This window comes from Aythya marila (assembly GCF_965140915.1).
Source record: "Aythya marila genome assembly, chromosome: Z".
Lineage (NCBI taxonomy): Eukaryota > Metazoa > Chordata > Aves > Anseriformes > Anatidae > Aythya > Aythya marila.
This window is the reverse complement of record NC_139080.1, coordinates 22,105,686-22,235,621: the sequence shown is the minus strand read 5'-3', so window position 1 is coordinate 22,235,621 and position 129,936 is coordinate 22,105,686. Positions and strand designations below refer to the sequence as shown.

The 129,936-nt window shown below is 37.3% G+C and overlaps 1 protein-coding gene across 4 annotated transcripts; it reads right to left on the bottom strand.

The window, feature by feature from the left end:
- Nucleotides 1-28,811: 28,811 nt before the first annotated feature.
- On the bottom strand, nucleotides 28,812-119,678 carry RNF180 (ring finger protein 180). 4 transcript variants are annotated; one of them, XM_082783842.1, is made up of 7 exons: nucleotides 119,488-119,678; nucleotides 113,610-113,741; nucleotides 107,405-107,500; nucleotides 99,945-100,895; nucleotides 60,612-60,837; nucleotides 55,025-55,150; nucleotides 28,812-32,766 (listed from the first exon to the last, which is right to left on the bottom strand). In XM_082783842.1, the coding sequence occupies exons 2-7, from the start codon at nucleotides 113,709-113,711 to the stop codon at nucleotides 32,564-32,566; spliced, it is 1,704 nt and encodes a 567-aa protein (XP_082639968.1). In that variant the 5' UTR covers nucleotides 113,712-113,741; nucleotides 119,488-119,678; the 3' UTR covers nucleotides 28,812-32,563. The 4 variants fall into 4 exon arrangements, with proteins under 4 accessions (XP_082639968.1, XP_082639966.1, XP_082639965.1 ...); XM_082783840.1 differs by having other exon boundaries at nucleotides 28,812-32,763; nucleotides 119,488-119,620; XM_082783839.1 differs by lacking the exon at nucleotides 119,488-119,678 and adding an exon at nucleotides 119,175-119,216.
- Between the last annotated feature and the right edge of the window lie 10,258 nt (nucleotides 119,679-129,936).

Genomic DNA, 129,936 nt, shown 5'->3' with positions numbered 1-129,936 from the left:
GGCTGCTGCTGCTAATGCTCTCCTCTCTTCCGGCCGCGGGCCCCGGCAGGGCTGGGTCGGCGGTGGCTCTGCAGCCCCCTCCCCACGTCCCCTCGGTGGGTTCAGCCTGGGCCAGCTCTCCAGCCCCCAGGCTGTGGCTGTTCCTCTCTGCAGCTGGGTAGCTGCAGCTCCTTAGGATTTTACCTCTCTTCTGGTATAACTTTCCTTCTTCAGAACGTTAAACAGCATTTTTTTTTTTTTAATTATAATTACTTTTATATTCCACTTTAACCTTTCATATCAGTAACATTCTTGACACCCAAGGAATACCAAGCATGTCACACACACATACCCAGCCTTGCCAAGGGGCCTAAATATGCCGTTGAAGGCCCTCTAGCAGGCTGAGTACCCCTCTGAAGGCTCTTCATTACTGTAGCACAGACACCCTGTCATCTGCCTCAGTCTGGACATTGCCTATCTTGTCTTCTTTGAAACTCCTTTTAGACATTTCCTGCCATTTTCCCGGAAATGGAAACTGCTGGATGTGTGTTAGCGTTGATGGGTTTTGCAGTGCTTGCAAGCACTGTCATCACATTCGGCAAAGCTGAATTGACCTTGTAATTATAATGCTACACTTGTAAACATACTACAAGATCTTCAGCATCCGGAGTAGTGAGAACTTGCAGTTTGCAAGTGCTATTTTAAGGACAGCACATTTTCTTTTCGTAGTAAACTTAATTCTATTACTCATATGAAATAAATGTTTGAATTCAGTGCTGCATAAACACAAGCTTTGAGCCAGGACATCATATTGCTTTCATACACAGACAAACCATTACCTAATGACAAGGAAAATATTTAAGTAGTGGCAGAAAGCAAAATGAATGCCTCTTGTCCTCACATTATGTATATAGAACAAAACACATATATTTGTAAAGGGAAATTAAAACAGTACTATGCCACATTAATGCTAATGTTTTAATCTTTGCTCATATATTGTTTTAGTCATATATTCTAGTCTTATTTTAGGTGTGTAAGAGCTACTGGAATATCAATAATGAAATAATACTAATACTACTAATAAAAACAACAACAATAACAGTAAATCTACCAAACAAAGTGGCATGTTTGCTTGCACATTACCTATCCTGGCTGAAGTTCTGTTCCCTTGAATCAATGGCAGAAGTCCCACTGCCTTTTAAAAAACTTAGCTCCTGGTTATAAATCTGCCCCGTGTAAAGCTGAGTCAGAGCTGAATTTTGCCCTGCAGACAACATTTGGAACAGCTTTGAAGTCTCAGTCATCTACAGGAGGTTCACTCCTGTCTGCATTTTCGGTATGTCCACAATTGGAGATGGATCCGATGATCCTTTTGGTAATTTATAAGACCAAGGCTCTCATGATTCTTTCATAATTCAGATTTTGACCTCTGAAATCCTCACAGTGTGGATTTGGTGGCACCCTGGGGTTATGTTGGACAGGCAGGAGTGTTGGGCAGCTGTTCAGTCTGAGGTGCAGAAGACAGCAGTGGTTAATGGATTACAACAGGCAGAGGCTTGCTTCTCCCTCCTGCAACATCCTCTGAAGAGCATGGGTGGGTGACCTTGAAATAAATTCAGGCAGTACTTGGCTCATTAGGATGTTGAATTCAAACTCCACTGCTCATAACAAAATACAAGTAAACATCTAGGTTTTGCTATACATAGCCTGCACTGTAATTCTAGAAAAATGAACTGAGATTAACTCTTTATTTGGGAATCTATTTTGTTCCATGTTGTTATAATCTTTATCTAATCCATTTATTTCTCTGGTCATTGGTTTCTGGTAATATTTCCCAAGGGTGAGCAGAATTTAATGGACTAGAAAAGTTGTGAGACAGATGCTGATTAGCTGAGAAATGTGGGGAGATGACTTCAGAGAAAACAAGAAAGTGAAAAAGAGGCAAAGAAACAGAGGAGGAAAAAAGAGGACATTTCTACAGAAATAGGTACAGATACAGAAGAGAAAATCAAGAAACAGGTTTGGAAGAAAGGAAAGAAAAGTAATTCTGTATAATCTCCTTTGGGCAGAAAAATAAAGCATAAGATTTAAAGTTAGATTGAAAATGAAAAATTGAGAATAACAACAGATTTTTTTTTTTTTTTTTACATGTCTTTAGTATACAGTTTAAAAAAAAAAAAAAAGTGAACTGACTTTCCTTCTAGGTAAATATGGAATGTTTTAAACAGAGCACAAACTTTATTCCCTGAAAATGAAGGGTCAGAAGGGTCTTGAGGTTTAGTATTCAATTTTTGTACCAGGCCTCCAGTGGAGTAAAAATATTTAACCTTCATAAATAACAATGTAATAACGCATTTGAGAATCACAGCTTCAGTGCCCATTTCTTTTTTATTAATCGTTTTCTCCAGGCTGGGAAGTTAGGAAAAGGAAAACCACAGGAGACGCTGTTATGGCAAGCTTCATAAATAAGTCTTTAATGGATCCATCACCGAGCCTTAACCTTCCTGAATCCAGAGACCCTCCAGTGATGCAGTGCTGACCAAGTTGAAATATTTGTACCAAAGATTGCACATCAGTACATTTTGTGTTTATTAGACTAATAACACGCTACAGAAAAAATATCATATTTGCCCTCTTTAAAAGTCAATACAGTGTTTTTGACCCCAAATGCAGTGAGTCTCTTTTTAAAATGTTTTAAACATTTATGCAAATATCTCTCAAAGCAAAGATACCTCTGTCCTATGAAATTTATATCCACAATGCAGTGAAGACTGACATTGTATTACATGAGACTATAAAGAAAATACCAACATTTTTCCAAGGCTTGTTGTGTCAGTCTCAGCAAATCTATAAGTTTAGGAAACTAATGCCCACACAGTATATAGCAGAAGAGACACTGAGGAAGGGGCTTATCTTGCTTTGCAGGCAGTAGAAATATAAAGAAAAAAAATGCAGGAAGTCTGTAGCTGCCAGCCCATTGGCATGTTGCTCCTGGATATAAATGTGTGAAACAACAAGCTTAAACTAGCAAAATGTCAAAATGGCTTTAGTCTGCTTCTATGTTCCTTTTCTTTAAGCGTTGCAAAACACTGCATATGATGCATAAGTTATGCCCTGAGGATGCTAGAGATTATTGCACTGAGATTTTTGGCACTTAAGAACTACTACTTAAGTCAGGGAATGAAAGAAATTATAAATCAGATAATCCAGGATATCTTTCCACATTCTCTATTGCTTTTACAACATGTATTTACATATGCAATTGCAACATGAGCTTATATGGAAACACTTCTGGGAGCACTCAGGTAGCCAGATAGCTGCCTCGTTCAAATTCATCCCATAAGTTATAGGATCTGAAGGCATGGAAATCTCAGATGGCCCATACAATCAGTTTTTTTTTTTTTCTTTCACCTCTCTATTTTGTTAAAAAATGTAAAGTAAAAAACAAAATAATACTAATGGTATTAAAATAATGACAATCCTGTTATGAGAAAACAAAACAAAACAAAACAATAAAAAAAACCAACAAAGAACAGAATGCCTACTTAATAAAAAAAAAAAAACAACAAACACAACATTAGCTTTACAAGTCTTCAAACTGCAGAAATTAGCAATTATTTCTGAAATTATTCTGAAAATAACAAGTTTAATACCAGTTTCTTGTTATGAAAGTATCAATGAGATAATTTATATTTGGCTTTAGTACAGTAAGTAAAGCACAATGTTTGCAATAAATAAATATAAATTTGCCTTATTTTTTTCTTTTTAAGGTAGAAAATATGGCATAAAAGCAAAGCAAAACACTGAGTAGAAGATAAAAGAAATCCACAGATAAATCTTTGTGTAAATAAAATAATCAAGAAGAATAAAATAATGAGTGTGAGTAATGTAATCAAGAAAAATATATTTTAGGTCATAAAGCATACACACACACAAAAAAAGCTTTTATAAACTATCTGGTTTTTTTTTGTTTTGTTTTTGTTTTTGTTTTAATTATTTACATTTTTCATAACTAAAATGTCCCAAAACAATTTTCATAAATGACTGGGTAGTAAAATATTAGAATAAATTCTTATACATAAAAAATCTGTACATTATTTATGGAATGGTGAAGATAAAACTCTCGAAGTAAAGCATTGCTATTATTAAAATTAGAATAGGAATAGATACAGAAAATAACATAACCTGTGAGGAGCTGTAAGACAGAGGAGTGAGAATATACAGCTCTATTCAAATGGATGTTTAAGAAACTAATGCCTGTAAATGTACAGGTACTTTGCTACTTTGAAAATGCAGAGTTTGGCATACAGTGGTTTGGCAGATTTTTGATGGATGCATAGGAGAAATATGTGGGGTTTGTGTTTTATATTAAATGTATAAATTGCTGTCCCTTGTGTAGTGAGGGAAAATAAACTAATTAAAAAAAATGTCTAATCTTTTGAGAACCTAAGAATAACACATAAATACCAAAAGCATATAATCTTCATTGCCTTCGCTCCTATAGGAAAAATGCCTAGATCAATACAGAGGCCTTCCACTGTATCTTGAGGAACATTTAAAGTCATATTCTTTTCAGAATAAGCATAGGTGACAAAATACATAGCCATTGTTGTGACCATGTTTGCTCTGTAGACCTATGCAGTTATCAGAAACAAAGTCCTATATAAAACTTCTGGCTCAGTTAGGATAAGAAGTAGTTTGTCACTATGTCAGTTGTCAATACCGTCTTATACTCATCATGGATCAGGTGCTCAGTAATGGGATATCAACCAGCATAAGCTATGCCAACAAAAATGTTCTTGCTATATGTTATATGCAAACGTCTATCCTTTTTGTGGATAGATTGTTTTTACAATATTTTATTATTATTATTTTAAGATTAAAAAACAAACAAATATCTGATAACACTTAAAGAAGAACAACTATTTTCAGATTTCAAAAGCAAACCAAAGACAGTAAAATTTAATTACTGTATCTGATATGAATACCACACAATTATGCTGTTGCAGGGAATGATTCAAAGAAAACTCTCAAAGCTAGAGACCTAATGAAAATCTGGAAGCTAAATCAGACTGGACACTGGAAATCCTGTTTGTGTTATAAGATGATGAGAATACAGATGATAAGATGATGAGAATTCTCAAAATTAGAAGATGCGTTGGAGACATCAGTACTTAGATACCTCTTCTGTCTGCTATGTGAATTTGGTGTTTGTGAAAATGCTTTTACTGACTACTTTATACCTCCAATGTTCTGCCCATCATGACCATTCACTGCCTACAAGTTTGAAAGAGAAGCTGTAGACTTACAAGGCAAACTTTGACTACAGTTTATCTGTTGTTAAATGTTCAGAAAAGATAAAACGTTGATTCTTAAAATTATCATTATTGCACTTAGAAATTAATGTTTTATTGAAATGAATAGAAATAGATTACGTCTTCTTAAGAGTCATAATTTGGATTGTTACTCTGCAGATTCAATAAATTTTCACATTTAGAAGATTATTTTAATAACCACATTTTCATATTTTCTTTAAGCGAAAGCTCAAATCACACAGAAAATGATGTGGTTTTCATCTAAGAATCATTACAACACACCACAAACATTTGCTTATCTACTTTTGGTACATGGCAGGTGCAGCAGTTAATTTTTATGTGAAAATGCAATATGAGTTGAAACAAATGAACAGTGATTTCAGTAAGGGACTTTGAGCTATTTCTCTGCCTTGCAAGCTTTTTAGCTTTGCTGCTGTGAGTAGATGGAAATCACATTGTTCTTAACAGAAAAATATACTTCAAGTTCCTATATTGTACTTTTTCTCAATTGGGAATTATCAATCTGTTTGCACCAAGCTTGTTGACCTAGTATATTCCCTCTATCTTTACATTTAATGACTATCAAGTCAAAACAAAACAAACAAAAACGGCAACTGTTCTTGTCGAATGCTGTGCACTTCTGAGAATCTGGTTGTGCATCTGTCTTCTCTAATTTGTCCTCCTTTCTATTTCATAGATGACAGAAGAACCCTTTCTAATAATTTTGATTTGGGCTTTGCATTATAGTGTAATAAACAGCTTTGTAAGAGTTAAACAAAGAATTAAACACAATCATGAAATCTGAAGTGGAAGGGTTCCACTAAGGCCAATATTTCTGGCAATGTATTTAAAAGACATAAAAAAAAAAAAAAAAAAAAAAAAAAGTTTTTATGAACCTTAGACTGAAAAAAAGGATGCAGCATGTGGGAGAAGCTGCAGAGATTCAGAAACATATATCTCATCTTTGTCTGGAAGCATGTTTTTAAAATCCCGCATGAAGCTGTTGTGCTGCCAATAAAGAGCTAAAGATTTGAGAATGTATGACTAAAAATATAAGGCTGAGTTATAGTTTAAAAGCAAAAAAGTAAGTGCTTAGTTTCAATGTTGTTTCATCAACAGATTTTTGTTCTTGACTTTTTTTTTTTTGTTTGTTTCCTGTTTTAAACTTTGTCCTATTGCTTCTTTGATTTAATTTTAATTATGCTCCATGTTTTTTTAATTGGCCTGTTTTCATGTTTCATTTGTTCTTCTGTTCTCATGTTACCTTTCTACTCTATACTTTGTTCTTATTTTTTCTCCATCTTGTTTATCACACATTTCTCTGCTGTCCACATTCCCATCTGTTTTTTCAAAGAATGGTTTATTGATTTATGTTCTGTTCTTGTAAATGACAGGTGAAATTGTAGTTTTGAAGCTAGTGTGTTAATCAGCATATATAAATAAATTCATATGTTTCCCTGCAAAGACCACAACTCATGATGAGAGAGGAAGGTTTATTCTACAAATAATTTTAAAATTATATTGAACTATATGCATAGACACAAAATACATTTTGCATGATAGACTTACAAGGCTGGATTTCTAGTCCCACCTTTGTTCTCCAAGAGTAACCACACAGAACTGGAGAAATCCTATGGAATGTATGTTATACATATGTCTATGGAATACATACATACTATGCAGTAATATCTGTGCATATACTGTTTCTTTCCTCTTTCCATGAGGAATGCCAAAGCTAAGGGAAGCTAAACCAGTTTGAACTATATCTCAAGATGTAATCAGTGGGTTATTCTTAACATTGAATGCAGTTTTCTATGTCACCCAGATGATGGTATTGGGAATATAATTGTTCAGTTAAATAACATGAATCTGAAAGGAATTTGAATCAGACTTTGATAGATGATAATTCATTGGGATCATGGCAAAGCAAAGATGCCATCTTTAAAAATGTTGTGTAAGGAAACATGCAAGACACAGCATTTTGATAGAAGTTACCCACCACATAAATGAGAGTAGGCCATGTAGAATTCTGCATTACAGGATCTAGGCATTTTTATTGTTGAGTTGAAAATGAAACTGTTAGGAAGAAAAGACCTAATATGAGGTATAACTATTAGTGCAGCTAGAAAGATTTATGAAATAGTAATTCCAATTAATCTTTACTCAGCCTTGGCTTTAAAAGCTGGGTTAGCTGGTACAATATGGAGTCCTGCACTTCAAGAAGATGTGGGCCACTTGGAGGGAAGGGAAAGCACTGGACAAAACAATTGAAGTGGGGGTTAGAAAACTGGAACTCAATAGAGATTAAAGGTATTGGAAGTGGAGGACAGTGGGAAAATAACAGCAGTTCTCAAGTATACAAAACGCTGCTGCAAAATGAAAAAAAATCTGGAATCATAGAAACGTAGTAAATTTCAGCAAGACCAATCAGGTTAGGTGGAAAATTTTTTGTGATGTGGATAGTGAAGATCTATATTAGTTTTTTGCTTGAGACTTTAACTGAAGGTTGTTAAGAAGTTTAGACAATCTTCTGTTAGAAATTATGAATGTAGTGTTAATCATCTCTTGGCAGAAAATTGGCTTATAGACTCCTCAAGGTCCTGTTCAACTCTATTTTATCTGTGCCTCTTTGGAATTACAAAAAAATCATGTTAGTTTTTAAAGAAATATTCACTTATAAATATTCTTTTAGGAGGTAAAAATGCTTTTTCAACCTTACCTAGTCTTATTTTGTTATTTCATGGAAGTTTATAAACTCAAAAGACAGATCCTTTCACTGTATTTGCCACTACTTCAGCATCTTTTCTGCTTTTCAGATTCAGTACTTTTGAAAGCAACATTTCTTAACATTAATTTACTGGAAGTGCTCTTTTCAACATAGTACCAGGGCAGTGATTTGACAGAAGTATTAGTCTATTAAATATTCCAGGAATTTGTACAACTTTTAAAAATATTTTTTAAATTGGGGAAGAAAGGTGGGAAGGGAAAATGAAGAAACTTACTAACATGAAGAAACAGGGTGAAAAAAGCTGAACAGCAATAGAGAGTACTTGTGAATTACAAAATAAAGTGAAATGAAAGTGGTAAGAGAGCAGATATATAGCAGTGAAGGTCAAAATAAGAAAATGCAAGGATGTAGCAAAAGAACAAGTCCGCATTTTGATTGTAGCTTTTTTGTTGTTGTTTTTCCCTTGCTTTCCACTCAGAGAACACCTGCCAATGACATTTGTAAAATAATGGAGTTTTCTAAGCATTGTTCATCTGTTTTATCTGTAAATATTTTTATTTATTTTGAGGTAATGCCAAACTAAAGCTTTATTAATTCAGCAGTGAAATGGAAACTAGAAATATGGATGAACAGAAAGAAGAGTGCATCAAGTGGGGACAGCTTGTGTATTTTTTGCTTGTTTGCTTGGTTGGTTTTCCCTTTGTGTACTTGCTACAGATATAAAGAAGCCTGATTCCCTTAATCCAGTTATTATTTTTCATGAACACTGCTTAAATCCATCAGCTTTAAATGTAGTTATGAAGGAAAAACATAATTCCCTTTTTAAATGTTCTGCCCACTTGCAGTCTTTGGTAAATAAATACAAGATAAGTTGAATTTCATAAATACCTGTTGTTTGTTGGTTTATGCACAGTTGTGTGGGGTCATCTGTAAGTTTTTGATTATAAGAACACAGGCAGGACCTTGTGTTCTTAACTTAATACAGACCATGGTCTCTGCATTGTCAACAGAGCCTAAAATCTTGATGTGATGGGTAGAATCTGTTTGGATCCAGGGGTTGAAGTATACCCTTTGTCACAGCAGAAAAAAAAAAACCACTGTTTGTAAAGTTTGTCCTTTGGCCCTCTTCCAGTCCCAGTTAGGGCTGTACCGTAGTATGTCTGTATGTCTTCATAGGATACATAGGATGTAGGAAATGCACTTTGGTACCCTCTCCCCAAGAGCTCCTCTCTACAAGTGGAGTATCCTCTTCAGGAATGAGTCAAGAAAAAAAGTTATATTCCAAAATTGAAGAAATCAAATAAAAGGAAAATATACTCCTAGCTGCATGGTACCTAAATGTAAAAATTATCACTGAACAGTAGCTTATTTAAAAACTAATGCAGTTAATCGCTTATTTAAGTGCTAATTATGGCAGCTGTGTGACTGTTATTCTAAAGGAGAAGTAAATCCAAAACTGTTTAAGTCTATATAAGATTTTTGTTTTGGCCTATAATTTGCCTCAGAATTAACAGACAAACCATGCAAAGTGTGCTTTTGGGAGGAAACGCTATTTAATAAAACAGAATAATTGACTCTTCAGATGTAACAGACTTTGCTTTTGATGTGGGCAGCAAGTGTTCAGACTCACAAATGAGATTGTGACAAATAGTTTCAGAACTAATAGACAACAAAACTGGTTACTGAAAATAGCAGTATATTAACCTATCAAATTGTTATGTAGAAACTATTTTTTTTTTGCAAGTACCCATATGTGTAAGGCAAAAGACCTTTAGGATCACCAAGCAAGTGCAAGATTTTTATTTATTTTATTTATTTATTTATTTTTATTATCAGGAAAATAAACAGGGAAAACAAAGATATGTCAAATAGATGATTCTCTCTCTCTCTTTCTTTCTTTATTTTATTTTATTTTATTTTTAAATTATTGTTATTTATTTATTTATTTATATGTGTGCTTTTTGTGTTTCCAAATGTCTGTCCTTTCATCTGTGGATTTAGTTGGGTGGAAGGGTACGTTAGACTTTTTTCAGTTCTTACCATTTTTGGTTACTTTTTTGCATAACTCAGAAACTATTACATTTTTAGGAAGTAAATATAATTCCTTACAATCAAAATTGTTTTTCCACCCTTGTTCTACATGTACATGTAAGCAAAAAGGTATATAGCATGAAAATGAAAAGTTCTTACAGTAAGTAGTTGTCTCCCTAAGAAAACTGCCTGTGTACACACCAATAGTCATATGAAATAGTCCTTCTGCTCATGCTAACATTATTTCATGTTTAATAAGTATGTGGGCTTGGCAATTAAATCCTCTGCAGAAGCAGCTTATTATCCAGAACCCTCTGGGATAATTCATGGAAGAGGAATATTCAGGGATGTTTTCAGGGACTACACCAGCACCAGGATTTGAACTGAAGACTCTGCTGCCTTTATGCAGGATTCTGTAACTGAGGCTGAAGGGCTGGGCCAAGCAGAACCTCATGAAGTTCAACACAGGCAAGTGCAGGGCCCTGCACCTAAGAAGGGATAACCCCAAGCACCAGCACAGACTGGGGGCTGACATGCTGGAGAGAAGCTCTGCAGAGAGGGACCTGGGAGTCCTGGTGAACAGCAGGCTGACCATGAGCCAGCACTGTGCCCTTGTGGACAACAAGGCCAATGGTATCCTGGGCTGCATTCAGAAGAACGTTGCCAGCAGTCAAGGGAGGTGATCCTCCGCCTCTACTCAGCCCTGTTGAGACCACACCTGGAGTGCTGTGTCCAGCTCTGGGCTGCCCGGTACAAGAGGGACATGGAGCTACTGGAGTGAGTCCACAGGAGGGCTACGAAGATGACGAGAGGACTAGAGCAGCTGTTGTACAAGGACAGGCTGAGAGAGCTGGGCCTGTTTAGCCTAGAAGAGAGAAGACTGAGGGGAGACATCAATGTATATAAATATCTGAGGGGAGGGTGTTGAGAGGATGGTGCTGGTCTCTTTTCAGTTGTGCCCTGTGACAGGAGGAGAGGCAACAGGCACAAACTGAAGGACAGGAGGTTCTGGCTGAATATGAGAGGGCACTTTTTTACTGTGAGGGTGACAGAGCACTGGCACAGGTTGTCCAGAGAGGCTGTGGAGTCTCCTTCTCTGGAAATATTCAAAACCTTCCTGTATGCCTTTCTGCACAACATGTCCTAGGTGATCCTGATCAGCATGGGGGTTGGACTAGATGATCTTCAGAAGTCCCTTCCAACCTCATTCATTCTGAGAGTCGGTGTGATTCTGTGATTCTGTTATAGTATTTAATTTTTATTTTTTGAGGGGTGCTGAGAATTTTTATTTCTGCCCCCTTCATATTATTTCATGCTCAATATAGAAAATAAAGTCACACTAAGCTGAGAGACTTTTTACCTTAATTATTTGACTGAGCATTAAATATAAACTTTTTATCTTAAGGTGAAGTAAAGATTTCCTCAGCCTCTACCTCAGAGTTCCAAGCCCCAGAAGGCAAAGGCAGGGACTGGAAAGATGATGAACAGACCAAAGTAGGAGAGGATCAGGTTTGAGACGAACTAGGGAATCTAAAGTTGCACAAGTCCATGGGACATGATGAGATGCATCCATAGGTCCTGTAGGAACTGGCAGATGAGTTGCTAAGCCATCATATTTAAGAAGTTATGGCAGTTTGGTGATTTTCCCACTGACTGGAAGAGGGAACATAACTCCCATTTTTAAAAGGGGAAAAAAGGAAGACCTGGGGATCTACAGGCCAGTCCGTTTCACCTCAGTGCCTGGCAAAATCATGGATCATCCTTGAAACTGTGCTAAGGCACATTAAAATAAATAAGGTGACAGGTGAACACCAGCTTCACTAAGATCATGCCTGACAAATCCAGTGGTCTTCTATGATGGGTTACAGCATTGTTGGATAGGGAAAGAGCAAATAACAAGTGATATCCATGTTTCTAAATTGGAGGAGTATGGGTTTGATAGTTGGACCACTTGAAGGGTATGAAATTAGCTGTATGATCACACTCAAAGAGTTGTGGTCAACAGCTCAATATCCAAGTGGAGATCATTGATGAGTGGTGTTCATCAGGGGTCCGTATTGGGACAGGCTCTGTTAACATCTTTGTTGGAAACACGGACAGTGGGATTGAGTGCACCCTCAGCAACTTTGCTGATGACACCAAGGTGTGTGGTGTGGTTGACACGCTGGAGGGGAGGGATGCCATCCAGAGGGACCAGGGCAGGCTTAAGAGGTGGGCCTGTGTGAACCTCATGAGGTTCAACAAGGAAAATTGCAAGGTCCTACATCTGGGTCAGGGCAATCCTAAGGTGAAAATACAGGCTGAGCAGAGAATGGATTGAAAGCAGCACTGAGAAGAAGGACCTGGGGGTGTTGGTTGGTGAGAAGATCAACTGGCAATATGTGCTTGCAGCTCAGGAAGCCAACTGTATCCTGGGCTGCATCAAAAGCAGTATGGCCAGCAGGGCAAGGGAGGTGATTCTCCCCCTCTGCTCTGCTCTCATAACTCCTCACCTGGAGAACTGTATTCAGCTCTGGGGCCCCTGCCACAGGAAGGGTGTGGAAATATTAAAACAAGTCCAGAGGAGGGCCATGAGGATGATCAAAGGGCTGAAGCACCTCACTTATGAAGACAGGCTGAGGGAATTGAGGTTGGTCAGCCTGGAGAAGAGAAGGCTCCAGGGAGACGTTATATCAGGCTTTCAGTACCTAAAGGGGGCACACAGGAAAGTGGGGAGGGACTCTTTGTCAGGGGGTGTAAAGCATAATCATATGACAAGACGTAATGGCTTTAAACTAGAAGAGGGTAGGTATAGATTAAATATTAGGTAGAAATTCTTCACTCAGGTTGCCCAGAGAAGCTCTGGATACCCCATCCCTGGAGGTGTTCAAGGCCAGGCTGGATGGGACTTTGGGCAACCTGGTGTGGTGGGAGGTATCTCCATGGCCATAGTAAGGTGTGTGTTTGTGTCAGCACTAGATGATCTTTAAGGTCCCTTCCAACTCAAACTATTCTTTGATTTTTTTTGATTCTATGATTTTCTGATCTGAATGTGAACTTAGAGGGTGGGAAGCCCCCCAAATTGTGCTCTGTGTCCTATATTCTGCATTATTCTAGATACAATTTTCTGTAATGTATTTACATTGCTGCCTTTAGAAGTATAGTTTAGATTTATTTTTAACTGGAGATCCATATTTCTTTCTGATGTAACTACTGACTTCAGTAGACTTAGACCACAGAGGAATGTGGCCTATTATTTTTAATTGTTTCAGTTTAATTTTTAATGGAATGTTACTCTAGTGTATCCATGAGTTGATTACTATTACAATACGTCACCTTAAGCTCACCTAAAAGTGAATTTAGAAATCTTTTAATTTATGCAGTTTTACCCTAAAATATCACTATATCTGAGAATATAGGAAAGTTCTTAGTAAGAAACAGTACCCTTGACACGCCTCTGTCTGTTAGCTCCTGAATTCTTGAGAGAATTAGTGGGTAAAAGTATATGAATTATGTGGTAAGTGAATCATATGAGTAGCACATGGATTAACATGAATTAATTTAAATTATCCTTGACATAGCTATTAATTCAACAGTTAAAAGCAATGACAGTGAAGGAATGCAGCAATCAATACCATTCTGGTTTATAGATGCTGGGACTTTCTAATTAAAAGATCGTTGTCCATAATTAAGAATTTCCTTTATTATTACAGATTTTTATTAGTAATATTTTACTGTAATACTCCTGTCCCCAGAGCTTCACACTTAAATTCCAGTATGTAGTTATCACTGTTGAATTGCATAGTGCATTCCCACTGTGAATAAAAATATTTCTGACAATGTATTAAATTTAAATAAGCTATTTTCTCTGTTATGTAGGAGTGAAACCATTTAAAGACAACCACAGGTGGATTCCTATAAATCATTCTTTGCTGTGCTGTAGTATTTTATCTGCCATATTCTCTACCACTGAGCAGACTCTGGAGTTCACAAGACAATTTTAATTAGATCATTGATAGTGATGTTAGTTAATTGGTCATCATTTAAACATTTCTAATAATTGAAAATGTTTTGAATATATTAAAGTTAACCTTGAAAATATGTCTTAATTACTTAGTATGGAATTATTAGTATGGAATAGCTCTTCCAAGATATTTGAATAAGAACAAATCCAGAAGTTAGGAATTTGTGAAACAAAAGAAGTTTAAAACATTCTGAGACAGTTGTATTAGAGAAAACAAAAACAAACAAACAAGCAAAAAACAACTGCAAAATAAACCTTTGAAGTAATTAGGAATGGAAAATTATTAAAAATAAATACTAAAATGAGTCTAATGCTTATCAATATCAATACGTATTAACACGTTACTTGTGAACTAAGCACATAATTTAGCCACTTCAGGTTATGTAACATACATGCTAGTGTGTATATGAACACAAATTCTGAAAGTTTTATATTTATAGTTTAGACTGTAGCAGTGATTCCCATTACTTAAAAGATCTACTTTACTGCACTCTCTGGCTCCGCGAGTAGTGTTTTTTTTGTTTTGTTTTGTTTTGTCTTTTAAAGTATATGGTATCCAAGTCAGGAATCAAGCATATTGTGTTTGTAGAACAAATATGGTAAGAGTGAAGAATGATACTTGGTTAAGTACAGCAGTACGGTAATATGACAAAACAGCTTGGGTGAAATCCTGGTTGTAGTCTCAAAAGCAACATATTTTTGTGATTATTTCCATTCCCCAATCAAATAAGAAGCAATCTGAGAACACATTTCTGTTCCCATGGATAAAACCTTAATCTAACTAAATCTGCAGAGCAATTGGTTTTGCCAAATACGCTTTAAATCAAAAAGCTACCAAACTATTTACAAAATGAAAGCTTCTTCAAATCTTCATAGACAATCAATTTTGGTGGCACTGCTATCTCAATTTACCTGTTCTTTCTAGCTAATATGCTGTTTATTTGTTTACTTTTAACCTGGTACCCAGATGGCTTTAGTTTTAAGATGTCTGTATTGTTATTTTATGATGGAAAGGATTAAGATAAAGATTTGGCTTCTCCATACATTCCTGTATGCTGTATTAAAAAAATAAAATCCAAACACTGTAACTATAGACACCATTAAATCAGTATTCTTGCTTAGTTTTCTATGACTGTTCACCTCACATGTATGTATGGTACAGTATGTGTATACATCTTTGCATTATCAACTCCTTCATCACTGTTAGTTGAACAGTTTTTTTTTTAGACATATTCTTGCTTAGCATAACCTCAAACCACAGCTGGAATTAAATCCTTCATAGGGAAAATGTATCATATAGCAAAACTTTCATGAAAGAATAATCCTACAGGGAATATATTTTCTGCAATGACTTCTGCACCCATTGCAGAACCATTCTGCAACCATATACAAACTGAGTATACCCAGCAGGGCTTTTTGCTATGCACAATCATTTTATTATCCTCCCTGTTGTAGATCCACTGCTAGCAGTCAGAGTTCCAGGAAGTCAACTGCTGGAAGTTCTTGAAAATGAGTTTACAGATACCCAGTTCTTGATGGAAAACCTCTAGAGTGATCATCTGGTCTGTTCTATCTATATACAAAAATATTATGAAAAACTACAGTGAAGGTGGTCCAACACTGGAACAGGCTTCATAGAGGGGTGCTTGATGCCCTTTGCTTGTCAGTGTTCAAGAGCCATTTGGATAATGCCCTCAATAACATGCTGTAATTTTTGGTTGGCCCTGAAGTGGTCAGGCAGTTGGCTTAGGTAATTTTTCCAGTTCCCTTCCCTTCCCTTCCCTTCCCTTCCCTTCCCTTCCCTTCCCTTCCCTTCCCTTCCCTTCCCTTCCCTTCCCTTCCCTTCCCTTCCCTTCCCTTCCCTTCCCTTCCCTTCCCTTCCCTTCCCTTCCCTTCCCTTCCGGATATTTGTTGCAAGTATGATCTTACAAGTTTTATTATTTTAAGAGTGTGTTGAGCAATGTCTTATTTGCTCTGAGTCTGCCTCTTACTGCATTTATTGTTCTGGATGGTTCATTAATTTGATTTATTCCTTTTTACTCTCCAACATTTGTCTTCTTAACATCCAGATTTCCTTACGTAGCAGGAATAGAATTTGAACTTGGTCTAGATGAAGAACAGGGGCACAGACTTATAGGAGACTCAATAAAAATTCAAAGACCATATATAATTTTTATTTTTTTTATTTATAGTTTCTAAGAAATATTCATGCTCACGAAGCTTTATTTCCATAAAATACAGGTGTCTTAATTGCTGAATTATGAGAGTATACTGGATTATAATTCTATGCTTTTCCTCTTTTGTCACCAGTTTTCAAATTTGTTAATTTCCTGATATTCCTATGTGTTTTTGGTTTGATAAATATTCCTGCCATCCTGCAGAAAATTAGAAAACTCAGATATCAAGTCTGTTTTTTAAACTATCTTACTCTTCTTCTAGTAGAGTTCACATATGCAAATACTATTTTTTGCATATTCAAATTAAGCATAGCTATTTGTAGCCACAATTCTTCAGTCCTATTTGCATGCAAAATGTACATGTTCAATCTGGAAGTTATTTAAGAAGGTAGCTCCAAGCAATTTTAGCTTACATTTCCAATGAATAAAATATTTATAATAAATCAGGAAGAAAAGGATAGTTTTAATAAAAAATGCTTTTTGCAATCTTACAATTCAAAATAATTTTGAAATAGTCATTTAAGTGTGTACATTTATAGAACTAACATATATGAGAATGATTCTGATTTCTCTTAGAGAATTGTCTGCTATTATCATCTTTCAATCTGATTATTGGGAACTTGAATAATAAAAATAAAGCTATAAAATATATCAAATACCAGAAGTTAGTCTATGGGAACTTTACTAGATTACAGCTGAGAAATTGAAGGAAAGATCTGTGGCAGCTTCTGATTACTTGACCCTATAAGTTCACAGAGCTGTACCTTTATGCGTATGGTAACATTACATTTAGGTACAGATATTCAGATAAAAACTGGTTCAGATACACATATTCAGATATGTTCTACTATATTCAGACACATTAACGCTATTCCTAGTTAATTTTTCTGAGGGGATCATGCCTGCAGGTGTGTGGACATGGGTTTCTGAAGGGACATGAAAAGGGAGGAAGTAAAAAATATTTTTTAAGAGGTCAAGTTGTTTAGAAATTCCAGTCCCCTTGTAAGGAAGTGGGTTTAACATACCTATGCCTTGGGTTTAGCATATAAGGCTTTTAGGGGACAAAAGCTTTTTCTGATTCATTCCCCTCTTTACCTTCACAAAGAGTCTGTGACAAAATTGCTTTTGCAGGGTGCAGATCTACTGATATATCTTGACAGTGTCACTATCTCCTTTTCTTTCTTTGCATCTCATAAGCATCAGTACTAACATCTTTTTGCAAAAGTTAGAATTTATAATAATATCAACACTGAAAAGTAAGCTTTAAAGGGAGCTAAGATCATATTGGAAGGTTACACCCTTTAGTTTTGGTATACTTTAGAGAGGAATAGACTTTAAGTCCTGATTTACTTGGTCAGGTTTGAAAAATCCTACCCAAGTTTTTCGTCTTTACAGCCATAAATATAAATATGCTCCCTCTTTTATTTATTTATTTATTTATTTTTCCTTAGGTTCTTCCCAGTGATACTTGAACAAATCTGTTCCTTTCAGAAGACCATTTAGTTATGAGGAGGGAAGGATTCTGATTTAAGAAATTCTTTAGATGATTATAATAACTTAAAAATTATTCTCTTTAAGAGACTTTTGCTATCTACTCATGGACTGCACACAGTGAAATGTATACTTCTTATTTTTGTAACAATAAACTGCACTTCTGTTCCCATTTTGAAATATAGAAGAAAAAAATAAAAAATTGAATTTATTTACAGGCAGGTTAAGAAGTCAGTAAAATCATTTTAACAGTCCAGAAAGCAGTTCTTCTTTAGCCAAGGACATACATAATGCTCGAGAAGTGAGGCATTATTCTTTGTTATTGACATTTTTTGCACTTAAATGAACAGTTTATGTTATATTTTAATGGTGGCTATCTTGCATTGTGTTTATTTTTCCCTACACCTAAAAGACAGTGAATAAAATGATGTATTCTGTTTGTATCACACAACTCACCTTGCAAACCTGCAATTTTGACACTTATTTAGAATTTGTATTGCTTCACAGACAGGAAATTCTGAATGTGTTTTTTCAAACCAGTTGTACTGAGGGACAGAGAAATAACTTTATAGTAGATGCAGTATCAAATATGTTTTACTCTATTCCAGAATAGGATAGGAGAGTCTACCTGACATTCCGGGCTAAGCAGCTATATTTCTGATCCAAAGGATGGTGTGGAAAGTAAATAAAGTTGGAATCATTTTTATAGATCTAAATTACATTAGACAGACAAAGGTTCACCTGTTCCTGTGGATTCTGCTGAAAAGTACAAAAAAGTCTGTGTCAAACCATTCACATTAGTTAAAATCTCCTATTTGTAATTTTTCCAAAGTAATTTATAACCCTATGTCCTAAAAGGTTTCAGAAATTCTGTTGGGAGTAGATGGCTTTGTTGTGACACAATATTAAGGAAATCAGGTCAAAGCCACAGAACAAAACCTAGAAACACTATTACTATCTCACAATAGAGAGCTCAAGATAATGCAACAATTACCTGATTTCTAATGAAAAGTAAATGCCTTAAACGTCAGAAGAGAAACAGAAGTCCTTCATTTTCCTTCTAAGTCTTTCTTTCACTATCCTCCCTTAGGTTGACTGGCCGTGCTTCTTTATCTCCTTACAGCTGTGTGAAATGCTTTATTCCCATTTTTCCTCTCTTTGAAAAGACAATGAAAAAAATGCAGCCCTCTTTCTGCTGGGCCTACTCCTAGCATAAGCACCTTTTGATAGGTAATATAAGTGGCCTAATTGATGTCTTTCTTACTTTTTCTTATTGATCCTGTGGCAGCAGATATGTTGGGCACAGGAGAGAGTCATCCTATTTGTAGTCTGTCCAAAGCTAATACAGCCCATATGTTACTTAAAATGGCTCATAAGAACAGTGGGCTGTGGCTCTCTAATGGGCTCCCTGATATGTGAATACAGGTCAAGTCAGGTTATTCTCCCTTTGAGTCCCATACTGGTTTCCTCATTATCACCACATCATATTTAAAGTCTTTTTCCTCATGCAGAAGATTCAAAAAATATTTCTCTTTTTGAGGGTGCTCTCTCTCTCCTCTTGTCATATCATTCAAATTCACTGATAATTTTCTTCTATTAGAATGATTTATTACCACACTCCTTTTGTACAATATCCAGCGTGTTCTCAGTCTGTGGATCAGCAGGAGTATTTAACACTTGAAAAGCTCCCTGGCACTGCATGCTCATGTACACCCCATGTGTTAGAACTGGCATTATGTAGAACTATACTGTACTCACTACACAGTGTAAATGGTATTTCTGGAGGAAAAGACAGCAGATGTAGGCTTACTGTTCTTTCTTCAAGCTGAAGATTTGAGGGGTCATGTCTTATAACAGCAGTATATGTAACTGACATATAAGAAATCTCTAGGAAACATGGTAGTAGTACTAACTTTTAGGCTGAACTCATCTACATGAGTTTGAAAGCAGAGATCTGGAAATGAAGAATAGTACATCCTATGAAAACTTGAACTGGTCACTCCGTATTCATAGTCTTTGTAATCTGGAGAGATGTTATCTGCTTTTCACTGCACAAAGTCTGCAAATACTATTTCTTAGATTCTGACATAGTTTCAAGTAGTTAGAGACTGGTGTCAGGTTCACCTGTTGATATCTGAACTTCTACAGTGTTGAGTTCTCATTGAGCAAAAGACAAAATTATAGGAAATTGTGAAGCTTGGGTTATTTATCACATTTCTAGGTTATAAGATAAACCTGGGTTCTAAAGATTTTTGTATATATACAATAGTCACCACAGAATTGGATCAACATTTAATTTCATTAAGTGATTGGTAGTTAATATAATTATTTTATTCTATTCTTTTTTAATGCATATATGTATTACCTTATTACAACATATCTATATATTTTTTTGAATTTACCACAGGGTTTTGATGAAAACACAGTTAAAAGAACATCAGAAACTGCAGAGCCTGCTATAGAAGGAAGGATTTGTCATATTTCCCAGAAAATGAAGGAACACCTGTGACAACTCAGAATGGTGAGAGAGGAGGCTTTGCATATGTTCCCTATGGCTCTCAGCAAGGACTGCAACTACTCTGATTTTGACTGAATATGATAAAAGAAACACTAGGGAAAATGCGGTCCCTCTCCAGATGGAAATGGTAGACCTGGACACCCAGGATATGGAGGAGATCTTTATAGTCCCTTCCAAGCTAAACCATTCTATAATTCTATGTTTCCCATGTAAACAGCCAATATAGTACATAAAAATTGCATCTTCTATAAACTGGTAATGTCAAACAGTGATTTCTTTCTTTCTTTCTTTTTTTTTTACACAACTATGTTAGTGTTATTTTATTTTTTTTCCATTAAAGCTGAAAAGTTTTGTTGTTATTGATATTTATTTGAAATAAACCCTGATTTTTTTTTTTTTTTGCTTTCACCAAATATCTGAAAAAGTATTTTCTTGTTTTTCAGAGATTTTTTTTGAACTTGAGAAACAAATGTTCATTTATTTAACTATTGGTCATTTTATTAAACTATTTTTTTTTTTTTCATATTCCCACAGATTTCTTATTATGGTAAATTTCAATTGATTTTGAAATCCACTACTTGAAAGTAGTAGCTTGTAATAAATTTGTTTAATTTTTTTATATTATTAAGTAAGAAATTTGTTCATCAATATTAAAATAAATGAGAAATCTGCTGGTTTCCAATATAAACATAGCTAACATAATTACAACAATGCTTACCTATCTTATAGTTATGATTGCAGGAGGATGCTGAGACCACTGGCATAAATTGACATAGCAATGGAAACTGGTTCATCAAGTATTTTTCTTTGTAACTAATAATTTGAAAGAGAAGTATTTCCAATACAATAATACAAAATACAATACAATAAATACAATATTATTAATATTGTATTGTTTAATATTAATATTATTAAAATACAATAATCTCATAAATATTAAATAATACTAATTCTTGGACAGTGGTTTTAGTTACATTTGACTCACAGAACTTACTCAAAGTAGCCTCAAGAAGCTTTTGCTGCTTTTCCAATACTGAAATGAGGTATTTTTCATAACTACAAACAACACTTGATTTTAGGAGCTGGATTCATGAAAGACCAGGATTAAGAGGGCTCAAAGTATTGCTATACTCAGATCTTCAAGTTAGGTGTTTACCAAGGGTACTGAAATTCAAAGTAGGGCTGAGATTTCCTCTATCTAGAAGAGAGATTAGATCCAGAAGGATGTGATACACTACAGTCATATGCTGAATGGGCAGAAACAGCCTCCAAAACTTGAAAGGGGTATCTAAGCTTAGTATTTGCCACTTTTCCCCTTCTCACACATACTCCCTGCTAAAGCATGTATCTTAAACATTGAATTTATGTGAAAGAGGAGCATAGAAATCCCATCTACTGGACTTAATAAAGTATTTAAATACAGATATTAATATCTTTCTTTCATTTGAAAATAAAGCCTTGCTACAACCCCATGTACCTCCATAATCACTTAGTGGTTAGGGCATTTGGTCTGGACAAGGGAAGCTTTGGTTCCAGAAGGATGTGTTTAAATCCTTTTCCTCAAAGTATTCTGGCCAATAAACTGTAGAAAAAAAGAATACTGCAATCAGTGATAACTACATATAGTAGATATTGCTGTTAGGGGAGTTAGGTGCCAAGGACCTTGGAGGATCAAAGTCTAATTCATTTTGCATTACAGTTCCTTCTGGGGAATAAAGGAGGAGTATTTGGATAGCTGCAACCACTGAATTCATGCTTTTTGTAGCAGTCACCTGAAGTCTGTTCTGGCAGTGCATGGTCAGTTTGCAATATCATGTGATGATGCTCCCTGCCATCTGTATGATTTCCTAATGCCATGTGGCATGTTGGCTCCAGCATGGAGCCAGCTATGCTGGCTGTCATCCCTGTGAGGATTCCTGTGCTGAAAGGGGAGTGGAGCACAAGTATCTGGTGCAGTATGGCAGTTGCAGTGCTAGAAAAAAAGGATTAACAAGAGATAGGATTTGTCCATAGCAGCAGGTTAAATACAAGGGCTGTTGACAACTTTTATTACTGAATCAGGACTTAATCCTTTCATTTGGAAGACTTTATTTTCTAGGACTTGACATTTTCTTACTCAGCTTCTTGATTTTAGGTGCACTCTGACTCCTGTTACCGTGCCTTATCTTCCAGGAAGAAACGTACAGGAATTGTTGCATCTGAAGATTTAAAAAACAAAACAAAACAAAAGCAACAATTCCCTTCATTATGTTTGAAATAATGCTACCCTGCTTTTGAAATCTACCCGCTGCTAATTTCCAAAAAAGCGAGTCATTTCAATACATTTAAAGTGAATTTTTTTATTCAATTACTATCTCAATTGCACCGTCTTTCTAGAATAATGCAGTGTTATGCTTATTATGTTTTTCAAAGAGACAGCTCAACAGTACTAACAAGCATTCTTTTGTACAAAAAAAAAAAAAAAAGAATTTTATGGCTGCTATGATCACATTGCTGATCATTGATAATAATGATAATGGAAAGGTTTCTCAACACTGGATTGCCTTGCAGTATTTGATAAAAATCCTAGATGTGAAATAAATTAATCTTTGTAGTGAGTAAAAAAAATAAAAATCAATCAATCAAACAAAATGAGAAATCACACTGTAATTTATATTTTGTTGCTCAAAGTAACATACTGTCTACTCCATTTGAAGGTTTAGACATTTTCTCCTCTTTCTGCTGAGGGTACTTGGCTAAGCAATATGTGGAGGAATGCTGTCAGTGGAAATCTTCCAGAAATCTCCTCCTTACCATCGTCAAAAAATCCTGAAAAACTTTTAATATTAGCAGTATATGCTACAACAGTTATTTATTTATTTATTTATAAAAAGATGTAGTTAATAACTGCATAGCATGTGTAATTAGCTGTACTTTGACTTAAGTTATGATAATAATCATAACTAGTTACACTTCCCCAAATATGTTAATTTGAATTTGATATCATCTTGTGCTTATAAAAGTGCCTTTCACTTAAGAAGCTCCAAATGCTTGCATGTTGAGCAATATTACTACTAAAATCCTCATAGGAGATTCTGATTCTGTTTTTAGAGATTCAAAATAATGAGAAGTCAGGCTGTAAGTCACTCTAAAAATCAGGGCATTGAAATAATAGGCATTGAATATCAGAATAATAGGTAAAGAAAGTGGAGGGTATAGGAATTTATGCTATTGTTACCATTATGCTATATTTCTGCCTTAAACAGAATTAAGTAACTGTACCAGTACAGCTTCTTAATTTAATGGCATCATGATAGTTTTTGTAGTTCAGGATTTAAGTTATTTCTCAGAGGACAAACAAGAATCTGTGAGTATTAACTCCTAGGTGAATATAATGCAGATTTATCAGACTATTTTTTAGGACATGCTATTGTTTTTAATGAAAAAATGAATTATGTTCATGTGCAATATCTGTGCTCTTAAAGACTTACAAATAATTATTAACTTCTATGTTTATTTAACTCACAAGTCTTTAGAATGATAAAAAGTGGGGTACACTTTTTGAAGATGGAACTAGATAGGGCTATAAATTGCCTGTAACATTAACTTCTTGCAAACATTTTCTACTTGATAAGATATAAAAGAAGATTAACATATTTTTCCTCCCCTGAAGTCTAATTCAAATTATTTTAGAAGTAGTTTAACTTCTGACAGATGAAATGCATACATTAGCTAGCTAGAGCCATCTGCAAGGCAAACACATTCTTACCTCACATGTTTCTAATTGGAACGTGTTGTCTTTCAGACACCATCAGATGCCATACTATGACTGGTAATGTATTCTGGAATCATGTACATCCCAAAGGATTTATAATCATCAAGGCTTAAGGACAGTCTTTTTTGAGTTTATTATTTTCACACTTGGATTGCAAGTCTAAACACTATTTCTTGAGTAGCAACCTAATTATTCAAGGAGTTAGTATCCCCCAAACAGGGATTTATTTAGGCAGACTAAGATTACACAGGATTCTTTCTTTATTTTTTTTTCCCACTTATTCATTGAGCAGGATCATTAGATAGATTTTTATGTCAATATCTAGTATCCTTTACTTTATACTAATGTAGTGTGGCTACATGCAAATTTCCCTTCTGCTCAGTTTAAATTCCATTTTCCATCTCAGAAACAGTAGAGTACATTTCACCATTAGCATTTTAATATTCATTTTTTTTTATGACAGACTAAAAAGAATTTTATATAATTAATTTTTAATACTTGTATCAATATCAAATGACTTATTATGATCTTTTTATTGATGGCATTTGCTCTTTCTGCTTCATCCTCTTGATGGAGGATAAAAGATTGCATGTGCAATATATTTTAAGTGTTTGCTTGATTATATTTTAATGCCTTACCAGAAATGTAGAAAAAATTCATCTGAAGAAAATGTTTGATGGAAAATGAAATATGACCATGCTTAAGTTAAAATGGTATCTAGTAAAGAGTCGTAATATAATTACTTCAGTTTTCTCATCCTTAAACCAAGCTGCAATCTTAAGCCATCACTAATACTGGGTATGACTGGGTAGCAGCTATCACTGCTATACCATTGCATTGCTCCCATTGATTCTGTTGGAATCTATACGTATATCGATATTGAAGTTTACGATAAATAGGCGTATATAAGGTTTATCAGGCTTACAAAGGTGATCTTTAGTTTTTCTGCTTCATATTTCTTTTAAAAGAAGGCCTTATGTTGAGAATGCCAAATTAAATCACCCAGAACTGGAAATTTGTATATAACATCTTTACCTGTAAAAAGTCAGATTTTAGACTAACAAATAATAACAAAAAAGTCAGTTTAAATGATAAATTCTGAATATATATTTCTGACAGTAAGATGATAGTGGAATAATATGACTTGATTTCTTTTGATTCTTTCCTTGTTACTTGTCTGAACTTTACCCTTAGAGAACTGCAGCAGCTACAGATTTCAGTAATTATGTGAAGAAAGATGATCCCTGAAAGTTTGAACTGGTACACAAACAGAGATTGATCATATTGACTCAAGATATGAGCAAGAGAAAAAAAAATACCACAAGTTATTACAGCCAGAGAATTAAAGGTACAGAAAACAACAGAAATAGACTTAAATGTGTGCCAAATTCTTCCAGCATCATATGTTCTACCCAGAACTGTTTCATTGATCTGCCCATTTTTTGAAGGACACAGTGCCGGTCCTCAACCTTACGTAATAACTTCACAGAATTATTCATGTATGAGATTCTCCACTATTTTCACCATCTTCATGGCCTGCTTTTGGACTCTCTCCAGTATGTCCGTGCCTCTCTTGCACTGGGAAGTCCAGAACTGGACAGGGTCCTCTAGGTGTGGCCTCACCAGAGCTGAGCTGAGGAGAAGGATCACCTTCCTTGAGTGGCTGGCAGCACTTCTCCTAATGCAGCCCACAAGACCATGAGACTTCTTGCTGCAAGTGTGCATTGCTGGTGTATGTTCAATGTGGTGTCCACCAGGATGACACCCAGGTCATTTTCTGCAGGGCTGCTTTCCACCTGCTCAGTCCCCAGAATGTATTGGAGCCAGGAGTTGTTTATCACCAGGTGCAGGACTTCCCTTAGGTGAGCTTCATGAGGTTCCTATTTGTCCATTTTTTCTAGTCTGTCCAGGTCCTTCTAGACAGCAGCATGACCCTTTGATATATCAGTCTCCCTGTTTTGTGTCATCAGCAAAATTGCTAAGGACATGTGCTGGCTCATTATCCAGATCATTACTGGAGATGACGAGCAGGATAGGATCCAGTATTGACACTTGGGGTTCACTGATAGTTACTCACCTCCAGGTAGACTTTGTTTCACTGCCCACAACCTCATGAGCCTGGCTGTTCAGCCAGTTTTCAGTCCACCTCATTGTCTATCAATAGTCTGCCTTATTACTTTTTGCTAATGGCATGTCCAAGGAGAGCTTGTTATACTGCTCCACATCTAGCCCAGACCAATCCACAGCATGTCTTGCCTCCTTTCTCTCAGCATATGCTGGGCTATGTGGCTGAACACCAGCAGAATACTCTTGCTGTCCTACCTTCATTTCTTCCTGTAGTCCGCATCTCCCCATGTACAAAGCTGGAATTCCCCAGAAGGACATCTAAAACCTTTGTGGGCAATCTTCTCTTCTTGATCAAAGCCAAACCACAGGATATTTCTATTCAGCCTGCTGTGTCTTCCCTTGAGGATATGAGACATAACCATGTAAGTAGGATCTGTTGTTTAAACCAAGAAATGTCTCCTGCTACATCTGCTACCCCTGCCAGTGCATGGTGATGCTGCTGTCATGAAGGCAGAAGTGAAACAGGAGCATCTCTGTGTCATGGTCATAGAATTTTACTTAGGAAATAGCAGCCTTCTCACTCTGAAGGCAAAAGTACTGCATTTAGGCTCTTTCTATCTTACGTTCATCCTACCCACTGTGCATTAGCGAAAGCCATCTGGTCATCTAACATAACTGGTACATCCTTACAGGAATATCTTAGCAATGCTAAGGTGAGTTCTGTTTTTTGCACCCATTGTAGCACCAGAAAAATAGCAAATGTGTAATTTCAGTCTTCTTTCCCTCTCTAACCTTTCCATCTTACAGGGATTCACGTACTAATTTCACATACTAATTTCTATATTATGAAGTAGTTTGAGCTGTCAAGGGCAAAAGATGTTGAATATAAATTCACAAAAGCAGTGCTATGCAATGAGACCATTACTTGTCATGATAGCTACAATAGTTACTCCTTCTCCCAGAGATTCATGTTACCAGTGCTGCTTTTCTCTAAAAACAACAAAATAAACCTAAACTCTGCTTCTTTGTCATCCTTTTTGATCCCAGAATCAATAACTGTGGTGTAGTGGGTTTATGTGGCAAGGTTTTGGTAGCAGGGGGCCATTGGAGTGGCTTCTGTGAGAAGAATCTAGAAGCTGCCCCATGTTAGGCACGGGCCCCACTGCTGACCAGAGCCAAGCCAATACGTGATGTTGTTTGTGCCTCTGTGAGAGAGTATTTAAGACATGGAAAACAAAACAAAACAGAACAGAACAAACAAACAAATAACAACAACAAAAACGCTGCTCCTCACAGCAGCTGGGAGAGTGAAAGGAGTGAGGAACAGCCTTGCAGGCACCAAGATCAGTAAAGAGGGAGGGGGAGAGGTGCTCCAGGTGCTGGAGCAGAAGTACCCTGCAGCCTGTAGTGAAGACCATGGTGAAGCAGGCTGTCCCCCTGCAGCCCATGGAGTACCACAGTGGAGCAGGGTTCCACGCTGCAGCCTGTGGAGGAGACCACGGTGGAGCAGGTGGACCTGCACCGACGGAGGCTGCCGCCTGTGGAGGACCCCTGCTGGAGCAGATTCCGGGCCGGACCTGTAGCCCGTGGAGAGGAGACCACGCAGGAGCAGGTGACCTGGCAGGAGCTGCTGCCCGTAGGGGAGCCAGCTTGGAGCAGTTTTCTCCTGAGGGATGGACCCCATGGTACACAGCCATATCTGGAGAAGTTCTGGAAGAGCTGCTGCCTGTGGGAAGCCCATGTCGGATCAGTTCAGCAATGACTGCATCCCGTGGGAGGGACCCCACAGCACAGGGGATGAGAGTGACCGAGAAGGAGCAGCAGAGAGGAAGTACTATAGACTGACCATAACCCCCATTTCCCCGTTCCTCTGCGCCGCTTGAGGGGAGGAGGTAGAAGAGGGTGGATGGGGGGAAGGTGCTTTTGGTTTCTTTCCTTTGTTTCTCACTTCTCTAGCTTGTTAGTAAACAGGCAATAAATCTTGCTGTCTCCCTATTCTGAGTCTGTTTTGCCCGTCATGATAATTGTTGAGTGATTTTCCCATCCTTATCTCAACCCTTGAGCTCTTTGCATCATATTTTTCTCCCCCTTTCCCTTTGAGGAGGGGGAGTGAGAGAACGGTTGTGGTGGAGCTCAGCTGCCCACCCGAGTAAAACCACCACACTGTGATAATAGTGTTACTGACATACATAAATATTGTAGGTGTATATGCAGTGTACTGGCAAAGGCTTACCTTAGATCTCAGCTTTTGTGGGAAGGTACATGGCTGTGAAAGGATCTGTTGTGCTTCACAGGTACTACTCTCCGTGCAGATATTGTGCAGAAATTTTTCAAAAAAGCTGTGGATGACCAGGCCTCTGGCAGAGCTACAAATATACCCACTGCTAGGCAAGAAACTCACACACTTCTGAGTGCGTGCACAGTGCCTTTGCCAGTCATAGGCAAATTTTTCAGTCTTGTCCTAGATTTATGCTGCCCTCAACAGTTAATCAGTCTGGACTAAGCACCAGCACTGAATCCTCTGCGTTACCAGAATGTGTAAAGATCCGCACCTTGCCCCAAGATAATTTTTGACAAAACCTGACCATTCTCTGGAAAGTACTGAAACAAACAAACAAACAAAAAAGGCTGCTAGTATGAAAAGAGGTAATCATCATAAAGAAAGTTCAACAGACCCCAGCTGCACCCCAAATAGAACAGACAGCACAGCAAAACAGATATTCACTGAAAAAAATATTAAAATTTAATTCCACCAAGCGAAAGCTAGTACATGGCTGCAAAATATTACAAACAACACAAATTTTATTGCAAACATTTTAATACCATTGTAGATAAGAAAGACAAGATTGCAGAGCAGGATCTACTTGACCAGAAAATTGCTTACAGAAGACCTGCTCTTGCTCCTACAGATATCAACAACATTTTACAGGCGGACTTCAATGAAAACCAGGTTTGAACTTCTGAATTATTGTTGTCTTTTTACAAAAGGTATCATAGAATCATAGAATCATAGAATATCCTGAGTTGGAAGGGACCCTTAAGGATCATCAAGTCCAACTCTTGACACCGCACAGGTCTACCCAAAAGTTCAGACCATGTGACTAAGTGCACAGTCCAATCTCTTCTTAAATTCAGACAGGCTCGGTGCAGTGACCACTTCCCTGGGGAGCCTGTTCCAGTGTGCAACCACCCTCTCTGTGAAGAACCCCCTCCTGACATCCAGCCTAAATTTCCCCTGCCTCAGCTTAACCCCGTTCCCGCGGGTCCTGTCACTAGTGTTAATGGAGAAAAGGTCTCCTGCCTCTCGACACCCCCTTACGAGGAAGTTGTAGACTGTGATGGGATCTCCCCTCAGCCTCCTCTTCTCCAGGCTGAACAGGCCCAGTGACCTCAGCCGTTCTTCGTACGTCTTCCCCTCAAGGCCTTTCACCATCTTCGTAGCCCTCCTCTGGACACTTTCCAACAGTTTCATGTCCTTTTTATACTGTGGTGCCCAGAACTGCACACAGTACTCGAGGTGAGGCCGCACCAGCGCAGAGTAGAGCGGGACAATCACTTCCCTTGACCTACTAGCGATGCCGTGCTTGATGCACCCCAGGACACGGTTGGCCCTCCTGGCTGCCAGGGCACACTGCTGGCTCATATTCAACTTGCTGTCTACCACGACCCCCAGATCCCTCTCTCAAAATGTATCTCAAAAGAGCAGTAAAAGACAAACAATGTACCTTGTTTCTATGCACTTTTTTTTTTTTTTTTTTTTTTTTTTGTCCTATGGAGGATGTCTCAAAGTTGCAACAGTCTGAACTATGAGCATTAACCCTTTAAAAGTAATTATCCCCTGGAATTAATAACAAACAATATGAAGTAAAACAGTGTAGGCCAAGAAAGAGTTTGCTGATTAGGTCTTAAAGGTACTGCTACACAGTTAGAAATGTCATACAAAACTGTCACTCTATTAAATTTAGGAAAATGCAGCCATTCCGCAGTCATCAACTCTTGCTCATACAAAAAAGGGCCAATATTACCTTGGATTTTTGACTCTTCTTGTTGCCTTTTTCAGAATAAATCCACGGTAACATGCTATTAAAATTATATAAGTAACTCTTTCTTATATTATTAATTAGTACTTATATTATGTTTCTTATGTCTCAATATATTTCAAAATATTTACTTAAGGATATTTCTTTAGGAGATATCCTGGTTAAATTATTTTAATTTAAAATATTACTGCAATTTCAGACTACGTCAGTTAAGTTAAAGTAATTTTTCATTACATCTCTTTATTCTAGTATATTCTGAGATCAAAAGGTAGAAGTAATTTTGGCTTAGCAGGTAAATCAGTCCCTCTCTTTGCTAAGATAGGCGCATGAAGTTTGTAAGATTAGAGACAAACCAATAATGTGGGTAGAATCCCTGTCCTGGGATAGATGAGAAAACTTTTTAAAATTACTGATAACATTAGAGCATACAGACCTACACATCTGCATATAGCAAAAGATGAGCCTATGACCAAGGAAAACCTAGCTTTTTAAAGGCTTCTTTATATCAATACAAAGGGGAAAATTTACTGAGTGCTTTACTACAACCTTAAAGCTTTTAAAATGGCATGCCTAATGCCACCAGTAATAAAGCCAATCATTTTTAGGCAGAGATCAAACCTTAGGTTAAGATCAAACTAAGGGTACTGCAATTGTAGAAAATGTATTTCTGTGATGACCTTGTCTGCATGGTGATGTTTAATTTCAACTATTGCATCTCCTTAAGCTTGCATATAGTGTAGTTAGACTTGTAATTTTTAATTCTACACATATATTCTCAAAGATATAAAGAAATTATTTTATGCAGCCTGTAAGAAAACTAACTAAACAGTAGTAGCTGTTAAAGTTTCTGGTCCTGATCACTGTATAAACTATAAGAGACTGAGCATGACGGCCCTGCTCCAGCAAAGATGCATAAGCACATGCTTAATGTTAAGCACACTGATAAAACCTCTGATTTCATTCCATTCCAACACATTTGGCAGATGGCACCTTCCATAACACATTTTTCCTTGTTCTCTGCTAGAACAGGGGAGTACACCACCTACTGAAAAAAACACAGGTCTCCCACACAACTCCTGATACCAGAGCAACAATATACATGCTTTTTAAGATCAAACTACAGTGTACTTTATAGATCATGCCCTCACAAATAAGAACTTTCTTGTACCTTCCTGAAAAGCAAGCCCTTTAACTACCTTGTACCATTCTTGGGCACTTGATTCCCACAATAGTTTATAATATCCTCTCTGTAATTTAATAGATGCTTTTCCACTTCCATTTGAAAATATTGTGTAAAGCAGCAAGTACAGAATGACTGCTGAACTTGATGTAGCTTGTACTGAAAAACAGCAATCTTTACATGGAATAGCTATAAAGTGCTTTATAATTCTTTTACATGAAAAGTGCAAATAAATACTGTGTCCTCTTACATGGTCTCCTTGGAGACACATAGTACTGATGAGCCCACTCTTAAAGAGTATCCTGAAATTGTTACAGTCATTTAATAATGATTCAATCACACCTAGATTGAATTACAACTGGAGAATACTCCATTTCTATTATTTCCCTATTATTTACAGGGCATCACAGTTAGCAGACCTGCTGCTTGCCCTCAGTAACTGTCTTGCTTGAGCCATATGCACTCATCTGAATGGATACAAAAGGTACAGTGCTACTCTGGGAATCTGCACAAAAAAGGTCCCTTTAATGTTCAGTAGTAGGGTTTGTTAGTCGATTTCTTCCGATTGCCATTTGCTGAAAAGATGAATTGTCAGCATGTGGTGCTGTATCATTTCTCTTTTTGGTTAATAGGCTCGAAATTTTAGGCACTGAGTACATCACATCCCCACAGTAGAAAGCTGACAGTTCCATCAATTGTCAAAACTTTCTAGAATTTGGATTATGCCAGTGAAATTGCTCCCGTAAATATCTATATAATATATGGTGCAGCACTGCAGTGCTTATCCCCAACAGATCTGACTATAAAAGGCATTTTTTTTTCTAAATATATACAATGAATTGAAGCACCAATGAGTGAGAAGACTTACTTATGCTTACAAAGTGTGTCAATATAGAGTCAACCCCCAAAATGACTCTATGGATCATATTCTGTTATAGTACACAGAACTCTTCTAAGAATAAAAAGTACTGAATAATTCTACGGAGTAATTATTTTATACATTAGCAGTAAAATGCTGTTCTCACCAAAATCAAGGCAAAGCTCCCACTGAATGAAGAATGATCTGGATTTCACATTATTTCTGGAACCAAACTTGACTACTTTGTCACACACAGCAGAAGTATCAAATAGCCTCACAGCATGCTTGATGCAGTCTATTACAGTTCTGAATGATAAAAATGCAACATCAAACAAATATTTTGCTTTTTTTTTTTTTTTTTTTTTCTATTCATATTATTGTGTTCACAATTGTTGTTTTCCTTAAGCGTGATTTTTACAGACTAGAAAGGAAAAAAGAAATAACAAAGAAAACAGAACACAATAAATCCTATTACCCAATTGACTGAATAAATGTAGATTATCACCATGTCCATATCAAACCGCCATCCACGGCTATCATCCTCAAAGTCCATGTAGTCCATCCTGTGAGCAGCGTGTGGGAAATGCCTCCTTGTTACAGTATCTGAGCGTCTTCGAAAACCTGCTGAAAAATACACCATGAGATAAACATTGTTATAAAAGTAACTAGATTCAGTAAGACAAAAATACTCCTGACTGGGAGTATTTGTGACTCCTTCTCCCAATTATTCTCCCAATTATTTACAAATCAAATGGAAGCAGGAAATTTCACACCTCACTGCTAGGTTTTCTCACTTCGTTGGACAAGATACTCCCCGTGGACTTGATTTTGAAAGATTTAAAAACTAACTCGTGTCTTCCATGTCTGACAAATAATATGTTTGTCTAGATTTGGTGCTCCCTACATTGTAAGGTAGCTCCATAGGCTTATCTCATCCAGATCTATAAACACCTCTATTTTGGTACCTTCTTTCACTGGATATGATTCAGTGATCTAGAAGTGAAATGCTTCAAACACTGTAATTCAACTTGAATAATTTTATATCTGGATTCCTTAAGTCTACTTTTGAGGATTCTTCAGGAATCTAGTCACATCCACATATGTACCCACACAGTTCAACAATGCAAATATATTAGAAATCCAAATTCCAGTATTTGAATTTATTTTCAAAACACTCTTCAAAGAAATTCTGCTTGCTTTAGTACTATGTCTCTGCATGATGAATACAAGAAAATGAGTTTTTACATTTCTGTTCGTGCCATAATAAAAATATAGATGCAGATACAAATGCAACTTTTCAAGTACAATTAAAATCCCAACACGAAACTCAATATACTTAATTAATCTAGACACACACACTTCTAATTTTAAACTTTTCTGTTGTGAGACCAATCTATGCTAAGGAATCCTCATAAAGATCAGCATCCAGCATGCCACTAGGGAACAACATTCCTAATAATAAAATTTTAAGTAAATGAGTCATTTGATTTCATGTTTTTGAGTTAGATTTTGAGATACTTGAGCTAAGTCATGTATAACTTTCTTTGTAGCCTATACTATTTTTGTAAGCAATTATGATAACTCTACTGGCAGAACTAAAGCAGAGAGGACATCCACAATGAAAAAATACAGGGACTGATATACCACACCAGACCAATGGTATACTCCATCCAGCTTCTCTTTGTAACAAGTAACAAATGACACAGAAAGGTATAAAGAAACCTCTGTTCAACAGTTACACAACAATCTGATCTCATCTGCAAAAATCTAATTTGAAGAAAGTTGATTTTCATCCTCAAAATAAAAGGCTTGCTGTGTGCTCAAACAGTATTTCTGTGTAGTCACTCTTGGTTTTTAAAAAGGTTACTTGTGCCACACTTTCAAATATGCAAAGCTGAAATCATAGTTTGAATTCTGTAAAGCTCTTAATGTCAAAACTCTGAAGAATCAAGGGCTGGATGAGCAGAAAATATTAGTTGAACAGAAAATTCATTTCATAATGTAAAGCTTTTTTCCTAATATCTTTGAACTCTTTTGAACTTTACTAAAAATATGTTAAAAAAAAAAAAAGGTAAGTCATGGTGGCCCATACATTTTGCAAGTTTCATTACTTTGTCTACAACGTCAATCACTGCAACTTTTCTCCGAAGAAGGACTTTTCCATATCTGATCATCTTTGTTGCATGTCTCCATGAAAACCCTCAATTTCTCTCTGTCATTTTGGAGATGTGTAATGAAATCTAAGCAGCTGAGTTAGAGACCTCCCAGTATTACACAGCCTCTGTGATACTCCAAGAACATCTTCATTGCAGGGCCCTGTCAAATGGTCATTTTTTTCCATTCCTCCTAACTTCCCTATGTGGTAAGAGAAATACTATTTAAGTGTATTACATGCATACACCAAGATAAGCTGCTCATGAGGTTAAAGAAGCCTTTAACCATCTGTGTGAGACATCAGTCGGTGGCACAGAAAAGAGTCTGGGGTGTGAGTTGTGAAGGCTGAAGAACTGGCCCACCTGTGAAGGACAAGGAGGCAAGGCAGCTTCTGCTTTACTTGTTCTGTTTTCAGGCTGCTTTCAATCATTATGACAGGTCTTTGCTGAGCTGCCCAAACTCTTCTCCTCTAAACAGATGTAATGGCTTTCAAAGTGAGTAGGGAGAGAGAAAATCTGTCTTCCCTTCACTGTGCACCAGTGCCCAAGAGCATGCATCAGAATGTATTCCTGTTTTACCTACTACTGTGCTGCCTTCTAGTCCAGCTTAATCAAGCCTCCTTGAAGTTCCTCCGTCTTCTGTTTTGGCTAATATAAATAATTGTGTCTAATTGATGTTCATATGACAGTAATTCTCATTTCATAACCTCAGACCTTTTTCAAGATAATTGAAACATCTATTTTAAAAATGTGTTCTAATACAGAACTTTACTGGATTTTCACTATTTTTCTTTTCAGTAGTGGATACTGACTGTGTCTTTGTATTTTTTTTCTGAATAAATATTTTGTACAGAACGTCAGCACAATTGTTTCCACACCCTTTATACAAGAGTACTTTATCTCCTTCCTATACTTTATAATATGGTTCATGACTGTTTTCAGCTCTGGATCCCCCAGCACAAGAAGAACAAGGATATATTTGAACAACTCTTGAGGGGAGCCACGAGGTTGATCAGGGGCTGGAGCATCTCCCCTACAAAGACAGGCTGAGAGAGATGGGGTTGTTCAACCTGGAGAAGAGAATGCTCTGGGGGGCATAGCAGCCTTCCAGTACCTCAAGGGGGTCTGCAGAAAAGCTGGGGAGGGACTCTGTCAGGGAGTTCAGGGCTTGGACAAGAAGTAACGGTCTTAAACATCAGGATCCCTCTAGTTTCATTATTTTGGAGACTGTACATGAAATCTTCATGTTAGGGAAGGGAGTGATGATGTTTTATGATGATTTTCAGTGACTGCAGGTAGACTAAGATTTACCTCACACCTAAATATGCTATCCTGATTCTTGAAAAATAGTTAAAAAGTGGGATTTAATTACTAAGAGTACATTTAATTACTAAGAATACAACACCACTGAAACTTATGCATGCGTGAAAGCTAAAGATTTGCTTAAAGAGAAGAATAACTGTGCTAGTTTTGGCTGGGATGGAGTTAATTTTCTTCCTGCTAGCTGGTGCGGTGGTGTTTTGGATTTAGGATGAGAATAATGCTGAAATCACACCAATGTTCTAGTTGCAGAGCAGTGCTTGCACAAAGCCCAGGACATTTCAGCTCCTTGTGCTGCCCTGCCTGTGCACCCCCTTTGTGCTGGGGGTGCACAAAGAGATGGGAGGGGACAATGCCAGGACAGCTGTCCCAGGATGGCAAAAGTGATGTCCTATACCATATGATGCAATGACGAAGAATAAAAGGCACTTGGCTGGAGGGGTGCCACTGCTTGGGGACTGCCTGGACATTGGTTGTCAGCAATTGCTTTTTGTGCATCACTTGCTCTATATATTCTTTTATCCCCATTATTATTTTACCTTCCTTTCTGTCTTATCATTTCTCTTTATAGCAACCCACAAGTTTTATCATTTTAGTGATTCCTTCCCCCATCCCACTTTGGGGGAGTGAGTGTATGGCTGTGTGGTGTTTAGATGCCTGCTAGGTTAAACCACAACAGTCCTTTTGGCACCCTGTGTGGGGCATGAACAATTGAGATAATGACAGATCTGACTGAAGTGTATTAAAACAAAATTGTTATGAACATTTCATTAGTTTAATAATTTCTGGTCACAATGTTGATCTTTTTGCTCTCAGAATTGTGTTTGTTCTCAGAGTTGTTTTGTGTAATACTTTACTTGCTGTACTTGTTCCCTGTTGTGCTGTTTATCATCTCTGGGGCTTAGATTAAGGTTAACATATCTGTGTAACACTGGCTTATGACATGATAAAAGTACCAGTTGTGAGACTAATCTGGTGTTTGTATTCAGCATTGCTGTCATCTCTGTACTTCAGGAACTATCTCTTGGAAATTATTAATAATTACACTCTTCACCTTTTCTCCTCAGGGAACCAATCTATGGGGGAAGGGAAGCGTGATACTTTCTCCCACTTCTTTCACTTCCCTTTTTCCTTCCCCTTCCCCTTCTTCACTAGGCTAGTTACAGCAGCTCTTCAGAATTTTGAATATAATTGGGATGTTCAAAACAACATGTTCCTATTGTTATGTCTCCTGAATGTGTTTCAGGTTTTGTTTAAGATTAACCAACTATTTAAGAATACTACCCAGAAACCTGCCCTTATTCAGGATAATTATGAGTGGGAGGGAGTGTGGGAGGCTATAGGCAGGCATCTAGAAGAGTGGGTACCTCCAATGCTTTAGAATTTCACCACTGAACAAGTGCAGAACTCTGACAATCTGGTAAAATGTTTAAGAGGTATGCCGTCACCCTGCAAATTGCATAGGGACATGAATCACTGCAACATGTTGGGGCCTGGCCTATGCGTACCAAATCACACTCAATATTAAATCAACCCTCCACAACAAGCACTTTGGCTAACCCAACCCCTGTGACAGGCCCTGCAGCTGAACCAGAGAAGCAACCCATCTTGTTTAAGAAGGGAAAGGAAGAAGAAGAGGACATGGGAAGCTACTCTGAAGTAGGTCCATCACGGGAACAGGAGGAGGAACAGGTAGATTTCATAAATGATGCAGTAACTGCCTGAACCCTATCCTTAGATGAGAGGTGAGATATGTGAAAAGATTTCAGCTGTCATCCAGGATGTATTACAAAGCATGAGACCTGGCCATGAGGGCATCATGTAGATGGTATGGAATAAGGGCTGGATACTGTCCTGATTTCAGATGGGACCGAGTTAATTTTCCTCATAGTGGCTGGTATGGTACTGTTTTGGATTTAGGATGAGAATAATGCTGATAACACACCGATGCTCCAGTGGTTGTGAAGCAGTGCTGAAAAGTCAAGGACTTTTCTGTTTCTTATACTGCCTTGCCAGGGAGGAGACACGGGCTTCAAAAGGAGATGGGAGGGGGCACAGCCAGGACAGCTGGTCAAAGGGATGTACTATACCACAGGGCATCATGATGAAGAATAAAAATGGGGCTTTTGGCTGGGGGGAATAAGTGGATGGCAGTGTGATACTTAGTTGTCTACCAGGTTAAACCACAACAATGTTATAGAATTCCTTATTTATTTTTTTTTTTTAATTTTTTTTTTTTAACATTATGATGTAGATTATGTTAATTTCAAATTATGTTAATTTGAAATAATATATTTGATTACTTAAAAATAATATTAGTAATTCAGTAATTGAATTCTGAAAAATGTCAGTCTTCTTTAATTATCTACCAAGATGTAATTCACTTGAAAAATACTCATTAAAAAAAAATCTTGATTTCAGTTTTCCTTAACTTCTTTTCTGACACTCCTTAAACATTATTGTAAAATACAAATGTGGATTTATGTTGTTCTTTTTTTTTTTTTTTTTTTTTTTTTAATTTAATTTGCAAATGACATTAAATTTTAACACTAATGCTGTATCATTCACTTTCCCTTTTAGACATCAATTTTAGTGTATACTATCCTCTCTGGAGGGTCTTAGTCAAGACTGCTACCCATTATTTCTTTTTATTTATTTCTAGACTTACTGTAAAGATAACACGAAATGCTGGAGGCTGTTTTTGGATCAACGGTTTGGGAACATCTCCTAATCAGGGGAATTTTGTAAACACGTAGCTGCATTAGTTTTGATGAAATATTCCTCACCTTCAAGAGGATTTAAACAAACATTATCCTTGATTTGTCTGTGCAATTCACCTTAAGCAAACATGCATTGAGTTTATCATGGATTAGACTTTGTAATGTAATTATTCTACATTCAAGAACAGCAGTTTCAGTCTAGGAAACTAACTATTCTCTAATTGCTCTTGCTATAGAAAGCCACAGAAAAACATAGGTGCTCTATTAAAGATACGTATAGGTACTCTATTAAAGATACGTATACAGTCAGGAGCTGCTTAGTGTACAAGATGTGTAATCTCTGTGGTTTCCCTAAGTGTGAGTAAAGCTATTGAATGTTGACAGCTCGTTATATGGATAGGTTTTAAATCCATTTACCAACTGTTAATTGATTAAACTTCAGGTGAAATTGTAAATAGTACAACTCTTCTGTAAACTGAATTATTGAACTTAACAGAGGCTAAGAAAGGTCAACATCTGTTTCTTTATCCTGACTATATTACAAAAAAAATCTTAGGTACAGTACTGAAGCAGGTCAAATTTAGAAACCCTATATGATCATGCACAAAGTTTACTGCAGACACTATGATCCATACTGTGACTACTGTCTTCAGTAAGTTGTGACATGAAAATTACCTTCAGATGTCTCTCTCTCTAGCTAGAGTTGAAATATGCTGTCTCTGCATCTCATTCTAGCCATCTGCAGATAAAAACTGAGAGCTGTAAAGTTCCTTATAAACTGTACAGCAACATGCAGTATGGGGTTGAATTAGGAAGCAGAAGAGCTGACAGAGCTCCAAAACACTCCTAAAATATTTTCTTCTTTTTTAAAAAAGCAAACTCTACATTATTTGGCAATTACATTTCCTAAATCATTTCTACATAGGCATATATTTGTTAAAACATACACCTTAATTTTTTGTGCATGCCTGTTTGCTGTACACTGAACAAGAATGTCCAGTCAAATCATATGCATATGCATGCACAGTGTCCGCAGAGTCTGACAGACTGCTAGTAGAAACCTGTTGCTGGATAACAAAAGCAATGTTGTGTGCACATCACACTTTTATAATGACAGTGTGCATATCAAAAAAGATTTTCACCAGAACATGAACAGGCACATCTGTTGCATGTGTTACTGCCAAAGTTTTTGCAGCCTCCTGTTGAGGTACTAGCTCAAAATAAGGCTGCAAACAGTTAAAAATATCCTCCTGATTTTATAAGTTGGCGGAACTCAGTTTGCTATGACTGAAGAAGGTAAGATGTGAGAAGGAAAGGTTTCCTTTAAAAATGTGCATTTATAACCTGCAAGTTACATTAACTGTTTATCCTGTAAGAGCTCATGTAAGATTAGATTACATGAGAACAAATTTATCAAATACCAAAGTAATTTTAACCCAGTCTCCTATTTCTTATATGACCAGCAGCAAACAGACAGATCTGATAGGCTAAGAAAAAAGGAAAGAACAGATTGACACCTTCCCCTGTGCATCCTTGCAGAAACCAGCAGCTTAGGGCCCCAGCACTTTGGAAGTTGTGTTCAGAACAATGCATTAAAATATCATTGACAGGACTTTCTTTCCTGAAATGCCTGAAAGCATATCAGTACTTTTCAACCAGATCTCACATTGACCTCACTTACTGCACTTTTTGTCCCTTAGTAGAGTAATCTCAGAGCAAACAAATTGATTTCACTTTGGGTGAAACTAAACCAGAAGATGAGCTCCAGGAGCTCTGATATGCACTGGTAATGTGCTCCAACCACTAATGGGCATTCATTCCATGGGATCAGAAGTAAGCAATTCCTCTCTTCCCTAAAATGCAAATGTAGACATATGGTCCTCGGTGACAACTGTTTGCCCCATCTTTTGTAGCTGATTTAATTGCAAATGTAAGAACACTTCTGAGACAGTGAACAATCTTTCCTAAAACATCTTTATGCCATTCATAATTTTAGAGACCTCTTGAACATTTTCTGTAATCTTTTCCAAATGAAAAAGTTGAAGACTTCCTCTGCATGGAAAAAGCTTTCAAAATTCAGTGCATTCTTTCTGTATTATGCCTCATTCTGCATTATCCTTCAAGATAATGGAATTCAAAATTATATAAAAAAATAGAGATGTGGGATCACCACAAATCTAGGTAACAGCATGCTGTTTTCTATTTTGTTATGAATGTAATAATTCCCATTTGCTTTCTGACTATAGCTATGCATTGAATGTTTTCAGAAAACTAACCACAACATTAACCAGATCTCTTAAAAGTCAATACATTATTTACAGCTCAAGAGACTGCATAGTCTCTGTGGGCAGCTGCTCCACCACTCAAATGTCCTCCTAGTGAAAACATTTGTCTTAATTGCAGTATGAACCTTTCATGTCCTCATCCTTCTGTCACGAAGAGGTGGCTCTGTCCTCATGGTGGCCTTCTTAAAGGTATTGCAGTGTTGCCTTGACATACCTCTGAAAGCCCTCCCTTTTCCAAACTAAACAAGCCCAGTTCCCTCAGCCTCTCCTTGCAGGGCAGGTTGCTCCAGCCCCCTTAACAATTTGGTGTCCCTCTGCGAAGCCTTCTCTAATTTATCAACTTCCTTCCAAGGAATGTTTTGTGCCCAACTGGGGGCACCAAAATTGCAGTACTGTAGGTGTGGCCTGATGAATAGCAGGGGATAACAACTTCCCTCATCTATTGGCTTTGCTTGTGTTTATACAGCTCAGGGTACTGTTGGGCTTCTTTGCTGCCAGGGCACACCGCCAGCTGTTGCTCAGCTTGCCCTCCAACAGGATGACCAGGCCCTTTCCACAGCACAGCTCTCCAGTGAGTACCCAGCCTGTGTCACTGCCAGGGGCTTCTCCCTCGCAGGTGAAGGACAATGCATTTGTTGTTGAGTTTCACAAGGTTCCTTTAAGCCCATTCCTCCAGCCCATCTAAATCTCTCTGAATGGCAGCCCTGCCTTTGAATCTGTCTGATAGTCCTTCAATGTACTGTCATCTGCAGACCTGAAGACAGGCAATTCTGCTGCCTCCTCCAAGTCACTGATAGAGAAAACTCTTAGATGTCAAGTTCCTATTTCCTTCATTGGTGAACTAAACAATTTTGTATCGCAAGTGATCTTCATCAATTCACTCTGTATTCATTTTCAAAATCACCAGTGAATGTCCTAACAAACTGCTGTGGGATTCCAACCATCCAGTGCAGTTTGATATATTCTTTTATAGCATATTTTTCGTCTTCTGTCTTGGTCTGTTTTCCTTTCTGTGTGCTCTGCCTGAAAGAGGACTTTATTTCATGAAGCATCTGCTTCCACTTCACTGTTTCCCACATGAAATTTCTCAGTGTTTGCCGTGTACTTTTTTTTTTTTTTTTTTTTTTTTTTTTAAGGATAAAGTATTTTTATGTGCTTTCACAGATGAGGTATCACCCCAAACTTCTAACATTTGTACCAGCCTTCTCCAATATGCATATGATGAGGTTTCATATTCTGGTTATAGCTAGTATTGTAAATTGTAAGAATTACTATTTAAAATAAGTGATGACTTCTGTATTTCCAATAAAGAAAAGAGCATGTATTGCTAGAGAAGTTTATGAGAAAGTGGCAGTCATCCTGTGTAAATGCACACAAGTGTGTCCCACTGTGTCCCACTGACTCCCAATCTCACCTCTCAGGCTCTAAGTCAGTCAAACTCAACACAGCATTTAGTTCCTTCTCTAAACCAAGGCCACTCACCACAATCATCATACTTCTCAAATCCAGACTTTTAGCTTTTCCTGCATGAAAAGCTTGAACTTCCATACCTTCCTGCCTGAGACATTTCAGCTCTGCACACCTGCTGTCTCAGAGGTCAAAATATCATTCTTTTCTACAGAAAGCCCCTGAATTCCAAACTCATTGTGCCCCAGGATGCACACCAGAACTCTTGGCTTCCTACGCTAAAATTTCTACCATCCTGCTTCAAGGTCTTTTTCAATGCTAAGTCAAATCATCTTCCCCAATCTCATCCCAATCTTACTCCTACCTTTCCTTTGCTCTCTTTTAATACTTTACTGCTCTTGCCCTTCTAATTTCACCTGTGGGCGTTCACTGGCTGCCGTAACTTGTGCCTATGTGTGACTGAAATTTTATGATGGCCTAAACATCCTGAATCAATCCTGTTCCATCCTGAAAAACCAAGTCCTACTTTCTGCTAGCATCTGGGCTTTAAAAAACCTGGGCATAAGCTGTACTTAAGATGGACATAATCCTTATCTGAAACCATTTTTATATTCACTGTGATGTCTGTTTTACTGGCTGTAGAGCTTTTATAGAGCTTTTGGTTTAAATGCTGAAATCTGTGACAGTCCTAGACAGATAAATTGTGTGTAAGCAGTTATTTCCACATCCATAAAAGCTGATTTATTGAATCCACTTTGCATGTAATGCACAGTCCTTCTGTACACAAACAAATCAGCAGCATACAGGCAATTTAGCAGGCAGTATACAGTAACTACTTTTCAAGATGTCCAAAATCTTGTCTGCCAAGGGTACGGAAAAGCAACCAATTACTGTGAAAGTCTGAAAAAGCTGTGGCCTTTCACAAGGGACATAAGATTTCATTGTATACTGAACACTGCTTTTTGTAAGTCTGAGTGGTTAGGAACCACTGTTATCTCTACACTGTTGTAACTAGATTTTTTTTTTCTTGTGACTTTCATAAGTCATTTAGTATAACAAAAAGAACACAATGTACAGACAAAATTGTGCAGAAATCCCAAAATGATCTGTTGGAGAAAGAAGTTTATATAAACTGTTGTCCTACAGAATCAATCTTCAGTCAAATAGTCTTGCTGATCAGTTACCAGTGTAACTACGGACACTGCTATATAAGAATCATTTGTACTCTCTTAAAACTTTATAAATCCTACACGGATCTGGAAAAAGAATATACACAAGTGAACCAGGCATTACTTAGTACTTAGAAGAAAAAAAATAAAATAATTTATATAAGTTCTTGTAGCAATTATATTTCTTCTTTCTTTTTTTTTCTTTTTTTTTTTCAAAATTCAAAATATGTTTTTTTTTTTTAGCTATTCTCTGACTTTTTTGTACAGATATATGTAACCTAGATAAATTAGGCTCTAGATAAAACTAGGCTCTAAGCTTGTATACTGCATATTAATTCTCAGAAGCCCTGCTTGATTTCAGCATTTATTTGGACCATTTATTGTTAATCACTGCAGATAACACCTCTCAGGCCTTTTAGACAGAAAGAAGTGTTTTTCATTTGGAGTATTCTTCTGGTTTGAAATACTGTAAGTTTCATTCAATCAAAAAATTACAAATATTTACACCTCACGAAGAGATCTTACTCTGGATAGAAGTAGAAGAGGATATATATTTTTTTCCATTAAAATAAAGATTATTGGAATTTGGTGGATATTATTTAAAATTTAAGTTTTTTGCATAGCTACTGTTCATACCATTAATTTGAGTTGAAATATATAAATACAGTGCATGTGTCATAAATTAACAAAAATATTCTGAACCAAATAAAAAATTATGAAGACAGTTACCTCTTACTATTTTATAGTTAAAGAATTCAGCTCTTACCAATTAAAACACAAACCATAAAGCTAGCTGGTATATCTCATCAAATAATCAAATTATTGGAAAGTAAAACAAGAAAAAACTCTAAAAACTAGTAAGAAAATCCATAAAGCCACATTAAATGAAAGCAAACACATTTTCACATGACTAAGTTTTATGCATAACTAAGATTTTTGTTAATTTATTAATTTATTATATTTACCAAATTTATGTAAAATATAAAACTACTGTGCCCAGTCACCCTTCTAAAAGCAAAGCTAGACATTTGCTTTTGCATTGTCTGTCTTGGGGTGTTTATTTCCTTGGAAGTAAATGAATCAAGAAGCAAGAAGATTGTGGGAGGGCAGAATGATCTCAGAAAACATAGTCTGTCTCTGTCCAGACATCTGTGATTGTTCAGTAATTACCAATACTCACAAATACAAGCTAATTGGCTAGTCTAAGTGCTGGGATGCATACTAAAACAGTGGCAATTGATCTCACACTTCACAATATAAAAGTCATTTGACTGTGTGAGTTGTGAAGAAATTTTGATAGCCAGTCTGGAAGCAGATTTTTTTAAGTCAACAAATGCTTTATTTACTTGCTTTTTTTCCCTTCCCCTAAAACATAACACACTAAGTATCATACATACAAAAGCTTTTTAAAATGATTTACAGCAAAACCCACCCTTCTACTTTAAAAACACTTTATTTCAAAATTCAATTAGGGGCAATGCAATAAAAGTAATATGCAGTAATTGAAATGTATGTCCTTGTTTTTCGAGGTGCAACCGAGCTCTGTAAAATGAATCATTGGCTTCTTTAACTCCCTTTCCCTTCACCATCTTGCACTTCTGATGGCAATTAATGCAGTCTTTGTAACCAATACCAAAAAATGAGGGTGTACACTGTCTCTGTGAAATGGTGTTTTGGATCTAAATACACAGTTTACATATATTCTGGACCAAAACCAACATCTTCCTTTAATTTTAAAGGGCACATTTTCAAAGTAAGCTTATATGCATAGTTTTAACATACATATGATAATCTAATAGTCACTGTAATTTTTATATATTTGCCCTTAAGATGGGTATTCTTAATCCATATTAATTATATTAATTCTTAATATTAATAATTAATATTAATACTATTAAGATTTTTTTTTTTCATTTTCATTTTCATGTAGACAAACTGTATCTTAACAGTGAGTTTAACTTGGGGACAACCTCTCTTCTTGCCATGACAGTGCAGGCAACCCAAAACAGGGAACGTCAAGCAGCAATTTCTAACATTTAATTTTCTGAGCATATGTATCAATAAACAATATGAGAAATGTAAAAAAAATCAGAATATTCTTACTCAATATAAATCTTCTTATAAATTCCCTTGTATCTGTTGTTCATTTCTCTTCCCTTGTCTCTTCACAGTCTCAAATGCTGTTCATTGTCGGCACTTTTTTTGCACTGCTCCTACTTTCTTACCACTGAACAGCTCCAAAAATCATATTGCAAATTTTTTTTTTTTTGGCCACTTTCGTCATCTCTCCAACTGATAAAATACTATATTTCAGATATAATCAACTCTTGCTAAATTATTATAAGATTCTCAACCTTTTACATCATGTTGCTGTAATGACATCACCTTCTGCTAGTTTCATCCCTCCTTCCTCATTAGATATAATACTAAAGATCATTTAATATAACCTTTGAAAAATTTTGTTACATACCGCTGTCCACAGGCTTTTCAGTGCTTAAGGCTTCAGTATTTTAAGCCAATTTTATTGGAAGACAATGAGGTAACAGTAATGCAAATACTTTCTTAAAACAAGTTAATGAATTGGCTCTACTTGTCTAAAGACAGGGTTGGTCTGACAGCAAAGGCCAGAGGCAACATAGAGTGTAGGCATTCTGGAGCCTCACCAAACCCTGCTTTAAGACAAGGCTTATATTTATGCAAAGCCTTTAGTTTATGTTTGCAAATCTAGCTGCCTGGCAGCATGCCTCCTGTAATTCCTTCAGACAAACTAGTGAATGACCTATCTTGGAGCCATGCCATTGTCTTCAAACAGACTTATATTCAGTTTTATAGTCGATGTCAATTCAGAAGATTCCTAATTGTTATTTGAGAAAACAAAAGAAATACTAGTTTCTACAGAAAAGGAAAAATACACAACACAAGACCATATCTTGAGAAAGCTGACATAGTTTTCTGGAACTGAAAGTTTTCTGATACTGGCATTACTTAACCATGTTTTAGAAAGCTGACCAAGGTTTTAAACAACTAGCTGTCTGAAAAGCCACCATATTTATTCACTGGAAGATTAAAAATAGATTTTCACAAAGAGAAGTTACCTAAAAGATTATCAAGAAAGAAACTATTTAAATTTAAAACATTAAAACTTTTTATGAACTGTTGAAAAATTCTTCCTTTAATCCTTCACTAAATATGCAATAGTAGTTATCTCTGACTTTTTCTGATGCCATTTCAAATACCTATCCTTATCTACTTAGTAAAAAGTATCTATCATCCTTATCTACTCTATCATATTTATCTATTCTACATCCTTGCCTACTCAGACTCACTGAAAGTCTCTGAGATATCCTGACTTTACTCTGCTGTTTGATCATCTCTTGCTCCTTGGAGAAGCTTCTTATCCCAGCTCTGATCTAACCTAAAACTGATCACTTTTTTTTTTTTTTTTTTTTTTTTGCTTATTATTCTCACGCCACCTTGATTATTTTTATATTTCCTCTTTCGTACCTTCAACAAATTCAGATTTTGTTTTCACTTTTAGGGATCTACAAAACTCTGCCTATCCAAAAATATTTTGTTTAATTTCATATAGTTATGCTATGGAAACGGCAAATTCCTCCAGAAATCTTAACAGCTTTTTACCCAATAAGTGCTCCAGGATCAATCTGAACTCATATTCATGTCCATATTTTGGAACAGAGTGGAACTGTCTGTCCCAGTGTTAGAGACACATGTGCACTGGGTCTGGCTGGAATGTCAACTTTCCCGGCAGCAGCCCATACAGCGCCGTACTCTGTACTTGTAGCTGGAACAGCAGTGTTATCACACCAGTGTTGTGTCTACTGCTGAGCAGCAGTGGCACAGCATTGGGCCTTTCTCTAACCCTCCTAGGGGGTGGGCAAAAAGTGAGGAGAGAAACATCACTAGGGCAGCTGACCTAAACCAATCAAAGGGATATTCCATACCATGTGGTGTCACACTCAGCAATAAAAGGTAGAAACAGGAAGAAGAGGGGAGGGGTGGGCTCTCGTTGAGAAGACGTCGGTCCTCCTCTCGAACACTGGCTGCGTGCATTGAGGCCTTGCTTCAAGGACGTGGTCAATCATCGCTCATTTGTGGGAAGTAGAGAGTAATTTCTTTCCTCTGCACTTCCATATAGCCTTCATTTATTTTGTTTGTTTTCCTTCCTTCTTTTTATTTTTCCTTTTCCCCTCCCTTTTCCCCTTTCCCTTTTTATTTCCCCTTAGTTAAATTGTTTAGTTCATGGTAGTCTTTATTTAATTATTATTATTATTTCCCTTTAATTAAATTATCCTTATCTCAACCTGTGAGTTGTTCTTTGCTTTACTTCTCCCCCTCCTCATCTAAAGGAGGGGGAGTGAGAGAGCGGTTGTGGGGTTTAGCTGCCCAGCACGGTAAAACCACCACAACATGAAAAAGAAATCAAGGACATGTTAGATAGCAGAAAAAGATACATGTTCATACTCTTTTGTTCTGTGATAACTGAATGTAACAGGTTGCCCTGAGAAGCTGTGGATGCCCCAGCTCTGGAAGTGTTCAAAGTCAGGCTGGATGGGGCTTTGAGCAACCTGGTCTAGTATGAGTTGTCCCTGCCCATGGCAGGGATTTGGACTACATGATCCTTCAGGGTCCCTTCCAACCCAAAACATTCTGTGAAGCCATTCTCACAACCTTTTGTCAGCCACAAATTTTTCTTTACTCTTAAAGTAAATGGGATTTCTGTATGGTATCAAACCAAAGCTCTAAAGAGTGAGCAAACATAACTTTCAAGACGTGTTTACAGCAGCATATCTTAGACTCTAGGAGCTACTTCATTACAAACTGCTCTACTATACAGTACATTTTAGTACTACCTGAACTAGGGGAGTACAGTGGGGAAGCATGTTTGACATAACCACTACTAAACGTAATTAGTTCACAGCTAATTATGAAGAAAATTAGTTTTACTGGTTCAGTCGTAACTATTTTTTTACCATTCTACTAGACATGGCTGGCCAGGATCATTCTCTGCTTCCAGTAAAATGCAAATAAAGATGCTTGCTAATTCCTGTTGTTGATGAAGACGGAAAGCATCTTTGCTTGCACTTGTTCACAGAGGCCGGTCATAAACTGAACTGGTCTCAGCAGACTCCTATGCAAGGCATGAAAATTAAGCCCATGAAATATATTATGCTCTAAACAGGCTCTGTGATGAAAGAGTACCACTGCAAAAAGCTGGTAGTTCCAAGTTTGGCTATGGTGGTTTAACCAGGATTATGTACTGTTCTCAATTGCCTTTAAAGGACAAATATTAAATATTTATGTAAACTTATTTGATAAATACATGAAATCATTTTATGATGCCTAAATTAAATTTGTAACTGAAGATCCCACTGTCAGCAAATTATAAGATATCTCATAAGAATAGGTGTCCTGGAATAGACTAAAGGTCTATCCTATTATTGTTTCTCTGACTAGGTCAAGCAATGAGGAATTGATGAATGGTGATTAGAACAGGGCAAGAATATTGCTGTACTTTCCTGGTATATTCTCTCAACATCCATGGACCTGTGGTTCAATGATCTCTGTGGGCAAATGTGGTATCTTTGAGTTTAATTGACTTTACTGTATTTTTCTTCCAAGAATCTGATGTTATTTAAACATACTCTGTAAGTTTATGCACTTTTTATGTGGCATCCTGGAACAGCAAGTTCCATTGTCTGATTGCAAGTCTATAAGATTATAAGTCTAAAGATTTCCTTGACTTTGAATACGCCATATGATAATTTTATTTGATGTTCTTTTATTATGAGACAGTGAACAATAGCAGCCCATTCACTTCTGCCATGTCTCTCATGATTTTAATTAACTCTATTGCCTTCCCTCTTAGTCATCTCTTGTTCTGACTGAAGAACCTTAGTCTATTTACATAACTTCTGACTTCTTTATTTCTATTCTCTCTCTCTACCTTTCCATTTTAGTACTTTCTTTTGTGATGAAAGGAAATGAATGCAAACATTGCTGAAGATAACTCAGTATCATGACAACCTTACGCAACTGCTTGCAGTTGGCTTTCATTTATTATCCCGAGTATTTTAATACTATGAGCAAATTTGAACACCTCCATTTCTAGTTGCAAATAAGCTGGATAGTGCAAACTGTATCATAGTTGTTCTAGGATCAGACTGTGAATGTTCCTCCAGAGAGAAAACTGAATAATTTATTTCTATCTTTTTTTTTTATTATTATCCTTTAACCATCTACTGATGGATGAGAGAACTCGTACTCTAAACACAGTTATGTTTTTTTTCAAACATCTTCAGAAAAAAATCTTTCTCATTGTTTGACCTAGTCAGAGAAACAACAATAGAAGGATAGAACTTCAGTCTATTCCAGTACACCTATTCTTATGAGATATCTTATAATTTGCTGACAGTGGGATCTTCAGTTACAATTTTAATTTAGGTATCATAAAATGATTTTATGTATTTATCAAATGAATTTACATAAAGTCTTTTGGAAGTTAAGAGCTGCAAGGTGAAAATCATGATGCCTCTATCTTTGTATGAGTTCAGCAGGGTACCTCCAGTGCAGCTCTGGGACCACAACTGGATAAGAGGTCTAACTTCTTAGCTTGTGAGTAGAAATACTTGGTTTGCTATGCATATTAACAAGGCCACTCTAACACCCATTCAGAGACATGCCGAGAAATACATGAGGAAAGACTAAGGTATGGGATTTTGTTACAGCCATTCTATCACAGTCTTTGGTGTATAATTATAGCTATTGATATTTCTGGCACAGCAGTCTTTCAGTACCCTGGTTATAGGTAAAAAAGCAACTCTGATGACACATATAGGTGACTTAGAGTTTGATTCTCTTTAATACACTAAGACACTCTCAATCAGCAATGCTTGGATCCTGTGTTTTCTGTCTTGGTATACTCTAGGCATAGCAGAGGCTCAACAACAACACTTCCCAGTAACATGTGTCTCCTTAAGACAGAAAATTCACTTGCTGTGAAGACTGTACATTGTAAATTCATCTGGTGAGAAATGCATGTATGCAAATTGGCCTTCTGTGATTCCACAAGTTATACTAAAGAATCTGATGGATCCTGGCTACAAAAGGCAAGCATTCTGGTCAGGAAGCATTGCATGATCCCACAGCTGCAGTCTTGAGTACTATGACAAAGGAACAAACAAGTTCAAGAAATGAGGAAGGAAGGAAATTAACAGAAAGAAAACAAGACATTAAGGAAGGACACAGTAGTAGGACTGGAGGAAAAAGAGCTTCTACGGTTAAGAGGAACAAAGGATTGTATAAGCTGTGCTATCAGACCAGAATAACTCTACAGACTACTGAAGTCTAGAATGTTAGCTTGTTGAAAGCCATCAAAATGAGAATGGATGTGTGATCATTGCTTAAAAACCCAATATACTTTCCTGTCCTGTCCTGTCCTTTCCTTTCTGTACTTCAGCAGCAAAGGCAAATAATTTATGAAAGTCTGAATAGTAATATAAGTATTATTCTAAGACACTTATACTCCAACATTATTATTTCTGGCTAAAATAAATGCTGCACCTTCTATTTTCAATAACATCTATTTTGTTTCTATTCTCTGTAGATATCACAGAATCCGTAACTTGAAAAACAGCATCATTTTTTTCTTCTTCACTTTAAACAGAGAAATACGATGAATTTAAAACCTAGCTAATATAATTTGATGGACATACATTTTTACAACTGTTTAACATCCTTCCTTTAGCATGTAACTTAAATCACAGTAAGAACCTTGAATCAAGAAAGTAGCTTTTAAAGTGTTGTACTCCAGTGCACAGTTTTAAAGATAGAGATAAAAAAAAATCTGCCAATAGGTATTATTAAAATATTTCACAATATTTCTATTTTTTGTAAACTACATAGGAAATTGAGTGCTCTTTTCTTTAGAGAATGATTATGTAAAAGGACATGGTAGATGTGACCTGCTGTCACAATAGGAATTTCCATTGGTATCAGTAGGAGCTGAAGATGCTGTTGTGTCTTGCAATCCCTGCTTGATGCAGAAGCCAATAGCTTTTATTATGTTACTGGACAGATGAGACTAGTAAGGAGATAGCACAGATTTCACTGTATGCAACACTGGGGGAATATTTTCTAGATTAAGCATTCAAAAAAAAAATCTAAATTGGCTTTCCAATTTAATGATTATATTTTAAATAAAAATCTTATCACAAGAACACTTAGAAGGAATTTCCTATTACCTTGGCAAAACCTGTATCTTGAAATAGTAATCAAGGGCTGTAACTTCAGTGGTTTTGTAATTTCCATCTATCATTCTGAACACTATGTGTGTTCATCTTCAGGCTTATCAAATATGTCTTTCTCTAAGCAGGCAGCTTTCACCATTTTACAACTTTAACACCACTGTCTTGATTATATCCTATTTCTCTGGTTTCACTAATGTATTTCTATCTGAGTTCTATGCCAGAGCTTTTGAAATAACCCTTTTAGGCCCCATGCACTAACTGTCTCAGTCTGATTTTGATATTCCAGCTCTTGGCTACAGTAAATTCTCTATGTCGTATTATCATATCCTCAATTTAAATGAACTTTTTCACTGATTTTTTAATTCACACTTCTGGAATCAAATTACTTTTGGAGATTTACTAAGTTTAGTTTATAGAGTAAAACTCCAGTTTGGCATTGCCTGCCAAAGGCTGAACTCATGATGTTATTAAACCCTAAGTGTTAGAAAACAAAGTCCAATGAAGCATGTTTGCTATCTAACTATCCTATCCAAAATACGCCATGTATTTTAAAAACTATTTAAGGAAACTATTATTTTCAGATGTTATTTTTATTGTGCAATTGCATTTTTAATGTTGACAATATCTGAAGTAATAGATAATATAATATCTTTGTTTATTTCATAAAAAAGAAAAGACATTTTACAGGCAGACTTTAAATCAACTTGTTAACTGTCACATATATTAAGTACCTGAAAGGTAAAAGATGATTGGCTTTCATTCTTGAATAGCATGTCTGTTTTATCTTTAATGTATCCTTGACCAAACAGAGCAATGAAAAGCAATGGCAATACATGTATAACATTTATGAAGCAAATGGGCATTCTGCTACTGATTTTAACCAGGGAAAAGAAAAAAAAAAAAAGGATAAACTATTTGGAATTAATTTTCATCAACTAAAAGCAAAGAAGAGCTACTGTGCTGTGGTTTCTTATTTTCTTTATACAAACTCAGAAGCTCTGTATTTTTATTTATTTTTTTAATTAGAAGAAAATATTACATTCCTTGTGGCAATTTTCGTAAGAGAGAAGACTCAGGTATTGATTAGAAAATCTGTCTTGGAGAATCAGTTCGGAAAAAAATTAAGGAAAAAGAGAAGGTGCTTGATGTTATCCAGCAGTCCTACTATATTCAGAAAATCTGACAAATCTTCTGTATAATCTAAGCTTTTCAACAACCATCCTTCTCTGCTTGCATCCAATCTAATTCTGAGTTCTAATTTTATCAGGTCTCACACCTCTAATGAGTGGTTTGCATGTTCAATATCTGCCATTTTAATGTACAGAATATTAAAAAAATATTCTGGAAATGGTTTTGTCATGTAGAAAACTTGAATGATATGAATTTTGAAAATAGCTGTCAGACTCTTAGTGACCATGACATCTGCTGGATATGAACCAGATAAAAGTGGATATGCATTTCTGATAGGGTCAATTTTATTTATTTATTTATTTTTAAACAATAAAAAAGCATATTATAAAGAAGCAGTTATCCTCACATTTGAAAAGTACGTATTTTCATCTCTTTCTGAACACTGTAATCATGTTCTTTTCTCTCCACTCACTCCACTAATGTCACCTACCCTTTCAGCTCTTTTCTTTCCATGTAGTATTTTTTGCCTTCAACTCTCATGTCTTACTACACTGTCACTTTCCTAATGAAGCAAAAATTAATCTAAGTTAGCTCTTTTTCCCTACTGCTCTCAGTGATGTTAGGGTTTCCAGTTAAAATCGCATCTATTATGGTCTCAGCAGGCTTTTGCTCCCACTATACTCAGCCTTCTAAGGCTGTAAAGTCCCTAGAAGCCTCCTGAGCCAGGGATCACAAGCAAAACTAAGAATACCAAATAAGGAGTTTTAGTTGGTGCTAAGTAAAATTTAGATGCAAGACCAAAAAAAGCTATCCAGCGAGAAAAAGCTATCCACTTGCTTTCTGAACTAACACAAACCTTGCAGTGATTTTATTCAAGTAAAAAGTCAGAGGAAAGATGTGGTTGTGACAATTGTATTTAAGAAGGCAAAGATAAAGTTTCAGAAAGCTACATGATTTGGGTTTCCTATTAACTAGATCTAATTGTGTTCCTGTTCAGTGTGTGGGATTTCTAGGCTGTCCTTTGGAGACACCTAATTCCAAGCACTCTAAATTACCTCTGTGGCACAAAATGGTTTATATGCAAATAGTACGATATTTAAGCTGTATGACCTCCCCAGATTTTCCTTTTATTTTAATATATTTTTATTTTGTACAAAGCTCAACACGCTAGCTTTTCACAAATATGAAAGACATAAAGACATAATTCATATGATGTTATGGCACATGTATCAACTATGTCACATATATAATGGAATACTACAATAAAGCAGTAAGTTCAACATGAGCATCCAAACTATTTTAACTGCCATTAGAGAAAGCAATCACTTTTTTTTTTTTTTTCTGCCAGAAACTTCAATTTCTGAATAATATCAAAGATGATCTGCCAATCCTCAAACTTCTCAAGTCTGATAATTTTTGATAGCTAGGAGTATTTATTATTTTCAGCATCAAATCATCACCATGCATTACACAGTTTTATAACTGAAGGGTATATCAAATTTGACCCACGGAAAGGCCTGAGTAGGCTCATAAAAGGAATATAAAAAGAATGTTCTGTTTTATTTTTTTTCCATGTACTTTTACAAAAAAATTATGTTGTTTTTATAAACGGGAAAAATACATGATATCAGAATGCAGGACTACAGAAAACTGCTGTGTAAGTAAACATAGAGGGGGCTTAGTGAAAAAAGGCCATTAGATTGAAAACAGTGAACCTGAGTAAAAAGTGAATCCCATATTTCCGTGCTCTAACTTAAATGTGTTTCAGTTAATCAACAGTTAATAGCCATAGAAACACTTAAGTCATAAACTATTAAGAAGAGGACTAAGCTTCCTTCTTATAATAAACAGAAAATAAAAGAAAGCTAAAAAAACCACACCTTTATTGCATTTCACATGTATAAAGCAAACAATGCAGAATAATATATATAATATTTTTCCAACTTTAATATGACTTGATACATAAAAAGCTGATTCTGATTTTTTTGGGGAGCAGTCTTTATTGACAAGATTCAGAATTGGGAACTTTTTATCTGGTCATTTTCTTTCTTCAGCTTTTCAGACACTTATTTATTTATTTATTTATTTATTTATTTATTTCTAAACAGTAAATGACATAGAATTATCCTGATAATGTGCACAAAATTAAAGATTTAAGTATAAATAAAAAAGTATACACATAAACTGCCTTTTTACATTTTGCAGTTTATGTTTAGATTCAGAGCACTGTGTATGAATCATACAAGGAGAATTTTACTCTCTTTTACTCCAGTAATCATCTGTCTCTGATATCCTATGACATGGACTAGCTAGAGGCTAGTGTTCTTGAGTACTCAAGATGGAATAAAGTTTAGGAAAAATTTCAATAAATACAGGTAATCAAGTCTGAAAATTAACCTTGTCAAAAATATACAGAAGTGATTTTCTTACCTTCAAATACTCTGAAAGCTTTCTTGCAGCTTGGTAGAGGCCATTTTGCAGAATTTGATTTTTGAAAACTTTCTTGTAACTTCAAATATTCCGTAGGGAAAAAAGACTTGGTAGAGTTGTTCAGTTCTACAATAATTAACAGGAAAGAATATTTGCATGTAATTTGCATATGGCTATACTATAAAATATAGTGCCTTATCTACTATACAGCACATTTTCTGATTAGAACACCTCTTAAAGATTTTTAAAATCACATGAAAATAATCTTTTCCAGATATAGCAAGAACAAGTCTTAAACATGCTCTTTTGATTTTATTCCTCAGAACTAAAGCACTTAGAAAACAAGATGTCAAATGCTAACAAAATGAAGTATGTTATAAATCAGTCTATTTAATTTACAAGCCTATGATGACCTCTATGAACGAAATAACATCTATCAGTCTGACTGTGGAATTAATTCTCAGTTCATGTTGTTTTTTGTTTTAACATTGTCACTCAATAGAGAGGGAAAAAGTCTGACAATCATTTTGGAGTATTTTTTTATACTGTGAATTAACTGGCTTTAAGAACGCATTCATAGAATGATGAATGATAGATTGCAGGAGTTGACAATAACCTACAAATTGCAAGAACTCATTAGCTCCTCAGGATATAATTTGGATTATAATTCGGATTATATTTGCATGGACAGCTACTCAAAACTGGGAAAATTAACCTGTCCATAGCAATACAAAAATGGCAAACAGCTTAAAAGTGACCATATTTTCCTACCACTGAAAAGAATTGATTTGATGGTAACAGGCAGAGTAGCCGAGTTAGCAGTTAGCATGGGAAACTTCAAAACCCCCAGTTACGCTTGCTTAACAAAGATTCTTCCTTCTAATTGTCATGACTCCAGATAAATACTAATAGTGTCAGCAGCTACTGCAATTTCTTGTATACTTTAAAAGGAAGAAAAGACTCTTCACAGACCTTTGAATAGACTTATGTATTGCTACTTTACTTGTTTCATTGCAATTTTACATACTTTTTCAATGATCTGGGTTTTATGAAAGGGACAAATCTTTTTCTCCAACAAATTAGAGAAAAGTCACTTTATAGAAACAGGCTCCAGAAAGAAAAAAAAAAAAAGCAAATGCTCTTTAGCTGCAGTTTCTTTCTCTGTGTAACAGGAAGATGTTAGCAGTTTTGAAGTAAAAAAAAAAATATACTGGCCTCATTCTAAAAAACTATTGGGTGCTTTTTGGTATTTCATCATGTCAGAATCCAGGTGGAAGTAGTCTACAAAAGACACACAAAGCACAGAAACCCCCAAATCCTTTTGCCTCATGTAAGAACAACACTATTACACCAATAACCCTCTGTCAGTGAATGGAAACAGCTGTTTTTTCTCCTAAATGTAAAGGGAACAAATTTTGTAATTTTCACTCATGTTTTTTAAGTTTTATAGAAGAACTTCATATGCTACTTAACATATTTTGATTAAGTACTATTTGTATTCAGAAAATAGCCTCTTGCCTCTGACAGCATCAACAAAGGGTGTTTTAGTTTTAGTTTTCTTCTACAGGCCTAAAAATTGACTCAGCTCTTTCAACTTTATTGTTCAAATTTAAACGTTGAATCCTCTACTGAGGCATTGATTTTTATTTATTTATTTATTTATTTATTTATTTATTTATTCACTTTCTTTCCTGAAGAAAAGGCAGATGGGAGAAGGGCTTTCAAGAGTCTTCAGGAAGGATTGGAAGTTCACCCTCACGGTAACCAATAGAAAAGGCTCACTTGATATGGGCAATAGGACAGGATAAGTATCCTTGTGGATCATGTTTTAACACATCCTTTGTGGACAGTTGAGCTGTTTGCCTTCATCATTTTTCAGATGTTATGTGCATCCTTCTATTGTAGTTAGATTCAGTCAGTTTGCAAGATAGCACAAAAAAAGGTTATCTTCCTAAATGTTTTGTTTTTGAGATATCCTCGTAAAATAAAATGCAATTATACAGAAGGAACATTGCAGAAAGCATACAGAATAAATTAATGAGGGAAATGAGACATCCAGGCTGTAGCTATTAGAGAAATAAATATAGAATACTAGCAATTCTGCTTCCTTACCTACCCAAACCTATAACAACAGTGACTTTTGCATAACTTTTAAAAGGATTAATAAGCCTCCTGAGTTAAAAAAAAAATATTCATTACTTCTTATATTGGTCCATCATCATCCATTTTCCCTAATGTGTTGATTTTATTAATTTAAGGATAAATTAAGGATTAATTTCAGGATATAGTTAAGGATATGTTATCATCATAGTGGGTGATATTGGTAGTAGGGTGATGGTTGGACCAGATGATCTCGAAGGTCTTTTCTAACCTCAATGACTTTATGATCATCAGTATTTCTTGGTTGACTTAAAAGCAGCCTGAAGTGTTAGGCATTGGGAAATTACAAAATATTTTTCTTAGTATATAGTTAATCCTAAACACATGTCATACTGTTATTACTACTTACATTAGACTCTCTCTGTATAACATTGTATTTACACTTCAGCTGCATAAGTCCAGTTCCTCAATAAAACTAAATAACTTTTAAATATTTTGATAGAATGGGTTAGGTTGGAAGTCATATCCTGAGATCAACTAGTCCAACCCAACTGCTCAAGCAGGGTCAGCTAGAGCAGGTTGCCCAGGTATGTCCAGTTGGGTTTCGATTCTTCAGGTGGATTTTCCACAAACTCTTTGAGCAACCTGTTCTAGTGCTTGGTCACCCTCACAATGGAAAAGTGTTTTCTTGCATTCAGATGGAATTTTATGTGATTAAGTTTGTGTCCATTGCCTTCTGTCCTGTTGGTGGGTACTACTGAGAAGAGTCTATTGGTCTCTGCTTTGCTCCCTCCTATCAGGTATTTATACACATTGTATATTTTGGGTTAGAAACTGGCTGGATAGCTGGGCCCAAAGAGTCGTGGTGAATGGAGCCAAGTCCAGTTGGAGGCCAGTCACTAGTGGTGTCCCCCAGGGCTTGGTGCTGGGGCCGGTCCTCTTTAATATCTTCATCGATGATCTGGATGAGGGCATTGAGTGCACCCTCAGTAAGTTTGCAGATGACACCGAGCTATGTGCATGTGTCGATCTGCTTGAGGGTAGGAAAGCTCTGCAGGAGGATCTGGATAGGCTGGACCGATTGGCTGAGGTCAACTACATGAAGTTCAACAAGGCCGAGTACTGGGTGCTGCACCTGGGGCTCAATAACCCCAAGCAGAGCTACAGGCTGGGAGATGAGTGGTTGGAGAGCTGCCAGGCAGAGAAGGACCTGGGAGTGATGGTGGATAGTCAGCTGAATATGAGCCAGCAGTGTGCTCAGGTGGCCAAGAAGGCCAACGGCATCCTGGCTTGTATCAGGAACAGCGTGACCAGCAGGGCTAGGGAGGTGATCGTCCCCCTGTACTCGGCTCTGGTGAGGCCGCAACTCGAGTACTGTGTTCAGTTTTGGGCCCCTCGCTACAAGAAGGACATTGAGGTGCTTGAGCGGGTGCAGAGAAGGGCGACAAAGCTGGTGAGGGGCCTGGAGAACAAGTCCTACGAGGAGCGGCTGAGGGAGCTGGGCTTGTTCAGCCTGGAGAAAAGGAGGCTCAGGGGTGACCTTATTGCTCTCTACAGATACCTTAAAGGAGGCTGTAGCGAGGTGGGGGTTGGCCTGTTCTCCCACGTGCCTGGTGACAGGACGAGGGGGAATGGGCTAAAGTTGCGCCAGGGGAGTTTTAGGTTAGATGTTAGGAAGAACTTCTGTACTGAAAGGGTTGTTAGACACTGGAACAGGCTGCCCAGGGAAGTGTCCATCCCTGGAGGTCTTTAAAAGACGTTTAGATGTAGAGCTTAGGGATATGGTTTAGTGGGGATTGTTAGCGTTAGGTAGAGGTTGGACTCGATGATCTTGAGGTCTCTTCCAACCTAGAAATTCTGTGATTCTGTGATTCTGTAAAGTAAGAACTGAAAAACTATAAATAATCCTGAAATATTTCACTTAAACAAAAATACTTCAAAGGTGTTTAAAGTTTTCCAAATACATTTTATCAAGTGTCCATTTCCCTCTTTACACTCTCCCAGTAATGTTTTACTGCAGCAGCTCTGTTAAATAGCTTTTCTTTACTTAAAATCCCCTCAATAACTAAAAACAATTATCTATTGGTGAAACACACTTTAAATCAGTTCCAAAGGGGCATTAAACATTAAGAAAATGAAATGAAATCAAGCTGAAACTTCTAAACACCAGGTAGGCATTTTTTTTACCCATCTTCTCTGCTGCAGTGCTGGCTTAGTCAGTCCTTACCCATGGCCACCACCAACTCCCCAGTGAACCATCTTGTGGCAACTAGTTCATCTGAAAAAAATGCCTCCTTCCCATCCAAATAACTTTTTTTTTTTCTTTTTTTTCCTTTTTAGTCCAGACAGTTCCTCAAACTCATCTGTCATCAGATTATATAAAATTGTGCCTGTGCAGTGGAGGAGTCTGTGTACAACCAGAAATACAAGCTGGGCAGCTCTGCAGATCAATAGAAAATCTCTCTTTAATCTACATTCCCAACCTGTCATCACCACAGCACTCGCTCAGTTTAAACGGAAGAGCTGCATGATCTCTGAAGCACACGAAAATAAACATTTCAGCATGGCTGAGTTATTTCCATTATTTTGTGACCAGTATATGCACAGTTTTAAGTGCTGTGAAGGGCCTAGTTCCAGTCATCAGTCATATCATAGTGGAATTTGACTATAGTGGAATTCTATTCATATGGATATCAATATAAATTCAAAAATTTTATGAATTTACTTTTTATAGTTCCAGGTATAAAAGACTGACTCATGCTATTCTAGGTAAAATACCTGTGGCACTCTCTCCTATTCCTATATAATTTATGACATCAAAAAACACTTACTGACCATGTTTTCCTACTGCTTAAAGTCAGGAACACTAGAAATGAGGGTGGAAGAGGCCAGGAAAGAAGACTTTAATAATAAGATTAGTTAGTAGAATTCTATAGTACTGCCAACCTTATTTTCAATTGTAGCTGAATTAAAGTCACAAAGCCAAAAGGTTTATTTTTTGCTAATTAAGTTATCCATTTAAAAAATGCTGTTCTAGTGAGACATTTTGAGAAAATGTATGCTTATAATGCTTGGAATTTGTAATTATTTAGCAAGAGAAAGCCAAAAAATACAAAATATCAGAACCTCACTTCAAATATCAAAAAGTTTTAAAATACATTCTCAGAATAGTTTCTTACAACTTAAGAAAGCTTGTGTGGCACAGTCCTAGAAAGAATCCTAGCAAAGAATTCCTCACAATGGATAACAAGACTACATTTTAATCTCAATGGATTTTGGATGTACTTGTACATTATTATTTCTTTGGACAAGAAACTAATTTTATGACTGTATTTGGTCAGCATGGATTTACTATACTTTATATTTTAATAAATTTAAAAATATTTTAATATTAATATATACTAACTATATATTGATTCAGACCAGAAATACAGGAATGAAAAGCAAGAAAAATTTGTCTATATTGTAAAAACTTTAATTTTTATACCTGCTTGGAAAAAGACTCTGGCTATTGTAGTACGACATAGTGGACATGGAGTGCTGGCTGGATTGTCTTTGGCAAGCATCCTTAAACAAGGTTCACAAAAGATGTGGTGACATGGATAGCACATGTAAGGATTGAAATAAACATCCAGGCATACGGCACAGAGATAGCTTTCTTTATCTCTTCTGAGTTCAGGCTCATCTTCTGTATGCAGGTTATCATTTGCAGTCTGCAAGAAGAAAAAGAAAAAAATCTCTTTACAGCTCATAACTATTTTGGATAAAACAATATGTAGGAAGATGTTTTTAAATAAAACTTAAGAAGTCAGTACACACCGACTTCATTAATTTTTAATACAGGTTACTTTTAATGAGATGATGAAACATACAGTTAAGAGAGGACTGCCACAACAAGCATGGGAAGAAGAACAAATATCATATGAGACAGTAAAAGAAAGAAATAACAAAACCAAAAAGGTTGATTAAAATTGTACTCTGGTCATATTTCTTAAAATAAACTTTACAATTTATTTGTAACTTTGTTACCAAAATAACTGGTTACTTTTCTATGAAATGCAGAAGATAGTAACAATCCCTAAAAATAACCCATGGATTGTTCTTCCTTTGAAAGGTCATTAGTGAAGTACATGTTTCAGCATGAATAATGATTCACAATTTGAAACAAGCCACTACTTTATTACTATAACGCAGAACCTTCACCTTAAAGTAGACAGTCTAGGAAATCCTAACACTTTTGGAAAGTGCTTTATTTTGCCAGCATGTATGCTTTGAATTTCCTTGCACTGATATATTTGTAGGAGGATATAGCTGGACTTCCTATATGGTGTTCATGCCATATGAACATAAGAATCTGCATATATTGCCAGGTTCCTGCCTTGCTCTTGTAGGATGACTAAAACTTTCCATGCAACCTGAAGATTTTATATGAAGAGCAGCTAGTGTTTTCAGCGCAAAGAAAAAAAGTATTCTTTTCATCTCTATGAGAGACACACAAGACACATTGGCCTTGCTGTAGTTCATCTATCCCTGCTCTCTGTTTCACAGCTAAAAATCAGAACCCAACATATACCAAAATCCAAGAGACCCACAGGTTAAGAACCAAGACAGAGGAGGGCGTCAGACACTGCTGAGTGACAAACTCTTCCCTTGTGCCCCTTGTTCTGAACTCCCAATCCTTGCCTAATGATCCTAATTTAAGTGTCTTATTTCTAAGCTCTGTAGTAGTATCAGTGACTTCTGGCAAGCTCCAGCATCCATACTTAATGCCTCTTGCTCAACCACTGCTCTGTATATACCTCCTTGTTAGCCCTGCACAAGTCCTTACATGTTGACATTAAGCATACTTCATGATGTCTTTCTACCCCATAAATACTACTTGTGCTAGAGTAGCTGCTTGATTTGGGTATAATTTGCATGACTACCTGTGTAAGATATACGACTTGTATATATGTTATGCAGGACGTTTTTGATACTTGTAGGCCATGGCAGAAAATGACTGCCTGATGCTGGTATACCAACCTTTAATTATAATGTTACTTTGTGCCTACTGTAGAGATGGAAGTCTCTACATCTGTTTCAAGGATGATTACATTTCTAGCATCCTGGCTTGGATTTCTGTTGTCTCTTATTAGTATTAGTCTGCTACTGCCTGGGATACTAAACACTGCAAATAATGAATAAGCCCTAATATGATAGGTATGGAATGCATTTAAAAACACAGAGCAGAAATCTTTCCAGAATTTACCATTTCTGTATCAACACTTGTCCCACCAGTCTATCTCAGCCTCAGTATCACACTTTCCAGTTGCCAAAAGGGTTTAGAGACTCTGGACTGCTGAAACTGCACCCCCACAGAAAGCAAGGAACATAGTCAGAGCCTGATACATGACTTCAGCAGAAACAGTGAAACCCTACTACATTGTAAGAAAAACTTCCTCTGCTCCCACCACGCACAACTCAGCCATGTAAGGACAAAATCATAATTAAAAGCTAGCACAAATCCAAAAGATATTGGGTTCAGGCAAGTATTTGCTGACTAGTTTTGGTGAGCACTGACTGTAAAGGAAATACCTAGTGTGCACAGAGGAGCTGCCTCTCTTGCTGGCTGCAAGTTAAACATTTTCCATGAGCCAATTAAGCAAATGAGGGAGCTAGAGGAAAAATGGCTGAGAACTCAAGAGTAATTGTTAGTTCTGGGGTAGGTTTGTAATCAGGATAAGATGAACATACAGGACAATCTGAGAGTCATTTGCAATTAGAAAGCAGATCAAAATTATTCTAATGTGCCAACGAGACTCCAGTTAGGAGTAATTTGATTAGAGGATCAGAGAAAGACCTGTCATTTCTACAGATTTGCACCCCTCCTCAAAAGACCTATCTGTGCACACTTCATCATTTAGCTGATGATGACAAAGCTGATATCAGTGCAATTCCCTTATGAAATAACCTAATGCAAAAGATCTTAAATGGGTATTATTTTTCATCTGCAATTAAGTAGTGCCTGAATATTCCAATCAGAAGCAGAGTTTCAGTGCTTCAGAGCTTTATAAACATAAAATGGACTGTTCCTCTTGAAGAATTATAGTACAGACAAAATTGAGAAAGGCCATGCAGACATTGAGGATAGTGACAGGAGGAAAAGATAGTCAAAGACAAACAGCAAAACCTTGAAAGCAAAGCAATACTATTACTACTAAGAAATGAAAGAAAGATGGAGAGTCCTCAAAAGGTTTCATTTTTCCAAGTCAATTGGAAACTGCTAAAACTGACTTTATCACCTAACTGTAATCACTGATATTTCACTGGGTAGATGGCAGAAGTATGATATCAAAACCAACCAACCAACCAACCAAAAAAAAAAAAAAAAAACACAAAACAACAAAAACCCAATACAACAGAGGAACAAAGGATCAACTTTTGCTTGAAAAGTCTATGCATAATGTTAACTAACAGAAGGAGTCTAACGTAGTTTGGCCGGACTACATGAAAGTATTTAATTCAGTTTTGCATTCAGAGAGATCACAGGCACCAATGAATAGTATGGCATTTACTGTAAGATTTACCTTACACTATAAGCATGTAAAATACCTCAAACTAGTGGATGTAGACATTAACAAGAAAACTTTTTATATGTGTACTACAAGTAAAAAGAAGTTCAGAAGAAGATCTGGGAGTATGATCAGAACAGCACACCTAAGATGTGCACCAAGGTGCCAAACTATGAAAAAGCCTTGCCAAAAGTTCATGTTAAGCTCAACAATTCAGAATGCTTTCTAAGTTCAAAAATGTCCACAATTAGAGGGTTTGATAACCAAGAAAATACCAGTTCTGTCCTTCGTAAGATTATCTTGCAAAGATAGCTGCCCTGAAATAAAACTCAGAAAAAATACATAAAACCGTACTTCATAGAAATATTAAGCCAGCAAAGTTTAATGATCAAAGGTGTTTTTTTTTTTTTTGAAGGGCCCTGAAGTTAAGTAAATATCAGAGAATGTTTTCCATATATTTCACTTTTTAATCAGAAGAATGAAAGTATAAAGGTACCTGTGTATACTTTCAGAATGCAAACATAATTCCAAGTTAATTAGTAGTTGACTTATTATTAGGACATAATAATTGCACCATACTTTGCCCCAAAATAAGAGCAGAATATGACAATAAATGCCTCATATGTCTGCATTCTCTAAGTCTTCCAAACAGGTCTTCAAACAGAAGAATGCTGTGGACTCTGCTTTGCAATCTAAATGAAATTGGTGTGAAGGCAGAACCAGGGGTAAGCCATTCAGCCTTGACATGCCTTTATCAGGCAAGTGCTTTGTAGTGTTGCGTTGCTAATAATGAGAAATAATATGTATATTGGATGTAATACACAGCATAGTGCTGTGCAATATGGAGGACTAGAGAAACACCTAGCCGTGTAAAGTGCTGACTTGAGTCTTAGCAATGTGCACTATGAAATAGCTGGGCATTAAACACTGCATGAGATGGTATAGTAAATTGTGTATGAGTGATGAAGAACCCTGTGGAACAGAGACGGGGAAAATATTACAGGTACGTTAATACTGTGTGGCTCATCAAATACATCCAAAAGTTCTTGTGAGTGCTTAAAATGAGAAACATTCTTCATCCTTGCCATAAAACTCTGGAGACCCCATTCCAGACCACATTTGTAATATAATGGTGCTCCACTGGATAATTTTTCATATTTTTCAATTATTCCTTACTAAAAGATATTGGCATATATGCTGATCAGAATACATATTCTCTTAGATGCTACACAGACTGGCTGGGAGGGGAAAAATCTCTTTCTGTTCTTGAATGCTTGTCAACACCTTCACTGCTCTTACATGAACAGTACCTCAAATGGCACCTCAAAATTTGAGCAGTGGTGTGGGAAGCTCAAGAATACATAAAGCCACATTTTCAACCTGACAAACCAGGAGAAAGATGTGATTTGCTGCGCGTTTGAATACCTCACACTACGAAAGGGGGCAGTATGCATATTCTCCTTTGTTATCCGGGAAGCTGCCCCTTGGTAGTCTGTTCCATGCTATTCCCAAGCTGTACACAAATGATACAAAAATTGATTCGCAGCCGTAAAGTAGAATTTAAGCCTTCAGTTATATTATATAGTCAGAACCATACACTACAGGTCTGAAAAATTTGAAAGAATGAATATAGATCCTGTTTTGTACAGACAAGGATCAGGAAGACATAAATACTTCCTGTTTGCTGCTGGAAAAAATCATCAGTGGTTTGAGCCTTACTTCCTACAGAAATGCAGCTCATGAGATTGCCTTGTCTATCCATCTGTCAGGTGGTCCCACAACGGCTTTGGAACCCATTAGTCAATTGTAACCAAATCTGACAGGATGGTTGAGAGAATTATATTGGCTTACTGAAAAATTCATAAAAATTGACAGATAGATTGAGTAGAGAGACTGAAATGAGTGCCATCACTTTAAAACTATTAGAGAGTGTCCAATGGAGGGCAACAAAGATGGTGAACGGTCTAAAGGGCAAGACCTATAAGGCGCAGCTAGGGTCCCTTGGTTTGTTCAGCCCAGAGCAGGGCAGGCTGAGGGGAGGCCTCATGGCGGCCTGCAGCTCCCTCATGAGGGGAGCGGAGGGGCAGGCGCTGAGCTCTGCTCTCTGGGGACAGCGACAGGACCCGAGGGAACAGCATGGAGCTGGGACAGGGCAGGGTCAGGCTGGGGGTTAAGGAATGGTTCCACACCCAGAGGGTGGTTGGGCACCGGGGCAGGCTCCTCAGGGCAGTCAGTGGTCATAGCACTGAGCCTGCTGGAATTCCAGAAGCATTTGGACAATGTTCTCAGATATCTGGTTTGATTTTGGAGTGGTGCTGTGTGGAGCCAGGAGTTGGACTTGATGATCCTTGTGGGTCCCTTCCAACTAGGGATATTCTATGATTTTATGATCACTATGGGAATGTCTGCAGGACTTGGAAGAAGAAATTGGGGAAAAGTGGAGTACTGTATAAAACTTTAACATCTTTAAATAACAGCTCAGACAGTTAGTGGTAAGGAAAGTAAAGAATGAGAAGGAAATCATAGAATAGGCATAAGTATGGTAGTTATGTGATAGGAAGACATAGAAAAGCAGGAGCTACTTAGTTGCATAACAACTTCTAGTTATTTTCTGTTTCTTTCAGGTTAGTGATACTGATAACTACTGATGATAACAGTAGTAATATGTTGTTGCTTTGATCAGAAATTATCTAGCCTGATTTCTGCAGACTAAGTTGGTGGCTTCTGGAGTTTTACAAGCAAAAAGAAAACAAATTCATGTACAATCTTAAAATGCAGTATAAAAAATCCCAAATCTTTTCTAACTAATCTAGAATTTTGTCTGAATTAGGCCATAGAGTCCACTGGGCTTTGTATGCCTTTAAGCACTCTGGTTTTGTTGACTGATATGATGAATGCAAAAGGACTTCTTTTCAGGCTTCTGGCAAACCTAAGCTTGAAACATATAAATCATAATATGGCACTGGCACCAATGCCCATGGATTAAATATTTGTACAAATCAATAATTCATTCTGAACAACCTGCACTCTAAATTTCTCTCTATACAACATTTCAAAAAAAATCCAAAAGCAATCTAAAAACTAGAAAGCAGAGCAAAGCAACTTAAGCAGCTCTCTGGAGCTACCTACTGCAAGGAGCTGTGTTCTCCCTTCAGAACCTCTCTGCTGCACTTTGGTTAGATAAATTGCTCAAGGGAAAAACAACTGAAGGACATTTTCTTCCACAGAGAACTTTTGTTTAAAGAGAACAGTGTATTTATTTTTATTTTGTGTCATTTAGAGGTAGCTTTAGGCAATGGATTTATTCAACTCCTGTGATGAAGTACTTTGCAGACCCTAGCTTCTGCTGATGAGACACCTGTACTTTTACTATATGAGGCTCTAAAGAGACAACAATAAATGAATAAGCAATAGAAGTGAAAATTAGAATATTCTGAACAGATATTTGCACTCTAACCTCCAGTTAGCCTCTTCCATGTTCCAGAGAAAATAAATTACATATCTTCCTTCTTTTCAGAAAAGATATTCTCCTTAACACTCAAATTCCCCTTCCCTCTTTATTTGTTTTTCTGTGGTTATATGTTTATTCATGAAGGTTACTACTATAATGACCTGAAAAGACATTTTGACTCCATTTTTTTTGCCATGTTCTAGCAGCCTGCCTAATCAAATATGCTTCATTTGATTTGTCTAATCAAATATATGTACACATACTAACTTTATCTATCTCAAATTGTTTCTATCTTCATCTAATGATGACTACAACAGTAGACTACAAACTTTTCTTAATAATGAATGATCTCATAAAGAAAAACACAGGAAAATTAAATTACTTACCTAGTTGAAGTTCACTGAATTATTATGCACAGACTGTGGCTAAGAAACTAAAATATCAGATTTTTAATGCTTACTATATCCAGACTTTATACATCTACAAATAGATCCATATCAGTAAGTCTAAGTTTTCACTGAGATTGTCATACTCCTGCCCATGATAATAACCAGCCCAATATTTTGGTACCTGAATACTTCACCAGTGCAACTCATGTAAGATTGTATGGTTAGCTGAAATTACTTTCTCTAATATGCATTAACAGTTTCTGTACTTGTTTGTTGTGACTTTGTACTATTGCCAGCATACTCAGATATGACAAATTTCTGAAGTTTTGCATAGCATTGTTTGGACTTGACTGGGTAACTGCCTTTGTACAGGACACTGGTGAATCTTTAAAATGTCCAAGTCTGTTAGCCACAAATTAAAACACATGATGAATAACTGGATACTGTACAGAAAATAAATGGGAGATTAAATCAGGATAGCAACGTGATGAGCTGTTCCTAGAGAGGTGTTTGCTCGTTAAGAACCCTAACACATGAGCTGGCACTGGTACTGTTTTCCTCTGCTCAGGTGTACAGTATGACACAATTAGCAGCAAGGATCAAAGGTACTGACAGGGCTCTGCACAGCCAACATCTCTTTGAGAGATTCACTTCTCTCCTCTTGATTTCAAAGAAGGTCTGTTGTGCACCCTGAAATCTAAGTCTTCTCATATGCTGACCAGGAAGCTTGCTATGGTTATAATCTCACTGGTGTTACAGAGATGTTGTGTGGAGGACAAGCGCAGCCTTGGTGGTAGTGAACATGAAATGGTGCTGTTCAGGATCCTGAGGGCATAAAGGATGGAGCACGGCAAGCTTGCTACCCTAGACATTAGGAGAGCGGACTTAGGCCTCTTGAGGGATCTGCTTGGTAGGGTACCAAGGCCCATGAAGAGGGGTCCCAAGAAAGCTAGTTAATGTTGAAGGATCACCTCCTCCAAGCTCAGGAGTGATGCATCCCAACAAAGAGGAAGTCAGTCAAAAATGCCTGGAACCTTACATGGAAGATTGAGTTCCTCCTGGCCAAACTCAGGCAGAAAAAGGCCTACACAGGGTGGAAGCAAGGACATATAACCTGAGAGGGATACAGAGAAATTGTACAAGCAGACAGGGATTAGGTTAGGAAAGCTGAAGCTCTATTAGAATAAAATTAGACCAGGGATGTCAAGAATGACAAGAAAGGCTTCTATATGCATATTGATGGTAAAAAGAAGACCAGGGAAATTGTGGCCCTTTCCAGAAGGAAAGAGGAGACCTGGTTGCCTGGGATACAGAGAAGGTTGAGGTACTCAATGACTTTTTTTTTTTGCATCAGTCTTCCCTGATAAGAACTATGGTCACATAGACCAGGTCCCAGAAGGCAGGAATCAGGAGAATGAAGAACTGCTGTAGGAAAAGATCAAGTTTGAGACCAGCTACAGAACCTAAAGGTGCACAGGTCCATAGGACCTCATGACATGCATCCAATAGTCCTGAGGGAACTGGTGGATGTAGCTGCTAAGCCACTGTCCATCATATTTGAGAGGTCATGGCAGTCCAGTGAAGTTCGAATTAACTACAAGAGGGTAAACATAAGCCCCATTTTTAAAAAGTGAAAAAAGGAAGGCCTAAGGATCCACAGGCCAGTCAGTCTCATGTCTGTGCCTGGCACCGTAGAGTAGATGCCATGGAGCAGATCCTCCAGAAAAATATGCAAAGGAATGTGGAAATAAGGAAGTGATTGTTGACAGCCACCATGGCTTCAATAAGGGCCAATTGTGCTTGACAAAACTGGTGGCCTTCTATGGTGGGTTTACAGCATTGGTGGTGGATAGGGGAAGAGCTACTGACATCATCTACTTGGACTTGTGCACAGCATTTGACACTGTCCCACATGATATCCTTGTCTTTAAATTGGAGAGGTAAGGATTGGTGGGTAAGGAATTGGCTGGATGGTCACACTTGAAGTGTTGCAGTCAATGATTCAATGTCCAAGTGGAGATCAGTAATGAGTGGTGTTCCTCAGGAGTTGGTATTGGGACTGGTGTTATTTTACATCTTTATTAGCGACATGGACAGAGGGATTGAGTGCACCCTCAGCAAGTTTGCTGATCATAACAAGCTGTGTGGTGCTGTTGACATGCTGGAAGGAAGGGATGCCCTCCCTTCACAAGTTTGAGAGGTGGCCTACGTGAACTTCATGAAGTTCAACGAGGTCACAGGCAAGGTCCTGCATCTGGGCTAAGGCAATCCCAAGCACAGATAAAAGGTTAGACAGAAAATGCAGGCCTGAAGAGAAAGACTAGAGCATGTTGGTTGATGATGAGCTCATTGTGAGCTAGTAAGCCAACTGTAACCTGGGCTGCATCAAAAGAAGCATGGCCAGCAGATCAAGTGAGGCAATTCTTCCCATCTGCTCTGCTCTTGTGAGATCCCACCTTAAGTAATGTGTTCAGCTCTGGGGCTCCCAGCACAAGAGGTGGAACTATTAAATTGAGGCCAGAGGAGGGCCACAAAGATGATCAAGGGGCTGGAGCACCTCTCCTATGAAGATAGGCTGAAGGTGTTGGGTTTGTTCAGCCTGGAGAAGAGAAGGCTCCTCTGGAGAGATCTTATAGTGGCCTTCCAGTACCTAAAGTAGACCTGCAGGAAAGTAGGAGAGGGACTCTTTATCAGGGAGTGTAGAGATAAGAGAAGGAGCATATTAAGTATTATTAATATTAATTACTTGGAGGATGGTGAGGCACTGGCAGTCCCTACTAGCAGTAGGGTTGGAACCAGACAATCCTTAAGGTCCCTTCCAACTCAAACCATGATTTTATGAAAATTCTTCAATTATTTATTGAATATCAGGATGCCTTCATACTCGCAGGATAAATGTGCATATAGAAAACTATTTGAAGAAAATAGCTTGTACCTACCCAAAGGGAGTGTCTTCTTATTCCTTACACAAGTTGATTTTAAAGGCTCTCCTGAAATTTAGTACAGGTTGTTACTGAGACCTCTTCTGGAATAAAATAGCTAAGCCTAAGCATTTCAAATTGACATTGAAAACCAGAGAGGGCACAACGTATGCATTTAACAGCCTAAAATACATCTTACAACAGAAAGCAAAGGAATTCAACCAACCTGGATTTTTAAAATCTACCATAAGAAGGAATAAATGAGATACCACATCTTATAGATGTAATTAACACCTCAAAGTTAAAATAAAACATAAATTTTAAATGAGAACAGTAACAATTTGAATGAATTATGAACATGCCATTAAACTCTTCTCCACTTACAGGCTACATACATGGGCTATTTTTTCCAAAATAGCTAAACTCATGGCCTATAAATTGGTGGAATAAGTATAAGACATACTGAGTGCAAAGCTTCCAAGAGGCTGTTTTTCAGTGGATGAACTACAGTCCAGCTGCATTCAGAAGTTAACTAAGAGATAATGCTAGCACTCTAAGGAACATCAAGCCCATTTACTGCAGTCTAAGTAAGTTCAGTCTGCATTTTTCTACTCTGGAGAAGCAGTTATCCTCAAGAAATATCACGGTGATCTGGCAGTATCTTGAAGGATGTTGATTGTTTAGAACAGGTCCAGAGGAGGACCACAAAGATGATCAGAGGGCTGGAGCACCTCTCCTATGAAGAAAAGCTGAGAGAGCTGGGACTGTTCAGCCTCAAGAAAAGAGGGTTCTGGGGGGACCTCATTGCAGCTTTTCTGTGCTTAAAGGGTTCTTATAAAAACTATGGAGAGCAACATTTTGCTCGAGCAGATAATGACAGGACAAGGGGGACTGGTTTTAAACTAAAAGAGAAGAGATTTGGATTAGAGGTTAGGAAGAAATTCTTCACTCACACGGTGGTGAGGTACTATCACAGGTTGCCCAGAGATGTTGTGGATGCCCCATCCCTGGAGTTGTTCAAAACCTGGTTGGATGAGGCCTTGGACAACCTGGTCTAGTAGGTGGCATGAGGGCCCCCCCCATGGCAGAGGGGTTGGAAATGGATAATAAGTTCCCTTCCAACCTGAGTGTTTCTATGATTGTATAATTCTGTCTGATTTTCGTAGACCTAAAACTATTAGGAAAAAGACCACAGACCAAACCAACCAACTAAACAAACAAAAACAACTACAGCAAAAAATCCATACCTGACCCAGAATAAATTTGAAGTTTTAGAGGGTGTATTTATCTATTTTGATTGTTCAAGGAACCATGTCCTTTTTTATACATGTCATTAAGTCTTACTCTTACTACCAAAATAATTAATGAACATTATTTAGACCTTTTAAAAAACTTCATGTTAGAAATCTCTTTAGAGTTACAGAACCATAATAACCTCAAGTAGCTTCTTAATGACAAACATTATGTAATGTTAGTCAAAAGAACACGAATGTGATTTCTTCTAAGTAAAAGACAATCTGAGGACATGACTAGATTATATTAAGAGTAATAAATTTATAAAATGGCTTGATACATGAAAAGTTAACCAGTTTGTCTCATAGAAATATTTTCAATTCAGCAGAGAGTTAGTCTCATTAATATCAGGAGATAGAGGATTATTTGTGGAGAAAGTGAAAAAAAAAAAAAAAAAAAAAAAAAAACACCTCACAAATATAGGTAAAGGAGAAGAAAAGGACACAATGTCTTCACTTTTTATTCCCCCAAACACCTCACAGAACTAGTAATGAATATTTTAATTTATTACTGATTCCTACTGTTTTCATCAGGTTGCAACAAGCTGCACAGTACAGAATAACCCTTGTGCTAGATACTGTGCATAGATACAGTATATATCTCCCCTTTTTTACCAAGCATTATATATATTTCAGTTGCCTGTTATGATGGATTTGAAATCGTTTACACATCTTTTATTAAGCAGCTTGGATGATCTCTCCAGTTCTTTTTATGGAATAATTGAGCTGTTAAGCTTTTGGAATATACATCTACATTGGCAGCTCTAGATATTATTACTGTCTTGGAAATTTCTCCTAGGAGAATCACATTTATTGTTAAAGGAACACCTGCAAACACAGCTTTTATGCAGATCTCTTGAAGATGATAGCAACTACTTCATTCAAAAATATTTTTTTCTACTAAAATAATTTAATTTCCAAGATGAATTCAGAGATAGGCTACAGGAATAAATATTACTCAAAGTACTTGAATGACAATCACTTTAATGCTTGAATATTTACACTCACCCCTGAACTAGTAGAGAAGAAATGTGTCATGTTACAAGTCTATCTTCATTTTTACTTTGATTTTGCATCTAATGAAATACACACATTACCGATTCAGGCATTTAAGTAAAGAGAATAATGTAGGCATTACAGATAAATTGGCAAACAAAGCTTCACAGCAAAAATTAATATGCAGAGAACATCCAGGCACAGCTATTAGTTAGGCTACACGTAACAATAAAGCAAATTTTAATAATAATTCATCATTATAACAGCCAGTATTTCAAACAATAAGGGGGAAAATTAATTCCCAGAGGTCTGCAAAAGATTCTGTGAATTTCCTAGAGCCTTGATGCAATGAATAAATTACACGTAAAAGGTTGGGCTGGACCTTCTGGTATGAATTCCATGCAGAGAAAATACAGACTTTTTTTTTTTTTTTTTTTTTTTTTAACTTTTACAGAATCCCTTTGCACTTTGAAAATTAAAACAATATAGAACTGGCAGTAACACGTGCTAAACCTGCTGTTGAGGTTTACAGATGTATTTTTGCTGAGAGGTTAAATTTTAGATCTGAAACAGTAAAAAGGCTGTAAGCACTAAGACTGCCTTCTGCTAGATCAAAGCAATCACTATTTACATCTGAAAAGTTCTCATCTGCTAGTAGTGTTTGTTCTGAAACATGGTAAAAAGAGAGTCCTGTTAATTCACATCTATAAAGAACTAGAAAATCAATAAATTATTTTTGTTGATATACATGTATTAATGTTACTCCTGTAAAAACTGTTCTTTTAATAAATTTGCAGCACTGAAATAACAGACAATTGTATGTGTTTATTTTTCCATTTTTATTCTAGGCTTTGTGGGAATGCATATAGTACTACCCTTTCAGGGAACATGCTCTTAACAAAATGCCTATAAAGGGATGTCCGGAGCAGTGCTGCTATATTTTGACAGCTTTGAATAAATATAGTCATTGTATATCAAACAATCCATCTGAAATTCTTCTTCAGCATAAATCTAAAGCAATTTATAGTGAAGCATGACACAATCCCTGTTAATAGAGAGTGTACAAAATGCCCTTTTCTGCACAACTCCTATTGCTGTCATTAAAATAGGTCTCTTCTCCAGCACTGTATGGCAGAACATGGAGAAGACAACATGGAAAGAGATCTGTCTGGATACAGAGTTCCTCTTCTGTTCTGAACAGCATTTACAAGCTGTTTTTATCTCCAATGTATCTCCACTTCTGGGACACAACTTTGTAAAAAACAACATCAGCTGATAGATTTTAGTTTCCTACTAATGTTTCACTGTTCATGGGATTTGTCAGCTCCAAGTGGCCTATGTAATTCTCTACAGCCTATAGTCTCTCTTTATGTAGACTATCTATTTTACTGCTTATATAATCTACAGCAACTGCAGTTGTCCGCAAACAGCTATCAAAATAAAGCTACACAGATTTTCTGGCTTGGTTATATATGATGTTCACATACATATGAATATATTATATAATGATATATATTACATGATATATAGAATACATAATATACATTATACAATGCATATATATGAATAAATATGACATGGATATAGAAGGCTTACTGATGTTTTGGACAGAAAGATGGGTTTGATAAACTTAATTCTCATCAAAAGCTCTTTTAAGGAATTTAAATAAATTTTACACAAATTCTACAGTGTTTTCATTCTTTTACATCAGCATGACCTTCAGTCATTAATTGCTGTGTCTCTAATTTTATTGTTACAATGATAACACAGACTTCCAACACAGACCAGTGAGAACATTCTTGCATACAATTCATCAGATAGAAAGTAATTTAGGTAAGAACCATCACAACACTGACTTGAAACAGAAATTTAACCAATATATATTAATCCGTGTCTCTGCCTGCATTTACTTGGATGTGCATTATGGTATGCCCCAAACATAACCAGCTGGGCACCTGTTGAAATGTGACATGCTTCCAACTGGGCTGGTAGCCCAGGGTGTCCTTTCCATTGGGCTGGGATGCATCTGCCTCTCACCCCAAAATCAAGATACAAACAGGACACCTAGATTTATGAATCTGCTAGTACCTTTGGTTTCCACAGTCAAGGCATAGCTTATGACATATTACAGTAAAAGAAAGATTCGCTAAGTGAGATGAATAGATTTAAAATATGTCATCCTAAAATTAGGAACCTATATCTATATTTAGACAATTAAATGACTGTTCCAGTTTTCAGATGTTTCCTTACCTGGATGGACGAACTGGTGATCATTTTGCTTAGAACAATCAGGCCACCTATTTAAAGTGTCCTGCCCGAGTTTCTTAAACTGAATTTAATTATTTATTACATAAACAGATTCCATCTGCAAACAGCGTTTAAAGTAAAACATCCCCTCACACTGAAGAAAAGTAAAGGCAAGTGAAACATTTTGAATATGACTATATTTAAGAAACTGAGGTGAAATTTAATCATCTTTCATCACTTTATGCACTGTAAGATCACTACTGAATAATCCTAATTCAGTAGCCTTGAATCTTTGAATTCACTTCTCACATAGTTCAGGAACGAATTGACAAAATCAAAAGAGTTTTTTCCTTAAAATGCAAACAAACAAATAACTGAAATATAAAAAATATGTTTTTACTTCAACAACATCAGGAAATTTAAGGTAGATACTCCGTTAGTACCAATATACAAGGTCAAATCTCTATGAATTCCTGCAGACCTTGTATTGTCTTCATGAGATTTTCAGTTGTAAATGATAATTTGAAAAGCATAGTGATTTAGATTTAAGATACTAGGACTCAAAACCAACAAACATACCTGTAAACAGGCCAAACATACCTGTAAACAGTTTTTAGTTATTTACTTGTATTTTTGCTATTCTGACTCAGTAAAATTTGAAGATTATAGTCCATCTGAAGTAGACATTTCAATGCAAAATGAAGACAATAAACCACCAAAAATATAAAAGTGTTTTAAATATCTTCATGTATCAATTGAAAAAAAGTCCCTTTTGTTTTTTCTTTTCAAGCATCCTTCTGGGTGACACTGAAATTTGGTCCTGTTCTTAAAAAAAAAATAAATAAAAATCTAGCTTAATCTGCAGTAACAAAATGCAATTCAAATATTCCACATATTTCTTTTCTGAAAAATTGAGATCTAGATATTCAGTTTGATTAACCAATCTCAACTGATTTTTTTATAGTGTATGATCAGAAAATGTAAATTATGGCTCTGTGATGGCAGCTGTCAGCAATAAGCACTGTATTTATTCCTTGGAATTTTATTCAGTCATATCCAAGTCACCCAAACTGTGCAAAAGCTTATTTAACCATTAAATGTCCCAGTTTGAAAATGCTGAACATGGATATCTTCAAAGGGGTCAGTTGTCAGTATGTTGGTACTTAAATAAATCCTCTTTCCAGATACTCTATTTAAACAGCTGTTATCCAAATCTTTTCTGTCTGATAAACAGAACAGAAATTATTGCCTATTTTAATTTCTCAGTATAAGTGGAAAATCTTGTATTTTGCATGCACATTTTTTGTAATAATTAGTAATTTAATACACAGTTCCATACAGAGCAAACTACACTTCTTGTACAGCTAATACAACATTCATACTTTATTTTATGTAAAGGTGAATTATCTGTGTTGTATAATCAGCATGTTGCATCCTCCTTCATTTTCCCCATAAGTTATTTATAATGATGATAAGAACATTTTATATTTTAGGGTGATAACTCTTCTTGTAAGCCTTCCTTCAAAAGCCTTGAGAGGACTGAATAACACATTATAACAATTTCAATCTTTTCTCTTTGCTGTGATTTAACATTGCAGATTTTTCTTCTAGTGATGTCTCTCCCAAAGCTTCTCAGAAACCAAATATTAAGATCTGCCTTCTCAACCCCCCCTCCAGAGAAAAATCTCAGAACTGAAAGCTCTGCTTTCGAGTGACAGAATGATGAAACAGAAAAATGGAGCTGAACATCTGCTATTTCACTATTAATGTTGGTGCAACATACTCATCAACAGAAGGATTTAAGAGTTACTGTGCTAAAGTGTATAACTGACTATAAATAGGATTAGTAGCAAAATGAAAGTACTACTAGCAACCTCAAAGTGGTTGATAACTATATGACAGCCTACAGATAAAAAAAAATAAAAATCAGAATCATTTACCTGTGGCCATCATTTCTCAAGCACCATATCCTTTGCCATAAATTCGTTAAAATATAAACTATACAAAAGGTCTAGCTAGTCCACAAATAGTAGCTTTCTGAATTTTACGAAGTAGACTGATGACAAGATCTTATAACAAGCACTGCCAGCTGTCCACCACTCTTGTAGAGATCTCTTCACCTCTCTGCAGTGGGCTAGGCATAATATGTGTCACTTATGTAATTGGCAAAAAGATGTTATGTGCAGTTTTATTTACGATACATATGCTACTCTGCTAATTGTCATGCCTTAAGTTTCTGTTTAAACAACACATTGCTACAAGACTGGGCCCTTTGATTAAAAAATGTAAAAGAACAACAATGCTGGAAGACTTTTTTTTTTTTTCCTTGCATGGCTGGTGAAATTTTATTAGCAAAAGAAACAAGCACTTGACTATAGTTGCACAGGAATTATTATTATTATTTTAAATCAACATTTCTCTTGATTTAGCATAAAGGAAACATGGGCCTGAATATGACACAGACATGGCAGAAAAAGCCTTTCAAAGAACCAGATGGATGAAGAAACATGAAAACCTGCCTTGGCTCAACTTTTCAGGGATGCACTGACAGCCAGTATTTAGGAGGTAGAATGAGACCTCTCTCTTAGGAGATCTTGGACACTCAGCTGTGATATATCTCTTTTAACATCAGTTTCAGTCCTGAAAAGAGCCACATCCACAATTCCATTGACCAAACATAATTCTTTTTCCCTGAGTCACAGGATATGGAAGAAGCCATTGGGAGACATGCTCCCAAGTCTGTCTTCAGAGCGGATGTGATACACAAAGACATGTCTTTTCAGAGGGGGAAAAGTCACCATTGACCACTGCTATTGCAATGCTCAACAAAATTACTTTTCTGGTGGTCTTTTTGTCTGAACAACACTGACTTGCATCCTGATCAGCTGCATAGGACAGTGGTAAGAAATGTTTATTTTTGAGGTGAGAATAGTGTTAGGTTACGATTCTGCAACCATGTGTGTTCTTTCAATCAGATGTATTTTCTGTCCTTCCTGTAACATTTACACTCATACTGTACACTAACCTGGAATATATCTTTCCATTATTAGCAAAATATAAAACAGCAATGTATGTTTTCATTAAAGGAATCTATACAGAAATGCTCCACGTTCTCACTTTCACCTGTAAGTTACTCTTTTGGTAGTGTAATGAAAGAAAATACAGCTGATACCAAATAGTAATAAACAGAATTTGAAAAGAATGCTTGTACTTTTGGCTGTCACAGACAGAGAATTAAAGTAAATAATTTGGATATTCAGTTAACCAGTTAGCTAGAATCTACAGAATTTGTTACTCAAATGAAACTAGCAGCCACACACAAACTAAGTTAAAAAAATGGAATTAACTTTGGAAAAAACAAACAAAAACCTTTATGGTAGTTATTGCTAAATATAACACCCTTTCCACCTTCCCTCACCCTCTCAAAGCTCATTAAAACAGACAAACAAACTAACAAACAACAAAAAAAACCAACCAAACAACAAAACAAACAACAACAACAACAAAACAAACAACAAAACAAACAGAAAACAGAAAAGTCAAGTTTCTTTCCACTGCAGAGTGCCCTAATTTGGTCTTCCATATGGAAATAGTAATTAAGGAGCCCAAAGCAGTAATCCATGTTAGCACACTGCTGTGTACAAGCTAACGAACTTTTCCTCTCAATGGGGATAATTAGTGTGGGCAAAAGGCAGTACTAGTATGGCTAGAATAATTGCTGTTCCACAGATAACTTTTGTGTATCTACGCTATACTCCATTGTGAATTGCAGTCATTATCAATGACATTTGCTTATGGTAGCTCCATTAACTCTTTTCAAGAACTTTGTAATACAGAAAAAGCTTTTCTTATGTAGGTGAACAGGAATTTAGCATAGAAGACTGTATTCATGCTTAATCACCACAGAAAGCAAACTGCTACAGAAAGTTTCTTTCAAATTTTGTAGATATTTCTCAACAGTAGAAAAGTTGAGTAACTAGGCATAATATCGCTATTCTTTTTTATACCAATTCAGCTTCAGTGGGCCTAGAAATTTCATGAAATCTATTTTAACTGGACAGCTTCTATGATGCAATGGGAGCTAAAGTCAAGTGCAATGGTGACTGTAACTGTCCTGATCAAGAACTCTGACACCAACTTAAAAAATAATTACTGCCAGTTGCTCTTATAACTTGGCTTCTTGTGAACTCAGCATACCTAAAGATGCAGGAGACACTCAGCAGTGGGAATTTGCTCTGACTTTCTATACTGGTAAAATGATCATAGGAAAATGCTGAAAATGCTGTGAAAGTACAGAAAAGTATGTGTACCAAAGAAACAGAGAAAGATGCTATAAGGTGTTTCAATAATAATTTAAAATGACTCCTGTTCTTTCACGAAAATTTAACCTACATCACTGCAGACAACAGGCAATGACGAGATGCTGCCTGAGAAAGGGATACAATTCACTCTACTGCTGACATTCATTTCACACTTTTAATATTTTTTGTTTGTTTGCTTTGTTTTGTTTGTTTTTGTTAATGAATTTACTGGGAATCTACTGGTCAAAAAGCACTTTTTCAGGAATTAAAAAAATCATACTCAGACAATCTCTCATAGGAAGAAACCATTTTAGAGCCATGTTACAAATGAACATTTTCATAGTTAAGAAGCAGATACAATGTCCATTGGGATTTTTTACTAATTGCCTATATTTCAGAGCCCAAGAGGATATGAAGGAAATAATTTATTAGAACAGAAAAAATAAATAATTTTTTTTATTGGAAAACTGAAATGCAATTTAGATTGAGAATACTGGAGACAAAATGATTTAACTCCACCAAACATCAAACAAGCTCTTCTGTAACTATAACAATGCATTTTAAAGCCATGACACTTTTGGCACTTTGGTGCCAATAGGGTGAAACCAATGTCCATTAAAGTCACCTTGACAGGTCTAGGATTTTATTCTGCTGCATTAGTTAAGATGACATTACCATGAGTTTATTGCAGCAGTATAGTTTGCATAAATTTGGAACTAGTACCATAATGTGTATTTATAAATATATAGGTTGCAGATCAAAAAATTATGATATAAACAGAGGCATACAGCAAGTCTTAGCAATTAGTGATCTTTTGCAGAATTTTAATGTAAAAAATTATTTGTGATCATTAGATGCTGGCTAAGACTCTTGTTTAAGGACTGCAATTTTGCAGAAAGTAGTCCAGGAAAAAAAAAAAAAACACATTAAACATGACCATTTTCTTTCATCTAAAATGGATCACAAGCTTTTGAAGTTATCTCAGCACCAGCATACCTTATCTAAAAAGCTTAAATTGTCATGCAGCAACCCTCCCAAATATATATTCAGTAAGAGTCTCAAGATATTTGGATTTACACATCACCCTACAATTCACATATTTGACTCAGCTTAGGTATATGACAAAATAAATAGACAGATCTGACTATGGTAGACAATATACAAAACAATTCATCATTAGTAGGCAAGGCATCTCAAAAATTCAGTGCTGCCAGCCTAAAAGTTCTTGCCAGACTAACACTAAGAAGGTAAAAGAGAATTTGGAAATTTGTAGAAATATAAACAAACAAAATAGAAAACAGAGCTTACAATATTTTTATTAGAAGAACATTTCAAAGTATGCTCATGGAAAAAAAGAAACATCAGAAAGGGTTACCTATGAATCATTGCTATAAATTACACAAAATGATTTTATTTATTTTATTTTTTTGTTTTGCAAGGCACTGTATTTTAGTTTGAAATCAGAATACACATAATCCTTTTTGAAAAATTCAATAGATTTCAAATTTGAATGTGATAATCTAATACTGCCCACTAGTATTGACATTAGCTAAAGATAGTTTTATTTTTAATTATATGAAATGAAGAAGTGACTCTATTACCTACCTTGCATCTTGTAAACCAGTGGGAAGAAAAGAGAAACATAATCTTATTAAACTTCAGCAGAAGACAGATCTCACATAAGAGCATGCACATTATTCAGGACTCTCAAGCGAGGTCTTGCAAACTTTTTTATTTTAGCTAAATAAGAGCACTGAGCAGTGTCCCAGGATATATCACAGTTGTTTTGGGTATGACTGCTGTGACACAGCACACTGGGACCCATCTCACCCTTCCCCACATAAGACCCCAAAAATCAGCAATGAAAGAGAACTCTCTGGTGACCAAAAGAGGCATTCAACTTCAGAAGAAAGGCTTTCGCTTAAATAGAAATACCAGGCTCCTGCCTGAGGTATATTTGCTTTTTTTTTTTTTTTTTTTTTAAATTTAATTTTTGATGAATAGATGTGTTCAGAGTCTCGGTAGCTGAATGAGACAGGGCATCCTTTGCTGGGAAAAATCACTCTTTGTTGCTGAGGTTAATGCATAAAGTGAACCCTTCTTTAGTTTAGCATATTTTAAATATTTTAAACATTTCTTAACCCTCCTAGATTTGATACATATTTTTTTTTATTTTTTTTTTTTTAAAGAATAATTTGGCTTATGTCCTTAATGCAGGCAGCATCTTGCGACCTAGTTTATTAGAATGGAAAAAATCTTTCCTGATAAGGGAATGCAACAGTCAAAGACAAAAGACCCAGTACAGCAAAGCACACAAAGTAAACCAATGCCATTTAATTTGATTGTGATAGGTTGGTTGCCTCCTTAATGTAAGTTTGTGGCTGACAAACTGTGATCATTTTTAGATGGATTATTTATGTGAGTTCCTCAGGCAAAAAACAGGGCATATTTGGAGCAATGAAGCTCACTTGTATTTTATTCAAAGACCTGGCTATCTTAAAAGAATAAAACATGGTAAGCTACATTTTATTTTATGGCTTTCACAGTGAATTCAGTTGGAGGCTGGTACTTTATTTCGGGTTCTTAAAAGCCCTCCAGCAGAAGATCCAACACAAAGCCTTTGTGAAGGGTACAACAAGCATGAATACTTAGGCTGCACATGACAAACTGAAATCCTCTAGCACCCAATGTTTTGTTACTAAAAAGTAGTTCTTACCCTCGTTCTGCAGAAAAACCTTCAAAAATAATAAAATTTAACTGGCGGAGACAACCTGAAAGAAAAACTCAGTGATGCGAACTCTGCCCCTCTTAAGCCTGACTGCAGTATTAGCTCTGAAGTCCATCAATGTCAACTTAAGTCACTTAATGACTGAAGTATGGGGTATGAAATGGTAACGAAACAGACTCAGATTTCAATTGGAGTTGCTGCTGGGAAGAAAATGCAGAGAAAAGCACAAAGGTGAATCAAACTACCAATTAGAGAAAAAATGAACTCTCTCTTTCCTCTCCACCTCATTTAGGTTTGGTATTGGCCTGAGCCTGGGAGAAGATGTAGCCAAAAGAGATGATCCATACTGACCAAAGGTATATTCCACCAATCCAAGACATTACCCTTAGTAACAATAGCTCAGGGTTAGGATGAGGAAGTAGTGACATGCATAGTTCTGGCATTTGTTTTTGCCAGCAACCATGACAAGTGCTGAGACCCTGTTTTCCAGGCAGCAGATGGACATCTGTCTGATGATCAGAGTTAGTGAGTGAATTCCTCTTCTGCTTTGCTTACATTTGCAGCTTTTATTTCCCTAATTAAATTGGCATTATCTGGTTCCATGAGTCTTCTTGACTTCCTTGTATTTTCTCCCCAGAGTGGGGAGAGGGGAGTGAGAGAAAGGCTAGGTGAGTGTCTGGCTATTGACCAGGGTCAGCCCAACATAGCCCTGAAGGTACTAAGCAGGTATTACCAAGTAATTATTCTTCCAATGGCAGTACCCTGTCAGAATCGGGAAAGCCTACAGATCATAAAAAAATATATTAAAATATATGTATCTTATATATGTAAATTTTATACATATATAAAATATATGTATCTTTATATACATATATAAAATACAACAAAAACATGGCACCCGTTACATAATTGTGGGGGATAATCATACAGAAGATGAGAAGATAAGAAAGCACTATACATGCCACTTTCCCACACTGAACCTTACATTACTATACACAGATTACAAGCTTCATTGGCTATTTTTTAAATACCAGAAGAGACCACTTAATATTACGGACAAATGACTTTAAAATATTATTTCAAAAGGTCTTGTAAGAAGCCCAAACAAATCCTAAGATTAAATAATTGTAAGTTTTATGTAAAATATTACCGTAAGCCACCCTCAAATGCTGTTCTTAATTCAGTATCTCATAAACATAATCATCCACCTAAAAACTACAAGAAACTGTGAAAACAATTCTTTTGTACCTTTGCACAGCTGCAGCAGAAAACTATAGAGTTAAACTACTTTCACATTCAGGGAAAGGTTGCCAGAAGTGACATACTATATACTACAAAAGTAATTTTCCTAAGTGGTAGAAAGCAGTATTTGTTAACTCTGAAGTATAAAGAATATTGATTTTCAAATATTCCTACAAAAAAAAAATAAATAAATCAGAGTAGTTAAAACTATACAACAACTGAATATTAGTTTGTTAGGTAATACCATACAAATGAAGTCCATATAGCAGCTCACTTTATACATCCCATGCTTCCATTTCAAAACACACAAGCTCACTCTATAAGACTTTATAAAGAAGTAGTCAACATATAATGACTGCATAATGTTGCCAACCAAATATAAGAAAAAAAAAAAAAGAAAAATGAAAAAAATTAGACAGCAATTAAGACAGTTAATTGCAAATACACAAAATTAGTTTAATTTGAAAAATCAAGATATAATAATTTTTGACTAGATGATCTTGAGGTCTCTTCCAACCTAGACAATTCTGTGATAATACCAAATATATTACTTATATATTACCAGTTCTAAAAAGTACAAATGTTATGGTACCTTCATGTGACAAGTGCTTAGGAGCGGTACATTCTGAATGTATATATTAATCATTAATCATTATTAATAATTAACTTATAGGTAAATAAACAAAAAGCAAATTGCAGGAAGAAAGGTAGTATATGGATGGAAAAGGAGAGAAAGATATGCCTTTCTTTACGTAATTTAAGGTTTTGCATCTCATTTGCTCAGGTCTTACTCTTAGCTATGCAATACATACTCACAATTTGATTTTGTAAAAATCACTGCACTGATATGCTGTGGAATCTGTAGTCCTTATATCATTTCAGAGACTTTGAACTGACAGAGGAAACATCCAAGACCTGATTGCATCTTCAGACTGTGGTTCTCTGACCCAGAGCCAAGCTCTGTTTTGTCCTATAGGAAGGACAAAACTAGCATTCTCTGGGGGAAACGAACTCTAAGCAAAGAGCACAGGACCATGGCTTTCACGCTTAACACGCACATTTCCTAGACCACATTCCAATATCCTGAGACAAAGTTTACATTTGTGCTGAAAGGCAAAAGCAAAACCAACATCCTAGCAAACTAAGGAAGGAAATCAATACCTGATATGGTATTGATGGGCAGTATGAACTTTCCAGAGATCTGTATATAAACCTGCATTCACCAGTTCAACATGTGTGAATTTTTTTTTCCTGGCACCAAATCTAGTGATTAGGTTTACTCCTGAGAATACAAACACAGCGTGTCAACCAAACATCTGAGAACTTAATGCCAAAACATTCTGTCTACATCATCTCTAGCTGTGGCAAATTTGCAATGCTTCATGACCTTCTAAGAGCCTGAATTTTATGTAAATAAAAGCTAAAATCCAGTGGTATAAAAAGTAAATTGTGCAGAATGGTTCTTTTCTACCTCTGCCATGGTAAGCATGATACTCTGAAAAGACGGGTTAGAATGGTTAGAATGACCTCAGACATTGCCTTTGATAAAAGGTTTATGTAGCATACATGATGACTTTACTCTTATTTTTCACTTCAACAATGTTTAATTTTCTGTATTTACAAGAAAACCACATAACCTGACATTCTGAATGACACTATTTTCTTGCTTTGTATTTCAAAAGGACAATCTTGTAGAAGAGTGAAAGGCACGCACGCTAACTTGAAGCAGATGCTAGTGTTTCATTTTTCTTCTTATAGAAGATTACACTTTTAGAGCACAAATACCACAATTTAGTGCTTTACTTGTTGTATCAAAGGAAATTTGAGATCAAGATCCTGAACATTTTAATGGAAAATAACCCTGAACTACTGGTTTCACAAAACGTGTAGCTGTACACATTATAATTGCTTGAATGGCAATATAATATAATTCCTTGTAATAGAGCTGCAATTCTTTTGAAGATCCAAAGGCTAACATGATCCTTAAATTAACTATAACCTAACATTTCTGTTAAAATTGCAACAATTTTTAGAAGGCATCAAGATATTCTGGTCAAAAATCCAGGAAGAGTCTTCAGAGAACACAGTAATTACCCCTATTCTCCCAGGTTTGAGCATGACCTGTTTTAACCTCAGTTTTCAGTACAGCAAGAGAAATGTACTTTACCAACAGAAATTGCTTTCCTAGACAACTGCTGTAAGCTGTGAATCTGTTTTAACCACCTTGAAAAAGGTTCATTATTTTTCACTTAGTTAAAGCTTTGTATGTATCTACTTATCCCAAAAATCTGCATCAAAACAATGCACCTCACGATCTCAACTCCGTTACCTGAACCAGAGCTCTTAACTACTTCTGATTTTTATGACTGTTTTCAGACAACTGTCCTTTTGTCAAGCAGGCATTTTGAGTTTCAGATTATGCTCTGTTTTCGAGCATACTGATTTATTCAGACTTAACATTAAATATTCATTAATATCTTTAAAACACAGATAACAGCTCTGTAAAAGCATATATCACCTTTTATAACAAAATCAATTAAGAACTATTTTACCTGCCAAATGAAACTCAATTAATAATTCAGACTGCTCCATAATACCACAATCAATACATGTACAAGCTTTTAACTCAACTTAGAAAAATACTTTATAAGACTATGATCTGTTATATCAGTAATGATCTGTGGATTGTAACAGGCGTAAATATGTATATGCATATGCATACATATACATTTACATGTAAAATTTTTGCATTTAGGAAAGATGGTCATGTAAGAAAACAAGAATTACCCACATACCTTGCAAAGCAAACATGTAACTAGTTTATGAAAATTAACCTTTTGTAATATTCTAACACTGGAAATACATGTACCCAGTGAAAAATCATTTGCCACCATTTGCCGCCATTCTTATATGGGCTAATCTTGCATTCTGCACTGGCAACCATCTGTTTCTGGAATGTCTGTCTGGGTTGTGATTAATTGTCATCAGTGCAAAGACAACTGACTCTTTGCACATTCATTTGTATCTAGCAGGTCTCATAGGACATATCGAGAATCACATGAAAGGTTATCTTAAGCTTTCAGGGCCAATTAGACATATGAGCAGTCTAACCACTTGCAGTCTAACCACTTTCATATGGTGTGAAGAAATAAAAATAGCATACCAGAAATGTTTCTGTGCAATGTTAGCTCAAATACTTCTGCTCAATAGTCCCAGAAACAGGAAGGTATGATGAAGAAACATGTATGAAGAAACTTAGATGTTTCCATCACATGCACATCCTTGACAGTGCAAAGGCACATCAACTTGTATGTAGCTCTCACTGCATTCATGCTAATTGTCCTGTGATACAGGAAAGGACAGTAAATGAACTGAGGAACACTTGCAAAATTCAGCTTGCTCCTGAACAGGCTAACTTCTCCATACTGGAAAAAGTGACATGCTTAGTTTTGCATCAGATTCTATAAAAATCTGAAGGCATGGGTTAGGTATGCTAGGGGCATACCTAACCCCATGTATTCTATCTCACAACACCTGGTTTGACAGTGTTTCTAGCCTGTACATTGGATGTCCTTTTTCACCCACAGGTCTATAAACACTATAAAACACTGCAACCTCCACAAATTATCTAACCATTAATCACCACAGCACCTACTTCAGCCACAATAACTACAAAAAAACAACAACAAACTATTTATAATGTTGTTAACTAAATTAATTTGGTCATGTGCTTCTTGATATGCTAGGTTTTGCTGAGAATTTCATTTTATTTCTCCAATTTTCACTTCTTCCTTCAGCTGATCTTCAGCCTTCTAGCTGATTCTTTCACTGAATCACTTCTGAAAGTAAACTGCATGCCCTTGAGGCAGGGATTATTGATTTTACCTACAGTGAAAAGTATCTAATACTTCTAAAGTTCTCTGAAACAAATAAAGATGTTAGGATACTCTACCTCCTAAAGTCTTCATTAAAAAATGCTGCAAATCAATTCTACGGAAATGCTGCAGAACCAAAAGGATGTTGTTTATTAACCAAATGATTTAGTATGAATTTAGGAATATTAAAAGTAAATGGTATAGCAGTTCTTTGCAGTTCTTACACTCTTAGTCTCCTTAACTGTACATTTAGAATGACTGCACACTGTACACTGGTAAATTTCTACGTTTAACTTCATAACTATCCTCCTAGAATGCTGAGTCCTTTTTTTTCCAATTTGTAAGTAGCAAATGCATGCTTATGTACCTCAAGAAGTAATGAATTTTGTGGGATACAAATCATCTGTGATGACAGCTAGTGTTTAGACACAGAGCAGTCTTTTCGAAAACACTATTGAAAAAAAGAATATGAAATAATTTTTATAGTCTTTGGAAGGAATATATAATGCAGTATGAAGAAGCTAAACTAAGCCAGGTCCTCCTTATGGAGAGAATGAATCAAGCACAAGAATTAGCCTTAATGTACTGGCAACCTTTTTACTTTCAATTGTGTAATTATTGGTATCCATATATTTGGCATCATTATAATTTGACATTATTGCTACAGCAATATTCAGTGAAAACTATGCACTATTGAAACAAGTGCTATATACTTTTTACTAATCTGTATGTACTGCAGTGGATAATTTTTTTTTTAAAAAATATGATATTCCTAAGGAAAAAAAAAAAAAAAAAAAAACAGCAGGAAAAACATTCTTACTGCTTCATATAATACAAGACTACAGCATGCTACTATGCAACATAATTAATGAGGCAGTGCAATAGCTGAAGTCACACTAGTATTCCCAGAATACATTTGTACTTTCAGAGCATATATTTCTTTTTTTGAGATTCCTACATGGCATAAAATATCTCCTAGAGATAAAACTAAAATGCCACTAACTGAATTCCTCTACAACATGAATGGACTTTTTTCTGTTATCAAATGACCAAAATATAACTCTTGTAATTTCAGGTCAGATTTACAAATACTGGTAGCAAGTAGTTGATTGTAACTATGTTTATGATGTACTGTCTTATCCAGTCAGACTACATGTAGCTATCAAAACTAATAAGGCCATGTTTTCATGCTATAGCTCAGCTGACCTACTGGATACCAGTTCTTTACCTCTAACCACACAGTTCTACCTGTCCTCTTATGTTGGCTGTAGCCATCATCCACTGAATCCAATGTGAGCTGACACTGCAGAAAGATCAACAAAGAACCACTCAGTTTTTGTTTTGTTTTCCACTCTGAATAGGGGCACTGTGGAATCAGATAAGACAAGACAAGTAGACAGCTGTGTCCAGAATCATAGGGGAATTCCATTTCGTCCACTGCAACAACTAAGCACTAGCTTAGTGTGAAATGCCAAATCACACTAGCATTTAAAATAAAGATGATAAGATACTGGAATATCTCGGTACTGGCATGTGGCTCTTTGTTCGTGTTTTGTACATAGCACTGTGCAAATTGCCCAGAAAATAATTCATAAAATGATGTGGCAATAGTATATCACTGACATGGTGATTCATACACATTCCTTACTGCTCATGCTTGGAAAAAGAAAAGCATGAAAAAAACCTGAAAAATTCTGGTTCAGTCACCTATCCAGCATGTCAATCCAGCAGTTCTGACAGGCTGGTGTTCTTAAAACAGATTAAACAAAGTAAATAGTAGGAGACCTGCATAAAGGCTTATGACTCAGTATTGTACAAGTGTCATACCTATTGCTTTGTCTTGTGCCAAAAATCTAGCTCAGTTTGTAAGCTTGTCAAAGGGGCAATCCTATAAAGTACCAAGTACCTTGAACTGCTAGCAAGTTTCTAGCAGAACATGTCAGAGAAGCTGCATCTTGCATCAATAGGGTCTAAATGAGGAAAGGTGAACTACTGGCATTGATAAAAAGTTAGATCAGCAAAAAATTTTGTTGAAATAATATTTCAACATCATTGAAATGATATTTTAACAAACCACCATGTATGTTTCTCTGAATAAATTAGGCATGAAATAATAATAAAAAATGTTCAACATTACAGCATTACACTGGATTAGAGGTACTTCTTTAATGAAAATCCTAAGATTATATGAAAATACAAAAGATGTTCTTGAATACAGCTTGGAAATTGCTGCAATTTGCTTTTTAACTATATGTCTTAACTCTTTCTCAAAAAGAGAAATGCAAAGGCAAATGAATAAAAGATGCTCTCCATTTTGTGTGTTCCACATCCTCATATCCTGCTCTCCTCTACCTCCCCAATTCTTTGCATCTTTCTTCAACATTCAAATTACAAGCATGAGTTGAGAGGCCTCACTTGTTTCCATTTTGCAGTAAGTTAGTAGATGACACCAAGTTGTGGGGAAGTGTAGATCTGCTGGAGGGTAGGAAGGCCCTGCAGAGGGACCTGGACAGAATGGATCAATGGGCAGAGGCCAATGGGATGAGGTTCAGCATGGCTCAGTGCTGCATCCTGCACTTTGGTCACAACAACCCCATGCAGCGCTACAGGCATGGGGCAGAGTGGCTGGAAAGCTGTGCAGAGGAAAGGGATCTGGGTGTGCTGACTGATGCTCACTTGAACATGAGCTGGCAGTGTGCCCAGGTGGCCAAGAAGGCCAATGGCATCCTGGCTTGTATCAGGAATAGTGCAGCCAGCAGGACCAGGGAGGTGATCATTCCTGTACTCAGCTCTGTTGAGGCTGCCTTTGAGTGCTGTGTTCAGCTTTGGGCCTCTCACTACAGGAAGGACATCGAGGCCCTGGAGAGTGTCCAGAGAAAGGCTCTGAAGCTGGTGAAGGGCCTGGAACACAAGTCCCATGGGGAGCAGCTGAGGGCACTGGGGTTGTTTAGTCTGGAGAAGAGGAGGCTTAGGGGAGACCTTATTGCTCTCTAGAGATCCCTGTGTGGAAGGTGTGGGAAGCTGCAGATCATCCTCTTCTCATAGGTAACTGGTGATAGGACTAGAGGGAATGGTTTCAAGTTGTGCTTGTTCAAGGTTCAAGGCTTGTTGTTCAAGGTTCACATTGTAAATTATGAGACATTTCTTCTCAGAAAGAGCAGTCAGGTGTTGGAATGGGTTGCCAAAAGAGTTGCTGGAGTCACTGTCCCTGGGGGTGTTTAAGGAAAGGTTGGACATGGTGCTTCGGGACATGGTTTAGTGGGTGACATTGGCAGTATGGTGATGGTTGGATCAGATGATCTTGAAGGTCTTTTCCAACCGTAATGATTCTATGACTCTATTTTCTATTTACATTTCACTTCTATGTGTCTATGGAAATATCCTACTGCATAATAGAAGCAGAGAAGATGTGCATTTGCACTTCATCTCCACCACCTTTTGTTATGCTTCTCTCACCTCCAGTTACAGTCCTATCCAACACAGCACTAGCATGATGAGACAACTGTAGAGAAAAACAAAACTTGTATTTTGCCTGCTCTCTTAGACTAAACAGTTTCTCTCTTGGACTCAAGATTCACAGTTTGTCAGTGAAGTTCTCACTACACACCAGCCAGCTGAGTTGTGCCTGATCTGTGCCAGGTCTGTTTCCTTTCCATAGAAAAGGGTCCCTACATATTAATATCAGAGGCACACAGGAGTGCAGAAGGTCACATGAAATTTAGCTATGGGCCACTCCATAGCATGTTTAGTGCATATTCCATTTGGCTAGGAAAATACTGACAAACATTTCTTACACTGTCCGTTCACAAGTTTACCAAATGTTTTCTTCTATTGTGCTCAGAATCTCACTTTCTGCCTGCTTTTCATGAGGAATTACTTGTACAGTTGAACAGTAAATGATGATAAAAAGCATATAGCATACAAAAATATAGCAAGTCTGTTCTCAAAAGACATGTGCAGCTGTATATGAAAAGTGAAAAAGATTGATAGAAGATAAATAGGAAAAAAAAAGTTTTAGGGTGAAAATAAGGAAGTGAAGATATGATGAGAAAATGCACATGAAAATTCACAAAAAGAAATGCAAAGATCTCAAACCTTTTGATTTGGTAACACATGGAATGGCAGAAGAGACAAAATGCTGTCAAGAGCCCAGGGAAAAGATTAGGTAGAGAAACTTGGGACAGATAAACGGATATTCTGAATCTCCATCTAACTGGAACGCTGGATATGTAGAGATTCCAAATGCAACTACAAGAAAGAGAAAAACGTGTCTTTGTAGCTGAAGGTGACGAAAAAGTGGTATAGATGAAGTTAAACAGAGAACTCATACAACGTGCTGCTAGAGATCAAATCCAGTAACACATTTCATTGCTCTTGCCCAAAACAGGCTTAAAAGAGGTAAAGTCATACAATATCCTGACTTGGAAAGGACCCACAAGGATCCCCGAGTCTGAATTCTGTCTCCACCCCAAAATCAAACAAGGTGTCTGAGAGCATTGTCCAAATGCTTCTGGAGTTCCAGCAGGCTCAGTGCTGTGCCCACTGCCGTGGGCAGCCTGTCCCAGTGCCCGACCACCCTCTGGGTGCAGAACCTTTCCCTAACACCCAGCCTGACCCTCCCCTGTCCCAGCTCCATGCTGTTCCCTCGGGTCCTGTTGCTGTCCCCAGAGAGCAGAGCTCAGCGCCTGCCCCTCTGCTCCCCTTGTGAAGGAACCGCAGGCTGCCATGAGGCCTCCCCTCAGCCTACTCTGATCTGGGCTGAACAAACCAAGTGATATGGGAGAAAAAGTGAAGAAAAACTATGAACCCATATGAGACTGTTTGAGCAATCACCTGCTATATCAGCTCTCCACTGAAAAGTGAGACTACGTGCTATGCATAGGGTAGTGACAATACCATTACTCCCAGTGACCCCCATCATATTCTTTCCCCACTGTCACAGACCACATATTGTACTTTCCAGCATACCTCTCTAAAATTCAGTTCTGCTCATATAATTATATAAAAATACTTTCAGTAAATGCTACATTTATATTTAAACTAAAGATAAATAGGATATTTTTAGAACAAAAGAAATACTGAAGACAGACATCTACACAGTGGTTAATACCATCATAAATACGGATATATATTCCATAGATTAACAGATTTCAGTCCAGAAAGATTCATCTAGTAGTAATTCAAATATATTATTTATATCCTCACAAAACAGCTTACTGTTAGAAACCAGATTGGTCTGGTGTGCTGGAAACAACATATTATCACAGTGACTACAAAAATGGTGTTCTGCTTTTCAGTTTAGTAGTTCCCTGTACAAGAGATTTGATCATCTAGGAAAAACCTGTTTCTGTTCACTGTTTCTTTTAATGCATAGATCCAATATTCACTTTGCTAGTATGCTAAGATAAGAATTTTTTTTTATTGTAACAAAATTAACATTCTCACTTCGATCTAGATTTTGGACCCACCTCAAAGGGACCACTACTTAATTAATGTGTCATTATACAGCCAAGAGCAATTACCATGTCTGCCTGTATCTAATCTTCAAATAGTCTCTCTGTATATTTTCACACACCGTGATTACTTTTCCTGTAATAAGTGAGACTGAACACTGAACCCACTTAAAAACAGGCAAAAAAAAAAAATAATAAGAATTACATACGATTGCCAATATGCAATGCTACATTTTTTATTGCCTATTCCAGAAACCTACTTTTCCAATGTTAAATGGACAAAACATACTGAGGAAATATGTCAAAATGAAGAATGTAAGTTCTGTTATATGAATGGTTGGCACACAGTTTTTACCTTTTTCCAGGTCTAATATTATTTTCTAAACACCTTTTTATTTTATTTATTTTATTATTATTATTATTATTATTATTATTAATTATTTTTTTTTTTTTTACAACAAACCCTCTGTTACTTCCAACTGGAAAACATTCAGAATGTTCCAAAATCATTTATTTCTGCCAATTCTGGGAACCCACTGAATGTAATCCTCCAAATTGCATGTTTTCTTTCACTATGCTGTACTTTTTCTTCCCCCACCATGGCTGCAGTCATGCCCTTTTTAGTATTTTAATGAGTGTTTTTTTTCCTCTGATCCTTATGAATTCAATAGCTTTCTGTGTCTTTTTTGTTCTTTACTAATGGATTGCTTTGTATGAAAATTAACATGACAAGAATGATAGTGGAGTAAGTATGCAGTTGGAGTTTTATTTCTCCAGTAAAATGCATTTCAGAACCACACTGTATTTTTAACTCTCCTCTTCCTGAGATATACTAATTTTAATCTGCAAATTGAAGTTGACGTATTCTAAATCAGATCTACTCGGATCTACTTCTAATTTTACAATTTAAAAAAGTCCACAGAAATGTTTTTTTTTTTTTTTTTTAATATTTTTTCATCTTCTATACAGCTTTCACCAAATGATTAGAAATTATTATAAATTAGAAATTTTACATTTATGGAAGAGGTTAAATTAGAAAATCATCATTCTTCACCAGTTGCTTCTTCATACTCTCTCTTAGCTAAGATCATATTTTAATGCAAAATTTGCTAATTATTTGCAATTTGCTTCAGAGTCTATATTAGCACTGCACCATAGCAAAAAGTCTAAATCACAATCAAAATGCAAAATGGCTTTCAAAAGTTGGGAGAAGAATCAAATGGTTTATTTCTCTATGTGTTCATAATGTCAAATACTTATTTGATTTTCCACACCTACAAAATCGATTAGTAAAAGTTCTTCTCACCCTATATGTAGAAGAAAATGAGATTTACATATTATGAAAATAAATTTACTTACAAGTTTTCAACTTTTTGAGCTACAAAAGATTAAGATTTGATCAATCTTCTGTCAAACTGCTGGATTTCTTTTTAAAGATTACGGGGAGGAAGCCTTCCTTAATGATGATGAATTTGTTTCTTTCTGTCCAATAGTATTTTCAAAAATGTGAGATCATTACTAAATCAGAACGTTTCTGCTTTTCATGCCCACTGTGTCTAAAGGTTGTAATTTTGATACTCTAGTATTCCAGTCTTTAGAAACAATACATCTAAACTCCTAATTATCAAATAGAAGGTGAAACACTTAAAATTTAGAAAACTAAATTAAGAACCTAAATTTAGAAACTTCTTCAACTATAACAGTAGATGCCATCTTTCCTTACATTTATTTATGAAATGTTTTTATAAAAAACATCTCTTCAGTATTATATATAACAATTATTTTCACTATTTTTTATTTTAATTCTTCTATTTCTTAATAAAATCACTGAGAGCTTATCAATTTCAGAAATGGTGAGGTTGTATTAAATCTTTTCTGCTCTGTTCTACTTGTGTGATGTCTTTGTGATGCTTAGAGTGACTTCTCAGTGCATGCCTACAGTTTTAGCTAAAATAGTTGAAAAACTATAGAAAAAAATAGATAGCATTATTTTCTTCCAAATGGAGATATGAGAAAAACAACAACAAGAACAAAACAAACAAGCGAACAAACAACCCACTTAGATGCTTGATAGCATAAAACTGAAGAGGAGTTTTGAATGAGAAAAATTCATCGATACCTTGACCACTACATAGCATGAAGGATTAGATCTTTTAAAAACAAGCTAACAAATAATAATAATAAAAACAAACAAACAAAAAAAAAACAACTGTATGGAGATTTAATATTCCCAGATGTGAGGAACTTTTTTCCTGAAAGAAAAATATTTCTGCATTTCTAGACTCAAGCCCTGCTCTCTACTTAAAATTTCTACTTAAAAATGCAAAAGTCTATTTAATTTGCCTCCATTTATATGTGTTCAGTGAGTTTAGTAACATGAAAACCAATCAGAAATACAAAACTGACTCAAATGCATAGTCAGAAAGTCATTAGCAGAACAATTTGTAGAAGTGAAGGATTACAGGTCTAGGACACAAAATTGTATAACAATTCATCATTTTCCAGTATAAGAACTAATCTTAAACTCTGTCCTTACTGTGCATGTGATGTGGTCCTTCTGGTAATCCACAGTAAATCTCATAAATATGAAAGTACTCCTATATTCTTGTTCATACCATTGTTGAACTTTGATTTTTATCTGTCATGAGTCATCTTACTTAACTGCGCAATTTAGTCTGCTCTTCACTCTGTGTAATAAAGATCCATGCTGGAATTATGGCATGCACCTAGCTGCACACCACTATGACTTACCTCCATGAAAGAGTCATTGTCATTTTTAGTCGAGGGAAAGCAAGTCTCATGAATTGTTATTATCTAAGCTGTCTGTGGGCTTCTAGAAAAACTAAAATAAGCAGCAGATACACCCCCACCACTTCCCCTCTCCCCCCCCCCCCCCAAAATGAGCATTTAACACAAAGCAGCTCAATTGTGGACTTGGCAGTGCTAGGTTAAAGGCCAGACTAGGTGATCTTACAGGTCTTTTTCAAACAAAATGATTCTATGAATCTATGACTTCTGCTGTGCTGAGGTTAATCTGCAGCAATTGTATATTCTGAAAATATCTTATAGACAAACAGATTAATCATATATATTTCACTTAAATGAAGGAAAATACGCACAACACAGATGACTACTTTGGCCTTCAGTAAAGCTATATTACAACAGTGTACCTATACTAAATTCTACTCTATAGATTCTAGTTTCAAGATAACCATAAAAAAATTAGAATACATAGTGATACACTGAGACAACCTTGATGTGTTCTGTTTGTCCAGTAGCTCCATGAGTAATTTTACACAGAGAGCACAACTGCAATTTAAAGAAGGGACGTTACAGATTTTGGCATGAATCCAACATTGTCAATACCTCCTTGTTACTCCGGTTTACAATCTGTGACAGAATTAAACCCCTAATTACAAAAATCACCAGATAACAGTTACAACCAAATCAAAAGCAAAGATAGACAAGCTTTGGCTCAGAAGCTACTCAGGTCCAAAATTTCCTACCTAAATAAAAATACTGCCTTATGCTTAAAACTAAGTAGCCCTGTAACACAACCCTGTATTGTCATTGCTAGAAACTGACCATCAGCTCTCCACTTAACCTGCAAGGCCTCAGGGCTGAGGCTTGCTCTGCCTGAAATTTTCTTGACCTGTCTGCAGCTTTCTTGTACTTGGTTTAGCAATTACTCTAATTGACCAGGTATCTGCAGCCAGTATGCTTTTTTACCTTTGTTATCTTTTATATTTTTTGTTATCTTTGTATGGTGCAATCACAGCCATAACAAGCAGTTATTCCACAGGAAATGTGATATTAATAACTGTAATTTAGTGTAGTGTAAAGAAATACAAGCCTGGTAAGATAGAAGAGACTTTGAGAAAGAGACACACGATGCAGTTCGGATGACCAGTAAGTAGTATGTTTTTGGATGGGTCAGTGTCACAGTTTTGGCTGGGACAGAGTTATCTTCTTTGTAGAGGCTTACACAATGCTGTTTTGGATTTTTGATGAAAATAGTGGTGATAACACTCCAATGTTTTTAGCTGTTGCAAAGCCGTGCTTGCACAGAGCCCAGGACGTTTCATCTCCTTATGCTGCCCTGCCAGTGAGGAGGCTGGGGGTGCCCCAGGAGCTGGGAGGGGACACAGCCAGGAAAACTAGCCCAGGATGGCCTAAGGGATGTCCCACACCATGTGGTGCTGTGATCAGTAGTAACAACTGGGGTAAAGAAGGAGAAAGGGAGGGACATTTGATGACTTCTGTGATGGTGTTTGTCTTCCCAATAAACTGTTACCTGTGATGAGCCCTGCTTTCCTCGAAGGGGCTAAACACCTGTTTTGCTTCATCTGCATTACCTGTGAAGCTGTCTGTATCTTTTTTCCTGCACCTCTCTCTTTCTGATTCTCTTCCCCATTCCACCGGGGAGAGTGAGAAAGCAGATGTGGTACTCAACTGCCTGCTGGGGTGAAACCACAACAATCAGGATGATTTCCAAGAGGATACCAGTTTTGAAGCTAGCTATGTAGACTTGCTCTGTGTAAAATGATTATGAACAGAAACAAAACAGGAGAAGCAATAAATTATATTTCTGTCTTTCATGTTTCAGAAAATTCATATGAACTTTAGACACTAATAAATAATGCAAATGTAACAAGATGTACACAAAAGAGTTTGTAATGTAAATCTTCTTAGCTATAGCAGCAAATACAAAAATGCTTATTAACACTAGCAATTCCTAGACCTAGATACTTACTGTTATACCCTACCAATATACCCAACAGCTAGAAATCCCCCACAAACACAAGCATGCACACATATGTGCACACAAAACATAGGTATCCTCTCCAGGCTTTAAGAGCTTTCTATTGCAGAGCAGTCGGAGGAAGCTTGGGTCCCTCTGCTGTTAGCAGGGTATCTCATCTCAGTCCTGCACCTATTCCACAGAGACAGCATAAGTGCAAGGGCAAATGCAGGCAAGGAGCTCACAGAACTGTTCCTATTTACAATTTTAAGCTTATATACTTCAACTTCACTACAGTGAGCATTCTGCCATGACACAACATTCATAGGCATTTTAGCTTACTTAAAGACAGTAGAACAACTCAACAGATAGTTATCATGCTACAAAATAAACTGGGCTTTGCATTTGCAAAGCAAGTCCAAAGTCTGAAAAGGTCTCTCAAAATGCTTTTCAGTTGGAAAGGCCGCAAGTAGTCTGTGGCAAAGTAGCATCACATCCTGTGACACTGTCGGACTGTAGAAGGGATGTGATTTTCTGGTCCACATTATCGTGGGAAGATATTTACAGTGATGGGAAGTGCAACTGCATTAGCCACACATGTTGACAGACAGTCTGAAAAGTATGGGTTTTTATGCTCTTTTTAATATTCCTTCTCAGGTCACAGACTTTCAGCACAAGTAAAGAAATCAATGACCTTCAGGGAAAACAAACTGAAATAACTACCCCTTAAAACTACTATTTAAACCTGATTATTTATTTCACATACCTCTTAAATATGTTCTGAATGTGTAAATTGCATGCTTGCTGATTAGACATACCAGATTTAACAACTGTATTCATTTTTAAAAAGTTTGATATAGCAAACTGATGTAGAGGAATAGGTAGGGCATTGTTTAACAAGAACATTTGAAAGTACATTTTTTCTTTCTTCAGCTACTGCAAATTAGGAAAATTTGTACATTTTACTCTTGAAAGTAGCATCTGGAGAGACTGCAGATGACATGACTGCGCAAATGCTCATATAAGCCAGGCTTTTGCACCCTTATTTCATTCAAGAAAAATAATATAGAACTGGAATTTTTAAAGCCATTTTAGGGATGCTGACATCTAATAATCTTTAAACTTAGTAGAAAATAGGCATTCAATATTAAAACATCCAGGTCTTGGAACGGTTCTTTATTCTCAGTATCAGTGAGGTATTTTACAAAATCAGATTTCCAAATATGACAAGGCCAATTAAAACCTCTCTTTAAATTAAACAAAAATCCTTCCCAAAGGCAAAAAAAAAAAAAAAAGTCTGGTATACTAAAAAGTCTTATGATATGTCCCCAGACCCAGCACATTCTCAAGCTGGTTCTTAAATTTAATTAAGAGAGACAGCCTCCAGGTAACTATCTCTTGATCCTGAATTCAGTGCTCTGCCTTTATTCCATACTACATTCTAAAGGTTCTACTGGCAGTATGTAGGAAAGAGCCCAAAGTCACACAACGTCTGAGCATACTGTAAGAGGTCAGTGGAATATTAACGGTGAAAAACGTTTATGTACTAATGACTAAAGTAAGATTCATACATGAACCATTGGTCCTAGATATCCTATTTATTTGCAAACCAACAAAAACAGTTTAATACCTAAGCTAAGCATAGCCTGTTAAAACAAGATTGGGGTTTCTCAAAAAAGCATAAATATCAAATTAAACTTTACTGATACCAAATGCAAAACAATCACATAAAATATATCTGTGAAATAAGGCTTACTGGAGATTTGCATGTCACTGCACTTCACAATGACATATCTTTCTAAAGTGGGAATGATTTCTGGAGTAGATATTACTTCTCTGGTGAGAGTGAGCATGTTTGCTCTCTCTAGCCACACAGTATTTTATAGCAGAAATTATATGAGGAGGAATTTTCTTTTAAAGGTATACATATCATCAACCTTTCTAATTAATTACTGAGCAAACTGTAACTGTTATTCATGTAAAGATATACTCCCAGTCTCTGCCCTCCTCACCCTTCCAAATTTGCATGACCATCAGTTTTGTTTAATTCTGTTCTTCTTTAATGGAATGAAGAGGGAAAACATAGATGTATGATTGAAACGTGTAAAAGCTTTATAAAAATATGTAATTATTTTTTCTAGATTTGTAGACAAAGTATTTAGCTACTAAAGCTATAGTAAACAATCAGTTCTTTACTCAAAGAAAAAAATAATTGTTTTATAATAAATGGTAAATGCAAACATCTTTAAAAAATATATATATATATTTTTAATGCAAAGATAACCCCAAATCTCATTACTTAATACCTAAGAAATGCTGAAATACTACTGTTTCTGATTTAAAAGATTTGTATATTTAGGCCTCCTTTAATCACATTGATTAAATTTTACCTTCCATTTCGGATTTGTTGTTACATCACAACAAAAAGTCAACAGAAATGAGTTATGTATATCTACCAAGATCTGATTTTAATACAGCAAAAATAAATAAATAAATAAATAAATAAATAGGTTGAATTAGAAAAATTACATGCAGGAAGAAGTTGCAATACCTTATGAGACAGTATCAAAAACTAAAAATTATAAAAGCAGGTGAAACAAAAAAAAGTAGCACAATTCACTTTAAACACCTACTTGCTTCTGTAGCCACTGTTCTCGCCTCCTTTGTTTTCTCCTTAAGCTTTTCAACTTGTTTCTTTCTCTCTTACTCAGTTTTTGGTTGACGGAAGTGTTTGTAGGCTGCACAAGACCAACAGGTGCAATATATTGTTCCTCTTCTACAGCACTCACAGATGAAGAAATGTTCATCACAAAAGGTGACCCGTCAGCAATGGCACTCCCAGAAGATTGTCCAGCAGCTTCAAAATCACATTCACTCTCTATGCCTCTATGTACCAATGTGGTAAAGGAAGTATCTCGAATCCTCTTCTGTAGTTTGTCAGCATTTGACCTATATTGTTCCTGAAAAGCACTACTGTTGGACTCTAACTGCAAGCCACTTTGTGTGTAAACAGGTGGATTTGCATTTTGTCCATTCGACCATTTCATATGGTAAATAGTTCCTGTACTGGAAGTTTCAAATGAAGGTGACAAAACAAGTCTCTTGCTGACATTTAAATCCCAACTACGTGATCTTCTGCAGAAAGGTTTTAGAGTGCATGCATCATTCAGAAGACAGGAAGCAGAAAGATTTCCTTTTTGATTTAATGCCTTTAAGACAAGTTTTTTCCTTTTCATCTCTGATCTGGGAGATCTTGCTTCAAGGCAAAGTGCTTCTGTTAATCTTCCAGTATTATTATTTCTGGCCATGTATGAAAACCTTTGTGGTTTGATTTCCAAAGTTGCTGTTACCACTTCTTGGTGGGTATCTGTGCTAAAATCAGACTTAATTTTGCAGAGAGGTAAGTGTTTTCCTGATGATTTTGCCAATTTAAGAGAGAAAGCTGGCTGATAGTCAGTTCGACTTTTGCAGAAATGTATGTTTACTAACTGTCCACAGGAACACTTTGTGTTGCAGACAAAGTTAAAGCCCCCTAAACGGGCCTCACAAAACGGACAATGCAGTTTTCCAATTGTCCACTGTGCCTATTAACAAAAAAAAGAAAACAAACTGACATCCAACACATTCATTATAAATCAATGATTAAGAAATCATTACTAGATTTACTTTTCTCCTTTAATAAAAGGGCTTGTTTTTTGTTTGTCAAACACAAAAAGAGACTGCAGATCAAAAAGAAAATCCACCATAGAAAATGTTCCAGTGAAAACTCTGCTTGATGAAGTAAAAATTAGCTGTAAGTGATAACTATCCTAAATCTAAGAAATCTAGAACTAACACACATTTCAAACTGTAGAGGCTTTAAAGTATTTTAATTATTTGTCCACTGATAGAATAATGCTGCAATGCCAACGAAAACATTAGATCCTTTAAAATAGTGAAATCAATTTACCACGTTAATCTGGAATTGGCAAGGACAGTTTCTCAGCTAAGTTTTCTGAGTGCTAATACATTTCTTGCATACTAAGTACAGTGGAAGGAGATTTCTCAAAGAGAATATAGCTTTTTACTTTGCTTACCCACAAAAGACTTGAAATGGTACTGGCATTTTGATTTATGTAGTATTACAACATAATCTGTGTGCAAATGACATCACAAATATTTAATACTGTATCATTAGGGACACACTTCTTTACATTATCTATATTTTTATGAATCTCATTTCAATCCTAAAGTCACTCTTTGAAAATAAGATACATATCAGACAACTATAAGCTCCTACATACTTGCACAACTATTAGTGTTTTTACTAAATATATTAATCTGTTCAGGAGAAACTTTTTTGAGGATTAAAGTCATGCGAGTGTTCTCATGATCACAGCCCATAGGAAAAACATTATAAACTCCAGTCACACATTACTCACTAGTGTGCCCAATGTGGGGTTAAGGCATGAATACAGAAGCTATCCAACGTTTCTAGCATTGCTTTCAGTTGCAAATGTCTTTGCAAGGTAGTTTGGGAAAATGATTCTATGACTGATGCTTGTCTGAGTGAATGCTCTGGAAAGTTTCAGTAAAACCATTTTTGCAGTTTCAGAAAAATGCTGGTGTGGATTAAAGGTTATATTCCACATGCAATAATAGAAAAAGTTCTGGAAACACTTCTTTCACTTCTTTGAGAAGCTCACATGTGTGTTGTGGGTTAAAAACTCAAAATTTCACAAAGTATCAAAGATGTGCATTTATGGCACTTATGAGAATCTGTTTAAATCTGGACATATTATTAACTTAGAGAAAAAGAAATCTGTTTACATATGCCCCAAACACTTTTAAATTCCCAAAAACTCCTTAAACACACACAGTCTTAGTTTACAAGGCTGACAAATTTGTGTCTATGCCATTACCTAAGAAATACTAAGCTGGCACAGAGGTTTACTCTAAATCTCCCACACTCTGTTTCTCAGATGTTATGGACTAGGAACTAAAATTCAGGAATAAGCACTTAGTGTCTTTAGTGAGTATTGCAGGCAGTCAGCCACTACAGAATAATAACCCAGATTGCCAAAAGGGGAGAAAAAAGTATCCACAAAGGTTAGAGAAGAAGGCTAACAGTCTGGTAAACTGGAACACAAAAGGTTCCTCCTGAACATCAGGAAGCACTTTACTGTGCAGGTGATGGAGTACTGGCACAGGTTGCCCAGATATGTTGCAGAGTCTCCCTCCTTGGAGATCTTCAAAAGCTGCCTGGACATTGTCCTGGGCAACCTGCTCTGGGTGATCCTGCTTCAGCAGGAGGGTTGGACCAGAAGGACCCTGAGGTTCCTTCCAACCTCAGCTGTTCTGTGATTCTGGCAGAAATGGGAAAACAAGAGTTTGTAGGGAAGAAAAAGAACAATGCTACACCCTATGAGCTGCAGTACAAGGAAGTCTGGGATTGATTTAGTATGAGCTTGGCAAGGGAGTGTGGAAGCACTGACTCAGGATAAGAAGTAACAGCCTACTAGTGGAGGCGGTGGCAGCGGGAAAATCAGCAAGATCTGAAAAGAAGCTGAGGGTACACAGATTTAATGATGGTGTGCATTAAGAGGAAAAACTAAGAAGGGTTAGCTAAAGAAGCTAAACCAAGTGATGAGTAACGGGGCAAAGAGAATGCAAGTCAATAAAGGTCACTAACAGCGCTAGCAAGGTATTTATAATTATTGAAGATTCTCTATACACTAATTTGTGCATGAAACCCAATGAGATTGGTTAAGAACAGGGACAGATGGCAAAAAAGAACTGGCTGGGAAGCAGTGGGCTGTTACAGACTGCAAATAGACTTTGTGCTTATGTAAAATGTTTTAGCCTTTGATTCAGGAGTCATACAGGAGAAAATAACACATGATCACAAAATTATTCAGAGCCCAGGAGGATCTGGGGACAAGTCGAAATTGTTTAAAAATGCCACAAATTTATCCATAAACCTGCAGCATCTTTCCAGAGAAGTCAGAAGTGAATGAGACAAGAGTTCCCAGGACATGAAAGGATGAACAACAAACCTTATGACACTGCAGGCTTTCAAAGAGTACAATACTGGTTCCCTTTATATTATAATAGTACAAATATTGTACTATTATTGCCTCGGCCACCAGAGGAGCATTGGTCTTCTGCAGTGTTGAAAAATATGCTAAGCCTTTTCTTAGCAGTCACTGTCTATAGGTTTTTTATCTCACAGGTCTCCAACTCGACCTTTTAGGCTTTCAAATGCATTAGACGGGGCATTTACAGCTAAAGGTGAAAAGAGATACGCTAATATCAACTTTAACTCCAATTGTACTGAAATAATATAACAAACTACTATAAAAACTGTGTATTCATGATCAGACTTTCAAGATTCTGCAATTCTGTAAAGCACGAAAATAACTCATCACCCCTAATTTATTTTCTCTTCAAAGATTAGTATTTTGTCATACACTATTGTAGTCTCCATGAGATCATTAATTTTCTTAAGGGCTTAATTAATGTTTAACAAAATAAAATATACAGCAAAACTCTGAAGGAAGATGAAACAAATTTTCTTAATTTTTGAATGATTAGTTTTACAGTCGTATATATATTTTTTTGTGTGTTGGATGGATTTACTTAGATCAGAAGTTATTTTCAGTATAGAATAGAACAGAATAAAACAGAACAGAACAGCTGAAAGAGACCCACAAAGATCAATTCCAACTGGCTGACCACTTCGACCACTTCACAGAAAATCTAAAGTACATACATATACATATGCATATATGTATATTCTTTTGTATACAGTATATAGTAAAGCTTAGACACTGAAGCCTAATTAGAAAGCAATGCAAAGTGCATTTGCTTCTCAAAATCAAACACTAATCAGAGGAAATCTGTAAGGCAAACATTAACCACAGTTGCTGCTTATTATATCCATGCCATGACATTAACTTCTAGCCCTGAAATAAAGTATACACTCAACAGAAGCAATAATTTCAAGAAGGAGAGTTGTGAGATGCTTTGTAATTTAAAATGGGCAGTTAAAGCAGGGACACTAACTCATCAGATGTTTGAATCTGCAAGAAAGCAACTATTTTCTAGCCATGTGCCAACATCATCATAGAATCATAGAATATGCCGAGTTGGAAGGGACCCACAAGGATCATTGATTCCAGCTACTGGCTCCACACAGGAACAAGCCCAAATCAGACCTGAGAGCTGGAACTCCAGCAACTCAGTGCCATGACCACTGCCCTGGGGAGCCTGTCCCAGTGCCCAACCACCCTCTGGGTGAAAAACCTTTTCCTAACACCTAGCCTGACCGTCCCCTGTCTCAGTTCCATGCCATTCCCTTGGGTCCTGTTGCTGTCCCCAGAGAACTGAGCTCAGCGCCTGCCCCTCTGCTCCCCTCATGAAGGAGCTGCAGGCTGCCATGAAGCTCCCCTCAGCCTCCTCTGCTCTGGGCTGAAGAAATTAAGGGACCTCAGCTGCTACTCAGATGTCTTCTCCTCCAGACCCTTCATTATATTTGTAATATTATTTGGAAAATAATGGTTTTATGTCTTTCTTATATTCTGGCACCTAAAACTGCATTCAGTACTCAAGGTGAGTCTGCACCAGTGCAGAGCAGAGCAGGACAATCCTTTCCCTCCACCAGCTAGCAGTGCCATGTCTGATGCACCCCAGGGTACAGTTGGCCCTTTTGGCTACCAGGGCTCACTGCTGACTCATGTTCAACTTGCCATCAAACAGAATGCTCAGATCCCTTCCCACGAGGTTGTTCTCCAGCCCCTTGGCCCCCAGTCTGTATGCACATCCAGCCAGTGTTGACCCATCCCAGATGCAGAATCAAGCACTCACTCTTGTTAAACTTCATATTATTGATGACTGCCCAACCCTCTAATTTGTCAAGATCTCTCTGCAATGCCTCTCTACCCTTGAGGGAGTCAACAGCTCCTTCCAATTTAGAGTTGGCTGCAAAATTTGTATGCTTTCAAGTTCTGTATCCAAGTCATTTATGAAAATGCTAAAGAGAACTGGCTCTTAAATGGAAGCCTGCAGAACTCGTCTAATGATTGGCCACCAGCCTGATGTTACTATGACCTTCAAACAATTGTTCACCCATTGTACTATGAATTTGTCTAGCTGTATGCTGGACATTTTGTCCAGAAGGATACTGTGAAAGACGGTATAAAAAGTTTTGCTGAAATGCTAAAAGATTACATTAACTGGCTTCGCTTAGTCAACTAGCAGGATGACCTTGTAATAAAAAGAAATTAGGTTTGTTTAGCAGGTCTTTCTGCTCATAAACCCATTCTGACTGTAACCAATGACTGCACTGTCTTTCAGGTGATTTTCAATAACTCCCAGGATAATCTTCACAATTTCACCAGGCACTGAATTAAGACCAGGGTTTTCTTTCTTACCCTTCTTGAAAATCGGAATGTTTGCCAGGTTTCATTTGACTGGGACCTCTCCAGACTCCTTAGACTGTTGTGAGAGAGGTCTCACTATGACATCTGTCATCTCTCTGAGTACCTCGGGAGGAGTCCCATGAAGCCCCATACACTTACATGCACCCAGCTGGAGCACCAAATCCTGCATAAATTTGGGGCTGGCTGGGAGTTTATTGTTACAACAGTCATAGTCCTCTAACTCAGGGCTCTGAGGGTCTCAAAGCCCACCACTGGTGTTGAAGACAGAGGTAAGGAAGGCACTAAATCATAGAATCATAGAATGGCCTAGGCTGAAAATGACCTTAAAGATCATCTAACTCCAATCCCCCTGCCATAGGCAGGTTTGCCAACCACCAGACCAGGCTGCCCAGAGCGACATTCAGCCTGGCCTTGAACACCTCCAGGGATGGGGCAACCACAACCTCTCTGGGCAACCTGTTACAGTGCCTCACCACCCTCTGAGTGAAAAACTTTCTCCTAATATGTAACCTAAATCTCCCATCTTACTTTAAAATCATCCCCCCTTGTCCTATCACTATGAACACACGTAAACAGAAATAAATATCTCTGCTTTGTCTAAGTCCCTATTTATGAGGTGACTGCCCCATTAAGAAATGTTTTCTCTGGTCCTCCTTTTGCTGTTAATGTGTTTTAGAAAGACCTTTTTATTTCCCCCCACAGTACTGCCCAGCTTCATCTCTGAGCTTTGGCTGCATGAATTTTCTCCCTACAATGGTGAACAGCATCTTTGTAGTCCTCCCATGTCACCTGACCCTATTTCCAGTGGCCACACACTTTCTGACTAAGCTCTAGAAGAAAATCCCTGCTCAGACAAGGCAACCTTCTGCCCTGCCTGCCTGACTTCTGACATTTCAGAATTGCCTGTTCCTGTGCTCTTACAAGGTAGTACTTAACATGTGACCAGTAGTGATGGAGCCCAGTGCTTTCAAAAGCAGGTTCCCAGGGGACCTTAATAATGAGCTACTCGAGCAGCCTGAATTCTACTCTCCCCATATCCAGGGCTGAAGTTTTGATGGTACTTTTGGTGGCACTATTACCAAAGATTTTAAACTTGACTACTTTGTGGTTGCTATGGTCAAGATTGCCACCAACTGCCACTTCACCCATAAGACACTATGTTCACAATCAACAAATCCAGGAAGGCAACTCTTCTAGTCAGCTTTAGTATCTGTACCAAGAAGTTACCATTAAGGTATTTTAGGAATCTCCTGGAGCTGTTTGTATCAGCTGTATGGTAGCCATTCATGTTTGTCACCCATGCCATGTCACAAGGGCAGCTAATCTACAGGCATCTCTCAGTTCCTTAAAGAATAATTCATCAGTTTAAGTATTGTCAGGGTATGCAGTGTTGCCCATAACAGTCATTCGGACAAATGTATATACATTCATCTATAAATGGGCAGGAACAGAATTTATCAATTTTAGGTTTTGAACACACATTTTAAAAAAATAATCAAAAGGGGATAAAGATTCTATGAATGGTAATAATAAAACCTACTGACAAAAATTCTCTCAATTATAAGGTCTCTGAAATATATATGGACTTTGTCAGAAAGGTACCCTTGAATTTTGTTCCCCTTACTAATTTCACATTTGCTTGAATGATAAAGATGTAAGGAAAAAAAATCTACCTTCTCAATGACGCATTTCACCCACTCTGGAATGGCTTCTAAGTTCACATGCCATACATTGCAAGACTCCAGAGCAGCAGCTGAAGGTTGTGATGTCTATTAAAAAAAGAAATATTGTATTGATATTCAACATTCGTGTAAACTTCTGTTGTTTGAACATATCTAGAAATCAGTCTCCCAAATTTAGTAAATATTTTTATTAATAAATGGTACATCTCAATGTTGTTGGTGCATTCTTTAAGCCAAAAATCAGGTAGCTGCTGTCAATTATACTCTATTTCTGGATCTAAGGACATTGGACAGACTCCACTGTGGAGATGGAGGCGTTTGGAGGTGTTTTTGTTTTGTTTGCAAGAACAGAAAGTATGCAATGGCTGATCTTCAAGTATATTAGGAAACTGATTTCACAAGCACTATCAGCTGGCACAATTTTCCAGTAAAGACAGTAAAAATTTAAGTTCTAGTTTATATGAAGACTGTGGTCAGTACTGGATAACTATTCCACATGTAGTTTTAAATTCATTTTCTCAAACGTTTGTTAGAAAAACAATCTAAGAAAACAGGGACTTCTAGGAATTTTTCAATTTTAACTGCAATTATGTGACCAAATGAAGACAAAATAAATCAGAAAAAGTTGTTAATTAAGAATAGCATAACATTTCAGTAACTGATACTAAAATAAATAAAAATATTTAACTTCCATTTAGCACGGAAGTGATACAAATGTAATTAAAACCTTTTAATATTGTCTAGAGTATCAGTAAAGTTATAAGGATGGCTAAAACACAAGAAAACTCTGTTGAGTGTCAAAGTCTTAAAATCAGTTGTAAAGAATGATGAACATAAAACAAACAAACAAACAACAACAACAACAAAAAACAGTCACTGACTCCTATGTTACAGAACTCACGGTAGGAAAAAAATATTATGAAAATTGAAAGGGGGGCTATATACAGAAGACTGAAACTTTCAAAAATTCCCCACTTAATGACAGAAGAACTTAAAATATACAGATAGATTCATTTATCATACTCATGCCACATCTTCCTCCTGTCTATGGATACTGCTCTTACTCCAAATTAGATATAATTCTAATATAAGTTTTTGATAGTGTATTCATAACTTCAACATTTGTCTTTTAGGTTTCTTCTAAACACCTTCTTCTAAGGTTGTTCTTCTATGTTCTTCTTATAAGAACTCATAGTTCAGCTACATCTTTGATTGCAAGTGAAAAATCCAACAGGAAAAAAAATATACTAAAAACACTACTCTTCTCATCTGAGCACATTCTTGCCTCCCACTGCCTTTGAAAGCAGCACTAAGTTACATTTTTTATCTGCTATCTACATAATTAGAGAAAGAGTGCTTTCAGTCTTGTGCACAAGGAAGGTGGCCCTCTGCTAGGAATTGAACGTTCAACCACATTCTTCCATGAAAGGATTGAAAATCCTCCCCAATAAAAACAAACAAAATTAAATCATGCATAAAACAAACAAACAAAAGCTTTAAGCATGAAAAATATTCTGGAACCTCAAGCTCTGTAAGCAAAGGGAGTGCACTGTTAGAAATGTAATCATTTAAAAATGAAAAAAAAAAAAATAAATAAAAACGTAAAAAAAAGTCTATACTGTTAGAAAGAAGATGAATTCCTTGCTATTTTTTTTTTGCAATGTCTTATAGGTTAGGACATTGAGATCACATCTGTTATTATGGGCAGCTGGTTCCACCCATGTTAACCATAGATCCTGAAATACACGACAGCATAGAGCAATGCCAACTGAGTCACCTTGGACCATATGCATGTTGGTACTGAATGTACAGCTCTGCTTGACAGGTGTGTTTTACTACTTTAACAGTGTGCCACAGGAACCCTTGGAACCAACTGAATGTGTCTGCAGAGCTATGATGGTTTAGGAAATCTACACTAGACTTGATTTCCCAAAGATAACCCCTTCTACAAAACAAAATAGGAGGTGAAAAAAAAATGCAACATGAACTGAAATTGAAAATACAATTTGTGTACTTTGTGATGTGAGGAAGACAAGAACATATTATGTGAGTTATTTTAGTGACAATATGTCCCCATAGCCTGTACAGAAGAGCGGAGATTTCTAGTATGTATGCAACAGGTCAGTCTTTTCCTACCCTCTAGTAGGTACCTTCTCACATACAGGCATGACATCCACTGACATGTATGATCTCTGTAAGAACAGTGATGTATTGGAACTAAAGTGTTTTTGAAAGTGAGCTTTCATTTTACAAACAGAGTAACTCCAGTAATAATGCACTTAACAATTATACTATTTAAGTACAAGTTCAAAAAAAAATGCATTAAATGTGAAAAGATTTTATTTTAAATAAAGCTATTCTTGTCAAGAAATATCTGCAGTTCAGATACTTAAGTTTCAGGTGGTGTCTAAGACTTAGTATTTGTTATGTCTAAATATTGCTGACTTTGATTGCATTATTTATTCAAAAGGAATAATATTACTAATAAACTTTTGCTTCAGAAATTTTACAAAACCATTTAAAAGCTTTACTTTTGTACTGTAAGATAGTTACACAAAATTTCTTAATTTGTTTTAAAGAAAATGGAGCTTTTAACTTTAAAATAAATACCAAAAGAACCTAAATACCAGAACCTAAAAGCAGTGCAAGAATAGGTTTTCCACTTTTTTTTTTTTTTTTTTTTAATGTTATTGTCTTCTATGTTTATGTCTTTCTTTCAATTCTTTGAAGAATAGCTATAGCAATATTAGAAAAAAGTAAAGATGGTGAAAGTATTTTCTTAATGCTGAGTTCTGAGATGAACGTACCTTGTAGTCTAAAATTCAAATTCAGCTAATAAACCACCTTAAGTCTCCAGAAGCTTAAAAACAGAAAGATCACAGAATCACAGAATCACAGAATTTCTAGGTTGGAAGAGACCTCAAGATCATCGAGTCCAACCTCTGACCTAACACTAGCAGTCCCCACTAAACCATATCCCTAAGCTCTACATCTAAGCGTCTTTTGAAGACTTCCAGGGATGGTGACTCCACCACTTCCCTGGGCAGCCTGTTCCAATGCCTCACAACCCTTTCAGTGAAGAAGTTCTTCCTAACATCTAACCTAAAACTCCCCTGGCTCAACTTAAGCCCATTCCCCCTCCTCCTGTCACCAGGCACGTGGGAGAACAGACCAACCCCCACCTCACTACAGCCTCCCTTGAGGTACCTATAGAGAGCGATAAGGTCGCCCCTGAGCCTCCTCTTCTCCAGGCTGAACAAGCCCAGCTCCCTCAGCCGCTCCTCGTAGGACTTGTTCTCCAGGCCCCTCACCAGCTTCGTCGCCCTTCTCTGCACCCGCTCAAGCACCTCAATGTCCTTCTTGTAGCGAGGGGCCCAAAACTGAACACAGTACTCGAGGTGCGGCCTCACCAGAGCTGAGTACAGGGGGATGATCACCTCCCTAGCCCTGCTGGTCACACTGTTCCTGATACAAGCCAGGATGCTGTTGGCCTTCTTGGCCACCTGAGCACACTGCTGGCTCATATTCAGCCGACTATCCACCATCACTCCCAGGTCCTTCTCTGCCTGGCTGCTCTCCAACCATTCCTCTCCCAGCCTGTAGCTCTGCTTGGGGTTATTGAGCCCCAGGTGCAGGACCCGGCACTTGGCCTGGTTGAACTTCATGCAGTTGACCTCAGCCCATCGGTGCAGCCTATCCAGATCCTCCTGCAGAGCTTTCCTACCCTCAAGCAGATCGACACACGCACCTAACTTGGTGTCATCTGCAAACTTACTGAGGGTGCACTCAATGCCCTCGTCCAGATCATCGATGAAGATATTAAAGAGGACTGGCCCCAGCACTGAGCCCTGGGGGACGCCACTAGTGACTGGCCTCCAACTGGACTTGGCTCCATTCACCACGACTCTTTGGGCCTGGCTACCCAGCCAGTTTCTAACTCAACAAAGCGTGCGCCAGTCCAAGCCAAGAGCAGCCAGTTTCTTGAGGAGAATGCTGTGGGAGACGGTGTCAAAAGCCTTGCTGAAGTCAAGGTAGACCACATCCACAGCCTTTCCCTCATCCACCCAGCGCGTTACTTTGTCATAGAAGGAGATCAGGTTCATCAAGCAGGACCTGCCTTTAATAAACCCATGCTGACTGGGCCTGATCGCCTGCTTGCCCTGCAAGTGCTGCGTGATGACTCTCAGGAGGATCTGCTCCATGAGCTTCCCTGGCACTGAGGTCAAACTGACAGGCCTGTAGTTTCCCGGGTCTGCCCTCCGGCCCTTCTTGTAGATGGGCGTCACGTTTGCTAGCCGCCAGTCAACTGGGACCTCCCCCGATCGCCAGGACTGCTGATAAATGATGGACAGTGGCTTGGCCAGCTCCTCTGCCAGTTCTCTCAGTACCCTTGGGTGGATCCCATCCGGCCCCATCAACTTGTGCACATCCAAGTGCCGTAGCAGGTCACCAACCAGTTCTTCATGGATAGTGAGGGCCACATCCTGCTCCCCATCCCCTTCCACCAGCTCAGGGTACTGAGTATCCAGAGAACAACTGGTATTGCCGCTAAAGACTGAGGCAAAGAAGGCATTGAGTACCTCCGCCTTTTCCTCATCTCTTGTAACTAAGTTTCCCCCCGCATCCAGTAAAGGATGGAGATTCTCCTTAGTCCTCCTTTTTGTGTTGATGTATTTATAGAAACGTTTTTTGTTATCTTTAACGGCAGTAGCCAGATTGAGCTCCAGATGAGCTTTGGCCTTCCTAATTTTGTCACTGCACAGCCTCGCTACATCCTTAAAGTCCTCCCTAGTGGCCTGCCCACTTTTCCAAAGCTTATAAACCCTCTTTTTTCTCCTAAGATCAAGCCACAATTCTCTGTTGAGCCAGGCTGGTCTTCTTCCCCGCCAGCTCGTCTTTGGGCACGTGGGGACAGACCGTTCCTGCGCCATTAAGATTTCCCTCTTGAAGAGCGCCCAGCCTTCCTGGACCCCTCTGCCCTTCAGAACCGCCTCCCAAGGGACTCCACCAACTAGTGTCCTGAGCAGCTCAAAGTCAGCCCTCTGAAAGTCCAATACAGCGGTTTTACTGGTCCCCTTCCTGGCCTCGCCAAGAATAGTGAACTCCACCATTTTGTGGTCACTCTGCCCAAGACAGCTCCCGACAATCACATCCTCCACCAGTCCTTCTCTGTTTGTGAAGAGAAGGTCTAGCAGGGCACCACCCCTGGTAGGTTCACTAACCAGCTGCGTCAGGAAGCTATCTTCCACGCTCTCCAGAAACCTCCTAGACTGCTATAGTCAATGGTAAGAAAATACACTGCTTTTAAAGGATGGACTACTGAAAATGTTGTTGGAGATGTATATCAGGAGAAAGCATGTCCCACTCTCCTGCAAATATGTGTTGAAAACATTTGATTTCTGACTACTGAACTGAATGCATACAGATGGATAAAATGGAGATTATTATTAATACTAATTGTATCAAGATCTTAAAAAATAATACAATTTTTGTGTTTAACTCCACTGGCTATGGCATTCTCCAGTGCTAAAAAAGAGTGTCGCTACATTTCTGGTGTGTGAAAAAAAAACAAACAACAAAACATTACCTTCTACTTACTTTTTCTCTTTGATTCAATAGCGGAGGATGTAAGCACAGCATTCTTGGTGTATTTAGAAAAAACTCTTAACACTTTATGATAACTAAGTGCCATTATGAAGCAGCAGGAAATACTCTGTCACTCTTTTATTCTGTACGATCATTTTACTTTTTATTTTAATGATAATGATGTGAGTCACTAAGTTGTATTTTAACCTGGCAGGGCATCCGCCGTCATGGCAGGCAAATCTGAATGATTTATGTGCCCAGACTATCCCCCACTTTTTAAAAATAAGTAGCAAGAGTATCTGAGTTAGGTAACACTGTATATATTACAGGAGCTAGTACACAAATGTATCATGAATACCAGCCTTCATGTTGCAGAACATAAAGTTGAATGTTTCTTTTTTGGCTTCAGTAGCATTACTGCTTACATTCTTATCTACATTTTAACTATATATATTTTAATTTGTCCACAGGACAAATTAAGTGAAGGCAAATCTAATAGTTCTCCTTTATTTAAAACCAATGGCACTGGAAAAAACAAACAAACAAACAAAAAACATACAAACAAACAAAAAATAAAACAAACAACAACAACAACAGACATTATACTTACATCAGATGGTTCTTTTCCATGACATTTTGCAAGGCAGTTAGAATTTGCTATGTATTTTCTACATCTCCAGCAACGTAGCACATCAGACTCTTGGCTACTCATTTCCACTTCTGATTCTTCGGCTCTGTATGTCTATTTGAAAAAAAAAACACAAAAATGTACAATTCAGTCAGCTGTTAAAATTACATATGGTTTCATTGTGCAATCTCAAAGTCTATCAGTCATCTCTTCACGATGGACTAGACCAATACTTTGTCTATACATGTAAGCATTCTCTAATCATGTACAGCACACCACCTAAACACTTTAAATAGTGAAGAGAAACATCCGTTTTTGTTTTCAGGCTGCACATGAAACTAGAAAACAACAACAACAACAAACAAACTAAAACCAACTTTCTCAGTGTTTACACAAAAGACAAGAACTTCAGCCTTCTGATTTCAAATCACCTCTTCCACAACATACTACTTCCCAGCCTGTGTCCATAGAAACAAGTCATTGTTATCCCACACATTTAATACACACACATACACATATGTCACATAACAAAAAGGAATGCTGACATAAAAACAAAGGTTGTTTACTCAGTATGTCCCAGGAGGCTTGCTACAGGGAGATGGGAGGATCAGTGCTACAGCTGTAACAGAGCTTTTCACAGACCAGAATCAACCTTCTCGTAAAACAGATTCAAATTAAGACTTAAATTAAGAAGGGCAAGATGAGTATTTTTCTTTCTTTGTGCCTTGCTATGTTCCAATGTTTCTTTGGTCTACTCTAACTTTTTTCCAAAGCCTTCTCTTTTGCCAAGCTTTCTCTAAATGTTCCCCTCTTTTCTACATACTTCTTTCTGTTCCACTCTCTTGTGCTAGCTACATGGAAAAGAGCTAAAAATATCTTCACATATACACACTCAACTGGATGGTTATACCGACTCACTGTGCTAAATTGCACCATCCTTTCTAACAAGGAGGAAGTAGCATAAAATCAAACCAGTATTAAAGAATCTCTATTCTTCTATAGTTCAAACACTTGGTTTAGCAGTTCTTTCAACAATTTCATTTTAGTATATTTTTCACTGAGGTCATCAACACCAGATGTGTTGATGTACATGATGTACCAGATGTACAGCTATGTGGCTTATACACATAAATCTATGCTCTTCCCCATTTCTGTCTTGCCTTCTCCTACCTCATTTTCTGAATGGAAATGAACACACACATTGGTTATTCATTGTTTCTCATTTATATCTGAGTTCTTCTCTCATGAGATATCCTACTCTTTCTAACTATGCAGACAGTCTAAGTGTGGTTTGACAAGGAAGAGCTAAAACATCACGTGCATTCAGTAGATTCTTAGCTCAATGTACACACAACTTTTTGTAACCAGATCCACACTAAGCTTAGAAAGTGAAATGAAGGCAATCGTTCTCTCAACATCAAAATAAATTAAGATGAAATTTTATCAAAATTCCATTTTTCTTCCTTTCCAGATAAATAAACATAAGTAGTTAATGTAAGTTAAGATGGCCAAGCAAAAGATCATGGAAGAGACACTTGCAGAAAAGGCAGGATTATGCTAGAAGCCCTTGCTAGAAGGGCAAGGCAGGGACCTACTCTGGAAGTCGTTTGAGGTCTAGCTGGGTTTGGAGCAAGAGAAAAGGACAGACCAGTCTTCAGTGCAGACCAGCTGGGTAGGTACATCACTGCTGCTAGGGGCAAGCAGCGGTATTAGCATGCTCATCAGCAGACAGAGAAGGGAAAACAGAGTTGAGGAAGGGAGCTGGAACTCCCAGCTCTATTTCCTTCAGCTTTAGGGGCTGATGGCACAGGGAGCTCCACACAGTTTTGATGCCAAATGCATTCCCTTTTGTCATTATTCATGACAAAAATTTGATGATTCAAATGCCTTAACCAGAGTCTAAACTTTTTATTAACCTTGCTCTGTGAAACAGTGTGAAAGTGAGTAACATTAAAAAACAACAACAAAAGACAAATTTAGGCTCTGAAAGATTTTACAGGTAGTGTGCATCACTTTACAGTGATAAATGCAGCATTAGACTTCACAGGTTATTGAAGGAGTGATTACCAGTTATGAGTGTGTATCACTCCCACACCTGTAAAGCTGTTGTAATTAATTTATTCTTGGCAGTTTCATAACATACTTCTAAAATTCATTTAATCTTATAACAGCTCACTGGGAACCTGGGATCTAAGACCAACCAGGAAGGTCAGACAGACTTTTTGCCTAAGGCTTGCTCAAATAGGCATTTCAAGTACAGCCGTATCCCCATATGCCAGTAAAGATACATTCTTGGAACATACTGCAGTTACTGACATCTATCTTGTATGCCATATATCCTGTATCTGTCTATTAAAATGGTATACATGTATATATATTTAAATCTCTGTATATAGCATGTTATCCTTATTATAGCTGTTCTAGAAAACAAACAAACAAACAAACAAAACACCCTGGTTTGCTATCTGTTCAACATCTGCTTCATTTGAGGCTAGTGATGCTTCCTGGGTAAAGACATCTGAAGTGATGTAAACGTCTCCCTTTCCTGAACAGTATCTAGCAAGCAATCACTGTTATACTGCAAAATGAAAGCTCCTTTGTTTTGCTGATAAACACTTTAAAAGTATTTTCTTAGTTCTGCATACATCTTTTTTTTAAAAATACACTTTAGTAAGAGAAATGAATGTATAATGTACTATAGATACAATAATCTGCATACCACAGGTATTTGTATGACCAAAAATGCTGACAGTGAACTATATGAAAAAAAATATTAAAATCCTTAAAGTGCAAATACTTTTTAATAAAATATTACAATAGACTTAGGTATTCTTCTGGCCTAGCAGAATTTAAAAAGGAAAGTTCCTGTTGGTCTATTAAAATTCTGCATGTATGTGCCCTTTTGCAGGTCTTACTGAGGGCAGAAGAAACACTATAATTGTACATTAACACATTACAGAGGTTTCTACAAGCACCATGTTAGAAAACAGCAAATGAGACATTTCTGATTTTTTACATGACCATTCATTCCTCTTTTGATTTGCATATAACTTAAACTGGAACTCAAATGAAAACACATACACAAAGAATTGTGAAGTGTTTTTATTATTCAAATGCAGTTTAACCATAGTGTTCTGGATGCATTTTAGCAAATTTTTATCTCTCGCGGTTTGCATTTAGAACTGTGAAAAGGCATATGGTTCTCACTTTGCGTTGTCTTTCAGCAAAAATGCCGACATAAAGGCCAGAGATTCCATTTTGAGAGGCAGACACGCAGAGACTAGATGGTGTCACTCTCAGCAGGCCTTTTCAGCTTGGCACAGGGCCATGTTTGTTGTGGCTGCACTGCTTTCAGATCAGTTGCCTTGTGCAAGCTCATGTTTTCCTCCAAAATAGCATGCAGACATATATGAGTGTAAAAAAGCCTACGCTCCTCTGTGGCTTGTTTTATGTCCTTCAAACTTTTTTTCCTGTGACTCAGTCATAGAAAAGCCAAGAGCAGAGGGTTCCTTCCCAAGTTGGGGACCCAGTCCTCTTTCTTGAGAAATGTCTGTCTAACCTTCTCTTACAGACTTTTGATGGAGATTTTTCAGCCTTCCCAAACCATTTTATTACCTTGTTATCTCCTGTCATTATAGCCCTTACATCTAACCTGATTTTTTGTGCAATTTAAATCTTACTCTCTCTTATTTGCTGTGAATGCAGAGGACAAAATGTCTCCTTTTCTTCTGTGCAGCAACATTTTACAACTTTAAGCACTCACATATCAGCTACTCTTCTAGCTTGTCTTTGGGCTAAATAAATTTAATTCTTTTCCTTTCTCCTCACAGATCATGATTTCTTGATCTCTGTCACTACTATTCAGGTATTCAGTGAACTCTTCCAAATGGGTCAGCTATTCTTGCACAGCAGTGTTCAAATCTGGCTGCAGAACACAAAATGAAGTAGTACCAGCCCTGAATTGATCAGACAGATGACAAAAATTTCCAAGAGCATAAAAAGAAGAGAATGCTTTTTTAGGGTTGAAAAGAATAGAAAATACACTAGATCTTTTTTAAAATGTTGTTTCTTACATTTATAAGGATGGGAAATACTATAAGATTAAATAACTATTCCAATTGCAAGTAAATTTCACGTGCAAACTCAGCATAAGATCTTCAAGATTCATACATGCTCATCAATATGTTAAGGGAAGAAGGAACAATAATTACATTTTTCCTTTCTCTCACTCCATCTGGAAAACTTATGAGCAACAACACTGAAAGCTAGTGGGACAATTTGCAAAGAAAACAGTAAAAATTAGGTGAAAGATCAAGTGGCAGACAGCAATCAAAGAAATGGCACAGAGTTGATCTGCTTCCTGTTTACTTATCATTTCTTGAATGGGATGCTTTCCCTTTTGGCATCTTCTCATAAATAGGAAGTCCCCTTTGATATCTATATCTATACAATTTGGATTGTGTTAAGAAACAATGTATTAAGCTCTGACCATTTATCACCAAAAAGATTGCTGGAAAACTGAAGTAAAGCCCCCCAAAAGTTTCTCAAATGTGCAAGGTAAAAGACTAAATATAAAAACATATTTCTATTGAAAGCCTATTCAAGGATTTCTCTTCAACTAACTTCACTTTCCTCTCAAAAATGTAAAACTAAAAGAATGGGTAGAGCAGAACACGTGGTTTTTGATGCTTTTTTCTTCAAAAGTCATCTATAACCCCTTCAGGATGCCACAGCCACAAGGATGACAATAATAATTAGGTTGCAGTAAGGAATTAGGGCACAGAAACTTGAGCATTAGTTACAGCAAGCATTGTAAAGAACAGTAGGTGCTTGCCAGCTTTGAGGTAAGGTGACGAAGACAAGTCAGATGAGCTGTCATGGACAACAAGTGCCCAGAACCAGAAGTTCCTGCTCCCAGGAAGGCAGGAACGGACACTTTGCTAAACAGGGAAACAATCCTGGAAGGCATTCAGACACACGTGAAAACTAACTACAAACTTCCAATGTCTGCAGCTTTTCAGCTTTGAGGAGACACTTCTGGAAAGACACTTAAGGAGCATTCCTCAATAAAGCAACAGTTATGCAGGGAGAAAGAAAACGATGTTTGAGGAACTGCCTCCAGGCTGCCAGAGAAGCGAAGCAGCACGGTGGGTTTAGTGTCATCCAGGCTGCTCCTGTGTCGGCTCCTGCTGGACTGTGAACTGTTTTGCCAGTTCAGCTATTGTTGTGGGGTCAGCTCCCATATCATGGTCCACTGCTTGACGAGACAGGGCAACCAGACTCTCTCCCGCAGCAAGAGCAGCCCACATAAATTAGAAATCAGTTAATGTAACAATAGGAAAGAGCGTGTTACTTGCAAGGTGTTACTTAATCGCTAACAAATCCTACTGCATGCTGGCTAAGCCGATGGGTGTAGAAGGTAACAGCGAGAGAACGCCGAGCGCTTAAATCGCTTTGACAGGGAGCAGACAAAACAGCTCAGCGGGAAGCCAGGGACCGGCGGCGCGTACGCTCTTTTCTCTCATGCGATCCCACGGGCGGTCTCACCGCTGCTCGCTGCTCTTGCACGCCCAAGCGCCAGCCGCCGCACAAAACCGGGGGCCAAACACACACGCACGCCGTGCGGGGCACGGACCGCGGGGCAGCGGGGCAGCGGGGCAGCGGCCGCCTCCAGGCCGCCCCGCGGGTGCTGACAGGCGGCGGCAGCGCCGCTGAGTGCGCTGCGAGGAGACGCCGGGGGCTCGCCGGGGGCTGTCCGGGGGCTCCCCGCGGCTCGCAGCGCGCCCCCCGCCCCGCCGCCCCGCCCCGCCCCGCCGGCAGGTGTCGGCCCCGCGCCCCGCGCCCCCGAGGCGCCGCTTACCGGGGCCGCGCCGTGCGAGGGAGGCTGCGAGGAGGAGGAGGAGGCGGGGAAGGGGTTGCGCAGCGGCAGCTGCTCCTGCGAACGGGAAGAGACGGGAGACAAACGGCAGCGGAAAGCGCTCGGCGAGCGCCGAGACCGGCCCCCTCCCCGGCGGCTCTGCCCGCCGTGGAGGTCGCCCTGCGGCCGGCAGTTTCCCCTCGGCGGCCGCCTCGCCCCGTCCCTGCCGCGGGGGGCCGGGGAAGGAGGCGGCGGGTGGTGGCCGGGGCCGCCCGTGCCGCGGCGAGGCCTGAGGGTGGCACGGCCTCTCGGCTGCTGACTGGCGGAGGGGGAGCCGGGGTGGGGTCGGCCCCGGCGGCAGGGTGTGACCGAGGCGGTGGGAGAAGCGAAATGGAAGTTTTCAATGCAAACTGGAAGATTTGAGTGTGTGTGTGTGTGTGTGTGTGTGTGCTGGGGAGAAGCGGTCTCTGTCTGTAAAGAGGGGAGTGCAGGTACTCCCTGAGGCGTCAGGCTGCTGCTTCAGGTGCGCAGCGCGGGGCTCGCCGTGCTTGGGGCTCCTCAGGGCCAAGGAACAAGCCGTGGCCCAGCTCACAGCCAGGGAGTGGGGCCAGGGCGATCAGAGGACACACAGCCGCCAGCAAGCAGTCACGTACTGAGCAGCCTGTCAGCTCATCAGCAGCCCCTGCGTGTTTTAATAGGCACCAAAGGAAAGAGGAAGTTTTAAACTAAATACGGAACAACAACAAAGTAAATTAATGAATGCAGAGTTGCTCTAAATCATGTAGGGCAGCATGGGAGAGAACACAGACACAAAAGTGCCTGTAAATGTAGCAGATACACCAGAGGGGCATGCTGCCATCCAGGGGAACATGGATGGGGTGGAGAAGCAGGCTGACAAGAATCTCATGAAAATCAACAAGAAGTGCAGAATATGACACCTGGGGAGGAACAACCCCAGGTACCAGGGCAGGCTGGGGCCACCCAGCTGGGAAGCAGCTCTGCAGGAAGGGACCTGGGGGTCCTGGTGGGCACCAAGCTGACCATGAGCCAGCAATGCAGCCTTGCAGCAGGAAGGTTCATGGCATTGTGGGCTGCATTAGGAGAAGTGTGGCTGGCTGGGCAAGGGAGCTGATCCTTCTCTATTCAGTACTGGTTACTAGGCTAAACCTAGAGAAGTCCTGCAGCCAGTTCTGTGCTCACCAGTGCAAGAGAGACATGGATGTACTGGAGAGAGCCCAACAAAGGGCCACAAAGGTGATGAAGGAGCTGGAGCACTTCTCGCATGAGGACAGATTGAGATAGCTGGGACTGTTCAACCAGGAGATGCTGAACATCCCCTCTGGCCTGTGGGAATCTTCTCAATGAAGATTTCTCAATGAAGGCCATTATCTTGAGCATGGGTGGGCAAAGAGATTATGGTGTCCATCCTTGGTGATACTCAAAAGCATTTGGACATGGTCCTCAGAAAACACCTCTAAGGTGGTTGTGCTTGAGCACAGTGTTAGACCAGAAGACATCCAGAGGTCCCTTTCATTCTTAGCCATTCTGTGATTCTGCGATACCATTGATGTTTGCTCTTTGCTATGCTGTGGTTCTGATAGACTGCCTTCTAACAGAGGAATTATTTAGTCTGTTGTTTCTTGGCAGAGTGTATAGATTTATTCAGTTCCAGCTATCTAAAGTCTTATTCATGGGAAGAGATTTCAAAGAATAGCATGATACAAATAACAATAAACATTCATTCAGAAACTCTTATGTTTTTCAGTAACTACAGTTAACTAAAATACTTTATGCTTGTTGGTTTTGTGGTTATACACTATAATTGCTTGTGTTTGTTAAACAAACAACAAAACACAACCCCCTCCCCACCCAAAATTACCCTGGATTATGTTCAACTACTTACCTGTCTTGTTGTTTTCTTTCTCCATGGTTAAAAAACCTGTTTATATTTTCAAGAAAAGGATTGTTAGGATTAATCACTAACTCCTTTTAGTGAGTAATACATTTGGTGAGAAGTTGTGCTAATTGCTTCTTTTTCCTGTTTTATGTAGACCCAGTAGAAAGGGTCTACATAAAAATGTTCACAGGTAGGATGCTCACAATAATTAAGTTCTGTTGTGCTCTGCCATGATTGCCCAGTAATCTTAAGTAGAAAAGAGAGACTTATTTTGAAGTAATTTCTGGTATGGTACAATATGTTCAAATTTTAACCAAAAGTACTGTTTAGAAAAAACAGTATTTATCAGTTATGAATAGGTATAAGGCATTGTATAGCAGACAATTGGTAAAGGCATGTAGAACAAGCAAAATAAGGAAATGAATGGAGTAAATAAAAGAGCTGCTAGTTTAGGGCTTCAGAGTTAAAAGAATATTAAATCAGATCAGAAAGCTTTTGCTATTTTAAAAGTTTGTCATCTCATTTGATTCTTCTTAAGGGAGACGTAGGGTTGGACTAAGGGAATTTATTGGCTTACAGAGAAATACTGAAGATGGCACTGGGGAAAGAAATGAAAGATACTGTATGGCTTATGTCATAGAAATAGCAAATAAAATGAGGAAAGATAAAACCTTTCTTCTACTTATGAGATTATATTTTGAGAATTTTTCTTCAGCATCTTTGATTTTATTGACCAAAGGGAAAGTGTACTCAGCTGTGTGGTTAGCTGTATTTCTTGTCTTACAGGTAGTTTTTGTCTGTCACAGGATGAGGACAGAGCAGCTGGCCTGTGTGAGGTTAGAGAGGGTAAAGTGATCAGTAAGAAGGTTAATGGATATTGCTTGTGTTGAGAAGTTAGCTCTCAAATTTGTATAGGTATGAAGTGCTTTTTTTTTTTGCTGGGATGACCCCTTAGGTCTACAGTGGGCAATGCAAGGAGCAGTACCAGTACCAAACTGAGAGACGATAAAACAGAAAATATTTTTGACCTGCTATTGACTCAAGGATGGGATATCAGGAAGGCTATAATGAAGTGAATGCAGTGAATTATCGAACATCGCAGAGTACACTCCAGTAGTGCCATGCTTTGTGCGTGTCTGGTGGCATGCACTTTCACCTCCATGGCACATGCATAGCATGTCCAGTTCACAAGTGCTGTAGGAACATTGCCCTGGCTTCTAGCAAGTGGTAGTAGACAGAACAGGGACATGTTCTCCTTGCCAACAATGATGCTGAACTGGGAAAAAAAGCAATAAATCTTAGCTACTTAGGCAAATGGATTACTAGACTTTTACTCTTGTAGTGTTCATTTCTTTACCGAAATACATCTACAACAGAAGAAACTACATTTTGTCCAAATATTCAACAGTGAACTAAAGATTGCCCTAGGCATTAACCCAGTTCTGTAATACCTGGCCCTTTGACACATTATGAGAACAATCCCAGACATGAGTAGACTGGGAGAAGAACGTATTAAGAGCAGTCTTGCAGGGAAGGATTTATGGGTTCTGGTGGACAAAAAACTTGACATGAGCCAGAAGTGTGTGCTTGCAGTTAAGAAAGCCTTCTGCAACCTGGGCTGCATCACCAGAAGAATGGGCAGCAGGTTGAGGGAGGTGATTATCCCCCTCTATTCTGCCCTTGTGAGGCTTCACTTGGAGTGCTGCACCCTGGTCTGGGGCCTCCAACACAAGAAAGACATGTACCTGTTAAAGCAGGTCCAAGAGTACCATGAGGATGGTCAGAGAGCTGGAGTGCCTCTCCTATGAAGACAGTCTGAAAAAGCTAGGGACATTTTCTTTTCCTGGCTTGTGCAGCCTGGAAGAGTCTGGGGAGACCTTTCAGTACTTAAAAGGGGATTATAGAAAAGGTGGAGATGACTTTGTTATGGGCAGATAGTGATAAGACAAGGGGTAATGGCTTTAAATTAAGAGAGGTCATTCTATTCCACTTAGATTAGATATTCGAAAGAGATTATTTACTATGAGGGTGGTGTGGCACTGGAACAAGTTGCCCAGAGAAGCTGTGGATGCCCCATCCCTGGAAGTGCTCAAGGCCAGGCTGGATGGGGCTTTGGGCAACCTGGTCTGGTGAGAGGTGTCCCTGCCCATGGCAGGGGGTGGAATGGGGTGATCTTTTATGTCCCTTCCAACCCAAGCTGTTGTATGATTCTATGTATATTATACTGTCCCCATCAGCTGGGTTTGTCTCTAACACCTGCATATCTATTATTTGATTAATTGTGCTGGAGCAAATTATCTTAGGAAATGGCCAGAGAGTTAGCATTAGGAAATATGAGTGAAGAAATAGAATCTGTTATGCAGAATATTCAGGACTTGATTCTGAGTGCAGGAAGAAATTTATTTTTGCCCTTAACTTTTTCTTATCCTAAGCAGCTTGCATATTTGAATATCATAATATTAGCAGAACAGCATTATATTAGCAGAACCCCAGTGAGAAAACCCCTGTTTCACCCTTCACCATAGGATTCATTGTTAGAAAATCTTAGGTGACTCTAGGCATTTCAATAACCATAAAGCACAACATTTCACTGTGTGGAGATTACCATCTTGCTCTTTATAGTCCTTTTAAAAATACACCCTGATTTTCAATCTGATTTACCATTGAAGAAATCTTACTATTACAAAGTAAATTGTAAGAAAATGACATTTCTTTCCCTTTCCCTCAAAGATAATGGTTTATATTTGCAGTTAAATTTCCAAATCTGATTTGTGAAGCTCATCATACTCCTATATGAAATCTCTAGATTATACAGAAAATCCATCTTTTAACAAATCATAAGCTTTATTTTTGCTTCCCTTCAAAGAATAATCAGATCAGTCTAAAATTGCTGTGTATGGTCATAGGCCATGTTAGAGCTAAGGTAAACATTTTTAAAGCATCCAAGTCACTCAGGGCTAGATCTAATAAAACAATTCTTGATACCACTTTCTTTTCTGGTAGTCACTTCTTCACTGGAATGGAATCTTTAACAGTGTTATATGCAGGAATCTCCTCAGTGCTTCAGAATCCTGATGATCTAGGAATCTTGTTGTCCTGAGGCAGGGAAAAGAAAATGCCACAAAGATTATACAGTCTGAAAACTGTTCAGGCTGTTGAAGTTTGTTTATTAGTTTGTGTTCTGTTTATTACCTGTTGACATCTAGTTCCTGCAGCTGAAGGCACTTAGAAATAGAACTAAGATTACTACTCTCCATAGCCTGTTCATTCATCCTACATTTCCTACAATGTGGGAGAATGTAGGAATTTACCTAATTTACCAGGTAATTTACCTAATTAACCAGGTAAAGATAAAAACACTCTGTCTTTTGCTCTGTGGTGTCCTAGCTTCAAAGAAATTAAGATCTGTGGGACTATACACAGTGGAAGAGAACATGCCTGTGCCGAAAGGATTGTAGTACTCACATGGGAACAGGAATTTCAGTGATTTTCAAGGACTGACTTCTGTGTTTTACTCTAAGCAGACATGTAGAAATTCATTAACAATCCTTTGAAGAGGGTTCTGTGCTATTTTATAGTTAGTTTAGGTAACGAGGTAAAAAAATAGGGACATTACGAGTAAGCCTGTCATTGTAAATTTTCATAAGGGTTTTTGATTAAGTTGTTAAATTTTAAGTTAAATGGAAAGATAAACAAAACTATATTTTAAAGTAAAGTGCTTGAGTTGAAGAGTGAGCTTAGATAAGCTAAAGAAACTGTAATCAAACTGCAGTTTAATTAGCTCAGCTGGGCTGAAATGCTCAGGAATTTGAATGGAGAGGTTATCTGGAATTAAAATTTATTTCAGCTACCAAGAATATATATCCAAGCAAGGAAAAGACTTCCAGAAATAATGCTAGACCTAAATGTACAGTTACCCAAAGAACAACTTAGAAATATATGGATACCTACAAGCAATAGAAAAAAAACAGAAATGGGTAAAAAATACCGATAAACAAAATTATTCCTTAAAATGTAGAGTAAGAATAAAAATTGTTTAAGCCACAGCTGAGTTGGAACTTGCAAAGAATATGAAGAAATGGAAAACATACAAGATTCAAGTGAATAATATGCAAGATTATGTGCTTGGAATCTGCTAGCAAGGATTTTTTCCTGTTGACAGAGGACTAATTAATAAGAAGGAGAAGTGTCAGAGTATAATAAAAGGTCACAGGATGTCAATGCCTTGAAAAGGCAAATTGTGACCTGGACTTTGGACATAATTCTAGTACATAGAGAGGAATATCAGTGCTTTGGAAATTCCTTATTTGAAAAATTTTTAAATCCTTATTCTTTATTATTTATTTATTTATTTATTTATTTATTTATTTATTTATTTATTTATTTATTTATTATATCATACAGATAGTTGTAATCGCCCATTTTCAAAAAAGAAATTAAAGATAGAGTAGATAAAAGAAGTACTAATGGAAAGATCACAATGAAGAGAGCCAGTCTTACAGAAAGAAAAAATCAGCTTTGCTTAGTTCAGCAAAACAAATGCTGAGAAAGTTTTTTCTTGCTAGGTAATCAGTGAGAAAAGAAAAGAGATTACAACAACTCAGAGAAGTAAGTAAAAAATAGTTATGAATTGGCTGTTAAGAAATTCATGGAATTTCATGGTGGAAATTAAAAAGTTGTAGCTGTCTCAGTAGGGAAATGAATGGAATTTTTCATGGAAGTATTATGAAAGTATTACAGAAAAACAGTAATTAATGTAAAGATGAAGTACAGCTTTATGAAATCAAGCTTACAGCAGTTGTTTGGACTTCAAGATCTGGAAGGTTCTGGAAGTGTTACTACACACTCTCTCTCTTCTATTTATGTATTTTTTTAAATTTTGTTTTTAAATATTACACTTTCTGGGAAAATTTGTCTTTGGTAATTTGCTACTTTGTGATGGACTGTGTTTCTGTGTACTTAGGTATGATTTTCCTGTCCTGTAAGAGATAATGTCTCATCAGTGCCTGAATATTAAACCAAAATTTCTAAACAAGTATAAGAATATATTTTTATATCATTTAGAAAAGATATAAAGGCTATTTTATTTTATTTTACTTTATTTTATTATTTTATTTTAATTTTATTACTATTTTTTTTTCCAATGATGCTCTTATTCAAAAACACTGAACAGCTCTCTGCACAGTAATTTTGATTTGGTGAAGCTTTCATGAGAGTCCACAATCACATGCTGTTTTACCATTGCCTAAATAATTTATTTATTTATTTATTTATTTCTTTATTTTGTAATTATTTATTGAAGCGTTATATAGCTTGTAAGAGCACCCTGGGATTCACTCCATTTCTAAAACTGTCAATTTCACTTTTTTAGTAGGAATCAGTAGAAAGCAGTGAAAGTTTCTTTTGCTCATTATTGCTAATATGTGCATGTAACAGGTTTGTTCTAAGGCTGAGATACAAATAAATGAATCATTCTATTAAACTTGTTTTTGTGTTTGTAGTGTTTTTAGTGTATATTTTTTTTGTATGTGTATAGTATCATATTTAAAAGTTCAGCTTTTAAAAAAGTGTTTTTCTTTTATATAGATGTATGTATGCATTATATATTTAATCTTATATTTTATGAATATTAAATAGAGAGAAGCAAGTTGTCTGACTGCTGGAGAAAACAATGTGATCTGTTTTCTTTTTAGAAGTCAGCCTAGGTTAAAATATCTCATTCTCCTTAAAAATATTTTAAATAATAATTTATAGGACTTCTTTAAATGGACATATACTGTGAACAAGACATTTTTGCATAAATTATGATTTACAATGGCTTTGTGTTTGTTTCATATTCCTTTTTATTTTCTATTAATGTAGTTCTCAGCTCTGTTTTTAGCCTATTAAATTGCTGGAATTTATCAACTGAAAAAGCATGGTATATAACAAGAAATCACTGGGCAATAAATTAATCTATGCATTATTTCAAATTGGCTTGTTTACATATGTGTTACAGTTAAGTTCCATAATTAACATGTTTAGTTATGAAAAACTTCTTTGTTTTACACTGTCGTGGTTTCGCTCGAGTGGGCAGCCGAGCTCCACCACAGCCGCTCTCTCACTCCCCCTCCTCAAAGAGGAATGGGGAGAAAATATGTGAAAAGGGCTCAAGGGTTGAGATAAGGACGAGAAAATCACGCAATAATTATTGTAACGGGCAAAACAGACTCGGCATAAGGAGATAGTAAGATTTATTGCCTATTACTAACAAGCGAGAGAAGTGAGAAAACAAAGGAAAAAAAAACAAAAGCACCTTCCCCCCCATCCACCCTCTTCCACCTCCTCCCCCTGAGCGGCACAGGGGAATGGGGGAATGGGGGTTATGGTCAGTCTACAGCACTTCTTCTCTGCCGCTCCTTCTCGGTCACTCTCGTCCCCTGTGCTGTGGGGTCCCACCCACAGGATGCAGTCCTTGATGAACTGATCCGGCGTGGGCTTCCCACAGGCAGCAGCTCTTCCAGAACTGCTCCAGATATGGGTCCGTACCACGGGGTCCATCCCTCAGGAGAAAACTGCTCCAAGCTGGCTCCCCTACGGGCAGCAGCTCCTGCCAGGTCACCTGCTCCTGCGTGGGCTCCTCTCCACGGGCTACAGGTCCGGCCTGGAATCTGCTCCGGCAGGGGTCTTCCACAGGCGGCAGCCTCCGTCGGTGCAGGGCCACCTGCTCCACCGTGGTCTCCTCCACGGGCTGCAGCGTGGAACCCTGCTCCACCGTGGTACTCCATGGGCTGCAGGGGGACATCCTGCTTCACCATGGGCCTCACCACAGGCCGCAGGGGACTTCTGCTCCGGTGCCTGGAGCACCTCTCCCCCTCCCTCTACACTGACCTTGGCACCTGCAAGGCTGTTCTCTCACTCCCGGCTGCTGTCTGCTGCAGTGTTTTTTTCCCTGTCTTAAATATGCTCTCACAGAGGCGCAAAACAACATCGCTTATTGGCTCAGATCTGGAAAACAATGGGGCCCTTCCCAAACATGGGGCAGCTTCTAGATCTTTCTCACAGAAACCACCCCTAAACCACCCCTGCTACCAAAACCTTGCCACGTAAACCCACTACATACACCCAGAGGGTGATAGTCTCATTCAGATAACAATTTTAATTGACAGAAATACTTCTAAGATGTTTTCTGTCTTTCCTTTTTTGAAAATGTTGTTGATTATTTATATTTCATGGTTTCCAAATCAAGAATTGAGGTCTGATTTATGCTATTTTGTGCTTGGGATATGCAATTGGAAAGTGTAATAAAATATAAGACTTTGAAGCTTTATCTTTCTAACATGATACTGTGTTCAAATATTCTTTTGTTGTAGTCAAAAGAACCACCTACTCTCATGCCTGATTATGCATAATATTTTCACTATTACTGAAACATGATGCCTGTGAATTCTGCTGCCAGATCTTACAGAGATCCAAAATTCTCCTCTTGTCATATAATCATCTAAAATTTGTAATATAATAAGTCACTACATTAAACAATGTTTTCACTTTAGTTATGTATCTGTTACCAGTCTTTATCTAAACTGAGAGTTACTGTGCTGCTTTTGCTATAGAAGACAATCTGTAATCCTTAAATGTAAACTTTGGTTTATCCCAACGAAGGTACCTGCTAAAGCAACCATTTCAGATGCCAGAACTAAGTACTGATTGGCTGAAAGGAAACTCCCTGCTTTAGTGAGGTGATTCAGGGCAGCTGCGTGCCTCACAGAGACAGTGGAGGGTGAGATCCCCAAAGGGCGATTTTCTGTTCCAGCGCTGAGCAGGATGCTGCCAGAGCTAGTGAGTAAGAATTCACGCCCATGCAATCATGATGCTCAGCTCTCTTCAGGTCAAAGCACTGATGCTATGAGCTAACAGAGCAGTCACTTTTATGGCCTTTGGTATGGCTTAGTCACACCCCCACCTCATGCTCAAGGTGCACCGGACTTACGGACAAGACTATGGACCCAAGACTTCTCAACAAGACACTAGGCTTAAATGTTTAGACAACAGTGTGGTTCATAATATGGACATCTATAAACTGCAGGCATTTAAAAGGCTAGTTGGCCATCAAAAAATTGGTATTCTGAGTGTTTTTTATGATTTTGGCACAAAGTTTGGTTTAGATACCCACACATAGGACTTCAGTGCTACTTAAAGTGTTCATATCTTTATAATAATGGTAAGTATCACATGGCCTTCCAGAGCAACAGCAGCAGACCAGGTTAAATACCTGAGAGCACCTCAAATGGCAATACAAACTTTGTCACTCACAGTTGAACTGAGTCATAACAGTCCATCAAAATGTACCTGAGATGCCCCCCAAAGTAGCTGTTCCTCCTGCCTCCCCCACCCAAAAAAAGTATTTCAGTTTTAAAGGCCTTCAAATTCTGATGCCAAAGACAGTGTAATGCTTAATGCATTGCATCTGATCTAGAATTAGATTCTTAATCACTCGTTTGCTATAGTTGCTCATACGTCCAATTAGGCTCATGTGTTTACTTTCATAATTATGCTAAGAAGTTCATATATGTTTA

Coding starts and splice junctions, on each gene's coding strand:
- RNF180 (XM_082783842.1), bottom strand. CDS start 113,711: ATGAGTAGCCAAGAGTCTGATGTGCTACGTTGCTGGAGATGTAGAAAA. Junction 55,151..60,611: donor CAGAGTCTTTTTCCAAGCAG/GTATAAAAATTA, acceptor TAATTATTGTAG/AACTGAACAACTCTACCAAG. Junction 32,767..55,024: donor AGCTTTCAGAGTATTTGAAG/GTAAGAAAATCA, acceptor TGTATTTTTCAG/CAGGTTTTCGAAGACGCTCA.